Source organism: Spermophilus citellus (assembly GCF_964194105.1).
Source record: "Spermophilus citellus genome assembly, chromosome: 9".
In the NCBI taxonomy this organism is placed as follows: Eukaryota; Metazoa; Chordata; class Mammalia; order Rodentia; family Sciuridae; genus Spermophilus; species Spermophilus citellus.
The window spans coordinates 133387628-133493802 of record NC_138191.1 but is presented as its reverse complement, the minus strand read 5'-3'; the positions used below and the strand labels follow the sequence as shown (position 1 = coordinate 133493802).

The 106175-nt window shown below is 51.8% G+C and overlaps 2 protein-coding genes and 1 long non-coding RNA gene across 13 annotated transcripts; 1 reads left to right on the top strand and 2 right to left on the bottom strand.

Annotated features, from left to right (window-relative positions):
- Positions 1-15145: 15145 nt before the first annotated feature.
- Positions 15146-33183, bottom strand: GPR157 (G protein-coupled receptor 157). Of its 2 annotated transcripts, XR_014023495.1 has the most exons (5): positions 32633-33183; positions 21715-21928; positions 20178-20248; positions 18646-18843; positions 18099-18238 (listed from the first exon to the last, which is right to left on the bottom strand). XR_014023495.1 is itself a non-coding variant. In XM_081305742.1 (4 exons), the coding sequence occupies exons 1-4, from the start codon at positions 33013-33015 to the stop codon at positions 18020-18022; spliced, it is 1014 nt and encodes a 337-aa protein (XP_081161868.1). In that variant the 5' UTR covers positions 33016-33163; the 3' UTR covers positions 15146-18019. The 2 variants fall into 2 exon arrangements, 1 of the variants encoding a protein (XP_081161868.1); XM_081305742.1 differs by lacking the exon at positions 20178-20248 and having other exon boundaries at positions 15146-18238; positions 32633-33163.
- On the top strand, positions 21949-40785 carry LOC308655659. 2 transcript variants are annotated; one of them, XR_014023496.1, is made up of 3 exons: positions 21949-31878; positions 36946-37194; positions 38163-40785. It is a non-coding gene; the product is annotated as an uncharacterized lncRNA (long non-coding RNA). The 2 variants fall into 2 exon arrangements; XR_014023497.1 differs by lacking the exon at positions 21949-31878 and adding an exon at positions 33486-34836.
- Positions 40786-48395: 7610 nt separating this feature from the next.
- Positions 48396-90739, bottom strand: LOC308656718 (uncharacterized protein). Of its 9 annotated transcripts, none has more exons than XR_014023779.1 (5): positions 90602-90739; positions 89987-90158; positions 67541-68270; positions 67147-67215; positions 48396-48896 (listed from the first exon to the last, which is right to left on the bottom strand). XR_014023779.1 is itself a non-coding variant. In XM_081308096.1 (4 exons), the coding sequence occupies exons 1-2, from the start codon at positions 89919-89921 to the stop codon at positions 67731-67733; spliced, it is 336 nt and encodes a 111-aa protein (XP_081164222.1). In that variant the 5' UTR covers positions 89922-89976; the 3' UTR covers positions 48396-48896; positions 67147-67215; positions 67541-67730. The 9 variants fall into 9 exon arrangements, 1 of the variants encoding a protein (XP_081164222.1); XR_014023780.1 differs by having other exon boundaries at positions 67541-67840; XR_014023781.1 differs by lacking the exons at positions 89987-90158; positions 90602-90739 and adding an exon at positions 89696-89976.
- Between the last annotated feature and the right edge of the window lie 15436 nt (positions 90740-106175).

Genomic DNA, 106175 nt, shown 5'->3' with positions numbered 1-106175 from the left:
ACAAACACACTGGATGGAGAGAGAGGACACTCCGGATGCACTTTGGCCGTGGCAACTACCAGCCAATTGCATTTTTACAGCCAGTCTAAGTCCGAATAACCCTTTCGGGAACCCAGAGGCCTGCCTGCCTTTCACTTCCGCTTTTCAGTTACACATCTGGGGTTTGGCTGAGCCAGTGGGTGCCCTGGGGTTGCAGGCTCAGCGCTGTCCTGATGGGGACAGTCTGTGGCGCTTCCCCACAGCGGAAGTCTCCACCAGTCAGGCTTGAGGTGATTGACTGGAAGGGTTATTTCTGTCAGGAACACAAGGAAAGCAACATTGTCACACTTATACCACACCAGGCAGTAAATAGGGGGGCCACAGATGGGGTCCCTGGACGCTTCTAGAAGCAGTTCCAGCCGGGAGCCTGCAACCAAGTCCTACTAGTCAGTAGCCAGTTTTTGCTCAAATCATCATACAACTTTTTTTTTTTTTTTCTGCTGGGATGGATGCTGGGGCTTCATGCTTGCTAAGCCTGTGCTCTACCACGCAGCCACACCCCCAGCGTCATGTTAATCTTTTGGGGGACAGTTCCTTATTCTCCTTTGTAAGACCCTATGAGTGGCCTAGAGGTGTTCTTTTCTGTGCATTCATGGGGCGGGGTGGGAAGGCAATAAAGAACTGCACCTTTATCCTGGCCTCTGGGCTGGGAAAGTAAGTCACCCTGCTCGGCTGGGTCCATTTGCTGTCCACTCACAGCCAGGCCACTGCTGGCCCCTGTGCTTAGCACGTGTTCAGCTGCCAAGGGGCATGCTAGACCCAGTGGCCAAAATCCAGAGCAAAGTTCCCACCAAGCCCGCGGGTTTTCTTCTGGGCAGGACTCGCTCTTGGTTTTATTTGCCGTGGCACAAATCCAATGAATCTGGTCATTCTCCTCCTTCACCTTTCAACTAGTGACTGGAGCCCACTGCGAGTTGGCCACCCAACCTTGGCACCTGCTGCAGTCTCTGCGGTTGTGACCAGGGTTGCTCAGTGTGGAGACTGGGGAGGATGTCCTATGTGTGTGTTGGGGGTGTCCCTATGACCCTGTTCACAGGAAAAGCACTTCCCTGGTGAAGGAGGTCCGCACTCACTGTCTTGCAGGGTCACAGTGAGGATGAATGTGACAAAGCCGCGCTGGTTGGTGGGAAACCGAGACCATGAGACCCTTTTTTGTGTAATTGGGACTTTTCATTTTCATGCTCAGGTTCCTGACAGGAGGCATGAGCATGTTAAATGCCAAACAAATGAAATTTCAGATGGCTGCAAAATAACAGGTAGCTCATGCCTTGGAGGCAGTTCTGCTACCCCTCAGCATATCAAGGACAAAGTAGAGGCTGTTCTTCTATCTCAGCACATTGAGGACAAACCTGATAATGGACAACAATCATCCTCTGAAAGGTCACGAGAATTTTAGGCACCACATTGATTATATCAACTAGAACCCAAGCCCGTATTTCCGGCCTCTTAGAAAACCTAATCATTATGCTTATTTTACAAAGCCCACCATATGTAGTTTCATTTTTGATTGAGGAAAGTTATATTATACACTTAGGAAAGTTAAAACATATAAAGATATATTCTTCTCTTTTTATAAACCCTTTTTACTTTACATAGGAATTTATGATGAGCATAGTTAATATTGGCGGAAAGTGGACTGATGTTTAGAACTTACTTTCTATTGAGAAAGATTATAAAGATATGAGAACTAGTGCACCTTGACTGAGAAACAAAGAAACTCTGAGAAAGCAGCTCAACCAGTTTTATGAGAATAAATTTAGTAATTAATTAAAGTAGCTTTATAAGATGTATTTTTAGAATAATGTTAGAAATATTATCCTATTTAGATTTTTGGTTTAGAAATTCTTAAGTTCTTAGTTGCATGGGTTTCTGATATGTTTTAAGAATGATTTAGAAACTTTAGGATATTTTAAGTATAAGATTTAAGGGGACTTTTTAGATGGGAATTTTAGATTACAAATAAAGTAAAGGTGTACTTTAAACTTAAAGGTTAATGACAGGTTAGAAGACTTAGAGTCTACTTACCTGGTTTGACATTAGTTAATAAGAAAATAGCATATCTTGGGGAAAATAGTAAATCTTGGGAAAATCTGAAAAATGTAAATTAGTGATGCATTTTATTAACGATTCTGCACTTTTAATAATTAAATAACTAAAGGGCATATCCTGGAGAAATGTAAATTAATGTTACATTTTTTGAACCCCCAATCATGGTTAAGGAAATGTCATGTCTTGGCAAAGTTTTAAATTGTATAATCAATGATGTATTCTGAATCTATAATGACGAGAAAAATTGCAATAAAAGATGACCCAGAGAAAGCTGCATTAGCTGTCTCTCTGGAGATTGCTCCAACGGAACGATCCTGTCTCATCTTTTCGCCACTCCCCCTTCAGGACTCCCTGGATCCCGCTAAGGCAGGACCCGGCACTCCCCTTACTATTTTTCTTGGGTCCCAGCCCTGACACAATGGTTTCCCACTAGTGCACGGCCAGACCCGAGGTGGCAGATTATTTCAAAGTTTGGGAAACTCTCCAAAGGAAATGCACTTTAATGGGGTGGGGGGGTCGGCTACTGGCGAGTGAGGGGAAGGGGACCAGGTTGCGCAATGGAACGGAAAGCAGTGGCGACCTTTGCAGCCCCCAGCCAGGTCACGCCCGGAGGAGGCGAGGGGCCAGCGTCCTGACCCACACATTCCGCTTCTCCCGGGGCGTCCTCCGGCCAGTGCCCAGGGAAGGAGCCACGGGGGCCCAGAGGGGATCAGTCAACCTGTACCTGGTTCCTGCCTTTCCGTGGGGCCGCAGGCTCAGCTCGGGGTCACCAACGCTCGCCCTGGCCGGCGGGACCTGGCGCGTGGCTGGGCGCGGGCGGGCGGCGCGGTCCCACTGGGGCCCACCGGCTCTGGCAGCGCCTTCCCGGCCCTGGTCCTCCGCGGCCTTGACCCGAGGCCTCCTTCTGGCCCATAACCTTGATTAGTTTTGTGGGGAGCAGTTGCCAGGCCGCTTGCCCAGCCGCCCTTAGGGTGCTCCTGGAGGCCAAACGGCCGCTGGACCCGAGGGCAGAGGATGCCCCTGCCCAGGTCCTCTGTAAGCCCTGCTGGGGTCCTCGGTGCCCCTAGGACCCCGGGCTCCTCCTCTCAGGCCAGAAAAGGCCTTCAGACTCCAAGGGCTCAAAAGCGGGCAGTGGCCCCTCTGAGGGCACAGTGCTGTGGTCCTAAAGGCCTCCGTGTGGCCTGGGCTCGCCCACTGCGGGTGGACCTTGTTGGTTTTCAGAATTTCCGTTACCGCAGGAGTAGGTGGCAACCCCGGATCTCCGCGTGCAGAGCCCGGACCCCTGCCCCTGTCGCCGCTGGGCCGGGACCGAGAAGCCTCTCTGCGCTTTGGAGTTTAAACCGCAGTAACAAAAAACCCCACGACCCACGGACCTCTTGACCAATTGCAGAGAGCAGAGGATTTCCAAGAAGCCGACTCTGCGGTGAAGGCTCCTCTGATAGAACTGGTCAAGCAGCTGCAGGTGTCCCTGGGAGCTGGGCCCCGGGAGGGCACCTCTGACTTTCTCCTCCCTGAGAACCTTAGGACAGAGGTTAAAGAAGACCCAAAGCGAGTCAGCGGTTCTCTAGCTCAGCCTCGCCTGGGCCCTGTCTGACTTCTCACATTAGGTTGCTTCTCTTTTATTTTCTTTCTTTTTGGTGCTGGGGATGGAACCCGGGCCTGGGGCGTGCTGGGGTCTTTTAAACGGGGACAGTGTTTACCAAGAGTCCTGGTAAATCTCATTTCTGAAATCATCATTACAAACACAAAATGTGAACGCTGATGTTTCTGCACCCTTCTAGGAAATTTAGCACCTGAAAACTGATTATTATGGAATGTAAGATTTTGGAGATTTCGTCTTAGCGTTTATTTATGTTTTTATTTTCTGAGCCTATTGCTGTACTAGAGGGGAAAAGTAATAGGGTGCAAAATAGCCTGGGTCTCTTGGGGCTCAAATAAGCACATGGATCAACTTATAGCTAGGAACGGCCCCTAGGGTGTGTGTGTGGTGCAGCTGGGCTGGGAGCCTTCCTTGACATGTGGGCTGGAGCTGGGATGGAAGAGCTTACAGAGAAAGCCTTGCAGGCAGGGAACAGCAGGTACCAAGGCCCTGTAGGACAGAGATCAGTGCCACCAAGAAATCACAAGCTCATGCTGGGAGCCATGGCATGGGAGGCTGAGGCAGGAGGATTGCAAGTACAAAGCCAGCCTCAACAACTTAGTTAATCCCTAAGCATCCTAGAGAGACCCTGTCTCAAAATAAAAATAAGAAAAAAAAAAAAAAGGATGGGGATATGGCTCAGTGGTTAAGCACCCCTGGGTTCAATGCCTGGAACCAAAAATAAAAAAAAAAAAAGCAAAAAAGAAATCACAAGGTCAGGGCAGCCAAAGACACAATGCAGGGCAGAAGAGTGGTGGAGAGGGGGCTGGGAAGTGGTGGAAGAGGGGGTAGGTCAGACTATCATTAGCACTTACAGCCTTGTTAAGGAGCTTGCTTTTGGTCCTAGGAGCTGAGGGAAGGCATTCAAAATTTGGGAGAAGCCAGATGTGGTGGCCACATGCCTGGAATCTCAGCAACTGGGGAGGCTGATGCAGGAAGATTGCAAATTAGAGGACAACCTCAGCAACCCAACAAGATGCTATCTCTAAATAAGTAAATGAATAAATAAAAGGCTGGGGGTATAGCTCAGTGGTAGAGTGCTCCTGGGTTTAATTCCCATTATTTCATAAATAAATAAAAGTTTGGGAGAGGATGGGGGTATAGCTCAGTGGAAGAGGTAGGTCACATGTGTGAAGCCCTCAATTTGATCCCCAAATCTGTAAAATTAAAAACAAGCTGCCAAGTGCAGTAGCACACGCCTGTGATCCCAGCGGCTCCGGAGGCTGAGTCAGGAGGCTGAGAGTTCAAAGGCAGCCTCAGCAATGGTGAGGCGCTAAGCAACTCAGACCCTGTCTCTAAACAAAATACAAAGAGGGCTGGGGATATGGCTCAGTGGTTGAGTGCCCCTGAGTTCAATCCCCAGTAACTCCTGTTCCGCGCCCCCCCCCACAAAAAAAATAAGAAAGAAAAAAAAAAAACCAAGCTAGGCGAGTGGCACACACCTGTAATCCCAGTGACTTGGAGACTGAGGCAGGAGGATTGCAGTTCAGCGAGGCCCTAAGCAACTTAATACCTCACTATTAAAAGTAAAAAGGGCTAGGGACATAGCTCAGTGGTAAAGTACCCCTAGTTCAATCCTGAATCTCTCTCTGTCTCTCTCTCTCTCTGTCTCTCTCTGTCTCTCTCTCTCTCTGTCTCTCTCTGTCTCTGCCTCTCTCTCTCTCTCTCTCTCTCTCTCTCTCTCTCTCTCTCTCTCTCACACACACACACACACACAGGAATTTTTGTTTGTTTTTTGTTTTTTGGTACCTGCTATTGAACCCAGAGGAGCTTATCTACTGAGTTACTTCCCCAGCCCGTTTTATTTTTTAGAGACAGAATCTTGCTAAGTTGCTGAGGTCAGCCTCCAACTTGTGATTCTCTGGGTTCAGCCTCCCAGGTAGCTAGCATTACAGGTGTGTACCATTAACTTGGCACCCAGGTGACTTTACAGATCACTCTGGCTGCCAGAGGAGAATATTTTAGGGACAAAAACCATTGGGTTTGGGGACGGGGAGAGGGGGCAGTGAGGCTGTGGCAGTAGGAATAAGAGAAGTAGATCCATTGGAGAGATATTTATCACATAGAATTGACAAAATGTGGCGATGGCAGGGTGGGGAGGGGAAATAACATTTCTCTATTACTACTGTAATAAGAAAACAAAAAGAATATCATCTTTCATAAGAAAAATTCAACCAGGGTGTAAAATGTCAGACTAGCAGCACGGGGTAGACTGGCAAGTCCCTGGGCTGCTCCAAAGCTGGACAGGTATATCAGGACTTCAGGTCCTGCTGGGCTCACCTCTCTAGGAATGTTCTGGAATTTTAAAGTTTTGCCTGGGCTTCGATTGCACAGACTGCTAATGGCTCTCTTCCCCACCCCCAAATCCATTTGATTGGTTCTTCTTCTAGAGTTCCCTTGTGAGTATTCCATCACCGACCTGTGGCTGCCCCCAACACAGACATCTTCTCCCAGTGCCTTGCGGTTGGCGTAGGTCTATGATCGCAACATATGCAAAGATGACACTTCCCATAACCTGACCTTCTTCTTCGTCTCTTTCTCCATCCCACTGCCTAGAGCGTGGACACCACCAGTGTGGGCCAAGAGATTGAGGCCACACAGGACAAACAACAAGACAGGAGTGCTGGGCACCGTGGCCCATACCTGTAATCCCAGTGATAGTGGAGGCTGAGGCAGGAGGATCAAAAATTTGAGGACTGCCTCAGCCATTTAGCAAGGTCCTCTGCAACTTAGTGAGGCCTGTTTCAAAAAAAAAAAAAAAAAAGGAGGAGCTGGGATCCCTTACCCCCAGGAAGCCCATGCCAACCCCAGACGGCCTGCCTAGACTTAGTAAGTAGTAAAGAAACACCCTCTTTCACTTAGCTGTCTGTCCCGTGAAGCTGAACCTGATGTTCACTGATAACAACCCTCATTAGCTCCTGCCTGAAGGTCTCCTGGGATTGAAAACACAAGATTTGATACCAAGGTCCTGGTTGTGCCAATGGTGCTGCCTGCTGGGCTCGGTGCACACTGTTCAGTTGGTCAACAGGCTGCCATCCGCCCGTGGAGGGGGTGTGTGGTCTGTGTGCCTGCCAGTGGCCACCCCTAGCTGAGCCAGGCAGCCAGCGACAGCCATCCTGTCAGTGAAAGAGCAGGGCTTAGTGGCAGATGGAGACGTAGGAGGAGCGCTGAAAACTGGGGAGGCCCCGGGGCTGTTCCGACATTGTAGGAAGTGCTTTCCACGACATTAAATTAACGGAGGGAGACAGGAAGGGAGCTGAAGGCAGCCTCACACACATGGCTGTTTTGACACACATGGCCGGGAGTCGGGGATGCTGGGGAGTGAGCCCAGGGCCTCGTGCGTATTCCATCACTGAACTGTGTCTGCAGCACCCCTTCTTTTTGCAGTGCTAGGATGGAACCCAGGGCCTGTGCAGGCCAGGCAAGCGCCCTCCCGTTGAGCTCTGCGCCCAGCTCGCACCTTCAGGTTTAAATCTGACGAAACAGCTCTCTGCTGGAAGAGAATGTTCTGAGGACCTTCATCTTAAAAGACCGACCCCTGCTGCTGGAGCGGATGCCAGCGGAGGTTTAGCTGGGCTGCTGTCTTCATCCAAACTGCAACTCTTTTGTCTGGGTTCAGATTAAAAAGCTGCACAAGACCCCAGCGGTCTGACGGGCGATTTTCCCCTAAGCATTGTTTCTGTGTGCCACAAGGCAGGTGTCAGGTTCTTGAGGAACACGTTTATCGCATCACAGTAGAGATGCCCAGCGTGTGTCTGGCGGGCACACAATGAGCTTGTTACCAAGGCAGGGCAGCCTGCGGCAGGCTTGATTGCAGGGAGGGGCAGGAAGGGAGAAACCGATCTCAGCCATTTCCATTCCAGGTGAGATAAGGAAGGAGTGTTACCAGGGTCCAGGCAGACCCAGCCAGCCACCTGTACCCCTGTGGTGCCCCAGCAGCTCTTTGTGTCCACACAAAACCTCAGAAGCCCAATGCCCACCCAGGGTGTCTCCCTCCCCCTGTGTCCTGTGACCATCCGCACCCCACCAGCATGTGCCATCTGGTCATCGGAACCCAACTCTGCAAGGTGGGTAGGGAGGAGGGGGAGACACCCTTCCAAGTCAGTGCTCTTGCTCCAGGAGCTGGGGACGTACTCCGTCATCAGTTAAGTTCGGGACCAAGCTTCTGACAAATGCCCCCTGGGCAGGGGAGTGGCTGATCATGTTCTGACACACCTCAATATGACCAGGTTGTTATATATTTTTTCCTACCAAGAACAGAGTTTGACCTTGCCTATCAGAGAACACAAGTGTACAAGGAGGGTGTGTGTGTACCTGGGAATCACGGACAGAAAGCATGGCAGCCTGGGTGTCACCAGGCTTTGCGGAGACCAGGCAGCTCCTGTTGACCACGTGTCACCCAGGGTGGACGCTTCTTTGTGTTCAAACTTCACTACTTTTATATTGTGGTTAAAAACCACATACCATAAGGCTTACATCATCTTAGCCAAATTAAAGGTTCTGTTCAGGGCTGGGGGGGGGGGTGTAGCTCGGTGGTATAGCACTTTCTTAGCATGCATGTGGCCCTGGATTTGATCCCCTTCGCTGCAAAAAGCAACAACAACAACAATAAACATAATGTTAGGTGAACAAAGCCAGACAGAAAAAAAGTCACATATTGTGCAATTCCATTTAAATAAAATTCCAGAATAGATCACTCCTTACAGACATAATGCAGATTGGTGGTTGCAGGGGAATGAACAGTGACTGTGGAGGGATACAGGTTTTCCTTTGGGACAATGAACTAGATATAGTTGGCAATTGCAAAACATCAGGAATATATTAAATGCCCTTGAACTGTTCATTTAAAACTGTTTAATTGTATTATGTGGATTTCATCTGAATAAAAATATGTGGCAATATTCTGTAACAGGTGCTAACTGTACAACTCTATCTCCATGCTTTAGTGACCTCACCTTAATGTTAAAGGATAATTTTCCCCAAAAGATAAAAACCATGAGCCTTGGGGGTGGGCAGAGAGTAATGTGGCTCAGTGATGGCGTATACATGTAGCACTCAAAAGCCCCTGGGTTTGCCGGGTGCGGTGCAGGCTTGTAACCCCAGGAACTTGGGAGGCTGAGGCAGAGGATCACAAATTTTTTTTTTTAAGAGAGAGAGAGAGAGAGAGAGAGAGAAAGAATTTTTAAAAAATATTTATTTGTTAGTTTTCAGTGGACACCACATCTTTATTTTTATGTGGTGCTGAGGATGGAACCCAGCGCCCGGCGCATGCCAGGCAAGTGCGCTACCGCTTGAGCCACATCCCCAGCCCCAGAGGATCACAAGTTCAAGGCCAGCCTCAGCAACTTATAGAGGCCCTAAGCAATTCAGTGAGATCCTGTCTCAAAATAAAAAATAAGAGACTGGATGTGGCTGAGTGGTTAAGTGCCCCTGGATTCAGTTCCCTCTACAAAAAGGAAGGAAGGAAGGAAAGGAAGAAGGGAGGGAGGGAAGGGGAAGGGGAAGAAAGGAAGGGGAGAAAGAAGGAAAAGGAGGAAGGGGAGGAAGGGGAGGATGGAAGGAAGGGAGTGAGGGAGGGAGGGAGGAAGGGAGGAAGGAAGGGAGGAAGGAAGCCCACCCCTAGGCTCAATCCTGGTCAAAACAAACAGAGCAACAACAAAACCCCAGGACTCCTGTACAGATTGAAAATAAACATGTGCTAAAGGTTTTACAAAGCTCATTATTTATGAGAGATCCGGCAGACGGTATAACTGGTTCAAAAGAGAAAGCAGAGCATTTGCAAAGGGTCACACGCTGCCTTCTGGAGGGGACTCCAGGGAAAATCCACGGACAAAATCTGCATGTCTACGGATAAGAATTATTTTGCAATGCCGGGGGCGTGGTGGCCTATGCTTGTCATCTCAGTGACTTGGAGGATGGGGCAGGAGAACAGCAAGTTCAAGGCCAGGCTGGGCAGCTTAGCAAGACCCTATCTCAAAATAAAACTGAAAAGGAGGGTGACGTAGCAGTGGCCGAGCACCTGGACTCAATCCTCCATAATGGGAAAAAATAAAACTGGAAAAAATGATTTCACAAGAACATTCTTATTTACGATGCTCGGGATGGAGGCTGGAAGGCAGCGTGGGGCGGAGCCCTAGAAGCAGAGCAGGACCCTCCAGGACACTCTGCTCCTCTGGGCACACATTTCCTCTATAGCAGCTTGAAATCCTGAAACGGGCCATGGTAGGAGCACCCCACACATCGGCAAACCCAACAAGTCAGCTCCCCAGCCCCTGGGCCCCTTCACTTCACACTTCAGGAGCTGGGGCTGTTACTGGATGAGGAGTCCCCAGGAGGGAGAAGGGCACCTAAATGCAGTCCTGGCAGGTTTTTTGGGTTTTGTTTTTGGTACTGGGGATTCATCCTGGGGCACTTTACTCTGAGCCACATCTCTAGCCCTTTTTTATTTTTTATTTTGATACAGGGTCTTACTAAACTGCTCAGGGCTTCACTAAGTTGCTGAGGCTGGCTTCAAACTTGGTGATCCTCTTATTTCAGCCTCCGAGACACTGGGATTCTGGGCATGTGCTACCTTGCCTGGTTCTGGCTGGTTCTTACACCACAGAAAGGAATTTCAGGGTGCGTCCAGAGAGGCTCAAGTGGAGACTTATTTAGGGAGGCAGATGTGTATGGTAAGCCCCATGGATGCCCTTGAGGGGAGAGGGAGGGCAGGTGGAGGGTGGGGAACCGGCGGTCTCCAGGGTTTTTTTTCCCGAGGAAACCTTGTAAATGGAGTCTGTGAGAAGCCTAAGGAGTGGCATCAGCCCGAGGATCTTTGATCGTGGAGACAGAGGAGGTCATGGCGGTCTGTTTTTTTCCAGAATCATCAGGTTGGTGTTACCTGGTTGATAATGTGTAGATCTTGGACCATGTCAGGGTGTCTCACAAGCTCTCTCTCTCTCTCTCTGGGTTTCTTTACGTCAGTCTAAAAACGCGTTCTGTAAACTCACAAAGCCCACAGGTACTAAGTAACTGGATTGACGGTCCTCTCCAATTTATTGGACCCTTTAAGAATTCAGGCCAGGAGTGAAGGTGAGGAGGACGTTGGTGGGGTTTTAGATGTAAAGCTCCAGCCATCTTTCCCTCCCTGTCACCTCCTCCTACCTATCCTTACTTCTCCCCGATAACACATCTTCCATTTCCCACCCGGCAGCCCCCATCCCCACCCTCCTGCAGTTGAACCACATGAGCATCCGCCCACATCCTGAGGCCCCTCGCTGGTCTGTGCAGGGCAGCACCACCTCACCGGGAGGAATGCTGGGTTCTGACAGCAGCCCGGGTTCCATCCCCTGCTCTGCCGAAAAACAGCAGACTCTCTGGCTCCACCACAGACCTTCTGAAGACGCTAAAGTCGGAGAAGAACTGCTCCCTGCCTTCCCTGAATGTGGCCCCTCAGTGACCCCTCCCAGGACACCTGCTCCAGCTGGGACAGACTTACCCCCAGGAGTCTCCGACACTGCTCCTCTCTATGTGGCTAACTTCAGGCTGTACTTGGAGCAGACCCTCTGACCCTCCTAGGATGGTGGCTGATAAGGTGGCAGAGGGGTGGGAAGGGGCAGGCGATGGCTCTCCCTGATACACCTTCATCTGCATGAAACCCAGACCCGAGTAAGAAAACTCACTGCCCTCCACCCCCGCCCTATGATCTCATGATCTCTTCAGCCTGGTGGAGGCTTGGCGCATGGCTGGAGTCCTGTGTGCTCAGAGGGCGGAAGCCAGAGTCACTTCAGCTCAGGAGTTTAAGACCATCCTGGGAAAGGTCACAAGATCCCATCTCTTAAAAGACTGAAAGCCTAGGGGTACAGCTCAGTGGCAGGGTGCTTGCCTGGCATGTTTGAGGCCCGGGGTTCCATCCCCAGCCCTGAAAAACAAAACTTAACAAAAGGGGACTAAAGAATGTAACCACACCTGGACGTACCCTAAAGATGACCTTTTTAGGGGCTGGTTTGTGGCTCAGTGGCAGAGCACTTGCCTAGTACCTGTGAGGCACTGGGTTTGATCCTCGGCACCACATAAAAATAAATTAAAAAAAAAATAAAGGTATTGTGTCCATCTACCAAAAAAAAAATAATAATAATAATATTTTTATAAGATGATTTCTGTCTCCAAACAGAAATTCTTCTCTTTCCTATAGAAAAAAAAAGGATATATAAACTTAGAGTTATGACACCCTTCTTCAGTGCAATAAATTGTTAATTCTCCAGTTAATTTTTTTGCTTTTTTTTCCCCACCAAACCCTGGAATTTCCCTTCGCCTCTGCACTCTGATGCAATGGGCCCAGGCAAGACCAGGGCCCTGCCCATCTGCCGGGGAGAGGAGCTATGGAAAGGGTCCAAGGGAGAAAGGGGCTGCTTCCGCCTCTGGCATCATGGTTTTGAGGAACTGCCAGAAATCCTTGTGTAAATGGAGGCATGTATGGAGTGAATAGTAGTTAAATAAGTATTAGGTATTGTATGGAGTGAATATTAACTTTAGGTAAACATGTTTTGATGTTGTGCTACAAGTGTGCAGCATGTTAGGTATAGATAATATTAACTTTAGGTAAACATGTTTTGATGTTGTGCTACAAGTGTGCAGTGTGTTAGGTATAGATAAGATAGTGATGAGTGCGAAGTGTGTTAGGTATGGATAAGGTAGTGAAAAACAAATGATGTAAGGGAAAAACCCCAATAAGATGTAAACAAGTTAGGCTTAGTATAAATATAAGGCACGGAGGACAGGCAGCACCTCTCAGGTCAGGCACTGACACCAGCCGCCTGATTGGTCCGTCCGGTCTCTGCTCCGCTGCTGCTGTGTGAGGACTGCTGTGAGAATAAACGAAGCATTGGAAAGACATCTCCGTGAGTCGGTGTGGTGTGTTCGTGTCGCCGGGGATTCTGGTCCGGGTAGGACACGGCCGGGGACCCGCCTGCGGTTGACCTCGGAGACCAAGGCCCGCTCCAGCTTCGGGAGCTGCTCGCGACAAGGCACTAAATAAGTCCCCCCTCCCAAGGCCCCTGGGGGCCACTGAGGCCTTGCTGAGGCCCAGAAGCAGGTGAGTTCGAGGTGGTGGTATCCTGGGTCACGGAGCTCTTTGCCCAGTCATGGGGTGAAGCAGCTGGCCTCAGGTCAGTCTCCCTCTCACCCCCAGGTTAGGTGAAACCCAGGCTGAGGGCCACATCATCTGCCCAGAGGGATCCGGTCATAAGTGGCCGAGCTGTGGTTGGAACCCAGGCTTCCTTCCCAGAGCCCCGGGGCTCACAGACCTAATGGTGGGGACGCACCTGCTTATCTTTTCCTCAGGGAATTGAAACCACCCGCTTGGCTTTGTACCGAAATGTGGCTGCCTGTGGCCCCCTCACCTCACCACTCCCACGAGAGCTGCCCAGGGACAGGGACGCTGCAAGTCACTTTCTGGTTCCCTCTGGAATGTCCTGGAAAGGTGCCTCAAAGCACCCAAAGACAGTTGACACCCTGAACCCTCTCAGGGCTCTCCCTCCAGTCCTCAGTGGGCTGAGAGAAATTCAGAGAAAAAAGTTACACAAGTCTTAAAAGAGAAGTGCCCGTGATTTGTTGGAATACCCAAGAAACAGCTCATGAGGGTGCAGGCTGGGTCCTGAAGACGGGAGTGAAATTGTGTCACCCCACCCCAACGCCACCTCTAGCCCCTGGCTGCTGCCCCATAAATATTAGGACCAAGGCCTTTCTCCTCACTGTTGGGACAGCCCACCTTCCTCCCTGAACACGGAATCCTTCCCTCCTAAGCAAACCTCTGCTTGCTGCCCCTGTTCGGATGTATCCTTAAATATTCCCTCCTGTGACATTTTTCAAGAACCCCACTGTTCCTGAGTTGAGGTCCCCCTTTCAGGGACCTCCTTGGACCCTCCTCCGGTGACTACTGTGCCCAGCATTTGAAACAGTTCTGTCATGATCCTCGCCCCATCCCACACCCTGCAAGGCCCACCTTTTTCTGGAGAGTGCCTTGAGCACACCTAGGCAACCACTCTGCACCGAGATACACCCCCAGCCCCCAAACCACCGATTTTGACATTCAAAAACATGGCTAGGGCTAGGAATGCAGCTGAGTGGTAGAGCTCATGCTTAGAGTGCATGGGGCCCTGGTTTCATCCCCAGGACCAAAAGAGAAAAGGATTGACATTCCATTCTTGTCCCATCCCACTCTGAGAGCCTACAAAGGATGCTGGCCAGAGGACAGGGGCTGCAGCCAGCCAGAATGTACCTGGGCTTTCTCAAAAAACCATGAATTTGTCAAACATGTCAGTTAAACACTCTGGCCATCCGTGGCTGGCACGGCGACTATCTTAACAACTTTGTTTATCCTACAGGGTTTGGAATGCATGCCAAGGTCACCTGGTGGGTGAGTTGGCACTTATGACCAAGATGGCTGTAGTCATGCCAAGGTGGATCCCTAGAGATAGGTTGGGAGTGGCTTCTTCCATTTTTCTCCCCGGTAAGCGCATGGCATGGAGTTTAGAGATACAAAAGCCAGACAGAATCGCTAAAAGACTGCAAAGTGGTTACCCCAAGAAGAAACTGCAATTTAGTATTCCTTAAATTTGCACGTTGCACCTTAATAACAAAATTAGTGTTAAAAGGTATCACTTCCAGGGGCTAATGTTGTTTTGACTTCACAAAATCCAGAGAGAAGAATGAAGAAACAAAGCTTGAGAGATATAGGAGGGCAATGTTCCAAGATGGACTAATTAATATGTGCCTAGGCCAGGTGCAGTGGCACATGCCTGTAATCCCATTGGCTTGGGAGGCTGAGGCAGGAGGATCACAAGTTCAAAGCCAGCCTCAGCATGTCAGCAAGAGCCTGTCTCAAAAAAAAAAAAAAAAAAATTTTAAAAAAGCCTAAAGCAGGTCACTTGGGTTGTGCAAGCCTGCGTGCCCAAGCAAGGCTGCTGGCTCCTCTCCCTGGTTTTGAAATGCCTTCAGAGCACAGCCTTTCAGAGAAGAGCTCCCAGAGCCCCACACATCCCTATCAGGAAGCCTGCAAGGCGATGAATGATTCACCAGGTACCATCAAAAAGTGAGACATGATGGGCAACTGGGCCTGCAGCTCAGCCCTGGAGAGTCTCCCTCCTGCAAGTTTAGGCCAAGTCATGGGTGCCAAGTACCTGACCTGTTGACCCTCATTGTGGACAGGGCCCAGGAATCTGTATTTGAATACGCCCCACTTTCTTCCTCCATGATCTTCACCAAGTAAACTCAGAAACTGGCTATCCCTATGGGGTGGCACCTTATGGGACATTTGCCAACACAGAAGGGCAGAGATGTCTCTCCAGGTTTCAGCAGAGTCGAAGGCTGCCTGAAGTAGGCCAGTCTGAGCCTCCAGGCCCACCCCTCCCATATCAGTGGTCAGTCCGTTTACCCAACTGCAGAAGAAAAATAATTTATTTATTTATTTAATTTAAAATAGCAAGACTTTGGCTTTCACAGACAGTCAGGGGTTTACGTTACAATGTTGCATGTGCAAAAACTCACACTCTCTTATGCCACAACAGGAAGTCTGTAAAAACAGGTTTTCTCATTGTAGACATGTGAAGAGTTCTGTTCGTACCCTCAGCCTGGGCTAAAGAATAATCTTTATTAAAAAACAAAACTGAACAAACCAACCAACTTAAAAAAAAAAAAAAAAACAACCAAAAAATCCAACTCTCAGAAGCACAGAGGCAGGAAGTGGCTGGTCAACCTGATTATAAGACCAAGATTCAGACGTGCAAAAGGACGGGGGGCAGGGGATACAGTCAGGGGCTGCAGCGACCTTAAGCTGGGGCAGATAAACACTAACGACCAGAACGGAAGAGAACGGAACCCAGTGGGGTCCAGCAAAGTGTCAAAGGGGCAAAGCCAGCCTGGTCAGGCTCTGATCAGAAGTGACGGCCCCTCCTGCTGTGGGGGTGCGAACTTCCTCCTGTTCCCCTTTGGTTCTGAACTCTGCCCACCCAACTGGACTGACTATCCCTGGCTCTAAGCAAGAGGCAAGGCTTTCTGTGAGGTGGGAGGGCCAGAGGCCAAGGCTAAGGCACCTAAGGCGTGTGGACAAGCCCCTCCCTTGCCCACCGGGCCACTGTCACTCCTGGTAACCGTTCATCTGCAGCACCAAGGTGGGCAGCAGAGGAAGCGGAATTGGAAATAACACAAGGTGTAAATGTTTGGAGGTTTTTTACAAAAACAGACAATCCAGACACCAAAATGGCACCAAAAAATAATGGAATGAGAACTTGAATGAGCCCTAGCACCTAAGGCAGGTGTTCTTGGAGTCCCCGATTCCCTCTATAGGCCTTTTCTGAGCACAGCCAAGCTGGGGAGACCCAGGTCCTCGCCTCTGGGGACGCCTGGAGCTCCCTGCTGAGCAGAGTTGATCCTAATGTCTTTGCTCTGGGGCCAGGACTCTTACTCAACTGTGGATCATTTTCTTGTTTGCAGCAAACAAATCCCTGCATTTCTGTCCCATTCTAGATGCTAAAAGGTCTTCACCAGCTGTGTGCCCGGAGGTTTGCTGTGACCTCTTTAGGGGAGGCCATTTCTGTCAGGAGATGTCCTACTGGTAGAGAACCTTCCATACGGTAGCCCAGAGCATTCCTTGAATCCTAAGGGGATTTCCCCCCTCTTGCTAACTAACTTTCATAAAGAACTGTTTTCAAAGGAAACCAAAATGAGCATTTTAGACTCGATCCTCATAATGACTATTCCTTTCCTGATACAGAATTTTGCTTTTGAGAGTCAAACAAACAGGATAGCACAGCATGGTTTTGGTTTTAATCCAGAGCCATTTTACTGGGTCCGGAAATCATTTCAGTTTTGCAGAATTCTGGCAGGACCCAAGGAAAGTCACTTATGGGTAAAGCCGGGGGTGTCCTTGCCGGCCTCTAAGGTCACATGTGTTACTTCCTGAGGTTCTCAGTTGCGGTAACTTGCAGAGATTGCTTTCTGGAATGAGAGGAAGTATTGGTGGAGGAGCTATGGACTACAGAGCTATATAGATGCTTCTTAGAATCCATTTTCTTTTAAATGTAAATGATTCCCCAGGCCTCAGGCTGCCACTTCCCCCAACCAACCGCCAAAAAGCCTCAATCTATTTTTTTTTTTTTTGGTGCCAGGGACCAAATGGTCATCCTTGTCCATACCCAGCACACACTCTATCTCTGAGCTCTGCCCCTAGCTGAGGCTGAATCTGAAAGCCTTCACCTTCCAGGAGGAAACAGGATGTGGGACGTCTACTCTCTGAGCATCTTTCCTCCAAAAACGCAGGCTAGGATGTGAGCAAACCAGGCCCTCTCCCTTCCCACCCTCACTTCTAGCCACCCTAAGACCGAAGGCATTAGGTGAAAATACCGGGAAAGAGTGTGCGGTCCTCAGGGTTCCCCTGGACGCCTCTGCCTTGGCACTGGAGGAGGGGACATGTAGTTTATGTGACTGACCAGCAGGGGGAGGACTCTGGATCTGGCCTGTGCTAAAACTTAAAACACAGTCCACATGAAGGGCGGACAGTCCACAGAGAGGAAACCCAGGGCCCATGTGGTGGCGCTGGCCTGTACTCCCAGTTATTCAGAGGCTGAGGCAGGAGGATCACAAGTTTGCAGCCAGCCTGGGTAACTTAGGGAGTCTCTGTCTCAAAATAAAAAGGCCCGGGAGGTAGCTCAGTGTAGAGTGCTTATGGAGCATGTTCAAGGCCCTAGGTTCAAGCCCAGTATTGCAAAACAAGAGAGAATCCAGGAAGCACCCAGGGGACTGTCCCTGAGTGGCTGTGCTGGGCTGTGCTCACTTGTGGCAGTCACAGGTGACCTCAGGGGACCTGGTTAAAGGGAACTGCCCCTCTGCTGACCAGCAGTGTTATCCAAGAAAAGCTGGGCTCTTCAGGGGATCCCAACACCTGACAAGCCAGGAATCTGCCCTATGATGTCAGGGCAGGGGACACACCTCTGGGTCCCTCAAACTGTAAACAGTGCTATGTGGCTTCAGAACACTGAGAGCCCCCGGCTCCGAGGTACCTGACAGGGTCCTGCCTCACTGGCTCCGAGTTTCATGCTGGGCTCACACAGATGAATCCCAGGTGCACCAGGACACAGGCCCGGGAAGGTGCTGCCTGAGGCTCAGGAGGTAGAAAGGCTGAGCTGGTGGCTGCTCGCTCACCAGGTCAAGAGCTTCACCCACGGGGGCTTCAGGTGCAGCAGAAATGCACCCTGTCCCTGCAGTGGGATGCACAAAGCTGCCTGTCCCCGGATAGGGACACAGTGCAAGGACAAGCTAACGCTCAGGTGCTGGGAGGCTCCTCTGGGGTCTGCTGGGTTCCTGAGCGTCTCTGGTCTTGGAGGGCACAGAAGCCCCTGGAGGGCGGGCTGGGCTCTGGGTAGAGGGCTGGGAACAGCAGCAGCAGCAAAGGGAGACGAGCCGTGTGCGGACGGCACGGGTGCAGAGCACGAACATGATGCAGTTGGCTCCCCCCTGGAAGGTGTTGCCGATTCCCTGTTGGGAGGAAAGAAGGGGCCTGAGCACAGTCTGCAGGCAGTCGCAGGACCACCACGTGGGAATTGCCTGGACCCAGGACCTTTCCTGCCATCCCTGCCCTGGGTGCTCAGCCACATTCCGGGCGGGCTGAACTGGTCAGCCTGGCATAGACTGTGTTCAGGCCTTCTGGGTCGGGAAGAAGCAGGATTGTCAACTCTGCGGGGGCTTCTCTAGGTTGCTGAGAGCACCCAGAAGCCCCAAGCTCCCACTTCCCTGTCCTAGGCCGCTGCCCACCTGTGGCAGGGAAGGAGAGGGAGGGAGCCTCCTTGGCTGTAGCCCTAAAACTGGGACACGGGGACTCTTCTGTGGGACAGGGGATCTGGCCATGCCACGGAGGGGCAGCAGGGTGGAGAGGGCAGACCTACATGCAGAACGACTAGCACTGGTATCCGCACGGCCGGGGAGCCACAGAGGGTCAGGACGAAACGCACAGTGCTCCAGACACGAAGGCAGATGAAGATGAGGGGGATGAGGACCAGCTTCTTGTCAGCCACGGAGGAGGAGCGGCGCTGCAGCTGGTGTGTGTCGCAGAGGATGGGACGGTACTCCGAGAGCGCCTCCCGCTACACAGGGGACAAGAGCAGACCTGACCAAATGGCTCTCTGGCCACTTCTGCCCACAGCTGCCCTGTCTTCCTGGGCACCTACGCTAACTAGCCAGGAAGGCAGGAGCGGGGCCTCTGGGGCCTCCCGGGCCTGATGCTCCGGAACCTATGACCTGTTCCAACCTGGACCCTTTCCCAAACCCTCGACTTGCAGATCACTGCCCACGCCCCATCTGCACAGGGGTGTCCCAAAGACGCCGAAACTCCTCAGGCCTCAGAGGGACGCCTAGCCTTGACCCTCGTGTGCTCGCCCATCTGCCGGGGGAAGCTCCATCTTCCTCGATTCCTGGGCCAGACACGAGGGCATCTTCCTCCACTCTTCTCTCTCCCACAGTTTCCGTCCAACCCACAGGTAGGTCCTGCAGACCCTCCTGCCCACCACCACGCACGCCCCGCCCCAGCACCATCGCCACTTCTCCAGGTCCCCCCTCTCCTCCCGGCCACCTCCCCACCTGCGGTCCATTCTCAACACAGAAGCAGAGGGCTCCCTGAAAGCCCAGGTGGGTGGGTGAGTGCTCGTTCCCACCCCTGTCCCCTAGTTCCCACCACCCCAGCCACAGGGTCCTCTACTGTTCTCCCAGCAGGCCTCCAGCCCTGGCTCAGTGCTGGCCGCTGGCCATTGCCTGTGTCTGGAATGCTTTCCCCTCTTGGTTTGTGTGGTCACTCCCTCGCTGCTGCCTCCTCCTCCCCTCCTTCTAATCTGGGGATTGGATCCAGGGGTGCTCAACCACTGAGCCACACCCAGCCCTTTTTATTTTTTATTTTGAGACATGTCTTGCCTGGAACTTGCGATCCTCCTGCCTCAGCCTCCTGGGTCGCTCCCTCACCCTCTCCAAGCCTCTGCTCCCAGGTCACCTGCTGGATGAGGCTGACACACTGCACAGCTGTTTCCCAACTGCCCCCTCCCTACATCCAGCCCTTGGCTGTTATCTGTTCCTGCTCCTGTCATCTCCATCCTCTGACATCTGCCACCCTTGTTTTCAACTTGTTCCCACTACTGCACCCCACTTCTAGAACACAAGACCCCCCAGCACAGGACTATCGTGTCCCTACCCACCCACCACAGGAAGGGCAGCTGGAACCCGCCTTGGCTTCCCGACTCCTGGGAACGTCTTTCACGAGAGGGAGGAGGCTCTGATCCAGATCAAAACCCAATTTGTAAAAATAGGTGAGCCAACACAGACCAAAGACGTGCACCGAGCCTCAGCCGAGCCTGTCTGGGACCCCAAAGGCCTAGGTGCGGGGAGCAATGCACACCTGGGCCTCCCTGAGCACCCAGGCGTCTGGGCTCACCTGTGCAGAGCACCTCGCCCCTTGCAGCCTTGGTGGCAGCCCCTCTGGAGCTGCAGGTCTGGGGGAACTTCCTATGAGAGGACAGAGGGGTCATGGGCTGGAGAGCTGGGCCCAGACCGGGCTGTGGGTTGGCTCCTCTTCAGAACACAGCTGCTCCCTGCTCACTTATTTTTAGCTGTCCTGCTAGCCCCAGGGAGGGAACAACGTATGCAGTCTCACCTCCTTGCCCACTTTATTCCTTTTTATTTGAAAAGACTTGCCAAGTTGTAAAAAGAGAACCCATTGTCACACGCAGGAGTCAGCCTGGCAGGCATGGGGTCCCCAGGCTTCCTGCTCTGCTGCAGAAAGGGTGAGAGTCAGTGGGACACACACAAAAGGGCTTCTCCAGAAGGCGGAGCCTGGGGACCTCTACTGGGAGCCCTGGGCCTTCCCAGGAGAGTGGGAGAGAGAAGGTGGGGATGGAGAGGACCCAGTCACAGGCCTGCAGGAGGACAAAAGCTACTTCAGAGCCACTGCTAGATCTTGCCCCTCCAGCAAGGACTCCAGCAGAGCCAGAGAGGGCTGCACAGCTGGCTGGCCAGCTACATTTCTGTGTAAAGAGCCAAAAGAGAACCAGATGTCTTCAGAAGACAGATGGGGACTACAGGGGAAGAATTAGGTGGCCCAAGGTCACAGCTGCAAGAAGCATCCCAACTCAGAAGTGGCTGCTTAGTCAACAGGGTGACCTGGGTGTGTGCGGCTCAGTGACCTAAATGTGAGGCTCTGGGTTCAATTCCATACAGGGCCCAGACTGACACAAAAAGAAACCAATCAATCCCAGAATGACTTAAAAGTCGGGACACTCCCTCCTACAGCCAGGCCAGAAGGACGCGGACTCTCACCAGCACCCCGGCAGCAGGAGGCCTGAACTGGGAGGATTTCTTGAAACCTACCTTGCTGCTCTGGCCATGCGTCATATTTGCCTTTTACCTTAATTACTGAAGCTTCTTCCTCTCTGGAGGGAGGCAGGATCCATGTTTTCATCCTCATTATAAACCATCTTTCTGGCCAGCCCTCCCTACTGATTTATAAATACCTGCAAAGCCGACCACTCTGACACTGTTCTGATCTCTGAGGGTGATGAGGAGGGTTATTTGCATCACTGATCACGCAATCCGCCATCCTCCCTTCCCGGGGCCAGTTCCACTGGGACACATCCTCAACTTGTGTCTAAATTCCTAAGTGCAAGCAACCTCAGACGGCTGTCCACACGGGGGCAGTGGAGGGCTGTGGTTGAGGACGGGGCTCCAGGCTCCTTCTGCTGATTTCAGCTCAATCCTTGAGAGCCCCAGACTTTCCGGCAGGCCCCTTAACTCTGCTTCCCACTTAATGAAGGAGGAACAACGGGACCGGCTCCTGACAGGGCCCAGACACACACACCACCTGATACCCTCCTGTAACAAAGTGCATGGCCCCAGGCTGGATACGTGGCCAGCATGTTGTCCCTCCGGCTTCAAACTAGTTATGTCCCCCAAGGGCCGTCACAGTGGGTACCTACCGCTCTGTTGATGTGCTTCCTGACCAGGAGGTACAGCAGGGGCAGCAGGATGTACGCCAGCATCTCCCACAGCTTCCCGGTCAAGAGCATCCACAGCAGGCGGTCCTCAGCCTCCAGGTCGATCCAGCACCAGCCCACAGACACGTCAGAGGCATCATAGCCGATCTTCTTTAGGGAGACAGCTGCCACTGTGATGGTCAGCGGGACACCCCAGCTGAGGAGTAACAAGGAAGAGGAGGCCCGGAGGTCAGGCCAGGCGCCCAGCGACATCAGCATGGGCAGAGATGCCCGGGGAGGCTCTTTTGGGGAGGAGAGCGCTCCCCCAGGCCTAGAGCAGACAGTGTCCTGGGAAATAAGAAGGGGCAGGTGTTGCTCGGGGAGTCTGGCTCCAACCTAGCATTCCAGGCCTCCTAAGAGATTAATGCTAGGACATGGCTGGCTCCCACATGCCTGGCTCCTTCCAGAGGGGCCTAGGCACCATGGTGCCAGTCCAGCCTGTGTGTCCGGGCTGTGCATGCATGCCATCAGCAGGCAGCCCCCAGCCAGCCTTGGTATACCCTTGGGTATACAGAGGGTGCATACATGGGTGAGGTGGGTGCTGGGCAGGCCGATTTCAGGGCCTAGAAGGGGGATGTGAGCATATCCTCTCTAAAGCATAAAGCCAGACAGCCCCCAACCCCAAGGTCAATGCCCCGCTTAACCTTCTGGAGCACGTCCCCACAGCAGCACGGCTGGGATCAGGCCCAAGTCCCTTCCCCAAGTTCTCTGCCCAGCTCCTTACAAAGCAGCTTAAATAGAGGAGGGACACAACCAAAAGCCGCATGTGGCTTCTGGTGGCATTGAGATGGCAGAGAGGACCATTAAGAGCTTGGACTTTGATGCACTGGGATGGGTCCAAGTCATGACTCTGCTCCTGCTGCGGAAGTTATTTAGCTTCCACGCGCCAGTGTTCTCCTCACAGAGTGGGGACGATGACAGAGGGAACCGTATGGGAACAACCAGATGAGCATGTGTCTGCTACTACAAGACTGTAGTTCCAGGACCCGGCCTGTCGCGTAGACACTGGTGCTGCACATGGTTTCTGACCCCAGGAATGGACACAAGTACCCACGTGCGGGGCCAGCGGCTCAGAGAACAGAACAGTCTGCGGAAACAGTCCCATCAGTGACGCCAGCCACAGGGTTAGTTCAGAAACTGGCCATGTGTCGAGAACTCAGTGTCAGGAATGTGGGCCCTTCTGACAGGAAGCTGGAGACCAGCGACGGACGAGGTTAAGTTCCACCTGAGTCTGTTGCCCAAACTCCCCTAGATGCTGTGCCTGGGCGAGGCTTTCCCACACGCTGCCAGGCCAGCAGAGGGGCAGCATGGGGGCTGGAGTGGGTCGTCCACTCCCTCGGCCTGACTGGGTGCAGGACACTCAGAACAGAGGTGACCCAGACAACCATCCACTCTGTCCTTGTTGCTGCCCTTTGTGGGGAGACCAGGAACAGCTGCCAGGGGCAGTTACTGTCACCCTCAGCAGGGGGCAGCAGCGACTGTCATCTTATTTTGGTGGTACTGGAGCAGGAACACTTGACCACTGAGCACCTGCCCCAGCCTTTTCGTTCGTTTATTTATTTATATATTTATTTATTTATTGGTATTAGGGGGTTGAACCCAAGGACGTTTAACCATTGAGCCAGATCGCCAGCCCTTTTTATTTTTTATTTTAGACAGGTTCTAGTTAAGTTGCTCAGGGCCTCACCAAGTTACCGAGGCTGGCTTTGAACTTGCAATCCTCCTGCCTCAGCCTCCCGAGCCACTGTGTGTGCCACCGCTTCCAGTTCAGGCTCAGTGATAGAGTGATCCTGGGTTCAATTCCCAGAATTGCAAAAAGCAAAAAAGAAGTGTTAAAACTCCAATCTTAAGGCCAGAATGTGTTTTTCACCGCATTATGGTCTTCAAGACTCCTTGCAGGAATTCTAGGAATGGAAATAGTACTAGTGCTACATGTGGGGACAGTTGCCCTGAAGGAGACTGGACTTCAGCCAAGTCTCAGGCAGGGGCGGCCTCCCATCGGCTGGGCAGGAGAGGGAGGCTGGCTCCCAGGTCCAGGCTCCCTGGGAGAGGGTAGGGGAGCATTCCCTTTCCCTTCTGCATCCTGATGGGCCTTACAGGAAACCTGGGGACCACACAATGACAGACCTGCACACTGAGTTTAGATCTGTAGTTCTAAAGGTATGAAGTGACATATTTCTTCTGTACTACTGGGGTGTGCTTGGGCTAAGAGGGAATAATGAAACAGCTAGAGGGAAGACCACAAGCGGGAGGGTTGGGAAAGTGCTAAGGAAGGGAGCTTGAGCAACAGGCAGTGGTGGAAGGACCCTGAGCTCACATCTCGGCAGCCAGGTTGAGGCCAGAAGCTGCTAGGGAGGTACTTAAGTGGGTGGTGGGAAAAGGTGGTATCAGGGATCTGGTGGGGATAGAGGAGGAGGAATGTCCTAATAGTCCCGCAGAGCAGGCTGGACCAGAGTCGCAGACTTATGGATCAGACCATGGCACGCTTCATGTTTCACAACCAGCTCATCAGAAAAATGCAGATGTGTGATGTGTGATGTACGTGTGTGTGTGTGTGTGTGTGTGTGTGTATTCATGCAGATACAAATTATCATAAGTTGTGCTGATATCAAGATGCAAAGCACATAATCTAAAAACAAAAACACAATACACAGAACTCCTTATTGTCAATTCCCTATGACCGATTCTCACAGAATGACTTTGCCGATTCTTTTCCTGAACCCTGGTATCCACAGCCCACCTATGGATGTGGTCAGCAAATGAGAGCAGTCCCATCCCATGAAGTTGGTTTATGCTTTCCATTTTCCTGAAGAGATGAACGTGAAATGCAGAAAACAGAAAACAAGACCTGCTGGAGCTTCACTGGTCAGTGACTGAGCGACCTCTCTGCTCACCGGGCACTAGTTCTCCCACACTGGAGGAGAGTTTCCTCATTTACTGGTGTCCCATGACACCACCTCTTCTCCTCACCTTCTGCCTAAAAGATTGGCTTCCTTCTGCCCCAACATGGCGGCCAACTCTGCTTAAGTTCGGTGGTCACACTTTTAGGTTCAAAATGTGCTAGTAACTACCTCCGTCACTTTGTAAGTCTAGATCAAACTGCAGCACTCGGGACAAATCTGGTTATTTTTTAATTACAGGTGGACACAATATATTTATTTTATTTTTATGTGGTGCTGAGGATCAAACCCAGTGCCTCACGCACGCTAGGCGAGCGCTCTACCTCTGAGCCACAATCCCAGCCCCCTGTTTTTTTAAATAAAGTTTTATTGCAACACAGCCACACCCATTCATTTACATATTCCCTGAGACTGTTTTGCAGCAGGGTTGGGCAGTTTCAATGAGACCACAAAGCCTGGAAAGCTGAAAATACCCTCAAGTCCTTCATGGGAAAAGTTTGCCAACCTCAGCTTCACGGAATGGACAAAGCAATGGACCACGCCTTTGTTTGTACTGTTTGCTGAGTCCATGGCTGTAAACAGTCCCACCATGGCCGGTGTCAGGCCACCAGCATCTGTAGATAGGAACAGAGGCCGCAGCACAAGCACATGGTTCTACAGTATTTCTGTGACACACATGTGATAGAGGTGAGCAACCTCCAGCACCCAGCGTGGAGCATTAATGTAATTAATGAGGATTAACGCAAAATAGAAGTTAATGTTTAGTAATGGTGGTATCTAACCATCAGCTCACAAAATGCCCTAACAAGTGGGTCTTCCCAGCTGATTCCAGGATACCACTGGGCAGAAGAGAGAAAGAGGAGCCACAGGGTGAGGAGAATGTTGGTGTTCCTGGGACCTCTGAGAAGCTCAGCTGCCCTGGCAGAGTGGCCACAGGAGCTATAGTGGTTTACTACAATTCTGATGTGACGGTTTTCCCCCTTTGAAAAAGCAGCCAACAGTCACAAACTAAAGTCAGAACTAGTTCAGAGATGCCTGCTCCTGGAGGAGACCAAGGGACTGACTTGATTACGACCCACGTGGTCCCGGGGTGGCCCCACAGTCCCAGGAAGTTCTGCTAATCCTCAGCCCCCACACAGAGATGGCCAAAAGGGGAAGCTAAACTAGGAGCAGGGAGGGAAGAGTGGGGTTAGAGCAGGTGACTGATAAGGCTGGGGGTGTCTGAGCTGGACCTGCCTAGCCGGAGAAGCCTAGACCGCTACACCCTGAGCAGATCCCTGCTCGGAGGGAGAACCCAGGCTTCTCCCAGAATCACCTGGGCCCTTGGTTCGTGTCTGCCTAGCCAGACTGCACGGCTTCCTCCACTATCAGAGAGTTACTGGTTGAACTGCGTGTCCCTGAAATTCATCTGTTGCAAGTCCAAACCCTCAGGACCTGGGAACGTGACTGTGTTTGGAGATAAAATTTTTCAAGAGTCAATTAAGTTAAAATGAGGTCACCAGAGTGGGTCCTAATCCAATAGGGTTGGGTCTTCACAGGAAGAGATCAGGACATGACAACTAGGTGAGGACACTTGGAGAAGATGCCATCCACAAGCCAAGGAGAGAGGCCTCAGGAGGAGCCAGCCCTGCCCACGCCTTGTCCTGGACTTTCGTCCCCCAGAGCTGTGAAAGAGGAAATTGTTGCTGCTTGAGCCACCCAGTCACCGCAGCCTGAGCTGATTAGCACAAGCAGCTTCCAACAAACACGGGGGACAGAGCTGTGGGCTCCTAGTCCCCGGGAACCCCAAACCCAAAGGACTGGTTGTGCTGGTCAGGGACCCAGGTGACCTGGGGAGGGGACCTTCTGGGAACTCAGTATCCTTTCTGTCATAAGTGTCCTGCAGGGAAGTGGAACTGGACTTGCCACGCAGGATTAGCTTTGAGGTGAGCAAACGGCCTCCTACCCTTGAAGTTCCTGGCATTTGTCGTCTGAGGACAGGTAGCCGTTGCCTCCGGAAGAGCCAGCTCCGGGCTCCCGACAACCCCCATCCAGAGCCTGGTCCCTCCAGACCCCAGCTCTGCCCGTGAGAGCGTCACGTGGCCCCTGACCTCTCCCACCAGTCAGGGTTGGGGGACACCCGCTCATTTCATGTAAAGATGGGAGCTGCCCAACGCTTTCCAAAGATTGCTTCAATCCCTGCCCCCCTGCCTCGGGTCCCACAAAGGGCTGAGCTCTGAGGGCTGGAGACCCTACGCCTCTCCCTCACCTCAAACCCCACTCCTCCTTCAAATTTTGGAGGTGGGCACCTGCTGGAGAAAACAAAGGGTGTCTTCTTCCTTCCCTGTGGGCCAAATAGCCACTCCTGGTGTGAGTACTGTGGCAACAGAGAGCCTTAAATGCTAACATAACTCAAAAAAATGCTTTGGGAACAAAACCACACACCCTGCAACAATGTGCCAATTTAGAAAACTCCTGAGAGCTCAAGGCCGGGGGCGCCCAGCTGCGGGGAGTGAGGCTGGTGAGAGGCCGCTGGCCGGGTACAATGGACACTTGTCCAGCTCATGGGGCAGAGCGCTAGGCCGTGGGGGAGGTTAAGTGAGTCAGCCACTGGGCCAGGCCGCCATGGGTCACTGCAGCTTTGGTGCCACCATCCACAGCCCTCAGCTCAGAGGTGCTTCCTACCCCCTGGGTTCCTGGCCACTAGGCCCGGGAAGGGCCAGGGGGCGGGCAGCCTCTGAGCTCCTGGCCCTGGTGCTGGTCCTCAGCACCTGTCCTGGGCTTCCCGTTGCACACACCAACTTGGTGCTGTGACCTCATCATCTCATGGTAACCCAGAAAGCCTTTTTTTGGGAAGAAACAAAAGCCAGTTCAACTTTTGTCCCTTTGGAGAGTAGTGACAAGGGGTGCCATTCCCGAAGCTACCTTGTGCATCCCTCATTCAGGGCTCTCTGTGTAGGGAGTGTCTTAGTTCATGTTCTGCTGCTGTAACAGAGTGCCTCAGGCTGGGCAAGTCACAAACAACAGAAGCTTCTTTGGCTCAAGGTCTAGACATCGGGGAGTGCAAGAGCCAGGTGCCAGCATCTGGTAAGGGTCACCCCATGGAGGAAGGTTGAGGGGCATCTGGAGACAGAGAAAGAGTGGGGACCAAACTACCCTCTCTTCCAGTAGCAGCATAACTCTGCAAACCCACAGAGCCCCAGCACACCAGCTCTCAAAGGTCCCCTTCTTAATTCTGCTACAGAGGCGATGAAATGTCAACATGAGTCGTGGAGGGGACAGCCGTGCAGATAACAGCAGGGACAACCTGAGACTCAGCTCTGCCCAAGGCCGCCACTTCTGCTGCACCGCGAGCTCCTTTCCAATTACAGAACTCAGGGCCTCCCTCTCAGGGCCCTGTTTCCCCTTTTTGCCGTGTTGGGACTTCCCACTCCCCGCAGAGCAGGGTTTTTAGGGTTGGTTTGGGGTGCCAGACTCCTTCTCCTGCAGGAACTCCAAGAAAGCTCCAGAGGCTGGGTGCAGGGCACTGGTAGGTCCTGCTCGCCCACTCTCACCTCAGCAGAGCCTGAAGAACTCAGAGACTGCTGGAGACGCCCTGGCCCGGCCCAGACTGCACCCTGATCCTGCGAGATGAACCACCCCAACCCAGCCACCCCCAAGCAGACAGGACGAGGGCTGTCACCTGGCTCCACTGACCTGACCCCACTTTGCGTCACTAAAGGAGCCTCGACCTTGGGGAAGTAGGAGCTGCAGAGGGCTGCAGGCAGAGACAGTTGAAGCTTTACCTCACTGGTCTTACAGAAGGAAGGTGAATGTTCCCTTCTCTGCAGCCCCAGCCCCTCCCTCAGGTGACACACACTCAAAACCGTAATTACGAAAGGAAAGCAGCAACTCTGCAGCTGAGGAGGCTGCAGATACCACCTCGGCCGAGCCATCAGAGCCACATCACCACTAAGGGAACCCATCAGAGTCACCCCGGGGTGGGGGGTTGGGCTTCTGGGACCCAAGTGCAGACCTGAAAGCAATCAGGAGGAAGCTTCAGACAAACCCAGGAACATTCTATGAAGTACGTACGGCAGAACATTTATGAAAAATGCTGGTGAAACTGGTATCTCCCTGCACTCTTCAAGATGTCAGTGTTATAACAGATGGAAGAATTGAAGGGGAGTAAAGAGGCATGGAAAGTCAATGTCCGGGGGATTTTCTTTTGCTCTCAAGGATGCTGTTAGGCAATGGACAAATATCTCAATAAAGCCCACCAATCAGGTAACAGTGTTCCTCCTGCTAATTTTCTGCCTTTTTTTTTTTTTGTATCAACGATGGAACCCAGGGATGCTTAACCACTGAGTCACATTCCTAGCCCTTTATATTTTTTATTTTGAGACAGGGTCTCATTAAATTGCTGAAGCTGGCTTTGAACTTGCAATCCCCCTGCCTCAGCCTCCCAGGTTGCTGGAATTATAGGTGTGAGCCACTGCACCTGGCAAATTCGTGGTTTGGGTAAGTGCACGTTTCTGTAAGAGACTGCTGCCTTCTGGCAGTACACACTGAGGTATTCTGGGTTGAGGGGGTATCATAGCTGTGACTCTTAAGTGGTTCTGGAAAAAGTAACTAGAGAGGAAGAAGCTAACATGATAAAATATTAATATGTGGGAAATAAGAATAAATAATTGTTGAAATTATTATGTGTGGGCACACCTGCGTGTGTGGGCTGGGGATGGAACCCAGGACCACATGTATACTAGGCAAGCAAGTGCTCTACTGCTGGGCTACACTCCCAGCCCTATGGTTGAAATTCTATCTCAGTTTTCAAAAACTAGAAGTCAAGACACAATCACAAGAGCATGGAGCATGGAGTGGGTCATAACCAGGTTCTACTCCTAAGCCTCCCAAGTGCGTGGTCTTGGGCCATCTTGTCTGCAATGAACGGAGGATGCTCACCCTGTCCATCTGGCTGGGTTACCTGTGCTCTATGAGATAATGAATGGGACAGCACTTTACCAAGCATGAGGAACCACATGCAGCTCATGATGAAAGACTCTTTCCCTGAGGATGAAGTCTAAGCTATTCTCCTTTTCTAAGGAGGAGGAAAAAAGTCTGTAAATGGAACCATGTTAGGTATCATCATGGCTCACCAGGGACCACACAGGTGCTTTCCTGGGAGCTTGTGAGTGTGCGGGATTCTCTGTGACCCTCTGTGTTTCCACGGCTATAATCAGCTTTAGAGATGGCTTTTTTTTTTCACTTCTCTTTTTATCATCCATTTAAAAAATACAACCTGGAGAGTTTGCAACCAGTACTCATCAGTGACATGGCATTTCAAAAGGGGAGGATAGTCTATCACTTATTGTTCCCCTATTATTGGGCACTGAGGTTGCTTCTAAATTCTCACTATGACAACAGTACCTCACAAGCTCCCTTGAACCTCGAGCTTAGTATGTATTTTGGATGGTCTTCTCAGACTAGGTCCTAGAAATAGGATTACTGGATCAGGGGTATGAACCAAATACTTTCTACAAGGATTACTTCAATTTACAATGCCAGTACTAATGTAGGAAAATACCAGTTTCACTGTCATTTGTCATATTAGTATTCTACCTTATTATTTTTTCACCTAATTTAATTGATGAATGGTACCTCATTGTTGTTTTGGCTATTAATGGGATTAAATTTGTTTTCCATATACATTTATCAGATGCTTTTACTATTTTGCCTGAATGTATCCTTTGTTCCTTTTTCAGGATATTGGTGGGTTTTTAAAAAATCAATTCTTAGCTGGATATGGTGACATACACCTATAAATCCCAGTGACTTGGGAGGCTGAGGCAGGAGGATTGCAAATTCAAGGACAGCCTGGGCAACTTAGGGAGACTCTGTCTCAAAATAAAAAATAAAAAAGGGGCTGGGGATATAGCACAGTGGTAGAGCACCCTGGATCCAAACCCCACTAGCACAAATAAAACAACAACAACAACAAAAAAAATATATATATATAAAATCTAAAATTCTTCAGATATTCACCTTCCATATTGTCATATTTTAAAACAGTTTCCAAGACTGAACCATTTTAGTATACCGAAATGGTCAAAAGTGGATGATCAGGTAATCTGTGCCTAAAGATGAGCTTTATCACATCACTAGGTCCTTCAGCAATAAGAAATTAATTCTCCAAAGAAAAATATGGGATAGTCCTGAGCAAGCTCAATAAGTCTGGGAGGATCTGGGTCAATAAATAACCTGTTGGACAGGTTATAACAATTCCCTTAAACACAGCTTTCCCTAGAAGGAAGGCTTCCCTAGCATCACAAAAAAACCCTGCCATAGGGTCCCTGATGAGAAATGTACGGAAAGAACTCCCACCTCAGATCTGTTAGGAAATCATCTATAGGAGCTGCACCAGGTTCTGGGTATCACTTTACTTATTCATTTATTGGAACTGGGAATTGAACCCAGGGGCACCTTACCATTGAGTCCGCCCCCCCCCCAGCTTTCTTATTTTATGTTGAGAAAGGCTCTTGCTAAGTTGCCCAGACTGACCCTGAACTTATAATCCTCTGAACAGCTGCGATTACAAGCATGCACCACCACACCTAGCCTGATTATCACTTTAAAAAAAGTAACGTATTAAATATTTTGGAAAAAAAAAAAAGAAGCTGGGAAGAGAAGAGATTCTTGCAAAGAAAGGTCTGGTCTTAGATACTTCTTTAGTACCTGGGAACTACAGTGTTCACATTGCCCACCTCAACCCAAGCTGCCACCAAGGATGGCTGGTATCTGACAGTCAGCCTCAGGTGACACAGTGCAAGGGGTAGGAGAAATGGTTTCCCCCCTCTCTGGGTCCCTGCATCTGAGCCACTTTTTGAGTGACACAGTGCGAAGGTTTTGATTTGAACAGCTGAGAAGCAGGACCCTTAGTTTCTCAGGGACCAATTGGCCTTCATCCAGCATCTACTAGAGCTAGAGGTCAAGTGACTCTTCCCAGCTGGCTGCCTCAGCGTGTGACACCCAGGTGACCTGTCTCTACCAAAGTGCTGACTATCCTCTTAGTCCTTGGAAAACACTCAAGTTTTTAATAGAAAGGATCTATAATTAGGACAGTCTTTGGTGCTCTGATCTGGGGGAAGGAGAAGAGAAAACCAACTCTAGGATTCCTGCCTTTGCTTCAGCACAGGACACCACGAGAAATTCGAACCCTGAAACCTCACCAGGAAGGACGGACCTTCTTTGGGTAGGGCTTTCTTGCTGAGATGCTTGAAGACTAGGGCATCACAGGGCAAGGCCTTGGGTTTCCTTGTTCTCAGAGACTGCAGGCAGTTGTCAGCTTTCTTACACTCCATGGGTTGTTATTGACCTGTCTTAGAGCTCCTGAATTCTGGAAAGCCAAGATCACCTAGAATGGCGGCTGGGCCCTGAAGTTCAGAAATGACCAAAGACAAAACTGAAAAGATGAAAAGATGGTCGGTCCCTCTGCAAGTTTTACAGCTGGGACACTGTGGCCTGGGAGAGGCTGAATGCACCACACCCACTATAACATGGAGGTGGCAGTTGCCTGGCTCCCAGCACCACAGCCCCTCTAACTCATTTCCCATCCTGGGGATGGAGAGCGTTTCCCCATGGGCAGCAAGAAAGGCCAGAACACAGTGAAGCAGGAGTCAAGTGCACAAAGTGTTGCACCAGAGCCTATTAAGTGATCAGAGCTGGGCCCTGAGGGTGAGATCTGTTCCCCATCTTGCTAAGAGGCTCCAGCTGGGGCAGGCACAAGGGACGCCCTCTGCAGGGATGCTCAGCTTGATCTACAGCTCCTGCAACCTGGGCACCCTCCGGTGGGCCCAGGGATGCTGAGGGGCACAATTGTCCACTGGGCGCCTGACCAAGCCTTGGCCTGCGGGAGGGGTCGCGAAGGAAAGCAGGCAGGACCGGGCGGAAGGTGGGACTGAGTGCCCCCCCCCCCCCCCCCCGGGAAGCAGCAATGCCACACGCACCTGACAGCGTGGAAGGCCCAGAGTAGGCGGTCGGTCCGCGGCCCCCGCGCGGCGTGGACGATGCTGAGGTACAGGTAGAGGGCGATGGCCACCGTCCAGAAGAAGGAGCTCGTGTTGGCGAAGGTGGAGACCGCTCCTTGCAGCACGCAGTCCCACGAGGGGCCCGAGAAGTCCTGCAGCACCCCGTAGAAGTAGGAGGCGGCCGAGAGCAAGTCGGCCAGCGACAGAAAGAGCAGCAGACGCCGCGCCCGGCTGCGCAGGTCGGGCCAGAGGGCGTGCGTGGCCACCAACAGGCCCGAGCCCAGCGCCGATAGCACGCACGACAGCAGCACCACGGCGCGCTCCGACGGCAGGAGTTCGGTGGGCGGTGCGGGCGGCGGCATGGCCGGCTAGGGCTCCGGGTCAGGCGGCCAGGGGGCCGCGGGCGCAGGGATGCCGCGAGGTCCAGGCTGGGCAGCGCGGGCGGCGGCCGCCGCCGTCTAGACACCAAAGTGCCCGCGGCTCACGTCCGGGTGCCCGCCCCGCCCGGCCCAGCGGCCCGCAGTCCCGCGTCCCGCGTCCCGCCCCGACCACGCCCCCGCGCCCCCGCAGCTCCACCTGTAGCCCCGCCCCGTGCACTGCCCCGCCCCGATGCCCCGCCCACCGCCTCGCCCACGCCCCCACGGCCTGTCCCGGCGCCCCGCCCCCACCCCTCGCTCCGCCCTAGGCCACGCCCACAGCCCACTCCTCACCTTGCCCAATCGTAGGCCACGCTCCTGCACCCCTACACCTCTCCCCCGTGGGGCCCCCCCCCCCGGATCCCCCGCCGCCCCGCTCGGTCTAGGGTTACCCCTGCTCTTGCCAGATGGCTGGAACGTCCCGTCCCCTGGGGGAGGAGTGGCATTTTTAGGGCTAATATTACTTTCTGCCTTTCAGCCAGCGAATGTGTGTGGTGGGGAGGGGGTGATGGAGACATTCTTTCCACTGGTGACAAAAACAGCTCCGGAGTGTGAGCCACATTCCTGAAGCCAGGGTGGTTTCCCAGCGCTCACAGGTGGTGGGGCCTCGGGGGATCGAGTGTCTTTAACCAATAGAGGTCATTCGGTGTGGTTGTTTAAAAATGAAATGTTAATTCCCAATGTATAGGTTTTTTAAACCTTGTTCGAAATTTTTATATTTTTAATTGCGATATAATTCACATACTGTAAAACTGGCCCTCTAATACTACATTTTATTGGTTTGGGGTATATTCACAAGTGTGCAACCATCACTATGATCTAATTTGCAAAATGTATGGGTTTGCCTATTCTGAACATTTCATATAAATGGAATCATATAATATGTGGCCTTTAGTGTCGGGCTTCTCCCTCTTAGTGTTGTTTAGGTTCATCCAAGTTATATAGCATATATCAGTATTTCATTTCTTCTTATGGAGGAATAATATTCCATGGTACAGATATGTCACATTTTACTTATCTGCTCAGCAGCTATGAACATCTGAGTTGCTAACACTTTTTGGCTATTATGAATAATGTGATCCAGGTACAAATTTTTGTTGGACCTCTGTTTTCAAGTCTCTTGGGCACTTACCCAGAAGTGGAGTTGCTAGGTCTTAAAGTAACTCTCTATTAAACCTATGAGGAGCTGCCAGATTATTTTCCAAAGTGTCTGTGCCATTTTACATTCCACTAGCAATATTTTAGGTTTCCAATTTCTTATAACACTTTTTGTTTGGTGCTTTGGGCTGTCCTAATGGGTGTGAAGTGGTATCTCATTCTGTGTGTTTGTTCCAGGTGCTAAGGATTTAACTTAGGGAACTTCTACCACGGAGCTACACTCCTGTCCTTTTATATTTTTATTTTTATTATTATTTTTAAAAATTGTTGATAGACTTTTATTTTTTCACTTACTTGTATGTGGTGCTGAGAATCGAACCCAGTGAGTGCCTCACGCATGCTAGGCAAGCACACTACTGCTGAGCCACAATCCAACCCTATATTTTTATTTTTGAGAGGGGTCTCACTAAGTTGCCCAGACTAGCCTTGAATTTTTGATCCTCTTGCCTCAGCCTCCCAGGTTGCTGGTATGACAGAAGAGTACCACTTTACCCAACTCAATTGTGATTTTGATTTGATTTGCATTCCTCTAATGAACAAGGAAGTTAAGCATCTTTTTGCATGCTTTCGGGACATTTGTGTATCAACTTTGAAGAAATGTCTATTCAGGTATTTAGGTATCTTGCTTATTTTTAAATTTGTTTGCCTTTTTGTTGTTTTTAAGAGTTCTTTGTATATCCCGGGTATTAGACCCTTGTCAGATATTTGATTGCAAATATTTTCTCCCATACTGTGCACTGTTTTTTTTTTTTTTTTTTTTTCACTATCTTGATAATGTGGCTCAAAGAACAAAGGTAGGACTAGGGTTGAAGGTCTGAGAAAGAGAACTTGCTTAGCCTCCAAGCTGTCCTGGTTTTGATTCCCAGCACCACCACCCCCCCACCCCCCAACACACACACAGACAGCAGTGAATTTTCTTTGGTTGCTTGTTCTTTTCCTGTCACACCTAAGAAACCATTGTCGATTTCAAGCTCATAAGGATTTGCATGTATCTTTGTCTTTACCATGTCATTAAAGTTACTGTAACTCTTTTTCTTCCCCCTCCCTCTATATTCTTTCTTCTTGTTTTGGGGTGCTGGGCATCAAACCCAGGGCCTCACACATGCGAGGCAAGTGCTCAACCACTGAGCTACATTCCCAGCCCCATTGTAACTTTGTAGTAAGTTTTTGAAATTGGGAAGAGAATTGGAAAGAAAATATTTCTTTTTCAGTATTGTTTTGGCTATGTGAAGTAATGTGCAATTCCATACCTATTTGCAGATTTTTAAAATTATTATTATTAGAAAAAAACCTGCCTGTGCTGGTCACAGTGGTGCACACCTGTAATCCTAGCAGTCTGGAAAGCTGAGGCAGGAGGACGGTGAGTTCAAGGCCAGGCTTAGCAATTTGGAGAGATCCTGTTTCAAAATAAAATAAAAAGGGCTGGAGATGTAGCTTAGAGGTAAAGCACCCCTGGGTTCCGTCCCTAGTATTGGGAAAAAAGAAGAAAAAGGAGAGCTGGAAATTTGGGAATGCTTTGAATTTGTATAAGGCTAGCTTATCTGTGGCCTGTGCTATCTTTTCATCTCATTCATTTAGGACTTCTTTAACTCTTGTCAATGATGTTTTATAGTTTGGGGTGTATATTACATTTGATTTTGCACTTGAGTCATAGACGGCAAAGGTTATCTTTGTGTATCTAACTTTTAAAGTCATTGTTCTATGAAATACGCATACCAAGCCAGGTGTGGTGGCGCACACCTGTAATCCCAGCAGCTTGGGAGGCTGAGACAATATCGAGGTTAAAGCCAGCCTCAGCAAAAGTGAGGCATTAAGGAACTCAGTGAGACCCTGTCTCTAAATAAAATACAAAACAGGGCTGGGGATGTGGCTCAGGGGTCGAGTGCCTCAGGGGTGGAGATGAAGTTGAGTATCTTTTCGAATGCCTCCCCCCCCAAAAAAAAAAAAAGAAGAAATGCATACTGAAAAGTGCCTAAAATATAAATATGCAGTTTAATAATCAAATATCCATCCAGAGGAAGAGCCATCATTACCAGCTCAGTAGAGCTTGTCGCAAATCCCTTGATTCCACCTTAGCCATTTCCTTGCCTTCTTTGTTACCCACCACGTGTGCATCCCTAAACAAAACAGTGCGCAGTTTGCCTGTCATTGAGCTTTATTCAAGTGGATCATACTCTGTACTTTTGTGTCTTTTGAGTGTGTGTGTTGGGGGGCTGGTGGTGGTGCACACGCGCTGCTGGGAATGGAACCCAGGGCCTCATGCATGCTAGGCAAGTGCTCTACCCCTGAGTCATACCTCAGCCATGTCTTCTCTTTTTGTGTTCCACATTATTATTCTGAGAGTCACCCATGTTTTTTTTTAATATTTTATTTTAGTTGTAGTTGGACACAATACCTTTATTTTATTTTTATGTGGTGCTGAGGATGGAGCCCAGCGCCTGGCATGTGCTAGGTGAACACTCTACCACTGAGCCCAGCCCCAGCCCCCTCCATGTTTTCACTCTTAGCTAGAGTTCATTTGTTTTCATTGCTGTGTACTATTGCGTTGTATGCATAATATACTTATCCGTTCTGTTGTTTTTGGATATTTGGGCTGTTTTCAGGTTTTAGCTATTATAAGCAATGCTTATGAGCATGTACTCTTTCTTTTTTTTAATCATTAAAAAAAGTTACTAAAAGCAGTTCTCAGCAAACATATTTATGGAATTTGCTCTGCAGACAGGCAAGAGCAGCTGTTTTCTGTCCAAGTCACTTCTGATTGTTTGGAAGTCCCTGGCTGCCTGCTGAGGAGACCCTGGCCCACAGATAGAACCTGGCTGAGAGTTCTGTCGTTGAAGCCTCTCAGATTTTCACTGGTGTGAATAGTTTTGAACTTGGATTTTGCAACCAACTCTGGGCTTCAGCATGTGGCCCGGCAAGGGCCTGGAAAGGACTTCCTGCACAGACCGTGGTCATTTAATCCTTCAGGTATTTGGGGGAGGGGAGGACAGCAAAGGGACAGGAGAGGTCTTCAGGCAGCCTGCTTGTGTGCAGATCGAGCTTGACTGCCCAGTTCCTGCTGTTCTGAAGCCACTGCTCTCTGCCTGCCTCCCTGGGTGGGTTGGCTCTCTTACAGGCAGATTGGATCAGGAGTTTGCTTGTTTTCTTTATGCTGGAAAACAGCATGCCAAGAACTTTCACACTTCTCATTACTAGGGGAAAGAATGGGAGAGACGCCACAATACAGCCTCCGACTGTTGGCATTAAAGCAAGTTTCCCACCACCTGAGCTCACTGATACCCCAGTCAGGAGGCGAGGATCTCCCTGCCCACGTTGCTGAGTGATCTTGAGCCTCCTGGGGCGGGGGGGCTCCACCAAGGGGAGCCAGGCATCCTCAAGTCTGGGAGTCTCCGCAGAGATGCTGGGGCTCCGCTTCTCCCACCCCAGGGGTTGCTGGTCCTCTTGTGACCCTGAGTTGTTTCTCCGGTGGCTGTGCCAAGCCACCTGGCAGTTGTCTGTTGCTCCATGTCCAGCATCCAGAGGGCCCACGTCCAGTGTCCTGCCACATGGCGACCATCTCCCTTGCACCCCAACTGTCTGAGAACTGGAGGCTCAGACCCAGAAGAGCCCCATAATTGTAGCAGGCAGTTTCAAGAGAAGGTTCTCTCCTTCCTCTCACCCCAAGAGAGGGCTCTAGAGTCTCCTCCTTTGACAACTGTGAAGGGGGTGAAGACTTGGGGGTCTCTAAAATGGAGGACCCCTAAATAATTTTCTGAGGTCAACTCTGACGTAAATCACAGGCCATGAATGTGTGTTTTAAAACTAGAACAGAAGAGGGACTTTCCTCTTTGGGGAGAATCGTGGGCCACCTTTCCCACTTCCCTGTATGAAGGTGAGTGGGATGTAAGCTGCACCCAGTCGCTGCCCTAATTGCTGCCTTTCCTCTCCCTCCCCAGGTACTTTGACCACAGACAGCATCCAGCCCATGAGGGCCCCTTCCCCCTTCTCCCACCTCCAGCGTCCCCAGAGGAGATTGCCTAACCTGTTGGCCCACACAGATGAACAAGCGGGATGAGCCCGGCCAACCACATTTCTGAAGTCAGGGGCCCTGGACTTCAAGGTGCACCGTCTGGTGGCTCTGTCTTCCTACAGAAGCCCCAGGACTTGATGGGGTGTGTTTAAACTCTCCCCATCCCTGATGCCTCCTCTCTTCCCACCTCAAACTCAAGGCGGTTGCTCCCAGCTTTCTGAGCACCTGGCCTGCCTGCCCGAGCGCACCTGAAGACCCTGGTCCTGGCAGCCCTGTCCATTGCTAGCTGCTAGGGTGGCCACTGCCCACAGTTCCTTGCTGCCTGGCTTTGTAGGGCTGGTGGCTAAGCCACTGGAGGGAGGGTCTGTTTTCCTCTAGGCATCCATCTGGGCCTAGTTTTGCAGGTAGGACTGGCTAGTCCAGAGGAGAGATTTTATGGTGTAATGAAAAAGTTGAAGCCTGATTCTGCACCTCTGTCCTGGTTATGTTTGACGGGCAGGATTCTAGATATGCCCCCACCCCTGCCAAGCCACAATTCCTGTTCCCTGATTTTCAATCATATGCTGAACTGGGTCCTAATGTGAGGGGATTTTGAAGAGATAACTCAAGTCCCCTGGGTAATCCCCCAGGTGGCCTGGCCTGAACACGGGAACCCTTTATAGAGTTTTCTCTGGCTGGAAGCAGAAAGGGGGGACTCTGTGAGATTTGTTGAGTTGAGGGAGGGGCCTCTGTATGAAGGGGGCAAGAGTGGTGACAGGAGAGATCACCTGGGGCCTAAAGTCAGTGAGAGGACCCTAGTTTTGACATGCAGGTGGCCTGGGAGGGCTGAACTGAGGCCTGGAGAGAGCTGATTTAAAAGAGGGGGCAAGGAATACAGCCCAGCAGGGAGGCTGCGGTGTCATCTGATGGGGACAATGCGCAGAGGAGGTGCCTGCAGAGTTGAGAATTTACATAGGGATCCGCTGTGAGAGGAGGGGTCAAGGAAGATTCTGGGCTTCTGGGCTAAAGGCCAGACTTGCTTTTCACCGCAGGGAGCAAGTTTAGGGGAGGCCATGGTCACCAGCCAGCCATTACACCCACCCTGGGGTGTCCTGGAGCTGGGGCGGTGTCCGCTGAGAGAGGAAGGAAGCCAAGGTCTGCATCAAGAAGGTGTTTAAGAGCCGGGCACAGTGGCCATGCCTGGAATCCCAGGACTCCTGAGGCTGAAGCACAAGGATGGCAAGTTTAAGGCCACTCTGGGAAACTTAGCTGGACCCTGTCTCAAGAAAAGAAAAGGAATAAAGAAAAAAAGCAAAGAAAAAGAAAGAGGGCTGGGGATCTAGCTCATGCCTAGTGTGCATGTGGCCCTGGGTTCCATCTCCGTTACCACAAGAGGAAAGATGGTGTTGAAGAAGGCAGGAGGCTGAAGAGAGGTCCTAGCGACTGTGTGGAGGGGGTGAGGCTCAGGCACCCCAGTGACCAGGAGAGACATCAGTGTTGCCAGAAAGAAACCTTCAAACATGACTTTTATTATTACTGTAATTATCATAAAACATGTAACGTTGACATTATCATTTCAAACTCTTTCTTTCCTTTTTTTTTTTTTTTTTTTTTTTTTTTTGTGTGTGTGTGTGTGTTTGTGCTTGAGATGGATCCCAGGCCTTGCACATGCTAGCATGCTCTGTCTCTGAGCTACCCTGCCAGCCACTTCGGTCGTAGGTACACAATTCAGTAGTGTTAACAGCATTCACACTGTTGAGCAACCATCACCACTGTCTGTTTCCAAAACCTTTTCATCACTCCCAACAGAAATTCTGCACCCCTTAAGCAATAACCTCGATGGCCCCCTCCCCTGGCTCCGATCTGCTGTCCCTCTCTCTGAATTTGCTGATCCTGGACATTTCATGTCAGTGGAATCAACAATATTTGTCCTTTATCTACCCTTGCATGATGTCTTCAGGATTTGTCCCTGCTGCCAGGCACAGTGGTGCACATCTGTAATCCCAGCAGCTCGGGAGGCTGACGCAGGAGGGTCGTGAGTTCAAAGTCAGCCTCAGCAACTTAGTGAGGCCCAAAGCAACTCAGAGAGACCCTCTCCCAAAAAATATATATATATTTTTTTTATTGAATGATTCAGTGATTGTTGTTCTTTTTGTTATACATGATAGTCAAGTATTTTGGCATATTATACATACATGCAGCATAACTTCCCATTCTTGAAGTTGTACATGATGTGGAGTTTCACTGCTGGTGTATTCATATATGAACGTAGCAAAGTTATATCTGATTCATTCTGTCTTTTTTTTTTTTAATGAACATGGTGTCCCTTTATTTTCAGAAGGTTCCAGAAAAAATATCAATATTCTGTCTACTTATCTATCTATCTGTCTGTCTTTGTATCTATCTGTCTATCAGAATGATAAAGCAACCAGGGTAGAATGTGAACATTTCAGCAATCTGGATGAGCAGTCTATTAAAACTGTGCTCTATTTTTGCGACTCTTCCATATGTCTGGAATTATCTCAAAATTTAAAATGTAATTTAAAAAATAAAAAAATACTTGGAGTTTGCCTCTAGACTGGACAATCCCAACTGTCTAGCTCCACAGGGCGTGGTGCCACACGGGTCAGTCAAACGCCAGAGAGTCCTGCCAGTGGCTGGGAGCAGGAAACGTTTCTCTCCACGTGTTGGCAGCTCAGTTTCTTTTTTTTTTTTCCAAAAAATATTTTTTAAAAGGACTTATTATATATTAAAAATATATATTTTTAAAAAAGGATGTGGATCAGTGTTTGAGCAACCCTGGGTTCAATCCCCAGCACCCCCTCCCACACACAAACTGTCCTTTCTATTGCATGAGTCTTTTTTTTTTTTTGCGTGTGTCTTTTTATGGCCAGATTAACATTCCATCAGAGGACTAGATCTCATTGTGGTCGTTGTTATTATTTTGAGATGGGGTTTTACTGTGCCATCCAGGTTGACCTAGAACTCCTGGGCTCAGCCTCCCAAGTGGCACAGTACCAGCTACATCACGTTTTGTTTATCATGTGTCGATGACGCCCAGTTTGTTTCCACCTCTTCATGATGGTAAACAATGTTGCTATGACTAAACTGACTCTTTTTTTCTTTCTGGGAACCAACCCACGGCCTCCAACAAGCCAAGCAGGTGCTCTACACTGAGCTACACACCCTCTTTAATTTTTATTTTACTTTGAGACAGGGTCTTGCTAACTTGCCTGGGCTAGCCTTGAACTTGTGATCCTCCTGACTCAGTCTCCTGAGTAACTGGGATTGCGGGCGTGCGTCACCACTCTCAGATAAGCTGTGACTCTTAGCACGGGCTGGGAAAGGAGGTAAGAGCTGGGAGCATCCCCTCTTCCCGTGAAGCCTTTCAGAACCTTCCAGACAATGTAAAAGATCTTTTGAATTATAAAAGCGGATCAAATGTGGGTCAAACTAGGCAGAAAATCCTGGCTTTAAGGCAAATGGGATTAAAAGAAAACTTTCAATAAATAGAACTGTATGTCACTCATGCACACAACACACTATATGTGCTATCTCGACGGGAACTGCTTACCTAAGTGTTGAGTTGGCAGACTGTCTTTTGTGTGCTGCTGCTTACTATCTGTCCCTGCAGAATGTATGCTTGATAAGGCAGGGACACAGTTTACTTTGTGCAATGTCTGCCGAATATATGGTAGGACCTCCGTCAGTATTTGTGGAATGAATGATGGGACTATGGGGCAGCCAGCTTATGAAGATAGGCAGGTCAGCTACCCTGGAGGGTGACCCCGCACATTCTTGTTCTCATTGGCTTCTCCCAAGATTCGACCATTTCCTTTATTTATGAATGTAGGCAACACCTCTCAGGAGAGTTTTGTTTCTTGTTTTAGCAGTCCCCGGGATTCACAATAGACATTAGGCGTGGTGGTGACTGTAGTTCCAGCTATTTGGGAGGCTGAGGCAAGAGGATCGCTTGAGCCCAGGAGTTTAGATTCAGCCTGGGCGACAGTGAGCCCTCGCTTCAAAAATTAAATAAGTAAATAAATTAATAAATATGAAAGAAGGAAACATCATAGATGTTTTCATATCATATTGCAGTTGTTGCAGACTCTCAAATACCATTAGTTCTTAGCACTATTTTTAAATCACAATTGTTATTAGACCAGATAAAAGAGGCACCTGTGAGGCCCTATACCAATTTTGGTTTTATTTTGTAGTTCAAGAATTGTATTTGGCTGTAATTGATTAGCTTTGTAATCCCACTCTACTTTATGTCTTTATCCCAAGGGTCCACAGGCTTTGGTGGACTGGCAGGGAGTCTGTGGTATACCAAGGTTAAGAGCCTGCTGGGAGGGCTGGCCTCCCTGCCCTTCCAAGGTCAGGCCTGGGACAGGGTGATTCACACCCAGATAGCCGGTCACCTTTGTGCCCGTAGTGCCACCTGACAACCACAAGGGGGCGCTACACACCCCATGTAAGACTCCCCCTCCAGCTACACCTCCTCCCCTTCCAGCTACACCTCCTCCCTGTAGCCAAGACAGGTTTGGGGGCCCAGATGGGCATCAGAATCTCTTAAGAGCATTTCTTCTTTCTTCCTTCTCCTCTCCCTCCCTTTCCTTCTCCTTCTCCTGTCTTTCTGTTATGGAAAATTTCAAACATGTACAAAAGTCTATGAATCTCTAGGGAGCCACAAGCCGGCTTCAACAGCAATGGCCTCACCACCACCCTCACTTTTTCTTCTACACCTGCCTGGGGAGCCCCTGAGGGTCCAGGCACCCAGGAGAGGGAATCAGAGTCAGCCTTCACCAGGCTCTCAGGCCGACGGCAGCCTGTGTCTTAGGCCTGGCTCCTGCCCCTCCTGCTCCGGTGTCTGACCCCAGTCCTCCGGCTCACACTCATCTCCTCCGGCTCTGCCCCCAGGAACTGGGAACAGCTGACTCTCGCTCTGCCCAGGCTCTTCCGGTGGTATCTGAAAGCCAGCGAAGTAAGTGCCCTCAGCCTCATGCCCTTGGGTGACCTCCAGGGCCATCCTGCGGGCAGCGAGTCCCAGTGTGTGGGCTCTTCCCTGGGGCTGGCAGCTCATCTCAGAGGGCACCATTGAAACGTTCAGGCGTGATTGTGGAGGGTCCAGGAAGATCCCTCTGTGACCCCCCCCCATTTATATGTTGGGGTCCCAACCCCCAGGACCTCAGAATGTGACTGTGATTAGAGGCAGGGTCTTTCAAGAGGTGATTAGGTTAAAATTGGTCATTCGGATGACCCTTATCCAACATGGCCCTAGTCCAAGTGTCCTTACAACAAGAGGCCACTTGGGTAGGGACACATGGGGAGGAGTGTAGGAGGACAGAGAAGTCACCTGCAAGCCAAGCAGAGACACCTTGGAAGGAGCCCACCAGACACAACTCATCTCAGATTTCCAGCCTCCAGAACCGTAGAGAATGGATTTCTGTAGTTGAAACTGCCCAGTCTGTGGGGCTCTGTTATGGCAGCCCCCAGAAAATCGTCCACTTCCCAGATGGCCCCAAGAAAATCCTTTCCTAATTCTGATGAACCATCCGTGCAGTTCTGACTGGTTCCAGCCCCGTGCCTAGAAGGGGGTTCTCTAGTTCCTGTCTGCTGGCAGCCCTGGCCTTGGTGGGATGGAGATTTCCCACCCCACGCAGCCCCACTGACTGTGACCCTGTTGGGAAGTGGGTACCAAGTCCTGCTCCCACCCGGGGTGCGAGTTCTGATGTGGACAGCGGAGTTCTTGTGGCCTCAGCCTGGCACCCTGGGAAGCCTGTGGCCCAGCACCGTCACCCAGCCACAGGGCCCAGGGAGGCGGTACAGGCCACGCACCAAAAGCCAGGTCTGCTGTTAGCAGATAGCAAAGAGGAACAGAACACAGTGATGCCACCAGGAGCCACCGCGTCACCACGTGCCCTCTTGGTCCCCTTTGTGCCCCTCGGACAAGACACCACACACTGGCTAGTTTAGAAAGACAAATTTATTTCTTATAGTTCTAGAAGTTGAGAAGGCGAGATCAAGAGGCCAGGGTATCTGGCGAGGGGCCTCTTGCTGTGTCACCCCACAGCAGAAGGCCAGGTGGCAGGAGTTGGGGGGAAGATCCGGTGAGGAAGGAGAGACGGACACAGCTCAGCTCCCCCTTCCATGGTGACCACATCCCTGTGTTCACCCCCCTTCACGGCCGAATCCTCAGGCCCAGCTCCCCACACCGTTGCCTTGGGGATTCAGTTTCCCACCCAGGCTTTGTGGGGGACACTTGGAACCCCAGCAGTTTCTAACAACCACCCGGCCCCTCTGATCTGAGCCGAGCCGAAGCTTCCCAGCCATGGGGGAGGCTATGCGGGGCTCCTACGCTGCCATCTCCCTATCTCTGCTCTTCTCTCTGGATCCCGGGTGCAGGGGTTCAGTGGTTTCAGACAGGCAAGGCAGCTCCACCGGGTGTGGCTGAGGAGGCCCCCCGCGAGGGCCCAGCAGGAGGGGGGCCTGGGGTTCAATCCCCCCACCCCACAGCCTAAAGTTACTTACTGAGAGGCAGACGGGGTCACCTGAGACTTCTACTTTGGTATGGAAATGCCTCATGACAGGATGCTTGTATTGCTGGGAGAGATCAGGGAACCGGGGGAGTCCCCGCGCAGCCTGAAGAGCCGCTATGGGAAAGCTTGGGGTGCACAAAAAGCCTCTCTCGGCTGAAGGCTACCAGGACCCTCGTAGTCACCAATTTATTTTGAGCTTTCTGGTTCTGGCCTAGGAGGAGGAGGGGCTTGTCTAAAGTGACTCTAGGTGACCTGGCCTTGGGGGGGGGGCGATGGACACAGCGAGGTCTATGGGGATGAAGGATGAAAGTCCATTTCTCCCCCTCCTCTTTCCACAGCAGTGGGTCAGGGGACTCTGGGGAACCCAAGCAAAAAGATTGGGTTCCAACTGGAAAGAAAAGGCAGCTTGAGAACAGAGGGAGACCAAGGCCAGTCCAGGGGCATCTTGGTGGGAGCCCTGGGCCTGCATCTGCTTCCCCCAAACACCGGGCAGTGCTGCGTGGAGAGGAGCAGACACTGGGCAGCAAGCCACCAGGTGCTCTGGGGCCCCTGGACATGCCTGGCCAAGCACCAGGGAGGAGAGGTGCAGAATCAGTACTTCCATTTTGACAGAATCCCCCACCCCACACACCAGTTAGGGCCCCTGATCCTGAAGACAGCCCAGAAGACGGTGGTAAAGTTCATTTCTAGATTACTCTGCCAATTTGCAAACCTATGCTTGGAAAACAAAAGATGATTTGGTTTTAAATATTCTGGAAAATCACAATCTGCTTACTTCAGGGTCGTCTGTGCCTCAGTTTCTGCTCTGGGAAAACGGGACTGTATATTGACACTGCATTATTATGACCTGGAGTGGGGAGAGCTCAATGCTCCCACTGGGTTTTAAGAACACTGCGGGGTTCCCTCTGACCATCCGCCAGATCAGGAGGCAACACCACCCTGCAGCTCACTTGTCAAGGGGCCCCACCCAGAGCACTGAGGGTGCTCACCTAGAGGAAATGTGTCTTCAAAGCTCCCCGTGCCTGGCTGTGTTCCAGTGTAAATGTGCGTGTGCACACATGGATACACTCTGTTTTTAATTAGCATTTATTCTGGAATAATTCTAGATTTATAGAAAACCCGCAAAGGATAGCAGAGTTTCCTCGTACCCTTCACCCTGTTCCCTCTGATGTTGGCGCCTTACATCACCACTGCACCTTTGTCAAAACTCTGAAATGGACCGTGAGGGGCTGGGTGTGTAGCTCAGTGGTGGGGTGAGCGCGGGGAGCAAGCCAGGCCCTGGGCTCCAGCCCCAGCACCACAAGGAAGAGAAGGAAACCGACGTCAGTGCAGCACTTTTAACTGAAGACTTCTCTGGATTTCACTAGTTTTTCTACTCATCTCTCTTTCTCTTTTTTTTTTTCTTTGCTCCAGAATCTGATCCAGGATAACACCACATTTAGTCAAAAGTCAATATGTTCTTTCTTGTTTTTGAGACAGGGTCTCACTAAGTTGCCCAGGCTGGCCTTGAACTCGCAATCCCCCTGCCTTAGCCTCCAGGGTAGCTGGTATTACAGGCATGTACCATCGAGCCCACCTCTTAAATATGTATGTTTTAACTTAATTTTTTTGGAGGGGGGGCAGTTTGGGGATTGAACTCAGGACTCTGCATGAAGCATACACTCTACCACTGAGCTATATCCCCATCTTTAACACGTTATTTCAAAAAGACTCATAGATTGATAAGCAATTGCAAATTAAAAATGTAGAGATCCTGTGTACCCTTCACCCAGTTTCCTCCAATGCTAACATCCTGTGCATAAGATAACAAAACTGTGAAGTTGATATTGGTATAAACCACAGAGTACATTAAGTACATATGCATATAAATACTTAAATATATATGTGTGCATGTATATTTCTTTGTTTTGTTGTGGTATTGCAGATTGAACTTGGCAGGGTGTGGGGCACTCTACCATTGAGCTACATTCCCAGCATTTTTAATTTTTTTAAAATTTTGAGACCCAGAGTGTTGCTAAGTTACCCAGGCTGGCCTCAAACTTGTGATCCTCCAATCTCAGCCTCCTGAGTAGCTGGGGTTACAGGTGCATATTACTGCACCCAGAGAGTTTAAACCAAATATTCTTTTAAACCTCACTCTGCCTTGAAGCCAAGATCAAACCCCCACCCCCACCCCAGACCTAAGATTTGCATCTGAACTCTACAGCCTCCATCCTTAAGTTCAACCATGAAATTCTTTTTTTGGTGGTGGTGGGGGATCAAACCTGAGGCTTAGTGTAGGCTAAACTCCCATTTACCCACCCAACCCACAACCATACAATTCTTGATCTCTTTCCAACTTTCCAATGACCGACTTTCAAGAATCTCCTCATACATTCCCCAAAGGAAGTGTGTGTGTGTGTGTGTGTGTGTGTGTGTGTGTGTGTGTGAGAGAGAGAGAGAGAGAGAGAGAGAGAGAGGGAGGGAGAAACAGCCCTCTGTCCCAATCCATTCGCCTTCTGTCTTCTAGAATCTTTTAGAAAGATAAAGAGCTAAATCTATACCCAAGTAGTACATCTCTTCTTCAGCTGTCAGTACAAACACAGCAGAACCTCTCCTGACTGCTCTGAATCACCCTACAGTCAAGTTCTGTTTGAAGCAGAGACTGTCTTCCCGATTCCTTACTTACTCTCCAGGCACTGCTCAGCTGAATTCTCCGAGGACAGCTTTTCTTGGTTTTATACTGGCAAAAGTGAAAGCCCAGCTACATAGGAAAGAGGTCTCCTGCGAAGGAGTTCACTCGAACTCAAATTAAGTGGCCAGTGGGATCGCGCACCAAGAGTGTGGTCCCTTCCCTTTAAAGATGCAGGGCCCTGCGTCAGCCTCGGGTCGGGGAAGGCCCACATTCTTTACTTCTGCCGAAAACTGGGAAAAATGTAAAGACTTTGGCTTGAAGCAGTTCTCTATGCTGCCTCGGTCAAAACTCCCGGGAGGAATCTGAGTGTGGTCTGTCCCAGCGGCCAGCATTCCAGGACTTCACCGGCCCCACTGCAGCCCACGCCCGCCCCCCCCCCCCCCAGGGCTGGAGGCCCGAGGGACTTTGTGGCCGAGTGGGCACAGGGCAATCTGATGTGCAATTACAAAGGGACCCTCTGTGCTCCAGTCTATTTAAGGAAAAAGAGAGCGGATCCCTCAGGGGCTGGGTGCTGAGGAGTGGGGCCAGAAACTCCCCCTCCAGCCCGAGAGAAAGGGAGGAGGTGAGACCCTGGAAACTCCCTGCCCGGCCTCGGAGTCTCGCCCAGTGTCAGAATGGAAACAGGCTCCTCTTCCAGCCGGCACGAGGAAGCAGGGTGACAGGCAAGAGAGCAGAGATGGGGTCCCGCAGGTGCCCTGGACAGAGGAGTCCTGGGCAGAGGCTGGAAGGGGACCAGGGCAGGGGCATACTGAGGCTGGGGTCACACAGGTGCCGTCCCTGGCCTGCATCAGTGGCCTGGGAGGCTCCCCACCTTTGGTGCCACATGGACCTTGGAGGATTGTCTTGGTCATTGGGGTCCAAGGAGTAAGCCTCTGACCTCGGCTTCACCTCTTGGGCTTGGGTGAATTTCTTTTTTTCTGGTATGGGGGGTTGAACCCCGAGCGCATAACCACTGAGCCATATCCCAGGCTTTTTTGTATTTTATTTAGAGATGGGGGTCTCACTGAGTTACTTAGGACCTCACTAAATTGCTGAGGCTGGCTTTGAACTCCTGATCCTCCTGCCTCAGCCTCCGGAGCTGCTGGATTACAGCCGTGCACCACCACGCCCGGCTCATTCAGAGGAGTTTCTGTAAGGACAGACTTGAAAACGAGGGGACAGAGAGGCGGAGCCCTCGGGGTCAGAGCCAAGGGGATAAGGCACGGGACCCACTCGGGGGTCATCACAACGTCTGGAGGCCACAACTGTGCCATGTCTGAGACCTGAGAAGCCACCCGGTGTCTTCCCTCTGGGTCCTCTGCAGGCTGGGTCCAGCTCCTGATGCCATGGCAGACAGGTGGCCACAGTACAGTGGCCCCAAGTAGGCGTCTGGGGGAGGAGCCAGTGGGTTGTCAGTTGGGGTTCCTTGGGGAGCCTTTATCATGAGCCACCAGTGTCACTGCTGCCAACAGCCTCGGCCTGGAGTTAGCTGAAAAGGAAAATTCTCCGAGCAGTCACATCTCCCAAAGCCCCAAGCGGTGCGCCCTGGGGTTGCCAAGGGAGCCCAATCCTGGGGGAGGGTGTGTCCACTCTCAGGCACGCTGCAGAGCAGCCTGCGGGCGGGCCATCCCTGAGGATGCTGGCCAGAGGTCAGGGAGGAATTCCCCAGCCGGAGGTCTGGGGGCTAAGCCCGGCGCCCCGCCCGTCACCGGCACCCTCGGCCACCCCTCCTCCTGGGGCTTCCGCTTCCTCCTCTGAAGGTGGAAAACACCTCTCCTGCTCACGACCTAACGACCTAACGCCTAACACGCTGGGGCAGGCTGTCACTGAGGAGTGCGGAGTCCCTGGGTGCAGACTCCTCCCAGCCAGCAGTGGCCCACGCCCCAGCCCACTCCTGCTGCCCTCAACAGCCCTAAACAGGCCGCTCCAGGGGCCCTAGGGCCCCCTGTCCCCAGCAGCCCTCCCCCCGCGGCGTGACAGGCAGAGCTCAGGGTCCTGGCGTCCGTCCGGTGTCCAGGCGGCTCCGGCTTGTCTTCCCTCTGGCCCAACAACGTGCAGCACTTCTAGGGCAGTATACTTGCTGATTGCTTCCTTCACTATTACTCACAACAACCAGCTAAGACACTGCCAAAGAAACACTCACAGCTGGCCTGTCCGTGCGTCCCAAGTGGCTGGGGGCAGACCTGGGCTGCCCCCCAGGACCTGTGGAGAGGAAGGAAAGCGGGGGAGCAGAGGGAGGCTGCAGGAGAAAGCTGAGGGCCACAGACCCCAGGGCTGGCCCACCACAAGCTGACCAGGAGGGGAAAAGACAGGATGTCACTGGAAGAGAAAAAGTCGGGAGGAAAAACTCATTTTACAGTTAGTATGGCTGGGGGTGGTGACGCAGCATGCCTGTCATCCAGCAACTCAGGAGGCTGAGGCAGGAGGATCACAAGTTCAAGGCCAGCCTCAGCAACTTAGTAAGACCCTAAGCAACTTAGTAAGACCCTGTCTCATAAAGTCAAAAGGGCTGGGAATGGTGCTCAGTGGTTAAACACCCCTAGGTTCAACCCCAGTGCCAAAAAATAAAAATAAAAATAAGCACTGTGAAGGGAGAGCCCTGGAGTTCTGCTACAGAGCCTGATGCAGAAGTGGCAGATGAAGAGATACATTGCAAGGAACTGGCCCAGATGACTGGGGGAGGTCAGGCAAGTCTGAAGTACACAGGACAGGCTGGGGCTGGGGACTGGCCATCACTGCCACAGTTCACAAGTGGCATTTTTTTCTTCCTTGGGAAATATTAGTGATTGGAAGAGGCCCACCAACATGGTAGAGGACAACCTCCTTCGCTCCTAGACAGTGATTGTAGAAGTCACTGCATCCTCAAAATACCTCTGCAGCTGCAGCTCGGTTGGTGTTTGGCTGAATCACAAGGTACTACAGCCTGGCCAAGTTGGCACAGAAAATGGACCATTACACATAGACTGCTTTAAGATCCGTGGCTGAGCTGGGGTGTAGCTCAGTGGTTGAACACTTGCCTGGCATATAAGGCCCTGGGTTCCGTCCCCAGTGCTGCAAGAAAAAAAAAAAAAAGTCATTTGACTAATTGCCTTGGCTGCAGACCACTGATGGGACGGTTGCTCTCTGCGTGACGTGGGCGTGGTGGGGTGTTCTTAGGAAGTCCAAGGTGACCCCTGTCAGCATGGGACTCCCACCCTGAATTTCCAGCAAGGTGGTGCAGCTAAAAGCGGGCTCAAGAGAGCCGGTGGCCTGGCTACCCAAGAGGAGAAAGCCCCTTGGAGACTCCTGCACACGTTCAGAAGGACACAGGACGTAAGTGTGGGTCGTGTGGGAGTTGACTCTTCCTTTCATCTTCCTCCCCAAATGGTGAAGCCAGAAGATTTGGGTTGAAAAGCCGGCCAGGCTGGACCTAATCGTGACCTCAGCATGGGGGGAAACGCCCCAGTAGGTCAAATTCTATCCCAGAGGCAAATTCCCACAGAGTGTGTTTCTCGCCTGGAGCGGAGCTGTCAGCGTCACTGCCCAGAAGCCTTGGAAACGCAGCCCTAGCCCCACACCCAGAGGGTCTGATTCGGCCCATACCCAGTCACCTGCCCCCAGTAAACATGGACAAGCGGGAACCCAGGGCATCGGCTGGGTTCTCCCTCTCTGGACTCCCAGGTGCAGGACCCTGAATGCTGAAAACAGAGGCCACATGGAAGCTATGGACTGGTGACCAGGGGGACCTGTGGATGCAGGATGCTGGCCCACCCAGAGCTAGAGGTGGAGAGGTGGCAGGGTGGGCTCCGGCCTCTCACCACACAGGCCCAGCCCTGCAGGGGGAGCCGGGGCGATGGGGATGGTGGCAGGGCCCATGTCTCAGGGATAGGGCCTCCTAACCCCCAGCAATGACTCGAGCAGACACCAACCACCAAGGGCAAGGCCAAGTCCTCGACCCACCTCAGCTCAGAATCAGTCCCAAGGGAAAGCCTGGTCCAGAAAGGCCAAAGGCACCTCGGGAGGCCCCAGCCGATCCCAGGCTCAGCAGGGCCCCCACCCGGTTCCCAAACAGAGCCCGCTTCTGCCTCAAGGCGCTGACCCGGGAAGGTGTCTGACCACCATGTCTGCTGCCCCAGGCACCAGGGGGTCGGGAGGGCGCTCCTTCCTCCTGCCCCTGAGTCCAGGGCCCTGGGATGGAGAGGACCGTTCGGAGTCACAGAGAGGAGGCCAGGAATCAAGGCAAAGGTGGGTCCCGGTCAGGACGTCGGTCCGAGTGTGTCTCCTCAAGTCTGAAAGGCCACGTCAGCTGACGTCTTTGACCTAGTGGAACTTTCTGGAATCTGCAGCCAGGGTCCAAGTGAACACACTCAGATGAAATCACAGGCTTCTTCCCCTGGAGCGCTCCAGCCTGGCCACCAGGCGGCTTCCGCGCCTCGACATGGACACTGGGAAGGCCTGGAGCTCAGCTGGGAGCCTGGGGTTGTCTTCTCCTCCTCCTCCTAACAGGGCTGCCACCGTCACCAGGGCAGTGTCCTCTCCTTCACGCTACAGAAAAGTTGACTGCGGTCACGGTGCTCTTGGACGCTGGGGTTCCCGAGAACGAAGGAGCCCCTGCTCTGCCCCCGGCTCTTGGACACTCAGGTTCAACGGGAAGACAGCCGATGCCCTGGGCCTCGGGGAGCCAGCTGTCCACAGTCAGGGGACGAGAAAGCGGCCGTGGGAAGGCCTGCAGCGGGGAGGGGTCCCCAGGGTGATGGCAGGTCACACGCCTCGGGGGAAAGTGGGGCTGGCAGAGGGACTGGGGCTGACAGCGTGAGGGGCTCAACCTGCTGACACCGTGGTGGCAAAGTGACCAAGGAGGAGGGGACAGGCTGGAGGGAGGGCCTGTGGCCCCAGGAGGACCTGCTCTATTTCGGGAGCAAGGGAGCCCTGGGGGGTGGACGGATCTTCCAGAGCTGTCCTCTGAGTCCCACCAGCTATCGCACGGGGCACTGAGACACCTGGGAGCTGCACCCTGCTCACGCACTCCTTGAGCTGTCCCCAACTGTCCCCTGTGCCGCAACCCTCGCTTCTGCTCAAACCGTGGGCGTCAGATTGGGAGCACGTGGGGTCACCTCCTCACCCTCTACTCACATGTCTTCCAGCAGCACCTAATGCAACAAGGACGCAGAACAGATGGCGAACATGCGATTATGTCCCCAGAAGCTCCTGTGTTGAGTGGCCTCCCATGGAGGTCACCCAGGCCCAAAGGCACAGCCCAATGGCACAGTCTGCATGAGAAAACCAAACTCAGGTGTCCCTCTGATCCCAGCCCATGTGAGCACAGAGATGGCTGCAGTGCCCGCTAAGGAGAGGTTCAAGGGCAGCGCGGCACAGCCAAAGGCCACAGCAGGTGGCTCTGGAGGAAAGGCCACACTGTGGAAGACACCCGGCAAGGCAGGGCTGGGACCTCTCTTAAAAGACCTCCAATAGCAAAGCCCTCCCACACTCTGCAAGGCAGGTCACCCTGGGAACCAGCGGGTCAAGCCAAGTCAGGTCTGGAGAAAGGACGTGCTGAGGATGGCCCTGGCTTTGACCCCAACTCCCAGCAGGCTCTAAGAGGGGCCTGGGAGGCTCAGCTGAGCTGAGATCTTCTTGTGCTTCACAGGGACATTTGAAGGAATTCTGTAGCCCCTTGCATAGAGCTCCTCTGGAAAACCTGTCCCCGGGCAGGAAGGTGACTGTGGCTGCAGGGAGCTTCTGAGACCCTGTCACAGCCTCGCTGACTTCTGTCCAGGTCAGGAAGTCTGCCTCCTTGAGTGTGGCACCTCCTTGGGTTTTTGGGGTTTTGTTTTATTTTTATTTATTTTTTTTTGTGCTGGGTCTGAACCCAGAGCCTTGTGCTTGCAAGGCAAGCACTCCACCAACTGAGCTATGTCCCCAGCCTGTGGGGGTTGTTTTTTATTTTTATTTTACAGTACTAGGGATCAAACCCAGGGGTGCTCTCCCAGGGAACTACATCCCAAGCTCTTTTGATTTTTTTATTTTGAGAAACTGTCCCATTAAGTTGCCCACCCTGGCCTTGAACTTGCCGTCCTCTTGCCCCAGCCTCCTGAGCTGCTGGGATTACAGGCACTGGCCACTGTGCCCAGCCTTGACTTGAAAGTTCTGAGCCTCTGAAGTGCCCACTGGGCCTGGGTCTCCCAGCACCGGCTTTCCCAGTGGGGGCCACCACCCTTGTTACCCCTCACCCCTAAGTTTCAGGAGCCAGCTGGGCTGCCCAGGAGAAGAGCGTGCTGCAGGGAGCAGGTGATGTGGGCCACGGCCGATCCCCACAGCATCCCTGGGTGAGCGGCCGACAGGCTTGCTGGCGCTTTGGGGCTGCTGGCCAGAAGCCCGTGGCCTCTGCCTTCTGCAGAGCTGGGAGACTCACTCTAGCACCTCTTAGTATTTAGGACTCTATTGAGGTTCAGAAAAAAAAAAGAAAGAAAGAAAGAAAAAAAGAAATAAAAAGAAGAAAAGACCAAAAAAAAAAAAAAAAAAAAAGCTCAACTACTTGAAAATCAGCAGCTCAGATGCCTCCTGGGAAGAAGGATCTTCCTGGGAAGCAAAAGTCTAAAACTTTGCATTAATAATTTCATAAAAAGGAGGGCGATGTGTGTGTGTGTGTGTGTGTGTGTGTGTGTGTGTGTGTCTGGGGAGGGAGAGTTACCATATTGCCCACAGTTGGAACTTTAAATAAATCTAATTTTCCCAAGTAGAGATGCTCTGGGTGCTGGCCCCTGACCCACGCCCTGTCTTCTCCCTGCTCATAGATGGATTTGCTCCAGGATCTCGTCTTTCTCCCCAGGTGCCTCCAGAAGCCGTAGCTAACCCATCGCTAACCCATTCCCCTGCCACTCGTTGGTCTGGAGCTGGGCAGGAGACCTGATGCTGGCCAATGAGGTAGGCGGGAAAGCCTTTGGCCTGTGGGAAAGTTGTCCCCCCACTCCTAACAAGAGACCCCTGGAAGAGCCTGAGGGGAGGGAGCTGGCAGGATGTGAAGCCAGCAGGCTGAGCCTGGCAGAACAGAAGCAGAGAGCCCCAATCCTGATGTTCGTGGGCCTCGGGGTGTAACCCACTGTGAAGCTGCCCACTTCCAGACTTCTTGTTTTATAAAATTAATGTTCAGGGGCTGGGGACGTCGCTCAGTGCTGAAATGCATGCCTACATTTGCAAGGACCAGAGTTCCATCCCCAGCACTGAAAAAAGAACGTTCTGATGAATTAAGTCATTTTGAGTGAGATTTTCTTTTACTTGTGCCTGAAGGAAACTTTATTGGTCTATCCCATGATCTAAGCCGTTTGAGCCTCAGAAATTGCCCTGGAATTAAAAAATACAAAGGCAAATCTCATAACCAATAACGCCTCGTCACAGAGGGTTCACTTAGCAGCCAACCCAGCTTCCCTGTCCTCTCCCTGCAGCGTACACCACGCGAGGGATGTTTCAGGAAAGCCTCTGAGCACTGTGGGTCACGGGGGCCTGAGCCTCTGGGCTCAACAAGATTGGGTGACGTTCCATGACAGTGGCAGAGAGGAGAGGGCACAGCTGGGTCAACGCAAGATGGTGAATACGCTTCCAATGACACCAACTAGGAAAAGAGTCCTCATCTTGGGTGGGACACCGTGAGCTTATGCTCCACCAGAACAGACCAGAACCCCCCCCCCCCAAGACTGTCTAGGGGAACAGACGTGGTGGGGCGAGAATGCCGGACCCTGGGCTCTCAGTCCAGCCTCCACAGGAGAGATTGCAAAACTTTAAAGTGGAGAGCAGACCCAGTGAGTCTCAGAGGAAGCCCAGCACTCCCGTGTTTCCCTGAGTAGAAACTGAGAGAAGCACCCAGAAAAGCCACGTGGGGAGGCTGAGCCGAGGCTTGCTCACCCCAATCCCCCTCTGGAAGGAGAAGCCCACATCACAGCAATGGAGTCCTCCCTGGCTCTCAGCCGCACTCACAAACCCTCCTGGTTTCTGAACCTCAATGTGCCCTTAAGCATGAAGAGATTTGCCTTTCAGAACCAAGGACCTGAAAATCAGAAATGCTCTCGGGACACCAAGGATCACCAAGGCCACATTTCTACACACGAACACGACACATTCCTCTCCAAGCAAATTCGTGAACGCCCCGTTCCAAAGGCGTTTTCTCACGATGGGAGTGTTCCCCGAAGGTGCCATTGAACGAAAGCAGCAGAAAAAAGAAAAGGGCAGGTCACTTGCTTTGTGGGCCGAAGGAGGGCCCACGGAGGCTGGGGACAGGGGCTGGGGACGGCAGCCGGGCAGGCTGGCTCCACCTGTCTGACCTGCTCGGCTGGCTGCTTCCTCACAGCCTGGCACAGCTGCAGGGGGCTGGGCTGGCTGCCAGCACCTGTCCCCTCCTCCTGCTCCCACCCTGTGACCTGCCCCTCAGCGAAGCAGGCTCTGGAACATCTCTCTTCTGAGTCATCTGGGTTTAAACCCAAAGCTCATAGAGAGAAAGAACAAAGGGAGAGGGAGAAGGGAGGGGAGAGAGGAAAAATCCAGCCCCATGCCTGACGGCAGTGCCCTGGGGCTGATGGTGGAGGTGAGGCCGGGTGGGGCCAGGAGCCGCTGAGCAGTGACTGTCAGGGCCAGGGCTGCTCTTTCCCTCTGGGTGACTATTTTGGGAAAGCAGCTTCACTCTGGCAGGCAGCAGACTGGCTACCCGACAGAGGAATCTGGCAGACTCTGAGCTCTCCAGGCCGTGGGCAGGTAAAGGCAGGAAGAGCGGCCCTGGAGAGCAAAGCCCAAGTTCCAGTTGAGCCTGGCACCCCCCGAGCTCTGGCTTGTAAAAGGAGGACCCGGCCTGGCGCATTAACCAGGGGCCGGGGGCACAGGGCCTAGCAACGCCACCCGTACCATCCTGCCATCCCTGACGGGCAGATTTTACTTCTCTTCCCCTTCACCCTCTGGCCCAAGTTGATGGGAGCATCTGAACACACAGCCCTGTCTGGGAGGAAGGTCACAGACACTGTCCATGCCTGAGGCGGGGCCAGCCTGGCATCTGACTTCCAGGCCAATGGCTGCTCAAGTCCAATTGCGTGCTTCTGAGCCAAGAAGCCTCTCCTCTGGGTGCCACAGCTGAATAGGGACAGTGAGGGCACCCTGACATCTCTCAATAATTAGGATTTTCCAGTGCAGGGTGGGAGCTCGGCTCAAAGCCCAATGAGGAAACCTGTTTTCCTAAGGAGGCAGAGAGGCAGAGAAAGAGGCACGAGAGAGGAGCCGCCATGGAATTCAGATGAGCTGACCTCCTTGCTCCCTGGGGACAGGAAGCTGCTTGCTGCCCGCTGTGACCAGGCAGGTCTTCAACTGAACCTCAGGGTGTGTCCACCTTCAGAGCAACACTGGGTTTTGCAAAGCCCCAGCTCAAAGCCAGAACTTGGGCTGTTGTCCCAAGAGGACAGGCGAACACACAAGCCCTTGCCCTAGGGACCCAGTGCTCAGCAGTGGGCTGGGACCCTGGGCAGTGGCTGGGACCAGACTCCTCCTTGCCATCAATAGGCAGAACTTTGTTTTTTTCTGCTAGTTCCAGGTCAGAGGCCTTAAGAAAATCCCTCAACCACTAGCCAACCTCAGCCTGCCCCGGCTCTCAGATCAGCCACTGGTCACGGAGCAAAGGCCCAAACTCGCAAGAGGGAAACGTCTGGTGTCAAGAAGACGGCACCGCAAAGGTGTTCCTGAGAGCAGGCGCGGCATGCCCTTAGCTAAAAAGGAAGTAGAGGATTTCTGTCTCCAATTTAGTTAAAAAAAAAAAAAAAAAGAATCTTCTGGATTTGCATACCAAGTCCCATGGTAAGTCATCTGGGATCCCCCAACATCGCAAGGCTGCCTGTGGTTAGTGCTGGTGAGTCAGCAAAACCCAGGACCAAGCCCGATGAGGTCAGCCTTTTGAGAAAGGAACAAAGGGAACTGCTCTGAGCGGCTGCTCAGGATGCTGGAGCCCGGCCACAGAAGGCCGCTGTTGGAGCCTCCGACCCGCTACTCAATGAGGATGATTTTGGCCTCCAGGGGCCTTTGGCAGCACCTGGAGATGTGTCTGGTTGTCACCTGGGTCGGGCACCACTGCACCTGGCGGGTGGAGGCCAGGGGTGCTGCTCGCATCCTGCAGTGTACAGGTCCTGCCCGTGGCCAAGGGTCAGCAGCTCTGCCGTTGAGAGGCAGCTCCAGTGCCTGAAAACCCTTCTCTCCTCTTTGGTGGTCCTAGGCAAATGGTCACCTGTAGTCACTGATATGACCCTCAGCCAAGACGGCCTCTGTCTATGATAAGGCCAGGCTTCAGGGGGTCAGCATTTCTGGAGGGGCCTCTGGGAATGGCCCCAGCCTGGAGTAGGTGTCCAGCCAGGGTGATCCCGACTGGCTCAGCCCTGTGGAGGGTTCCAGAGCCTCACAACCTCCCCCCTGCCACTGTAGCCCTCAAGGTCCCACAGTGAGGCCTCAGAAAAAGAGAGATGACAAGAGAGGACAGTTTGCGACCTCACCCTGGCAGGTGCTTTACAGGTGACATGGGACTTTCACATTCTTTGTCTCGCCTGATTAAGTCCAAGCCTCACCCACTACAGCAATCTTCCTGCCTCCTGCCCTGCCAGACCAGAGGGACACGCTGTCATGGGTGTGGAGCTGTGTCCACCTTCACGTCAGACACCGGCACAGCCCTGAGGAAAGGCTGAGGCCTGAACTTGGACTCCTCCCAGGACCGTAGGGGCAAGCCACAGGGGCAGGGGGACAGTGAGACACAGGATTCTCGGAGTCACCGCAGCCTCGTAAGCCCCCTGAGCACAGATCTGGGCAGAGATGCTGCAGCCTGTCTGGGGGACAGCAGGCCCCTGACACAAGGAACCTGGGTCCTGACCTGGGTACTACTGAGACCCAGGCTCCACAAATGTAAGGACCATGTCACACCCGTGCCCTGGGCTGCCACAGAGCTCAGCCAATAGTCAACAGAAAACTACCCCCACGAGGTGGTGGGAGGATCGGAGGTGACAGCGGCCGAGACTGGGGATGGGAGACAGAAATGGGCCCAGCCCATCAACTTCATCTGTCTGTGGACTGTTTTCACCCGCATATTACTTATTTTACAATTCTAAAAAGACATCAGAAAAAAATAGAAACAAGGGGAGCATATCATACACCCACCCCACGTCCTGGGAAATAGGCCTCATCTGTTGTCACCGCAGCGCCCTGAGGCCAAGGCCTTCCCCGGAGTGTGTGTGTTGGGGTGTGTGTGGAGGAGTGTGTGTGTTGGGGTGTGTGTGGAGGAGTGTGTGTGGGATAGGAGTGTGTGTGTTGGGGTGTGTGTGGGATAGGAGTGTGTGTGTTGGGGTGTGTGTGGAGGAGTGTGTGTGTGGGGGAGTGTGTGTGGGATAGGAGTGTGTGTGTTGGGGTGTGTGTGGGGTGGGAGTGTGTGTGTTGGGGTGTGTGTGGGGTAGGAGTGTGTGTGTTGGTGTGTGTGTGTGGTGGGAGTGTGTGTGTTGGGGGGTGTGTGGGGTGGGAGTGTGTGTGTTGGGGTGTGTGGGGGGGGAGTGTGTGTATGTGTGGGGAGTGTGTATGTGTTGGGAGTGTGTGTGTGGGGGAGTGTGTGTGTTGGGGTGTGTGTATTGGGGTGTGTGTGTGGGGTAGGAGTGTGTGTGTAGGGGAGTGTGTGTGGGGTAGGAGTGTGTGTGTAGGGGAGTGTGTGTGGGGCAGGAGTGTGTGTGTTGGGGTGTGTGTGGGGTGGGAGTGTGTGTGTTGGGGTGTGTGTGGGGTGGGAGTGTGTGTGTTGGGGGGTATGTGGGGTGGGAGTGTGTGTGTTGGGGGGTATGTGGGGTGGGAGTGTGTGTGTTGGGGTGTGTGTGGGGGGAGTGTGTGTATGTGTTGGGAGTGTGTGTTGGGGAGTGTGTGTGTTGGGGTGTGTGTGTTGGGGTGTGTGTGTGGGGAGTGTGTGTGTGTGGGTGTGTGTGGGTGTGGGTGTGTGTGTGGGGAGTGTGTGTGGGGGAGTGTGTGTGTTGGGGATACTCCAGCTCTCCACCAAGCCTCAGGAGAGCAGCCCAATGCTGCCTTTTGGATGGGGACAATGGGGGAGGCTGAGGACCACGGGCAGAGCCGTTGCTGCAGGATGGAAACAGAACCTGCTCCCCAGGGGCTTGGAAGCCACGGCGCTGGCACGCACACGGCTGCTCAAATCAAGACCGATCCATCTGGACCACTGCTCGCCTCTGCGGCGGGGGACAGGAAGGAGAGCCACCTCCACAAAGCGCCCTGCCCACCGGCCTGCACTCACTCTGCTCCGGGACAGCCTCCCTGAGCTGCCCGGGCTGACCTGCACCACACCCGCGGTGACAGCGGGACCTACCGTCCACTTTTCCATTCACCCTGTTGGCATCGATTCTGCTGCCCCACCCTCTCGCCTCTCTGTACCAGGGGGTTCTGGCCTCTCTCCCCAGACTCTTTTATCTGCAGCCAGCGTGGACAACCCACTCAGGTGTCCCACCACCGTCCTCTTTCCCCGGCTCCCCAGTCCCAGAGACAGGGCCAGCGCCAGGTGGACAGGGGCTGATCTGTGCAACAGCACACACTCTGGCCATTCTTCAGGGCGTCTACTGCCCTGCCAACATCAACAGAAGGATATGAAATGTGACATCTGGGCACACAACATCACCGTGACGACAAAGCATACATTGTCTACATGACGTAGAGGAAGACTGATGAGATGGTGCTGAGACTAAATCTGAAGAACACACAGGAGCAGGCGGGGTGGAGAGCGGTACTAGAGTGTGGGAGGTCCTGGGGCTGATCCCCAGCACCCCAAAATAAAGGAGATCCAGGAACAAAGGCAAAGGAAAGCAACCTCCCCCCAGGGGCTGGATGGGGAAGGTTTTGTCACCCTGCAGGTGCCACACCACAGGAGGGTCACCAGGCGAAGAGGAGTTCCCGTAGCCCAGACTGGGCCCTAGAGCTCGGTGAAGGTTAACTGGTGACCTAGGAAGTGGGAGAGTGGAAGACACAGGAGCCACGCAGATGAGAATCCACCACGCAGGGTCGCAGCTAAGGAAGAAACCACCTCCTACATCCAAACAGACGGGCTCCAGCTGCTGACGTTATATGGGGTGTCAGGACCCCATGTCCAAAGGGGAACGGCCCAGGGAACTCATGAAGGAGAGACACGGTCAACCACCAAGCACTTTCCCCTGTTCCGTCCCCACAAGCTGACTCCACCTCCACCTCCAAGTATTCGGTGTCCTCCCCCTTGCAGGGCCCCAGGTTCACGCAGCAAACCCTGCCTCCAGGTACCGTGGGGGAGCAGGATTCTCGCCCTCTTGGGGGATTTGGCATTTGGGTGTAGAATACGTTTCCTTCTTTCCGACCTTCTTCTCTTTCGTACTGGGGGTTGAGTCCAGGCACACTCTACCACTGAGCCAGCCCCTAGCCCTTTTGATTTTTCCTTTTGAGACAGGGTCTCACTAACTTGCCCAGGCTGACGGCAAACTTGCCATCCCCCTGCCTCAGTCTCCCAGGTTGTGCCACCACGTCTGGCCAGAATATATTTTCTGTTTAAACTGCAAGAATGAAGCTCTAATTTTTAAATCTCAGCCACAAACCAGCTCACTTGCGGAGACTGGGTGGGGTTGGGCAGTGGAAGAGGCCACAGGCCTGGGCTCCCAGCTCCCTCAGATTCCGGCCCTCCCGCTCCTGGGTGTCCCCGGGGCCTGACTCCCTGCCTCAGAGCAGCCTCCAGAGGAGGTAGAGCCCTGCTGGATTTTGGACTTCTGGTCTCCAGAACTGTGAGAGAATAGATGTCTGTTGTTTTAAGATACCCACTTTGTGGTCATTTGTTACAGTGGCCACAGGAAATGAACACATTCCCCGAGTCATGAGCAAAGTCATTAGATACTGTAACTAGAGCAGGCCCGGGCGGGTGAGAACCAGGCCTCCTGGCTGCCCGATCCCTGTTCCCGCCCTTCCTCAGAATGGGCTGTTACCCCCACACTGGGGTCTGTCAGCATCTTGCCATTCTTTTAAAAGATCCTCTCCTTGGATAAACACACTGCCTGCTCCCAACCTCAGTCAGCTGAAATTCAACATCAAGTAAACACCACACCTAACGTTAAACAAAAGGCATCAAAGCAGTGCTTTGTCTCCCAATGACCCATCTCTTACTCTGGAACCCGGGCAGGGGCAAGCCAGCCTCTGAGGTCCATGGAAACGGCTGGCACCTCATCACGACGCCAACCCAACAGGAGGTGGGAGCTTCGGACCCTACGTAATTCAGGAGCAGCAAATCAGAAGGAAGAAGAGATTTGCAGAAATCAGATTCACTGACAAGGTTAAGGGGAGACAAATGAGAGGTCGACAGCAGAGGTGGTCCCTCACCCCATGTCTGAGGCTGGGGCCTTCGCTGGTCTCACACTGTAGCACAGCGGCCCCTGTTCCAATGAACAGCACTAACGGGTGAAATTGGGTTTAGTTTTATTTTATTTTTTTGCAGCATTAGGGATTGAATCCAGAGGCCCCTAGCCGCTGAGCCACATCCCAGCCCTTTTTATTTTTTATTTTAAGATAGGGTCTCACTAAGTTGCTGAGGCTGGCCTCAAACTTGTGATCCTCCTGCCTCAGCCTTCTGAGCCGCTGGGATTACAAGTATGCACCACCACACCCGGCCCTTTTTACTTTTTACTTTGAGACAGGTTAGCCTTGAACTTGTGATCCTCTGTGATGCCACCTGAGTGGCTGGATGACAGGCACAGTCACAGCACCTGGCTATTTAGTCTGTTCTAAGAAGCAAGGGAAGCACCTAATATATTCTAGAAAGATTCCCAAGTCCAAGCGACACAATGACAAGTTCCGGGACATAAAGATGAATCGGCAGCTGTCTAAAGACTCAGGGTTTCGTCTGTCCACCTGGCTGCCACCCACAGGCAGCCTGGGCCCCAAACACAGCCACCTGTGGGAGGCCACAGCCTGCTCCCGCCCATCTTCCTGGCCAGGTGGGTCCACTGGTTGATGCTTCATCCCCCCCCCTACACCCCAGCATTCCTGTGCCCTCGGGTGGCCCCCAGGCCTTCACCCTCACATGCTGTCCCTCTGCCTGCCTGTCCTTGCTACAGGGTGGTCCCCACAACTACAGGGAGTAAAGCCACCCATGACATCAGGGACGTCCCTCTCCTCTCTGTTGACCTGCCCTGGACGCAGTGGGGACACGGTCATGACTGTCAGTGCCCAGTGCAGCGCGGCCACCACACAAAAGGAGCACATCACAGTGTGTCAGCCACAAGTGACCACAGACACACCATGACTGTGCTAAGCCTGGATGGCAGGTCATCACAGTCCCGGGGGGAGCAAGGGAGGTGTCAGAAACCTGCCACCATCCTGACCTTCTCTGCAGGTTGAAAGTTGTCGGCAGGAAAATAGGTCGCAAGGACAGAAAGAGCCACAAATGGAGTTAGAGAATGTGGTGGGCAGACCCCTGATGGCCACCACAGTGTGCATGGCTTTGTGGGACCCCTGCCCCTGGAGCATAAGTGGGGCCTGTGATTTACTTCTAACCCCCAGAATCCGGCACAGGTGGCAGGACCTCACCCCTCCCCCAGAAGCACATCCAACGCCCTCTATTGCCTGCAGATCAAGGCTAGAGACGCCCTCCTGGCTGGCCTTGAAGGAGGGAGCCATCGTGCCGTGAGGCAGCCTCGGGAGGGCTGCAGGAGAAGACCGCAGGCCGGCTACCGCCAGCAAGGAGCCAGGGCAGAGATGAACACCGCCAACCCCCTGGGTGGGCTTGGGTGAGGTCTAGTGGCTAGACGAGACCTAAGCCTGGCCAAGGCCTTGATGGCCTTGAGCAGCACCCAGCAAAGCTGTGGCTGGACTCCTGACCCACAGACCCCATGAGACGGCAGCGGTGTGTTCTCTAAGTCACTGAGCTTGTGGCAATAGAAAATGACTACAATGACAACACCCCTGGGGAGGGCCCGGTGATGCCAGTGGTCCCCACCGATCACACGGTGGTTCTCAGAGCTCCTCACAGACCTTCAGTTCCCCTATGCTGCCACCCCCAGCCTGATGGCACCAGAGACAAACATGCCTAGGCCTCAGTTTCCTCACAGGTAAAAACAGGGACCATGATAGTGACCTTGGAGCATCGTTACAGGGATCAAATGAGGTCGTATTTGAAAGGAGCTTCGCACAGTGCCTGGCGTACTGTAAGAGTTCAATAAACGCTCTTTGTTCATGCATTCCTTATCTACCTTCTGCGGTCCTGACCGTCAGGAAAGCCTACCAGGACAGCGGTGGCCTTCTTGCTTTGCACCTGGAGCCCAGAGCCTTGAACACGGTAGATCAGGGAGTCTCTGGGAACAGACGACCCATCTCAGGTGGTCCTCCTGGCAACCCCGAGAGGGAGGCAGGCTGGGAATGACTTACTGCAAGGAGAAAACGGGTCATGTGATGTCCAATTCTGGCCCTGTACCACCCAGGAAATGAGGGGTGCAATGAGGACCATCCCACCCCCAGACAATGTTCTTGACATTTTTTTCTCCTGCCTTAACGACAACTTCTAACAAAGTTAATTTGGCACATTTTAAGGAGAAGCGTAAGCGTTGGCCTCCAGTACAGTAATTAGGCTTAAACGGAAACAATCCACATAGATGAAGGTAATCAGCACCGTGCGCACAGCAGAGCTCGCCTCTCTGGAAGCGCAGGAAGGAGCAGAGTTCCTCGGAGGAGGTGGGGCAGCGCTATTTTTTGTTTTTCTTTGTTAACTCTGTGGAATGGTGTAGCTTATGGGTGACTCCAAGGGAATGGAAATGTTGAAGTATCTGTGGGTTAAATGGCTTTTGAAGGCACAGGAAGTCCCTGGTAGGTGCCAAAGAGGGGGCTTCTAGACAGTTGCCAGCCCCTCAGTGAACCCTGGAGCTGTGGGGTGGCAAGTGGTCTACACCCAGCCCCAAAGGGAAGGGCCAGATGTTACCTGCCGGAATACCAATTCAGGCCTGTCCCACCTCTCCTTAAAGGCCACCACAGCTGCCCTCTGACCTATCGGGGCCCCTCTATGTTGCATGAAGCTCTGTCCAGCTGGGGGAGGTGGGTGTCCAGGGCAGGGAGACCACTGGGTAGTCCCGGAGTGCACGGGAGTCCACACAGCTGCAAGCTGCTGTCTCTCAGCAAGTCTCAAGAACCCTTCCTCTGTCTCTTGGGTTCGGGGTGACAGATTGATATTTGTTTTGGGGATGGAGTAGATTCTTCACCCCTCCCCGTGGTGATACTGAAGGAGGGATGTATCCATCAGTGGTGGGGTCACGTGGTCCAGGATTTTAAATTTACTTCACTCCTCACTAACGGGGGATTTCAAAATAATGGGGGTAACAGTGACAGGAGTCATACTCACTGTCATTTCAAGTGCATTTTAATTAATATATATATATATATGTGTGTGTGTGTGAGAGAGAGAGAGAGAGAGTATGATGAGGTGACAGCCTCAGGGTATTCAAAGCCAGGATCAGGAGTCAATTTTGTTCCATAGGAATCAACTGACACCAGCCTCTGATACGAACACCCCCCACCGTCAGCCCAGCTCCTTCTCCTCTGCTGGATTCTCCCTTTCCCCTGCCTCGGTGCCATTGAGCAAGCACTGAAACTTCAGAGTCGTGCTGTACCACGGTGGACGTCCAAGGCCCTGGTTTGATTCCTCAGCACTCAAAAAAAAAAAAAAAATCCCTTTACAGAAACTTCTTTTTTTCACATCAACCCATGGCATTTGACTCCATTTAAGTATTTGCAGTACTGGTTATTTAAAAAAAAAATGAAAGCACCATTTTTTTAGGAAGGGAAAAAGGGGAATATTTGCAATGCAAACGTCAAACGAAAAAACTTCCCAGACCTCACTGGATTCTGTCACTGAGAATAGAGTCGTCGGATGTAGTAAAGTATTAGACATCCATGAAAGCAAAGTGCTCTCTCTCTGAAGTCACCTAGCACCTGTGACGGCCTCCTGCTCACCAGCTGATCATCTGCACCTCGACGTTACAAAGCAGATCCCAACAAGAGCCCACATTTATAGGTGAAGAGCCAAAGTCAAGGTGAAGTCCTATTTCCAAATTCACACGGTGGTGATGGAGATGGGGTAGAGGACAGGCCTTCAGCCCTATAGCTCTGTCCTGACTGTAATGTGGGGCCCCAGGAGGGTCCTGAGGTGTCTTGGGGATGGAGAAAAATGAGCTGTACCAGGTGCACCAATTACCTGCATGTTTTGTCCCTCAAAGCTGTACTAAACAGTTCTTGTGAAGATGTCCAAAGCTCAGTTATGGCTGTTGGACTGATGGTGCCCTCTGGGAAGAGGGAGTCTGCTAACCAAGGCACCGTGGGCTAAGGTCTAACTTCTCTCTTGCTTCCATCTGATATTCATGGCTGAGGGTAGCATTAGTTTGCCTCCTGCCTCTTCCTTATGATTTCTCAAACGTACCAAGCGCAGGGCCTTTGCATGTACTGACCCTTCTGCCTACACAGTCCTCCTCTTTATTCAGGTTTCCCTTTAATGACTCACTGTACGTAGGAAGGACTCAGAAAAAATGTGTTGAATGAGTGAAAGAGTCCTGTCTGGTTAATGTCTTATATATTAGTTGGATCTCCCCTAGAGGCTGTATGTCCCTAATGAGAGGCAGTATCTCGTCTCGCTCACCCTTGCTTCCTCCTAGCCCCGGGGCCAGGAATAAGGGCAGTACAGGGCTGAGACAGCAACTAAGGACATCATGGTCCGAAAGTGCTGCCTGGATTCTATGATAGAGGATCCAGGGCCCGTCTAAGCTTAGCATTATTGATCTGCCTGTGTACCAAAAGCTTGGGGTGCCAAGAAAAAACCCTAACCCTAACCCTTGTGGCCAACAAGCCAAGTCAGGCACCCCCCCCACTGGACCCAAAAGGGAGGTTCGTGCACTGGGGACACTGGGATCCTGTCAGAGGAGCCAGGTCTGAATGCTGGCCAAGGGCTGAACACCGCAGTGGGCCCAAGGTCCTACCCTAGAGGCCTGAGAGAAAGCTAGATTGGCAGGGCAGAGCAGGGCAGTGCTGGCTAGTACTCAGGTACCCGGCCACTAACTGGCAGCAGATGCCAATGGGTCCCTGTGTCCCAGCTGCAACTGGCCCTAGCAGCTCCCTGACCCTGGACAGATCTTCATGGCCCATGTGGGCAAGGACAACCGCTTTAGTCCTCAGCACAGCCTTAATGGCCTTAATGGACACCACTGCCCAGCACGGTGGCTCCAGCAGAAAGACACAGAAGCTCAGGGGAGTGGCCATTTGTCCCAAAGTTCTCCCAGAAGTGGAAGCAGAAGTAGAACTGGCCCCACATAACTTACAATGGGCCACTTTGATGTGACGTTTTATGCAGGAAGCCTGACCACTCCTAGATTCCAGGAACCCATGTGGATGCATTATAGGCCACAGGCCCTGGGTCTTTCTACAGAACCCTGCTCCTGTGGCCCACCTGACACAGAAATGGGGGAGGCACAGCACCACGTGTCCTATGGATGCTACTGTCTAGGGCCACCTAACCTGGGGGAGGGGGCCTCCAGGGCATTGCCCACCTCCAAGGCCCACCTTCCTCTCGGCAGTCTCCTTTCTGACTGGCAGATCTCAGGTGGGATGGCACCAGTAGGGGGCAGCCTCTTCAACTGGGGAACAACTGATGAGTCTTTAGAATTAAGTTCACTAAAAACTTGACCCTTTGTATAACACTACTTCAGTGACCCAAGTGCTTCTCCTACCTCATGAGATTGTCACCACAACCTTGGTGGCCAGGATCATTGCCTCACGGTCAAGGTGAGAAAGGAAACCTGGGGAGAAAGAGGTTTTTGCTCCAAACTCAGGCTGGTGAGCAGCACAGGAAAGGAGAGTCCTCAGTTTTCACTCCAAGTCCAGGCAGCCTGCCTCACACCCACAGAGTGAGGAAGAAAGAACCAGCCCTGCACCACCCCAACAGCAGTCCTTTCTTTCCAGATTATTAAACCAAAGAGCATTCTGCTTCTTGGAGATTCTTCCCCTCATGACCCAGTGACTACACAACCGAAGAGGGTTTTCATTATTATTACTAAAGCAGTCGGTCTAGCTCCTGCCCCATTCTTTACAGATGAACACAGAGGGACAAATGCGTTTGTTTACCTGTGCTCCCCCTTGGCGCTGGGAGCAGGTGGCCCAGGCTTCCAGGTCCCTCCTGCCCTGGTTCTTGGCTGCAAGCTCCCGAAACATCTCCAAATGCCCCAGATCTGCGAGGTCGCCAGGCAAAGCAGCCCAGCTCTGAACAAGCCCAGGCAAGCCCAGGCAGGGCCCCGTGCTCCATCCTCCCTCCTGCTCACACCGTCGGGCTCCGGGACAGGAGAAGTGTCTTTCCAACCCGGGATGTGGAGAGCTGGGCTTGCTTCAAACCGACGGCGCGCGCGCGCGCGGCGGCAGCTCCTTCACCTGAAAAGAAAAAGGGACCAGGTGGGCGAAAGGCGAGGCGAGTGAGGGCGGCGCCTGCGTGCGCAGGATCCTCGCTCAGGCGCTGCCTGAGCCCGGGCTCCGTTGGAGGAGCGCAGCGGCGGCGAGCTGGCCAAGGCCACCCGCGCCAAGGCCGGCCGCACAGCAGGAAGACTGCACGCGGCCGGCCCTGGGTTCCATCCAGCCGGGCACAGGGTCGGGGGCCCAGATCTCCTCCGTCACCGCCACCCGCAGGGGTTGGAGCTTCCCAAGCAGAGGGCGCAGAGGGCGCAGCGCCCTGGCCTCAGCTTGCAGCCGGGTCCCAGGGCGCGTCTCCCAGAGCCGCTGTCCCAGGCTGCCCGGCCATCGCTGCCCTTCCGGGGACTCTTCGCCTCTCCGCGATGGAACCGAAGCTGGGCTGGGCCGAGGGGACCTGTAAAAAAGCAAACGAAACCACGGGTCGCTGGCCGCGACGCCCTGCCCCGCGGGCCTCTCCTGGGGAGAGGGAAGAAGAAACCGGCATCTCGGGCGCTGGTGCGGGGAGTGTCCGGAGTCTGGACCTATCGTTTCTGCGACATTGCCAACCCGGAAAGCTCGGAGGTCCCACGCAGCCCGGACTCAAGAAAGGGGAAAGGACTTCTAGTGCCAAGAACCGGCACCCCGCCGCGGCCACCGCCCGCCATGCCTGACCCGCGCTCCCGCTCACCTCGCCCCCACGTCCGGGTCTGCGCGTCTTGGGGCGCGGGTCTGTGCCCTGGGCGCCAGCGGTCCGGGGAGGTGGGCGGGCAACTCGGCCGGCGCGTGGCGCTCGGGAGCAGGGTGAGGCAGGGGCAGGGGACAGTGCATGGGGCAGGCTCTGCTCAGCACGGGTGCGGGGCATAGGCTTCCGTACTGGCCTGGAAAGTTCCCGGAGACACTAACTAGACGCGGGTCCCGAGCTGCCGGAGTTGGAGCAGCCAGCAAGGCTCGTGCCTCTTTTTTCTAGCTGTTCCCACGCTGTCCTGTGAGTCTGGCCGGAGGCCCTCGTGGTTGGCAGGCGAGCTCATGGGGGAACAGCCCTGAGGACCTCCCTCCGCTGGGGGCAAGGGGCACCCCACCGCAGTCTTGCTCCCAACCATTGTGGATCTCGCCCAGTCCGTCCCTATCCAGACCCCAGCACCATTCTGGGTCAAGCTGCTCTCAGACCCACTGCACCCAGGCACTAAGGCGGACAGAGTTGCCCTGACTCCTGGCGCAGTTTCCGCCTTCGAGGTTTTACAGAAACCTTCATGAGAAGCAAACCCTCCTCCTTCCAGGTTCAGTCACACTCCCTCCCAGTCCCCCCCCCGCCCCCCCCCATCAGATACACACCTACAGCAGGACTCTGCTACCTGCCCAAGATGCCTCCATCAGAACACAACTGCAGGGGGACGCTGTCCTTGGCCTCATGAGGCAAAAGCTCCCTGAACTGAGAGGAAGAGGCTCACTTCTGCACTAGACAAAATGGCTCATGGTGGAGACAACAGGGGAGCAGCAGCTGCCTGGGTGTGCAGTCACATTTGGGCCTCCTGGAGGAGCCAGTGAAGGCCAGGTGTGGGCGGCCCCCATCCCACAGACAGGATCCTGAGCCTGCTTGGAGTCCCTGTTGCCCAGAGTGCTCCAGGGATTCCAGAACACTCCTAGAGCGGGAAGCCCACAGCAGGTGGATGGCTGCAGGCCAGGCCTACCTTTCCCACACCTCAGAGAAAGGTGGAGGGTGCAGTTCCACACACCCACCCTCACCTCAGGGTTGCCTGGCTTTTGAAGGTCCTCAAAGACTCGGGAGGATAAAATGAGGCCAACAGGCCCTGGAGGCAGCACCCGGCAAGGGAAAGGCCTGCTTTTAATGGCCAGCCAAAAGTAGGTTCTGATCCTGAGTCACTGGCGACCTTGGGCAGGAATAATGTAACAGCCAGGGAGAGTGAAGTGCTCATGGAGGGCCAGGTGTCTGCCTAGCCCGCCCCTGAGGAATTGCATCAAATCTTCCAGAGAGCCCTCTGAGCTAGGTACTAGTTACGCCCCACACACAGGTGAGGAAATCGAGGCCCAGAGGATTGAAACTTGGCCACCATCACAAGGAGGAGAGTGTGGAAGAACCAGGATCCAAAAGCATGCTTATCAGACCCCCAGCCCTCCTTAAGCACCCCAAACCAGCAGATGGCTCAGCCACTCAGAGCTTGTGTCCTCATGTAGACAGACAGCATCAGGCTCACAATAAATACTGTAGAATGAGTGACTAGCACCCCCCATGGTTTAAAGGCCACACTAGACAGTGCCAGTACACAGCAGCACCCTCATGCCTTCAGCCGCTCATCTAATGCTCCTCTGGGTGCACTACCTGCATCCCAGGCCTTGGGGAGCCTGAGTTCCCAGCTCCCTGTGGACAGACACTTGGGAACACTGCTGGCTCCGCACCTCTGCTCTTAATGGCTTTTTTTCTTGCTTTCCTTTTAGAGCCACCAAAATGCCTTAACCTGGGCAGTTAACAGTTGAATAAGTATACTTTGGACACACCAATATAGACTCTGTCAACCAGAGAATGGAAATAATCCCACTCTTGTTCATTTTTCCACACCAACAGTTCGAATCAGTAGATCTTTTTTTTCTCCTTTAAGCATTGTTGTATAAACAAGGCCTCTGTCTGCCAAAATGCTGTCCCTGGCCCACTGTGCATGAGCACCCAGCCCATCCGCAATTTCCTCTAGACCCACCTAGACCCATGCATCTGTAGCTCAGGGCTCTGCTTACGGGCTGTGGCACGGGAGGGCTCTGGAGAAAGGGAACTGCAGAGGGGGCACCAACCAGTGTCAGCTAGCCCCTTGGCAGCAGCTGCCCCTGTTCCCAGATACCAATGCAGCACTATCCCCCAGATAACCATGGGGTCTCCAGCTTAACCACCGAGGCTCCAAGTCGCTGGTGGCTGCCTGGCTGTCCTCCCTCTCTGAGATCACCTCTTCATCTCAAATGAGAAAGACAAACTGATGAAGTGCGTGGGAAACTTCCAGATTCAAGTCAATAGGAAAACCCAGCAAGGAGCCCAAGGAGAAGTGACCCCCAGTGGGCCTGTGCAGGGATCTTGTCCAAGAGTGAGGATGGCAATGCTCCAGAATGAAATGACAGTGGTGGTTGCACAACTTTGTGAATCGCCTGCAGCCTGCTGAACTGTACACTTCAAAAGCTGAGGTTCAGAGCAAGCTGATCACAGTAAAAAGAGGAAATAAGGAAGCCGCGTCCCCATTCTCCCTTATTGGCTGGAAATACTTGGCATGATCAGCTGGTCACGGGGAAAACCCTCTAACTCCCCTAACTTAGCAGTTCTCACCTTGGTGTGGGTAAGACAGGAAGCTGATCCCTGCGGGGGGCGGGTGGTGGCAGTGCTGAGGCCCAGGCAGCCTGACTCTTACATCCCTCTCAGACAGGTCTACAGAGTTACAGGGGCCTGCACCGGACCCTGCAGAAGAAAGGTGTCTTGGGGAGGGGCTTTCTTCACTGTGACCTGACATCAGAGAATTTCATGATTGAGTGATGGTCAAGTCAGCGCATGTGCATGGGGCGGTGGTGGGGGCGGCTACAGGAGGCCCCAGAGAACCTATCTAGTGCTTCCAAGGCTCCAGCCATGAGCAAGCACAGTTTTCCAGGCCCCATCTTTGAAGAAGGAAGCCCAACGGGACTTGGGTTGGTGAAGAAATCCCCACTGGATTAAAAACAGCAAATCAATGTAAAAAATCAAAATCCCATACAAAGGGAAGTGTTCCTTTTAAGTGTTTAGCCACTGCTGGGCATTTTAGCTCCATGTGGCCCTTTAAGGTTCTAGTTCCCGAGTTGTAATCTTTGGCTCATGCATCAAATCAACCTTTGTCCTAATTAAGGATGGAGGGTCAACTAAGGGGCTGTCTGTTGATGGAGCTGAGTAATTAGTCTCTATACATACATATTATTAACTACCACTGTCAAGTCCTTCTGCATGGCCCGCACTGCCAAGTGCTCTACGACTTTACTGCATTTGATAAGTCTGCAGCAAAAAGCTCTGGTATATGCCCCCTTGGCAGAAGATAAGTTGAGCTTCAGAGGAGCCTCAGTCCCACGTTCTCGTCTAAAGCACACAGGTTTGAAAGCAGAAGACACGGCACCTGGATCCCTGCTGGTCCCAAAGGGCAGGAAAGTCCACTACTCCCCTCTGCCCTAGCTCATGTGCCATTTGACGAAGGTGGCAGGCACGGGGGGAAATTCCTCCACTTCTATGGAAATGCACAAAAACTCCCAGACCTCAAGTCCAGAGAAGTGAGAAATGCCAGGGTCTGCTTATTGCTTCCATGCTTCTAGAAGTACACAGAACGGGAACATTCCATTTCTCCAGCTTAAAGTGAACATGAGGCCAGCTTCCTTTTAACAGTCACACTATCAGGGAATCCAAGCTCCAGCCCTAAGGATTGTGGGAAGGGCATTTTCCCTTTCCAAGGATCTCATCCTACAAAAAGCTCCAGGAGCCCCAGTTTACCCCAAGACTGCCAATCACTGTTCCAGAGGGGAGCCACTAGCCACGTGTGACTATGATTAATTGAAACCCGAAATTCCGCTCCTTCCATTAGCCATGTGGCTAGTGACTGCCATATTGGACAACACAGCTCCAAAGTCTTTCCTGAAGCTGTAGCCTCAGGAAGTGGCCTGCTGGGCTGCATTACATGCAGACTTGCTGCCTCTGGTTGTTGAAGGGCCTCATGGAAGTCCCAGGATACCTCTCCTCACCTGCCATGTTTGCTCACACTACTTACTTTGTGAAGTAGAGGAGGCATTGATAGGGGTCTCCCAGATAACCCACTTTTGGGGTCTAATCCCCAGACAAATGCAACCTATGGAGGCTTTTCTTGGGTTACCAAATTATCCTTGGACCTAGTTGAAGGTCAAAGGTGTTCTAGTTCAGCCAGCCAATGTGTTTTGATTATACTGCAGCAGTCCCAATCAGAACCCAAGACTGGGGTTTGGAAGGCTACAGTATGACTGAGTTTTATAAAAATATTATAAAAAGTCTGATGGGTTATTTGTGCCAGAGAGCCTGGTGCTTCACAGTAGGACCAGCACTAGATCTGGCTTCCGCCATAAGCCCAGGCCTGGAGACTGAGTCTGCAATCACTGGAGACAAGAACCGCCTGGGCCCACAGCGATGCTAGCTTCTTTTTTACTTACCACCTGTCAAGGTCATAAGGGACCTCATATTGTTACATCCAAATGCTGACTTGACCGGGGGGGGGGGGGGGGGGGGGGCTCCTTCCTGGTCTCTGGGACTCTTAATGCCCCTTTCCTTTGGCTCTTGGATTCCACTCTCCCTTTGTTCTTACCTGGTCACTCCAGCCTCCTCTGCTGGTTCCAACCCTGATCTCCTTCCTCTTTGGGCTGGAGGACCGATGGACCCCTGTTGTCCCTCCCTGGCTTTCAGTAACTCCTGAACTGATGACCCCCACATTAATATCTGCATTCACCACTTCTCCCTTGACCTCTGACTCTAATATAATCAGTGACCAGTTCAAAGTGGCGGGGATGTGTAAAAGGAATCTCAAACACCCAAGTGCTAAGCTAAAGGCCAGTTGCACCCTGCCTACTCAGAGAGCTCCTCTGAAGCTTTCCCCATCTCCAAAGCTGGCAGCTCCCTCCTTCTAACCCTCTGGCCAATCACCTAGAGGCCACGCTGGACTCTGTCCTACCTGACATCATGTCGATCAGCAACACCTGCTGTTCCACCTCCAAACACACCCAGAATCCAAACACCACTGCCTATTCTTTCCTGTTCACTGTTTCTGCACTTGTCCAAGCCACTGTGGTGCTCCAAGCAGGAGCCATGGTGTCCCAACTGGTTTCAGTTGGCTCTTGATCCCCAAAGACGGCGCTCGACACAGCATCTAGGAGTTATCTTTGCAGAAGGAAATCAAATCACATCACTCCTCTGCTCAGAACCTTCCAGTGGCTCCTCATCTCAGACCCAAAGTCAAGTCATTTATGTCTTAACTACACTCTGTTCCAGCCTCCTGGCTGATCTTAGTTTATACCAGGCGTGATCTGGCAGGGCCTTTGCACTTGCTGTCCTCCCTGCCTGGGCTGCTTTCTTCCAGACACTCACATGCCTTGCGACCCCCTTCCTCCTGGTCTCTGATTGAATGCCACCTGAAGGACAAGGACTTCCTACCTCACTCAGTCCTCTGTCCTTGCTTTATTGTCCATGTGTCTGCCATCCGACATTCAAACAACCTATGTTTATTGTCTGTCTCTCCCAACCTGCAACTAGAAGGTGAGCTCCCACGGGAATGACAGTTCTGCCGGCTGCTGATCTCAGCATCTAGAACAGTCCGTTGTCCAGTATGTGCTGCGGAAATGAAGCCAGATTTAAAGTTAGGTAGTCAGTGTAGTTAGGTAAATCGGGTCTAATACCGAGTGAAATCTAAAATGGAGGCCATGCTGGGAATGACTCAGGAAAAACACAGGACAATGGAATGTTAATGGAGCCCAGGAAACAGCCCCCAACAGATTTGAAGATAGCCCATCACAAAGAAGTGTTAATAAACAGCCCCCAGCAAACTTAAAGATAGCCCATCCCAAAAGTCCTCCCTGTCCTTTTGGCCCACCTGTGTCCCAACCCCTCCCACCTACATTCCATCACCAAAACTATAAAAAGGGGAGACAACAGCCCTTCCTCGGATTCCACCTTTTGGGTCCCCTTCTTCCTCTGGGAGAAGTCTTTTCTGCTGTCCTTTAATAAACTTCTACTTTCTACTCTGACCTTGCCTCGGCGTGCTTCTTTGGTGTTATTCTTCAACATTGGGGAAGCAAGGACTCGTCACCGGTCAACAGCGGTAACATATATTGGAGGTCCCACCGAGATCTACACCGGGGTAAGTGCATGCACCCCATGTCTGTTTGAGGTGCATCTTTTTCTCTCTTTCTTTCTGGAGGATAAGGTGGGCACCCGACGGCTACTTAAACGCAATTAGTGCAGCCGCCACTCTTCAAGACTCGGGTGAGAGGTTTCCCGGCCTAGGCAGCTCTCAATCACCTGTTCGGTACAGAGCAGGCATATTGGGTTCTGCCAAAGCCGATTCCAACTTTTCTGTCTGGGCCCGGAGAGCAATTGGTGTGAGTACACAGTGTCCCTAATCCCGATCTGCCTCGGATGCGTGGAGGTGGAGGAAGGAGTTTGGAACAACTGCGGAATTCCGGTCTGGGCTACTCTCAGACGTTTCCAAAGGTTCCTTTCTCTTGAGCCCCCTTCCGACAGCCCTCAGGGGTATCTAGGGTGATCGGTAGATGAATGGCACTGAGGGAAAGCCCCAATCACATTTGCCTCCATGTGGGCTACGCGCAACACTCCCAACCCCGCATCCATTCCTCCTGGATGCTTCCCTTCCTTCGCAAGTCAGAAATGTTAGCAATTCAGGTTGCAGGACTGAGAAAGGCATGAGATAATTAGTAAAATCTGCCCAGGTTCCCTAAGATGCATAGGTAACTTTCAATAGTCTGTTTTACCGCCCCAATGTTTAAAATGTTCTGTGTTCCTTAAGCTACTAGAGAGGCATTTTTTGAATCAACTCCTTAATCTTATCAACTCTAAGGTAATCTGCTACCTTACAACCAGTAGATATCCCTTAACACTCAGGCGGCTCCTTTAGTCTACAGAGCAAAGACAACAAAAGAGCACAGGATTCTCTTTTGCAATGTGTTTTTAGTGGTCGGGAGGAAAGCAGTAAGGCCCTTAAGTCTGAATCCTCCCAGGGTCTCTGGCACAGGGCAAACTGAGACCCTAGCAATTTGCTAAAGGGGACCAGAAACCCCTTGGCAAAGCAAGGTGAGAGACGGGTTTTCTGGACCGTTTAGGAAGCTCAAACTTAGGGAGACGTCCCTAATGAGAACAGTTTTCTCCGGTGCAGCGTGGGCGCCTGAGTCCTGTTTTCTTCTCACTCAGAGGGGAGCTTCTCTCTCTCCAATACGCCAGGTGGACCACTAGCCTGCGTATTGAAAAATTGGGATAGATTTGAACCTCAGATGCTCAAGAAAAAGCGCCTCATTTTCTTGGCCTGGCCTCAAATACGAAAAACCTGGCCACCAGAGGGAAATATCAATTTTAATGCAATTTTACAGTTTGATAAAATTTACAAAAAAAAGGAAATGATGTGAGGTGCCGTATGTTCTTTGCTCTAACGGAAAATCCTAAATTATGTCAACAATGTGAAGTAGACTTAACTATGATATCTGCCATGTGAAGGAAAAAATCCTGGACTCACTGAGGAAAAGAATCAAGAGAAAAATTTGGGCCGATCAAAGTACATACCCCCTTCCCCCTTCAGGACCTAAGGCAGATAAAAACTGACTCTACTGGAAAGTCAGGAGATATGCCAGATTGCCTGGGATTGGATCTATCCAAAGGAGCTAATCTTGCAAGTGAAAGGGAAACTGAGGAATTCCCAGCAGCTGCCAGAGCCATTTTCGCTTTGGGGAAAATTTCCTCATAATTTCCCTGCACTTAAGGATTACTCCACCTAAATGCAGTAAAGTCAGTCACACTGAGACCCTTGATTTTACACCTATAGTTGCCCTTATGTGAGAACATCTGGTCCACTCATGGGGAAATCTAAGGTGCCACTGATAAGAGTCATAATTAAATGGAAGTTCAAAACCTGGAGATTTTTTTCTTATCTGGTCTGTTTTAAAGGTTATTATAGATTGTTTCTTGGGGATAATCTAGGCTAAATGTGTGTCTAAAAGATGTTTCATTGTAACATCTGGTATCTAAATAAGTTTGAAGCATTGCGTAATCTTGCAGTTAAAAGTTGGGGTTAGTTAATTGTTTAGTTTGTGATTTCAGATACTTCATGCCAGAGAACTTAAATACTTAGGATAGAAAATTAAAAGAACTCTACTTCCAAGTTGGCAAGTAACTCCCAATCATTCAGTTTTATTTTTTCATCAATTTTTGAACTGGGTAGCCTAAGGAGATTTCACTAGGTATACAGTGCATTGATTTGGGCAAGGATAGTAAATTATGATTTGGTATGTTTCTCTCAGTGTGTAAGATTTAGGAAAAAAGTGTTGAATTAAAACGTTGGTCTGGCTTATTGAAATGACATTAATTAGCAACAGTCTTGGGAATTTTCAAAGCTTAATTTTAGATACACATGGTAGTGTGTGGATTTTTTCCAGGTGATTTAATGTAACTTAATACTACTTTAGGAACTTCAGAACAAAGAAAGTAGCTTAATGATCCTGAAGGAATTTCTTCTGTGGTAGCTTTTATATTATCAAGAAAGATCCTATTTTCAGTTTTGTGTGAGCAAGTTTTTCTAGTGTAGGAAGATATAAAGATGAAATTTTGTAAATTGTACCATATTTTCAACTTCCAAACCTGAAAATTGTGACTTATGGTTAAAATGCCTTAGACGTGAAGTTTCTGCTCAAAATTCCAGTTTTCCCAGTTCCTTCCAGACCTCAGCCAGGACTTAAATTGATATGCAAATAGAAGCCTGGAGCACTCAGTAGGAGACAGATCTGAGGCCCAAGGAAAAAAAAAGTAAAGGTGTCTTTTACCTGAACTCAAACTAGATTAAACCAAAGAGTAAATTGTATGGCATTTACTAATTACTGGCCATCAATTTTTTCTAGGACTTTTGCCTTTTCTTAGATTCTATGTTTTTTTTGAGCTCATGATTTTTATTCTACAGACAAGCTAATGTTTTTCTGATAAGTTCTATTTTTGATCAACTGGAGTTTTTTTAAACATTGCAATGAGATTTCACCTGAGAAAGGTGCAAGGTCTTTTGTGTTATGTGTTACACTTGTGTTACGTGTTGCATGTCGGTATGTCTGTGTATGTCCATATATCATGCAGTGATATGACAATTGACAGATGAGGAGCGCTCATGAAAAATTAAAAATGGATCCAAATATCTTTGATTCACGTGATTCAAATGGCTCAATTTAAATTGGGTAAACAGATAAAAGTAAAGAGGTCTTGAATTAAGCTTATAAGTTTTTCTAGGTGTTCAAAAAGGCCCTAATAAAATGTTGATGTCTATGAAATAATCTGCTTAAATTCAAAAGTTTACAAGTATTGTTTCAAAATGTGAACAGAAAGAGGTTAACAGATAAAAAGAGAAACTAGAAGGTTCTAGGTATGGATTTAATAGAGGAAAAGTGTGTTTCTGGTTAAGAGTTTAAGTAATTAAGAGGTTTAAGTAAGTGATGAAGAAGAAGAGGTTTAAGTAAGTGATGAAGAAGGTCTGTGCAAGTTGGTTATAAGTGTAAGTTTTTGAGCAAGTAATCTTAAAGAAATTAAACAGCTGGTTAAACAAGTGCTATCGTTTTAGAGAATTGTGCTATGTTATTTCTTGAAAAGCTAAACTTGGTTAATATAAAAACATCAATGTAATTGGTGCCATTAATGTGTTCATATCTTCCAGGTATACAAGTCTGTAAGGTAGAAGCTTTAGAAAGAGCATTATATCAAGCTGGTATTCTAAAAGTGTATGGTAATTTTAGGCTTAAAAGAAAAACATGTTGGAAATTTATTTATATCACTTGTGTTCTATAACTGTACTTATTATCAATAAGTTAAGTAAAGTTCCATGTTACTTTTTACACTGAGATACAATTTAAATGTATTTTTAAGTCAATGAGAACCTAATCTATGTAAAGGTTTTATTGCAAAACAAAAATACTTTGCTACTTTCCAACAAGAGGTTAGAAGCTTCCAGCCTTCCTTTAATTCATGTTTTAGATGTGATATTATGTTGTGTTAGCTAATATTCATGTGAACTTAAGCGACAATTCATGTAGGCTTTATAAAATGATGTTTAAAAAGTAAAGATCAGCTTCAGAACTATAGTATTTAAGATTTATGAAGAGCCCCACCTTACTTGAGATAAGGCTCTATGTCCCATCTCATGTGAAAGTGACTATGAAAGAAGTAGGCTAGATTTCAGTACATTTAAGGTTGTGCCCAAAAGTTGGTTTTTGTCAGGATTGCCAGGATCTCAAACAGGAAATTATAATGTATAACTCTGCCAGAATTCAAGGTAGCTATTACATAAACTAAATATGTTTTTACCCTAGTTAGTTTTGTTTTGTAGTTTGCTTTTAGATGGTCTAAGGATTGCCTGTTAATGTTTTAAAGAGGTACTGCTTTAAGAACACACAACCTGGGTTAATTTAAGACAAGAAGTTATCACCTACAGGATAGAGAGATAGACATTAAAGTCCAGTACTCTTAGTATAAGGCTGTTAACTTATTTTGCTGGATGTTTAAGATTAAGTTTTAAAATTAAAAATTTGGCTCTTGCCCTCTGAGTCAGTCTGAATCAGGGAATAGGGGACTTCTCCAAAGGGCTCTGCAACTCTAGGCCACATAACCTCCTGATCAGGGAGATTAATGAGACCAGTGGAGGACAGGAAGCCAGTCAGTGCATTTGCTGTAAAGAGGAGGGTCATCAGAGAAGGGAGACATCCCTGATGCTTCCGAGGGAAGCCACATGGTCAAGCAAGGCCTGGACCCATCCTAGCGCAAATGGCACTAGCAGAACTGAGAAGCTGCTGTGAAGTTCCCGAGGACTCCCACCCAGAGTAACTCAGCTGACTGTTAACAATAGATTGAAACAAAAGTCAGTTTGACTTGCTTCATCTTAAACACTTAGCAAAGACAGTCAAAGCCAAACACAGCTATTCCTGGACATTTTAATAATAATGATAGTTAAATGAAACTTCCATAAATAAGTAAACTGGAGGCTACAAAAGAGATTCTCAGACAGGAATGCCTGATAACTATCAAAAGGAACTGCCAAAGTAGTTTTCAGTTTAAGGCCTTTATTCCTAACCTACACAGGTAGGCGTGGTGTTTGCTAGTATGAGTATCCAGCCCTAGGTAACAGAATTAAAGATTTCTATTAGACACAGGTCATACTAGTAAAAGGATTTTGCAAGAACAGATGATATTAAATTATTAAACTATATCTTAAGAGAAGGACAACTGTAACCCTAAAAGTTAAATGTTGTATTTACATCCCTGACATTTCTGGCAATGTGACAAATATCCTTAAAGATTTACATGCTCAGATAAAAGCCATGTCCTCAGCAACTTTGTCATGGAAACAATATCTTAGCTCCTGGTTCTTGGTACTTCCTGGTGGAAAACATTGTTAGTCTTTGTCTTTGCCATCATACTTATTGGCATATTCCTGTGCTATGGGATTTATTGCTACATCAATATGGTTCCAGTACTAATGAATTCTTGTTTCTCTTATAGACCACCCATCACTCAGATGGCCTTCCAGTCTATTACTTCTCAATCGGACTTCTATCATGGACCACTCGATAGACCCGATTTTTAAAAGGGGACTCCAAAACTGCTTGCCCCAACATCGCCCCTTTTGTCAGCCTGAAGAAGCCAGAAAGATCTTCTTCGCCCCCTTTCCTTACAGCAGTAAGGAGTTCCCAAATTAGAGGGGGGAATGAAGCCAGATTTAAAGTTAGGTAGTCAGTGTAGTTAGGTAAATCGGGTCTAATACCGAGTGAAATCTAAAATGGAGGCCATGCTGGGAATGACTCAGGAAAAACACAGGACAATGGAATGTTAATGGAGCCCAGGAAACAGCCCCCAACAGATTTGAAGATAGCCCATCACAAAGAAGTGTTAATAAACAGCCCCCAGCAAACTTAAAGATAGCCCATCCCAAAAGTCCTCCCTGTCCTTTTGGCCCACCTGTGTCCCAACCCCTCCCACCTACATTCCATCACCAAAACTATAAAAAGGGGAGACAACAGCCCTTCCTCGGATTCCACCTTTTGGGTCCCCTTCTTCCTCTGGGAGAAGTCTTTTCTGCTGTCCTTTAATAAACTTCTACTTTCTACTCTGACCTTGCCTCGGCGTGCTTCTTTGGTGTTATTCTTCAACATTGGGGAAGCAAGGACTCGTCACCGGTCAACAGCGGTAACAGAAACATTTGTTGAAAGGGACCAGCCAGCACTGGCTGCCCAGTCTCATGCCTTTGCTCATTTACCCCCCCCCCCCCCCCCCCGTGCCTTCTCCTTCCCTCCCGGTCACAAGGACAGTGTGGACCTAGGCCTCGTCCTCGATGCCTGCCAAGCCCACAGTCACTTCCAAGGAAAGTGCTCTTCCTCTTGAAAGGGGCCCCTACACGTCCACCTACCTGGGTTCTGGGGTGGCAGCACCCCACCCTGAGCCCCAGCCCTGCCTCTGTCTCATCCTGTAAGGTCAAGGCCAGCGGCTGTCTGGAGGTACTCCCGCCCATCCATTAGCGGCCTGTCCATGCGTTTGCTGGGAATCTGTGGTGGGGCCCAAAGGAGCTCTGCCAATTTGACCAGAGAAACCCTAAGAGACGGCGGGCCACGGGCCACAGGGCCACAGCGGGTCTGAGTCGGGCTCAGTGTCTCCAGGCAGAGCCGCGCCGTCTAGGGGGCAAGGAGCCAGGAAGAACAGCCAGGGAGGCCGGGACCCCGCGGCCGAGTATCCAGGGGCCCTCACAGAAGACTCCTGCTGAAGGCCGGGCTCTCCCCCCTCCTGGGCCACCACCTTGGCCTCGCCATCCTGGGCAGCTGGGGCTGAGGCCAAGGAACCAGACAGACCAGGGCACTGGGGCCACGTCCACGGCCACCCTCAGTCACCACCCTCAGCGGCAGCAACAGGAAGTGAGACCCAGAGGCTGTGACAGTTGAGTGAGTTCCCATCCTGGGCCACCGGGAAACCTCAGGGGGAGCCCGAGGTAGGAGGCGCTTGGTTCCGAGGTTACAGAGCCCATTTCTTATGGCCAAAGGGAAATAATCCTTTCCTAATTAAAACCAGATGGACACCTTATTCCTTGTGCAGGTGACTAGATAATTCTAATGATTTATCAGAAAAAAAAAATAATGGAAAAAGAGCCCCCCCCCCCCCGCTAGGAGGAAATTTGAACTGTCCTGTAGAAGAGAGGGTCACCCACTGCAGGAGGGTTGACTGGAATCCCACACCCCAGCTTTGAGGTCCTGGGGTGGAGACGAAATGCTGAGGACAGGCAGGGGTCCCACCGAACAGAGCCAATGTTAGAGAGTCACATTAGGTCGCCCACGCAAGGTAAACTGCCCTAAAGGACAGCAGAGGCCAAGAGAAAGAGCCAGAAAGAATGGCACCCAGATCCCAGAATATCTAAACGCTCCAGGACTCCCGCGGATGGCCGCTGTCCTGCGGCCGGCCACACCCTGCTTGTCTCTGGCCTCCCGCATCCATTCAGACTTCTGCGGCTGTGTCAGGGCCCTTCCTCCAGCTGGCTGAGCCTCACCCGGGCTTTCTATAAATAGGAGGAATGCTTAGCATGGCCCTCAGGAAACTGCATATGCAAAGCATCCAGACTGAGGGGCACCCCCGGGGCTTCCCGGCTGGTGCAGGGTCTCTCCCGCTGGCCTTGCAGGACGGCCTGGGGGGAGCAGTCACTCTGGCCTCCAGGAGCCTCACCGAGGTTTGCAGGACTGTTGAGACAAAGCGTCCCTCACCTCTCCCCAGCAAGAACGGCTGCATTGGGTTAAGGCCCTGCAGTCCCAGGAAATGCCTAAGGGACCTTGTGCCTTAGCAGAGGTGTGTCGGTGTCCCCAGCAGACAGCAAATTTTAAGGAAGAAGAGAGAGATGGGTCAGACAGAACACAAACATGGCAAGCCTCCTTAGCAACCTGGGCCCCTTGAACCCACGGCAGCCTGGGAGGCAGCAGGCGCACACAGAAGACAAGCTCGGCCCATTTCACAATGTTCACGAGCCAGCCCTATCTGATCCCTCCTGTCTTGAAGAAAAGCCTAATTTGTACTTAAAAAAAAAAAAATCACTTTGTTGTGAAATAAGCAAAACTTATTGCACAGAAGGACGCCTGATAACTCTGAGACTTTGAACGGTATTTACACTTGGGCTGCAGAACCAGGTGACACTTAAGACCACAAAGGGGTGATACCCTGCATGTGGTAAGGCAGAGTCTTTCAGAATACATGGACCCTCAAGCCACTGCCTTGTCTTAAGGGACCTGAAATTTTACCAAAGGAAGAAATGTCAAAATGGTGCTAATAAAACACATGCTTTAAATATTTAATTTTTTAAAACAGGATGCTTTTCTCACACATGACCCAAACACAATACGGTTGTGCTATTTACTAGTAAGGATATAAAAGCACTCAAAGTCCAAGTCAACACCTACCTCCAACAGTCAGCCACCCAAGAAAGCGACAAACTGACAGGTTTGGCACCGACACTGCAATAAGAGGTATAGCTCAGGGGCAGAGCCCGGGATTGGACAGGTCAACTACAACCCTTCTAGACTCAAGTGGTCTAGCACACGGGGAAGATGCCCAAGTTCCCACCCTTGATCAGGCCTTGGATCAAAAAGGAAGGAGGAAAAGGCAGAAGCTGACTCATCTACTCGGTCCCTGGGACTTGGGTCCTTATACTGTGACCACCCACAGGCAGACGGTGAGATGCTGCTTGTTCTTAAAGCATGCAGACCTTGTACTTTTTGTACATCTCACTATGATTCTCATGTCAATGAATGCCCCACCCTGAGTTTTTTGTTTTGTTTTGTTTTGTTTTTGGTGCTGGAAATTGAACCCATTTGAGCATGCTAGGCAAGAGCTCTGCCACTTAGCTATACCTCCAGCCCCCAATAAATTCTTATTGAACTGATCATCAAGAAAGTACTATTAGCTGGGTGCGGTGGTGCACACCTGTAATCCCAACAGCTTGGGAGGCTGAGGCAGGAGGATCGAAAGTTCAAAGCCAGCCTTAGCGACTTAGTGAGTCCCTGAGCAACTTAGCAAGACCCTGTCTCAAAATAAAAACATAAAAAGGCTAGAGATGTGGCTCAGTGTGTAAGTGTCCCTGGGTTCAATCCCCAGTACTATCTATCTATCTATCTATAAAATCAAGAATTATTTGACAGATCAAATATTTGACATTATTATAGAAACAGAAACTATGTTTTGCCCATTGGTCCCATTTGAGATGGTCCCTGTCAACTATCTTGGCTGACTTTCTGCTCGTCTGTCACATTCACCAGGACTATCTTGGTTGACAGCTTTTCTGCTGCAGCATGTACTTGACAAGGGTGTGCTGTGCTCCGTCTCCCATGTACCCTAAACCGGAGAACCAAGACGTGGCCACCAGCGTAGGACACCTCACTGCCTCTAAAGCATGTTTTACCCTACAGAAGTCAGGTGATCTGATCCAAGGAAATGGGCTGTCCTCTGGAGAATCCCAGTAGCTGAGCGTGGTCCTTAGGGCACTTTAACAAGTAAAACCGTTTGAGAGGTTTAAGAGGGAGCTCACTCGGCCTAAAAGTGTTTGGGAGACTCCAACAGAAAGCCCAAATGAGGACAGAAAGATGGGTCAGCAAGGGAGAGGCTGGCGGGATAAGATTGACACCAAAACCAGAGGCTGATTCCTGGGTTTGCCGCGGTCATCCAGGCACATTCTCCAAGCTAGGTGTGGACACAGCACGGGACGTGAAATGGACGACCCATGGATCTTGTGTGGACACCAGAAGGCGGAGTTAGACCCTGTCTGTGGCCACCCTCCTCAAGGATGGTCAGCCCTCTCTGGGAGTATTGCTAAATCTCCTTAGATAACAGAGGCACAAGTGACTAATCGGGTCTGTTCTAAGACCCAACCCTGAAGCCGCAGCACACACCTCTGTATTGCGAAAATGGCATGGGGGAGGAGCAGGAGATGATAGATACTGAATGGCAGGGAAATCTCTAAGTAAACTTCCTGTTCTTATTAGTTGAAACGGAATCTTGAAAAACTTGTGCCTTTGACCCATGGGACTAAATAAAACTCAGAACTCCATTCATCAAACCGCCTGGCTGAGGAGTGAGCCGCTGGGTTCCCTCTCTGTGTCCTCCCGCGCCCTCTGCTGGAGAAAGTTTGAATGACAGCACTAATAATCCTCAGGCTCAAGTAGCCCCTATTTTCCAGGATGGCAAAGAGGAGAAAATGAGAGAAGCCCGTCGTTTTCTCCCCCTGGCACTTGGCCCAGCGAGAGTTGTAAACCAGAGGTCCTACAAAGGAGCTCAAGGCAGCGTTTGGTTCCCAGAGCAGCACTGCCTGACGTGGTCAGTTTTGCCCAACTGTGTCCCCTACAGAGCCTCCGGTTTCTTACCTTGTCCTGGTTCACCTGAGTCAGGACACCTGACGGATCCAGCGCTGGTGATCTCATCCTTATCCCATATGCCAGGTTGGAACGTGTCCCAGGGAATCCCAGGTCGCCCTGAACTCCCTGTGTCCTTGAGAAAGTCAGTTCTCTGGCCCTCCCTGTCCTCATCTCTGAGCCCAGCCCAGGGGCTTGGAGCAGGTCACTTCTAAGTATTTTTCTGGCTTTGACTAGAGTGTCTGTGAAGCTACTTTGCTGTGGACATCTGGGGTTCAAGTTTGAAGGCATAAAAGGAGAGATGGGACCTGATCCTTAGTCAGATCTGTAGAGAATGGGGATGGCAGACACACTGCTCACTTGGCCTTGGAGAAAAGCTAAAGTGCCTAGTGGGGAGGAGCCAGCTGGGCATGGGGCCCTCGGATCCCACAAGCACTTCGGGATTGTCGCCTGGCCCCTGCCTGCCTCCCCGGTGCCCTTTCTTCCCAGAGGCTGGGTACTGTCACCTTGTCAGGTGAGCAATACCAATATTTCATTGCTATTTGCTCTGGTGGTCCTCAACTTTCTCTTATCCCAGGAGGGGATCTGGTCCCGGGAGGAGTGACAGGGACTTGGCTGGTGGCTGGCTCTGCCTGGACGGTGCAGTCCATCTCCTGGAGAGCTGCCTTTCCCCATGTCCTTGGCAGGGAGACAGCAGCCGCAGTGCTGTGCTGTCCTAGGCTGAATGGGAGGGCTCCTGGTGTCAGTTCCCAGGCAGCCACGGGCCCCAGTGAGCCCCCCAAACTGATGTCATCGGTGCAGAGCAGGTTCTGCAGGCCCCACCACCCCTTCCACCTCCTCCTCCTCCTCCTCGTCAACCTCCCTCCTCCTGGCGCAATGCAGGTTCCAAGGGCAGCCACCACGGTGGAGACACTCAATCTGAAGCAGGGGCACAGGGAAAAGCAGCCACCCGGGTGTAAGTTCTTCCAGCAGAAGTTCAGGGTCTGGACATCGAGAGGCCTCAGTCCCCAAACCGTCTCACAACTGTGAGCCACCCCAGAAGAGCCCGCCGGTGTGCGCAGCTGATGTCACTTCCCATCTTGCCGGGAGACAGGCCTTTTGCCAAGAAGGGCCCCTGGGGATTAGTTGGGAAGCATTTTCATGCCACTGGCATAAATAAAAATGTGGACCAGAGGCTGCCATGCTGGGCAGAAGGTGCTGTCTAGACCCCCTGGGGCTGCCCTCTCTGTCCCCAGGCCCCTAACTCCTGCCACATTAAGCGCATCACATGACCCTAAGGGTCAGAAGCTACTGGACCCCACCCTCATTTGCTGGCTCTGTTTCCCTCTGCAGGGGAAGCTGGACTTCCTCTACATCCAAGTTCAACCTTCTATGACTAACGACATGACATCAGGGGGGAAAAGCCTTTCCCCCAACACGTTGGAGCCTCTGTCTCCATAGGCTGTCCCAGAAATGCCGAGTGGGTGCACTCAAGGACCGGGTTCCAGAAGGTCCCTTTGCCCTCACCCAAAAGATGCCAGAGTTGGGAATCTCTTCCTTACCCCCCAACCAGAAGGGCATCCTGGTCTTCCAAATTGGAGTCCAGGGTTCAGAGTAGGAGCTTCAAAGCCAGGGCAGGGGACACAGCTTCCTTTGGCTCCTCGCAAAGCCTTCCTAACCCTTCCGAGGGTCTGGCTTGTTGATGGCTGGTGGCTGGAGTTTCCCCAAAGCAGCTCCGCACTTGATGGGTGCTCAGTCCCAAGCGCTGTGGACTTGGTGGGTTCAAGATGCGCAAGCCAGTGGGTACCGGCACCCAGGAGCAGAACTCCCCATTTATCAGCCTTCTCGCCCGGGAAGCCTGTCTCCTGTCCCAGCCTTCAACTCCAGTGAAGTACTGTCCTGAGAAAAGGTGGTCTAAATAAAGCAGGGAACTCACTCACTGCACCAATCAGCGCCGCCGTCAGGTTGGGACTCGGCGCGGGCTGCGCGCAGCCGCCAGGAGGTGGCCGTCGGGACGCGGGCGCCCGCCCCAGCAGTGGTGCAGGGTCTCCGCATCGCCGCCGCCGCTGCAGCCCCGCAGCCGTCAGCACTGCTGACTTGGCCCGGGCGGGGAGGGCGGGGGAGGGCCTGCTGCAGCCTGGGTTCCAACTGCCCCTGCGCAAGGAGCCCGGGAGAACCCAGCGGCAAGGGCTTGGCTGGCCAATGCTGGGGCAGTTGACGCGGGTGGAAGGAGAGAGCTGGGGAGAGGGCCCTGAGTCAGCGCTGGCGCATTGGGAGGTGTTCCAGCGAGTCTGTGCGCGAGATGGATGGCAATCTCGAACTCAAACATGCACCTTCGGCAGCCCCTTGCATTCATGCCCCTGATAACTGGGGAACTAGCCTCCCCATTCCCGCACCATAACGCGTCCAGCTCTGAGAACTCCCGCGGATGGAAAGACAGAATTCTTTTTCAGGCCCAACTCAGGCCCACATAAGCCCCCAGATAATGACAGTGGTGCCCAGTGCAAGGTCATGAGATCTGACTTGTGGGCAGGAACAAGGGCAGCCCCACGTGCAGGTAATGTGGGTGAGTGGTGGCTGTCACCACTTGGACTTCCTGCCTCAGAAAACCTGGAAAATGCTGTGCCCTCCTGTCCTGGTTCATCTCCTGCCTGCCTAGCTCTCCGCTGTGGCCTCCCTGTTCTGTGGCCTGAGAACTGAAGGTGTCCAGGGCTGCAGAGGACAAGCTCCCCCCACCCTGCCCATCCCTGAGGGGCTTGTGTCACCTTGGCTGCTGCACCTCCTTTCCCAGTCATCTCAATTTGGTCACTCTGGGCCCCGACGGTGCCTGCCAAAGGAAGGAGGCCTCTTGCAGCCAGGCAGTTGCTTGTTCACTTCACAGTGTGAGCAGTTCATTTCACAAGCCTCAGCAATGTCAGGACTGGGCTCAGGGGTCACCTGCTCCCATTCTGAGCACATTTGTGAAGTTCCTGTCTCATTTGACCTCCACATAGGAGGACAGAGGTTACAAGACACAGACTGCATGCTGGGGACCACTGTGGCATTTGCTCTGCAGCTGGTGCCAGCAGGCCTTTCCTTTGGCTAATTCCAGATAGAAAAGATGCTCATCTGTCATCCAGGCTGTGCAGGGAGGCACGGAATAGAGAGGTGTCTGGGCCTGTCAGCTTCATTCTCTTGCTGTCCAGGGTCCCTGAAAACCTCCATCCCTTGAGGAGGAGAAACTACCAGTCCAGAGACAGATGGCCCATCCTAAGAGCTCCTGGGGTTGAAGAGAGGGGCTGGGGTGGGCTAGGGTTGAGCCTAATGGTGCACAAGGGAGGGTGCATCTTTGGCCTCACACAATGCTAAATCCAAAGACCCTGATGTTGTGGGACTCATTTGGGTGCCCTGTGCTCAAAATCAGTTGCACCCAAGGATATTAGTCTGGAAAATTAAAATTGCTGCAGATGAATGGGTAGAAGACAAAGATGGTTCTAAATATACAGGGAAAGTACTTAAAAATGAAGCGAGAAGATGGGCTATCAGGAGAGAATGAGCAGTGTGAAGCCAGCCAGTAGGGAGACACTCCGAACTTGGGGGGAGGGAGTTGCTTTGGGCCCACAGAGTGGTTTTCCAGATAGGCGATTCTGCAGTCCAAGGCCCCATATAATCTTAGTCTATGGGATCACATTTCTCCAAATGCCTGCAGCATTCGGTACGGGCACCTCTCATGCCCTAAGAAGACTCAGTGCCTGCCATTCCCTGCAGAGCGCAGACAGGTTTTCTAAGGATGTGACTTATCACCTGGCTCCTCTCTATGGGGAGAACCAGAACAATGCAGATACCATGGAGGTCATGTCTCCCTGCCATCCTCGGCTGTTACCACCCACTTGCTGATTCCTGGGCTCACCTGGATCCTTTATATCCAAGAGGTCTGCTGCTCATCTTTTGAGCTGTTGTACCATGAGATCTAGAATTTTTTAGAATTTTTTGTCAAAAGATACATTTCTTTGGGAAGAATCACCAAGAGCTCAGCCTTTCGATATATGGGACCGCATGGGCAGATGCCACCCTTGGCACTGCAGGACCTCACCTCCAATGCAGACTTGGACTCACGCACCATGGAGTCCGGGAAAGCCACCCAGCAGTGCTGGCCCACTCACAGAGGCAGCAGCCAGCTTTGGGGAGGATTTTTGGCCTGGCCCACAGGAGTCTGGGTCCCAGAGACGCACAACTCAGGTGGCTTGGGCTGCTTGTGCCTCTTCCCAGGACACGCGACTGCTCTCAGCGCAGTCGGTCTAGACGCGCCCCTGTGGAGCCCCTCCCCCACGCCTGCACCCCAGGCATCCACTCTCAACACCTGCGACCCAGGAAGGGGGTTCACGGCTCCTAAACGCTGCAGTCTCCGCCCCTACGGTCACAAATCATCCTCTTTCGAGTTTCCCTCCAAAGCTCATCTCAGAAACATCCAAAAAAAAAAAAAAAAAGAAAGAAAGAAAACGTCCGCCCTGGACGCAGGCTGCCGCGGTGTCCCCAGGGCTCAGCCAGGCAGCAGAAGGATCGCCACCGAGATCGGACCCGCCTCCCCGGCCCCATCCCACGCGGCTTAAAGAGCCCGTTAGCCAGACGGACGCGCGCGGCGGACGACACGCACCCGCCGCCGGGGACTGAGCGTCAACTCCTCAGTAAGTCTGCGGGGTCCCCGCCCCCGGCGTGGGGGAGACGGAAACTAACCCAAGGGGACGTCGGGCTGCGCTCTGGGTTTGCCTGGGGCTGAGAGCCCCCCGGTCGGAGGTGTCCAGCGAGCTGACCGGGAGTGGGCATCCCCTTCCTCCGTCTCCCCCGAGCCCTCCTCCTCCTCCTCCCCCTCCTCCTCCTCCCCACGCCACTGCTGCCGCCGCCGCCGCTGCTGCTGCGGTTCTGCAGTCACTTGAAGGAGAAAGATTTCGCAGTACGGCATTCTTAAAGCTGCAGTGTCCAAATTCTCCTCCAAACCCCAAGTGTCCCCGACATCAGCTCACTTACCGGGGTCCTTTGCAGGGGGTAGGTGGGCAAGGAGATTGGGGCTCCGTGCGTGGCGGGGTGCTTGGAGCAGTGCTCGGGTGAGGATCAGACACTCAGACTCCGGCAAGGGTAGAGAGGACGGCGCCCGGCAGAGCCTCTGCAGCTAAACCAGGTTGCTGGGACTGCAGCGTAACTGCAATGGAGTAGGGTTGTTTTTTTTTTTAATCATAAAACCATCACCACGATTTCCTCCACCAACTAATATTCATTGTAGCTTGATTAAAACACAAGGTGCAAACATAAGATCAACCTGAGAAAGAACCCCCCTTGCTTCCCCCCCCAAAAAAAAAGAGTTGAAACGCTTTATAAAAATCATTTTAAAATTGACTCCCAGGAGCAACTGACTCAGCTTTCTCTACATGGCTCTGCCGGAAAGCCATGCGGCCAAGAACCAGGAACGGAGTTCATTGAGGCCAGAGTTTCTGCATGGTGTAGGGAGAGGATTCCGGCTTCTTAGAGGAGAAAGCCTCAGAAAAAAAACCCAAAGGAGAGGGAATCTTTCTGCCAGCCACCTAAGAGGCATTTGAACGAGCTGTTCTGTACCCCGAAATCAACACACCCCTCCCTGAAAGTTACCTCTGCCTTCTGCTCAGCGGCTGCCGTCCTGCCCGGAAACCGGCAAGTTGCAGACTGCTGCTGGAAAGGCAGGACCCAAAATCAGAAGTGTCATCTGGGTCCCTGCACCTAAATGATGCCAGGAACCAGCACTGCGGGCGGGCGGCGGGGCTGGTCTCTCCCCTCCTCCCAGTTTAATTTAAACCCCTGACACTGCAGGATGTCCACTCCTGTAGACGCATCTCCAAAGAGCCTCCTCCCTCCCCGTGAGTCCTCACAACTAGGTCCAAGGCATTGCTCCACCTCCTAGATTTGTTCACCTGAAGATGCTTTTCTTGCAAAAAAGAAGACTCTGCAGAATCTGCCAGTCAGCCTTGATTTTGGAGAAGGTGGGACTTGTTCAGAAGTTATAGGATGGGAGTTGCTGCCCAGGAATAGGCAGTCTGCTTGGTTTCAGACCGTTACTTTGCTCCAGGGCAGAGGCAGACCACGGGGAAGAAGAGGAAAATTCCTCTCTGCCCACTGGTAAATTCTCAGCAGTTTGGGAAACCTGTGTTTTTGTTTTCCTCCAAGAAAATCCCATTTAAAGAACATGCTTAAGCGTGAAAGGTTCAAGAAGGCCACCCAGTGTCAATTTTGCCCCAACACATCTGTGATTCTTAAAGTTTCTGCTCCTGCCTCTGTGCAAGTCAACATCTAAGATAGAGACGGGAATTTAACTGGGAAAGTTCCAGCAGAGAGAAGCACTTTAAATGTAGATACGGTTAAAATAGCACATTCTAATATAATCCACAAGGGATTATGCAGAATAGATACTGGGAGAGCTGGAAGAGGGCGAGAGGGGAAGTAGGTGTTCCCAGGTTTCGAATTTATTACACACTCAGAGTCTAAGAAAGGGTGATAAAGGAGAATGTGTGTGTGTGTGTGTGTGTGCACAAGTGTGTTGGGGGAGTGCTAAAACCCTCCTTCTTAATAAATTGTCCAAAAGGACCAATTGCATCAATTCCTTGTACATTTTGTTACTGAATTAAGACCAGGAGCATGTGACTCTCTTCGGTACAGACTAGGAGGGGAGGCTCTGCTGCCCGCATCCTGCCTGGGAGATGCTGCAGTGCGCTGTGGCCAAGACGGGTACAGCCCTGCGCTGTTGCCCTCACCCACCCTCCTGGCTCAGGGGCCTTGGCAGGCAGGTGAGGCTGTGCGGCGGGCGCTGTGCTGGTGGACAGAGCAGCACCAGCCACCACCGGGCTATCACTCGTCCTTCTTACGCCTCTACCTGGTTGTGATTGGGGAGAGGGGTGCTGCAGTCTCCTAGGATGTCATGGTGGAAGGGACCCCAGAGAGCTCAAAGCCAGGTATTGCCACAGGACCTGGCTCACAGGCACATGGAGAGTAAGAGGCAGAACTTGGGTTAGAATCTGGGTCTTCAGAGTCTTGGTCGTGTGGCGTCTTTGTACGGTGTATCAGACCCTCTTGGGTGAGAGATTGCCTCTGCCACTTTCTCTCGTGACCTTGAAAGTCACCTCTGCGCTGCCGCTCAGTTTCCCCGGTTGAGGAAGTGACAGACTTAAGCCAAGGGACTTCAACTCAAAGTGGGGAAAACCCCAAGGAGTTGTCTTGCAGCCAGAGGAAGCAGTTCGTCTGTCCCCACCAGTGTTGAAACCCAGAACGGGGCCCTTGTTCGTTTCCTCGGGCTGCCCTAATCAAGTGCCCCAGACACGGTGACTTCACACAGCAGAGATCCATTGTCTCCTGTTTCTGGAGGCCAAAGTCTGGACAGGGCTGGCCCCTTCTGGAGGCCCTGAGGAGAATCTGCTGCAGGCCTCTCCCCAGCTCCCCCCGTGGGTGCGGTGGTCCTCGGTGGGAGACACGTCCTTCCACCTGTCTCTGCCTTCACCTGGCATGTCCCTCTGTGTGCCTTCCTCCTTTCTCACTGTGTCCAGTCTCTTAAAGAGACACATTGGATTTAGGGCCTTTTTTTCCCCAAATAAGGTCATGTTCATGTGTTCCAACTGGACATCTCTTTCGGGGGCCATAATTCAGTCCACTCCCTCTTCCAGTGAAATTTTTCATGGGAGCAAAATGGCATGGAGGGCTCCAATCTTATCTCGACCTTTAGACCCCTTCCATTTGAGAAATGGATAGCGAACAAGCGTCCACAGAATGCTCGGCCTCTTTCTAGTGCTTTCCATATTGACGTGTTTAATTCTTACAACACCCTCTGAGGCAGGTTAGCTGAGGAAATCGAGGCCCAAGGAGGTCTGGGTGACACGGCTGATAGGTGGCGGGATTTTGGCCATCTGGCTCCAAAATCTGGGCTCTTAACTCTACTTCTGCTTAATCATGCTGGGTCTGCTGATTTTTCTCCGTCTCAATTTTATGCCATTGATTTTTTAGCTAACCACCATCTCTGCTTTGTGTCTTTTCCTGGTATTCACTGGGCATTTGGGGATGTACACTTTGGGCATCCTCCTTTGCCATCCTCCACAGAAATGGCCTCTGCTGCCTTTGGCTACATAGGAAAGAAGTTCACTGTGCAGATCAGCACCCCAGGTTGTCCTAAGCTTGAGAATGGAGGTGAGATGTCCCTGTACACCTATCCCTTTTGGTCAGTTGTGATTAACAAAATACCTGTCAGGTCAGTAATGAAGAAGAATCTTTTTTTTTTTTTTTTGGTACCTGGGAATGAACCCAGAGTTGCTTAACCCCTGAGCCTCATCCCCAGCCCTTTCTTTATTTAGAGACAGGGTCTCACTGAATTGCTTAGGGTTGCAAAGTTGCTGAGTGGCCTCGAACTCACTATCCTCCTGCCTCAGCCTCCTGAGCAGCCGGGATTACAGGTGTGTGCCACCACACCTGGCTGGGGCCTTCATTTTTTACATCAAAAAAGAAAGCAGAAACTACTGGGCTCTTCTAGACACAGTCTCTCAGGTCCTTGTGTTAGACTGACATTTTTCCATGCCACATTTTGACAAACCTGGTGGCCCTTCCCTTTTGTCAATACCAAGCTCTAGCATGTAAATGACCCTGTCAAGTTAGACCTCAATTAAAAAAAAAAATGTGTGTGCAGCCTAGCTCCTGTTTGAGTGTCAACGAACAGTCTACCAAAGGCACACAGCCAAGGTCTCCTCACGGCCTGTCTCATGCGAGGTTGACATGCAGTAATCCCACTGTCTCTTTTATTTTCAGTAACAGCAGGAGAAAACTAGGTTAAACTGGAGAAAGTGATCATCTGCCTGAAGATGCTCTAAAATAGAAGCTCTAGAGTCAGTGCCAGGGTCTTTCCCGTCTCAGGATGAGGTGGAGCCCTCGGGTAGCCCGGAGCAGCCTCCCTGGAGCCCGGCTGGGCTCGCTCAGCTCAGCTCTGCACTGGAAGATTCCCTATGTCTTAAATCACAAAAAGCCCCTTGGCCTTTAGATGGCAAAACATCTGGATGGGGACTGGATGGGAATGCGTCATAGCGGCTTTTCTTTCTGGAGGAGTAAAGCTTTCTTTGATGCACGCGGCCTTTTCTCCACCAACACAAAACCACAGCCCCCCACCGCGGGCCGGGGAAGGAGACGGTGGCGTTCACTGTCAGTAGAAGAGATAGGCTTGCCTACCCCGATCCTCCCCTAGTTCACCGTGACCATGGCCTTGTGTGGAAGTGCTACCCTGGAGGGCACGGGGGGGGGGGGGGGGTGACAAAGCCAAACCCTTTCATGACCAGTGAGAACCTTTCCAAACCAAGCAGGGCAGATGTTTCCTGCTTCTTCCTCAGCTCTGCGGTGGCTCTTGGTGTGTTCAAGCGGAACTCTGTCTCCAAAGACCTGGGGCCAGGCTTCGCCTGCGCTCCGCGGGCTTTTCTCACCTGTCTATTTTTTCAGTGTTTATTGAGCGTGTAGTATATGCAGAGCCAAGAAGAGATGACAGTTCCATCCACACTGCACAGAACTGTTCTGCCTTTTCTTTGTCCTTGAACCAAACTCAAGGTCAACCTGGTGTCCATTTGTCCATGTACTTTGCTAAGATGCTGAAGATGCTGGGGTGAACGGCTCCCGGGACATTCTTTTCAAGGTCGTCTGTGTGTGACGGAAGGTGGAGGTGCCCTAACGGTGAAGGAACAGTGGGTACCTCTTAAGCCCCTGCAACCAAATGGAAGCTGCCTTCATTGCAGGGAGCCCTCTGGGACCCTTGACATTGTCACTGCAGCTCCCACGAGTACTTTTCTGTCACGGAGCCCACACCACTCCGTCTGTCTCTAAACATCCCTGACCAAAGAGTTCTCCCCGGGCCAGTTTTCTTCAAAATGGCCCCTCAGCACCGCCGCGTCACCGAGTCCCCTGCCCCGACCCATCCCTTGGCACTGACCTTACACAGGTACGCGATTGTTATCTGGGATGCTATTGCCTGGCATCAGAGAGGCTGACTGCTGCATTCCTCGCCTGTCCCAGTCCTGCCTGGCACACAGTAGGGCTCCATAAATAGGTGTAAACGAATGGGGGATGGGAGGAACGCTCCCTGCCTTCTCCGACAGTTCCTGGAGGGGACCTCGGTCTCCTGGAGACTTCTATTTTGCCCCCCGAGATTGACAGCTGGCTGCCGGGAGCCCACAGGACACTCTCAGTTATGGCCTGGGGAAGTCACCCTGCCCCTCCCTGATGCACAGCCCCATGCCCCTCCAGAGCTGCCCCTCGCCTCAGCACAAAACACACCGACCTCACCCAGCCACGAGGCTGCGAGGTCTGGACTCTGGCCTCAGCCTCCCCTGGGGCACCCTCAGCTCTTGCTCACTGTGTAGTACCAGCTTCCTTTGGGGTCCTTAAAATGACCTCTAGAAAGACCCCGTCCCCAAGTAGAATCACATTCTGAGGTCCTGGGAATCAGGGCTTCAATACATGGATTTAGGGGGGCAGGACTCAGCCTGTTCCAGACACACACTGTCCTCCGCCCCAGCTGTGGTGGGCCCCACCTGCCCCTCAGCTCTCCTTCAAGTTCAGGGCCTCTCCGCTGTCTCCCACCCCGGCCCGTGGCTCCGGAGGCCCCAGGACCACTCTCTGCTCAGAGCCTGTTCACCGCCTTGGTTTTACGGTCGCTGGGCTCAGCCCACAGTGATTAGTCCCCTTCACTGAGTGCCTACAAGGGACAAGGACTCTGCTCCCACTCTCCCCTAACTCTACAGGAGGGAATCCAAACTCAGACAGGGTAAGCGACTTGCTCAAGGACCCGGAGCAAAAAGTAGGGGCACTTGGAGCCGCTCAGGGCACCAGGTTACCGGGGGCGTCATAAATGGTCAGGGGCTGGAGTGGAACTAGGGGTGGAGGGCTGGCCAGCCATGCGAGGCGCTGGGTTGACCCCCAGAACCAAGATAAGAATAAAAATAAATGAATAAATAGGGAAGAGGCCATGACAGACAGACAGACTGCCGAGAGCAGTCTACGGGCGAGCTGTGCCCCAGAAAGAGACAGGACAGTCTCCGGAGGGAGGGGGCTGAACGGCCGGGTGGCCCACTTCACATGAGGGAGAGCCACACAGACCCTGGTGGGCCCTCCATCCTCACCACGCCCTGCACCGGGGGGACAGAGAGAAGTCCTCTGCTTGTGAGGGCTGGCAGAGTTAGCTGACTGAATCACAGGACTCCTCGTTAAATCCAAACTTCAGGAAAGCTGTGAGTTATCTTTTAGTATTAGTATGTCCCGTGCAAAATTTAGGATATGCTTTTACTAAAGAATTATTTGTTGTTTATCTGAAATTCAGATCGAATTGGGCATCTGGTATTTTACCCAGAACCATATGTTCACTATATGCCTCGTTTGAGAAGACAAGATGCGCAATGCAGGCTACAGACGTTTCCTTCCCAAGTGGGGAAAATAAAATGATTGGTCCCCAGGTGATCCCTTCTAACAGGATCCGCGAGAACTGTATTGGGGACAGAGCAGGGAATGACATCTTAAACAAAATACAACCTCATTTCCCCACCACTTAAAAATACTCCAAGCCAGGCACAGTGGTGCACACCTGTAACCCTAGCAGCTCAGGAGGCTGAGGCAGGAGGATTGCAAGTTCAAAGCTAGCCTCAGCAATAGTGAGGCACTAAGCAACTTACAGTGAGACCCTGTCTCTGAATAAAATACAAAAGAAGGCTGGGGTTGTGGCTCAGGGGTCGAGTGCCCCTGAGTTCAATCCCTGGTATCAAAAAAAGAGGTCTCTGGCAGCTCCTTGGTGTTGTCAGGGGGGACCTTGGCTCCTCCTACCTTCCTCTTTTGTCATCCTTAGCCTGTGACTTCATTCTCACAGTCACCTCATTAAGCCAAAAGAGTTGCCGGAGCTCCAGTTGTTTCATTAACAAGAGATAAGGGGAAGAAGAATATGAACACACACAGACACACACACACACACTCGCCACCTGTCTCTGTTTTTTATATGTTCTACCTGATAACTTTTGCTTATGTCTCATTGCCTAGAACTTATCCGTGTGGCAATTGCAAGAGAAGTAACGTCGTGTCACCCCACTGCCACACCACATTGCAGCCTATTACTCGGGGAGAGTGGACGTTGGACAGGCAAGTTGCCTCGGTGGAATGCGGAGCTCTTACCTCGCCGATGAGGAAACCTGGCCCTTCTAGGGGGCATGTCAGGGTCCACTTTTTAAACTACAGCAGATTTAATGTGCCTGCTGTGTCACTTTATTGCCGTCACTCACTGTGTTTCTAAGCCACCAAGGGTAGCATCTCATGTAACAGAAAGTGATAAAATAAAGCAGCAGATGGAATTTTTTATATCTAAAATCCAATTAAAAGATTTTCTTTAAGGAGAAGCATAAACTCCTTGAAGAATAAGTTCCTGGCGTCCGCTCTCCCCCGCCCTCCCCGGGGGTAATTGGGAGCAGGCTTTGTCTAGCTCTAGCACGCGCCAGGCACTGTGCTGGACTGGGAGACCAAGGACAGGTGAGGGGGCCTGTCAGGGCTGGGTTCGAGGGGTGTGCGCCCAGAGGACCAGAGGAGGTGCCCAGCCCTTCCTAATTAGGTGAGAGATGGTACCCGTGCTGTGGTACCATTGCTGACAATACTCACCAGCGGAGAAGCCTCGCGAGGTGCCCTGTGGGCTGTAAAGACCTTGCCTAACTGGAACTTTAACCGACTTGCATTCTTAAGCAGTTTCCTGGGTCTCCTGAAGTTGCTTCGTGCCTCACCTGGGTCCCTTAAATTCTGCTGACAATTTTTCGCCTTCTAGATTTGCATTTTTTTTGGGGGGGATGGTGGTGGTGGTGGTGATTCTGGGGATTGAACCCAGGCCTTCCTGCATGTGGGGTATGTGCTCTGCCACTGAGCTCCGCCCCTGTCCCCAACTCTGAAAACACAAAGGAGAAAGAAAAGAGAAATGCTGGCTTTGCATTCGATCTTTGGGTCGTAGAAGTGCACAAGTGCACGTAACGGGACACTGAAGAGGGACGCAGGCTCCATGTCAGCGGGAGACCCAGGACTCAGGCACTGGCCAATCCTGACTCCAGCAGGTGTGGAGGACCTGGCTCACGGGCAAAGGTGGGCGTCCGGGCATGGGGGGGCATCCCTTAGCTCAACGTCTACTTTGAAGAAGAAACTCAATTCAGCAGATTTGAGGTTAAGGAAAGAATGTGTTTTAGAGCAAGGGCCAGAGTCTCGTGGGTATCGCCATCTCGTGGAGGAACAGGATGTCTCTCCCTAGTGGGGAAGTCAGAGAGCAGGCAGCGTCCCCCAGGCTCCGAATTCCACAGCCTGGAAGCCATTCCCACCCAGGGACCTAAGGGTGGGGACTGGCGTCTGGCCACAGCGGCCCCTGGTGGTGACTTTCTTTCCCGAGCCTGTCCTGGGGTCCTAGGACCTTGGCTGGAGTCTGGGAAGTCTTAGATTTTTCCCAAGGGGATGGGGAGGAAGCCTGGGGTTTAACATCTCATCTCCAGAAGTTGGGGGCGGAATTACAAGTTAAAGGCCAGCCAGAGGCCGTGTGCTCACAGCAATCAGAAGAACAGCCCTTGAGAGATGTGGAGTTGGAAGGTCCTAAAAGACCCTCGAGTGTCACTTGTGATGAGCGGAATCACCTGCCAACCCTGGGAACAGGAGCGACAGCCTTGAGGGACAAGTTAAGCCTCCCCGTCCTCCTGTCTAAAGCACGGCCAGTCGGTGGGGAAATGGCACCTCTCACCAGGTCCCTCCCCCCGGGGAGAAGCTGCCATTTTGGGGTCCCAATTCCTCTATGGGACTGAACATTGTAAATCAAAACCGGAGAGGAAAAGGCCAATAAGAACATTGGAACGGTTTGCACCAGCCCCAGGGGAGACAAAGTCTTCTGCAGCCCCAGGAATCCCACTCCCTCAACTCACCAGCTACCTGCAAAGCTTTTAAAATATCTGCTAGGGTTCCTCTCCCCACTGCGATTAGCACAATTAGCACATGCATTAATTAGAACTCCCTTCACACTTCCCGCTTCACCTCTAAGTACCTGTTTACTGGAGCTAGTTTCCCCGAAAGCCATGTTCTATTTGTGATACGAATTCCTTCAAGTACCCGCAGCTTCCTGCTAACATTGCCCAACGTCAGGACTTGGCAGAGATAAGCTTACCAGAGGCCCCATCCATAGGACACCGAACCCTAGAAGAGTCAGGAGAATATTGCATGGGTTCTGGGAAGATGCGTTTCAGAGATCTTGGTGCATGTTGGAATCCATGTGCCTTTCATTTTGTACCAGGGACTCAACATGCTTCCATACCAGACTCATCTCTGACTTAAGCTACCATGTAATGAACCCTCTACAGCAAACCTGCAGGTGGGCTGGCGTCTGCAATCCCAGCTATTCGGGAGGCCAAGGCAGGAGGGTCACAAATTAGAGGCCAGCCTGGGCAATTCAGTGAGACCCTGTCCCAAAATAGAAAATAAAAAGAGCTGGGAGGGAGCTCGGAGGCAGAGCACAAGACTAGCCTGGGCTAGGCCCTGGGTTCTAGCCCCAATACTGTTGAGTAAATAAATAAAATAAAATTCAGGTGACACAGGCCTCTTCCAGGCATTGAAGGGACACAGAAATGGATACGAGAACTGGACCTTTGAAGTGAACCCTGTGTTTGCCACGTGGATATGACCGCTGTCCCAGCAATAAAACTCCACACAAATGTAGAGGGAAGACCACTGGTCTTGGGCTCCTAACCCAGAGCTCGAGAGCCAAGAGGTTCAAGAAAAAAAAAAAAAAAACTGCACAAACCCGTGACTCCTGCTTCTGCCTTGTGGGACGCTGCCCCAAAGGTGCTTTTTCTTTCTTTTTTTTTTTTTTTAAGCAATTAAAGAAAAATGTGGGTTTGGAGGTGTAGCTTGGTGGTAGAGCACTTGCCTAGCATGCACAAGGCCCAGGTCAATCCAGCACTGCACAAAAGTAAATATGATAAAATAGACATAAAATTTACCATTTTGATCGTTTGAAAATTTATAATTCAGAGGCGCTGAGTATTCAGTGTGGAGAGGTTGTCACCACCTTCCACCTGCAGAACTTCTTCATCTTCCCCTACAGAAACTGTACTCATTGAACACTAAACCCCCTGCCTCTCCTCCTAGCCCTGGCCCCCCACTGTTCTCCTGACTGTCCCTGTGACTTTGGCCACTCTAGGGATGGCACGGGAGTGGAATCACACAGTAATTTGTCTGCCGTGATCAGCTTCTTTCATTTAGCACAAAGTCCTCAGGGTTCACCTGTAGTGTAGCCTGTGTCAGAACTGTATTCCTCTTCAGGGCTGAGTAACACTCCATTGTGTGGCGACCCTGCTTAGTCTACACATTTGGCTGACGGTTTCCAAGTATTTCTGTCCCCTTCTGTGGGCTGTCTTTCCATTCTCTTGCTAGCATCCTTCGATGCACAACCAAATGTGACTTCACGTACGTAAAAAATAACAGTGGATCTGACAAAGATCTTTTAGCTAACAATGGTGCTGAGGAAGGGCCGAGTGTTTAGAGTCTAGTTGGCAGGACCCTCCCCACAAAACAGAAAGGCTGAAAACCACCACAGCTGTTCTCCTGTACACGACGATGTCTGCAGGTGTCCATGGCCATCTCCATCCTCACCCTCGCCCCCCTCCAGACTTCTCAGTAGCCGTCCGTATTCCCCACGCAGTGGCTGCAGGGGACGTGCACAGCAGCCAGCAGCGGGGGCTCCTGGGAACGCCCACCGCAGGACCAGGACCCCGCTCACTCAGTCGCTCACCAGGGCCAGGCTACATCCGAGGGAAGAGCTCCTGAGGCTTCTCTAGGACATCTCCATCCCCGTCCAGCCTTCCGTGGAGGCTGTGCCTCCAAACGAATCACGTTTTACTGAACGTCCACTTGGTGTCGTACAGGGGCCCCATTTTTTTTTCTGTTTTAGGACTGAGATCAAATCCAGGGCTCACACCTGCTAGGCAAGCACCCCACCATGGAGCTGCACCCTGACCTACTCTAGTCTCTTAATCTTGATTTTAAAAAGAGTTAACTGTTATTTACTGGTTCTGTCACTGAATTTGATAGAATAACCCCTAACCCCTCTCAAAAATAATAATAAAAAAGGCTGGAAGGCATTATTTACATGGTCAAGAGCTGCATGTCGGAAAGGCGTCCATTAAACTGCTACAAAGAGGTCCCTGTGCCGGCACTTTTCCTTCACTGTAACAGGTACTGGAGAAAACCAACTTATAAAGAAAAAAGGTTTACTTGGGCTTATGCTTTAGAGTTTCAGTCTGTGATGGTTCCCTGTTGCTTTGGGCCAGTGATGAGACAGGGCATCAGGGTGGGAGCACGCGGGGAGCAAGACTTCTCGTGTCATGGCTGGGGAGCAGAGGGGGAAGAGGCGGGGCCCAATAATCCCTTCAAGGGCTCCCTTCCAAATACCTTAGACCTCCCACTAGGCCCCACCTCTCGAAGGTGCCACCACCTCCTAATAATACCACCCAGGGGACCAAGACTCTAACACATGGACCTTTGAAGGACATTTAGCATCAAACGACAGCATCTCCTATCACAAATCTAGAAGCATCCAGTTCCTGGGCTGTGGCCTCTGGGACCTGGCTGCGGCCTTGTCCAGGGGAGAGCCACCTGGAAATCATAGCTGCTGAAATGGTAAGCCCAGGGTGGCTTCTAAATGGCTCACAGGAAGTTTTGCATCCTCATTCCTTTCAAACGACCATCTGTCACTTAAGACCAGGCCTCCTCCTGTTCAGGGGCCTGGTGCTGCTGACCTGACTGGCCCTCTGGCTCCTCTTGGAGAGTCTAGGTTCTGCGAGGGCAGCTGTGTCTCCTGCCCCGAGAGAGTGAGGGAGCCAACTGCTGAAGCCCAGAGCCCAGGCACGTCGTGGGTCCTGTCCCTTCTCAGCTGGGAGATCCACTGGCGAGTCCCATTAGTCTCCTCTCCCGACCTTCTTCTGCAGAATACAGGGACCCTCCGGTGAACCGCGCGTTTCTGTCTCTGCCACCTGAGCTCACGGACTCAGGTCCAGCCAGTTTCTGGGAATTATGAGCAACCTGCCGGAAGCCCCCTCTCATATGCAAACTGACCCACTCAGAGCCCACAGCCCACCACGTCTATCCCCAGGACCACTGTCCTCCTGCCTGGTCACCCAGGGCCAGGTACAGACAACAAAGGGCAGCCCCCTGCCATGATCTAGGTGCGGCTTGTCCCCAAGGGTCTATGAGTTGGAAACTTGGTCCTCAGGGTATGTTGCTGGGAGGGGTGGGGCCTTTGAGAGGTGGGGTCTTCAGGGAGGTGATTGGGTCATTGGGGCACTGCCATCAGAAGGGATAAGGTAGTTCTCATGGGACCCTGGTTGCTCTCATAAGTGTGGGTTGCTCTAAAGGAGGAATCCTGACCCTCCCCATCTTCTGGCCTCCTGTCTGTCCATGTGATATCTGCATCTCACAGGAGCTCCACTATGACGCCATTTGACATATGAGGTTGTCAAAGGGGCATCATGCTCTTGGATCTACCAAACTGTGAGCTAAGGAAACATTTTTTTCTTTATAAAGGACCTGGTTTCAGGTATTTTGTTACAGCAACTAAAAACAAACTAATCCAGTCCCTCTGCTTGGAGCCTGCTGACAGGATCCACATATCCAGTCCTGAGGTTGCTCACCCTGCCTCCCAGTTCCTCATAGCACAGTCCACAATGCAGGCTCTTGCCTCCGTTTCCCACTCATTCTCTCTTCCCCCACCCACTCTGCGGCTTCCTGTGTGGCACCCCATGGTGTGCCATGCTCCCACTTGTTAAGGTCTGCAAATGTAACAGTCTTTTTTTCCTTCTTTCCTTTTTTTTTTTTTTGCAGTGCTGGGGATGGAAGCGGGGGTCTTCTTCAGGCTCAGCAGGTGCTCTCCCACTGAATTACACTCCCAGTCCCAAACCTACACTTGAGCGCACCTCAGAGCCATGCATCCAGGTTTCTAGGCTCCACCATGGGCCCAGCCATGCTTCTCCCCAGGCCCATGACCCAGGGATGCAGCACTTTTCTCAATGAAAATTGGTTGTGTCACTTTCTAATTTAATAATTCCCAGAGCTTTCTGTTACAAATCAGAATGAAGCCCAGGGTTTCCACAGTGGCTCCACGGCCCTGCCACCCGCTCTCAAGCCACCTCTGCTCAGTGCTCTGGCTCAGCTTCCTTTCCGTTCTTCAGGGATGCCCCGGCCTGGGGGCCTCTGCCATCGCTGCATGTCCAGCCTCTTTCCCTTTGGTTTTGGTCAACTATCACGCCTGGAAGTACACAGCCAGAGGTCCTGACCCAGGGCTAGGTTTTATTCTCTTTGTGGTACTCATGACGTTCTGCTGCTTATTATCCATCCCCCCACCTTGCACCGCGGCTTGGAGTGGAAGTGAAGCTCCTGACCCAGGCTGTGCCCCGAGCACGGTGCCTTGCATGTGCAATTGGTTGAATGGACGAGGGGCATCTTACCTGCATTGCTGGGATTGGAGGAGTGCTGGGGGCCATGAGCGCAGAGTTGTCCCCTGCCGTAACCCTGCAGACACTGGGGAACTGCCGGCTCATCAGAGGCTCCCAGACTCCTGGCCCCAGACCAAGCCACTGCAGTCTAGTCCTGGGGAAGACAGACAGTGCCTGCTTCCTGGAGAGGCCAACGGGAAGCCGCTGGGTCTCGTGAGGTCCTGCTGACCATCACATTCCCCTGCAAGGGTGCCTTGTCCTTCCCCAGGCCCCAGGCTCACCCCTGGCTTGGCCGTGCCCAGGCTGCGTCTCCACTTGGCCCGGAGGACACGATGCAGCTCCAGCTGGTGCAGTGATGTCTGTGGTGGCTGCCAGCACTTTGTCTCTTCATTTCATCTTCCCCCTCTGGAAGCTTAAGGCAAGGAGTGTCGACCTTGTCCAGGTGCCTCTTGCTTCCTTACTCAGGTCCCTGTCTGGCTCACACTCAGGCCAACTGCTCCCCCATCTCTCTCTTCTTTTCCCTTTACAGCCCCCACCCCAGGAAGCTGCAAGCAGAATGTGGGGCTCTTTCCCCTGAGACCTGGCTCAGGCAGCACCAGCACCAGCAGCTTCCCTTCCACCCCAGGGCATGCAGACCTCTTCAGACTGTGGCCGAGTGGCCGCTTGCAGACAGCATCCTCAGAGTTACACGTGCCATGTGCAGAGCAAAGGGGACCCCCCCACACACACGGGACCTGATGGCCCTGGCTCCTGAGATCTCACCGTGCTTACTGGACAGTCCTTTTTAAAGGGTCTTTTATTTGCTAGGTCTTGGTCAGCCAGGGTCTGTCTCACTGGACGGGGCAGGTGCTTTGGTCCTGTTGGTATTGTGCATCTCTCTGAACAAACGCAGCATGTGACAGTTCAACAGTTGCATCCTGGGACAACTGGATATGCACATGCCACAGAGGGAAATCAGACTCCCACCTCTCATCACATACAAAAATATAACCAAAAATGACCAAAAGCTGCAACGTGGGGGTATGAGTTGGGGCTCAGTGGGAGAACATGCATGAGGCCCTGGGTTCCAACCCCAGCACCACCAAAAAGAAAAGAAAACCAAACCCCCAAAACACCTAAATAGAATAGCCCAAACTATTAAACTCTTAGAAGACAAGAAAAAATCTTCATGACATTGGATCAGGAAAAATAAAAATAGGGACTGGGAGTGCGGCTGGGTGGGAGAGCACTCGCCCTGCACGTGGCGGGTCCTGGCCCCATCCCCAGCACCACAAGCTGAAAAGGAAAAATAGATAAATTGGCCATCATTAGAATTAACAATATTTCAACCTTAAAGGACTCCATCAGGGAAGTAAAAAGACAACTCACAGAAGGGCAGAAAAAAATTGCAAATAATCATGTATCTGGTAAAGAATTTATACCTAGATACAGAAGGGATGCTAACAACTAAGGAAAACTGAGCTCAGCCAAAATGGGCAGAGAAACTAACTCAGTTCTCCAAAGAAGATGCCCAAATGGCCGATAAGTACATGGAAATACACCGTCGTGGGCTGTCAGGGAGTCACAGTGACAGTGGAGCCCCTTCACACCCACTGGGATGGCTGTGACCCAGAACTCAGAGGGTGACAAATGCTCATGAGGATGTGGAGAAACTGGAATCTTGTGCATCACTCGGGGGAACAAGAAAGATGGAGCCACTTTGGAAAAGAGCATGGTGGCTCCGAGGCTAGAATAGGGTGACCCTATGACCCTTCGTCCTGCCTGAGAATATGCCCAGGAAGAATGAAAATATGTGTCCACTTAAAACATGCCCACACATGTCCATGGCTGCATGGCTTCTAACAGTCAGAAAGTACAGACAACCCCAGTGTCTATCAACTGATGAATGGCTCGGCAAATGTGTTTTATTCATGCAATTAAACATTATTTATTTAATTAAATATTATTTATTTAAGTACAATTAAATTAATCACAATTAAATATTATTTCATAAGAATATACAATGAAATATTATTTAGCAATGAGAAGGAGTGAAATGCTGATACATGCTATAATACATATGATCCTTGAAAACATACAGACAGACACAGGTATGTTTAGACACAAAAGGCCTTATTTGTACGGTCTGTTTCTATGAAATGTTCAGAATCTGCAAGTCCATAGAGACAGAAAACCTATTAGTGATTTTAGAAGTTTGGGGGGAAATAGGCAGTGATTCTAATGGGTACAGGGATCCCTGTCTGGGTGGTGAAAATGTTCTAAGTTTGGTTGTGGAGATGGTCACACAACTGAACATACTAAAAACCACTGAGTTGCACATTTAAGTCAGTGAATTGTATAGAATGTGAATAAGGTTATCTTATTATCTCAATGAGGTTCTTATAAATATTGATGTGATAAAGATCCTGCATAATCAAGAGGGGTTGAGCCTGTAATTCCAGCTGCTCAGGCAGAAAGATCACAAGTTTAAGGCCAGCCTGGGCAACTTGGTGAGACCCTGTCTCAAAATAAAAGATAAAAAGGGCTGGGGATGGAGCTCAAAAGTACAGCACACACCTAGCACGTGCAAGGCCCTAAGTTCAATTCCCAGGAACACCCCCCACCCTCTACCCACACACACAAGGGGGGGTTGGAATCATCTGTAAATTTATAATTTGTGGTAGGAAAAGTAATAACTCCTTAAAGGAGTCCAGGTG

What these genes read in the sequence shown, in the direction of transcription:
- GPR157 (XM_081305742.1), bottom strand. Translation starts at nt 33,015, where the DNA reads ATGCCGCCGCCCGCACCGCCCACCGAACTCCTGCCGTCGGAGCGCGCC. An exon ending in TGGGCCTTCCACGCTGTCAG is followed by an intron (nt 21,929 to 32,632) that starts GTGCGTGTGGCA and finishes GTTACTCCTCAG; the next exon opens with CTGGGGTGTCCCGCTGACCA. An exon ending in CAGTGCTAGTCGTTCTGCAT is followed by an intron (nt 18,239 to 18,645) that starts GTAGGTCTGCCC and finishes TCCTCCCAACAG; the next exon opens with GGAATCGGCAACACCTTCCA.
- LOC308656718 (XM_081308096.1), bottom strand. Translation starts at nt 89,921, where the DNA reads ATGCCGTACTGCGAAATCTTTCTCCTTCAAGTGACTGCAGAACCGCAG. An exon ending in GCAGCCCGACGTCCCCTTGG is followed by an intron (nt 67,841 to 89,695) that starts GTTAGTTTCCGT and finishes TTTTCTTTTCAG; the next exon opens with GTGAAGGAGCTGCCGCCGCG.